General features: G+C 36.7%; 4 protein-coding genes and 1 non-coding gene across 5 annotated transcripts; 3 read left to right on the top strand and 2 right to left on the bottom strand.

The window, feature by feature from the left end:
- Positions 1-33,660: 33,660 nt before the first annotated feature.
- Positions 33,661-33,799, bottom strand: LOC118343925. The gene has a single exon (XR_004797711.1). It is a non-coding gene; the product is annotated as a small nucleolar RNA Z247 (small nucleolar RNA).
- Positions 33,800-60,409: 26,610 nt separating this feature from the next.
- Positions 60,410-61,629, top strand: LOC109017872. The gene is made up of 2 exons (XM_019000058.1): positions 60,410-61,256; positions 61,586-61,629. Exons 1-2 carry the CDS (start codon positions 60,410-60,412, stop codon positions 61,627-61,629), a joined length of 891 nt encoding a protein of 296 aa, XP_018855603.1.
- A 4,182-nt stretch (positions 61,630-65,811) lies between these two features.
- Positions 65,812-80,907, top strand: LOC109018314 (ribosome-recycling factor, chloroplastic). The gene is made up of 11 exons (XM_019000472.2): positions 65,812-66,090; positions 66,265-66,418; positions 66,817-66,886; positions 67,018-67,113; positions 67,902-67,999; positions 68,590-68,701; positions 70,925-70,966; positions 71,563-71,619; positions 71,742-71,792; positions 73,413-73,469; positions 80,710-80,907. The coding sequence occupies exons 1-11, from the start codon at positions 66,003-66,005 to the stop codon at positions 80,725-80,727; spliced, it is 843 nt and encodes a 280-aa protein (XP_018856017.1). The 5' UTR covers positions 65,812-66,002; the 3' UTR covers positions 80,728-80,907.
- A 2,981-nt stretch (positions 80,908-83,888) lies between these two features.
- Positions 83,889-86,838, bottom strand: LOC109018331 (fatty-acid-binding protein 1). Its single transcript, XM_019000488.2, has 4 exons — positions 86,425-86,838; positions 85,485-85,734; positions 84,935-85,026; positions 83,889-84,327 (listed from the first exon to the last, which is right to left on the bottom strand). The coding sequence occupies exons 1-4, from the start codon at positions 86,819-86,821 to the stop codon at positions 84,188-84,190; spliced, it is 879 nt and encodes a 292-aa protein (XP_018856033.1). The 5' UTR covers positions 86,822-86,838; the 3' UTR covers positions 83,889-84,187.
- Positions 86,839-108,124: 21,286 nt separating this feature from the next.
- On the top strand, positions 108,125-117,914 carry LOC109018342 ((-)-kolavenyl diphosphate synthase TPS14, chloroplastic). The gene is made up of 15 exons (XM_019000498.2): positions 108,125-108,336; positions 109,219-109,308; positions 109,488-109,567; positions 109,703-110,012; positions 110,120-110,303; positions 110,509-110,723; positions 110,865-110,985; positions 111,100-111,212; positions 111,381-111,607; positions 111,755-111,870; positions 113,653-113,751; positions 114,066-114,311; positions 115,492-115,624; positions 116,555-116,749; positions 117,594-117,914. The coding sequence occupies exons 1-15, from the start codon at positions 108,240-108,242 to the stop codon at positions 117,840-117,842; spliced, it is 2,475 nt and encodes an 824-aa protein (XP_018856043.1). The 5' UTR covers positions 108,125-108,239; the 3' UTR covers positions 117,843-117,914.
- Positions 117,915-144,179: the final 26,265 nt, after the last annotated feature.

The raw sequence follows: 144,179 nt of genomic DNA, 5'->3' as shown, positions 1-144,179 counted from the left end.
GAAGAATACCGTAGTTACAAAACTAGCATCTGGGAGTTTACAAATAGGAAAATAACAACCTCCCAAACACAAACCAACCCAAAACAGAACAAAAGACCACACCCATAAATCAAAGTAGAACTAAAACGGCCTAACAGAAAAAGTAAATTAAACATGCCTAATAAACAAAAGGTAAACTAAACATGCCTAGCAAAAACAGGAAGCAACAGACCAGAACCAGAGTGCAACAGAACTACACAAGCCTAATAGAAAAAGTAAACTAAACATGCCTACAAAAAAGCCTCTAAGCAACCCTAAAAACAAAACAAATGAAATGATCTTTAGGTACGTATTGAAGGCAGCCCAGCCTTATCTATCCAAACAACACCCTTTACTAACCCTTTACTAGCCATGAGCAACCATCACATGGCTAGTTACAAAAATAATGCAAAAATAGTCAAAGTGTATCTTCTTCAGCTCAGTGCAGTCAAGAGCAAAGTGACCTTTCTTTCTACAGTTGAAGCACTCTAACTTTGACTTGCAGTTCTCGCGCGTGCCTCTCTTGTTGCATTAAGAAGTTCTTGACCCTTTTTTCACTTGTCCAACAGCTACCCATATCTTGGACTACTTGTGCTTAGGCCTAGATGCCTTGCACGAACTAGACATGGCCATGTACGTCATCAAAGTCTTTGATGTTCTCATTGTGCATCGAATTCTCGCTTATTGTCTCCCAAGAATTTGGTAGCGAGCATATCACTGCCTGGACTTGTTACTCATCAGTCAGGTTGTTTCTTGTCGTCTTGAGTTCACAAATCATGGTCAACATTGCCCTAAGATGCTGCTTCGTCGTATGGTTAGAGCGCATCTTGTAGGAGTTAAACCTCAGTCAATCCGCGCAACCTCATGGCTGAAGTTCCCCCAAACTTCATCTTCAGTGCTGGCCACCTGTTTAGGGCAATGTCATAGGTTTCAAACTCACACATGAGATCATTGTGCATGCTGCTTAACACAATAATGCATGCATAACAGTTCTTCTTAGCTCATTCATTATAGGCTTCATGACCTCTCTTGTGTTGGCCTGAGTCCCCTTTCTCGGGCTCAGTTAGGGAGTGAGTTAAGGCATCCAAAACCTTCTGCAAATTTAAGACATATTGGATCTTACGATACCAAATATCATAGTTCTCCCCATCCAATTGTTCCCCTTGTTCAAATGTGCAAAATGGGATATTACACACACCTAAGAAATTTGCCACATTCATCCAAGCTAGAAGAAAAATAATATAAACATGCTGCAATATCGAAAATTCGTTAGACATCATAATCATTTTTTGCTCCACAATGTTTGATTATTAATTTCTAACCTAATTTTTGAGCAAATTTAAATATATATATATATATATATATATATATATATATATATGGGAGATCAAATCCTCCTTAATCTCAGCCATACTCCCACTATTGTAAGTAGTCATATAAGCCTAGTCAATTGTAAAGATAGATCCTACTAAAACGACAGTAACCTTTTGGGCAAGTCTACAAGGATAGCTACTAAGACTGCAATAACCTTTTGGGCCAGTCTACAAAGACAGCTACTCAGACTACGGCAACATGTTGAGCCAGTCTACAATGACGGTTCTTTTAAGACCATTACAGTCTGTTTTCTTGTCCCAGCAATGCATTTACAATTCTTACTGGGGTCACCGTAATCCTTTGGCTATATAGTGCATTAACAGTTCTTATTGGGGTCACTGTAATTTTTTTAGTCAATCATTCACACTAACAATACTAACTAAGACTACTTAGTGGGAACTTTCTATTTTATCACAAAAAAAAAAAAAAAAAAAAATGTAGGGTAATCTCTAAACATTCAAGCCTAATATACATAGTTGATAAAATAAGCATTTATCCACATGTTCATTTTGAAACATACATGTAATCACATTTAATCTAAAATATTAAATAAAAGATTATATGAAATATAACAATACGGAATAACATAAAAAATTAAAAAAAAAAAAAAAACAGCATGTAGGGGTGTAAATGAAATCGAAAAACTGGTTAAACTTGTGGATTCAGTTCCATTAGTAAGCGGTTCGGTGTTGTAATGGTTCTTAAGAACCAAAACCGGTGCGGTACCAATATGAAAACCGGTTTAAACCGAACTGGGCCGGTATATATATTTATAATTTTTTATATTATATTATATATTATATGTTAAATTGTTAATTCATATAACAGGAAATTCTAATCTTCTTATTAAGTCTATTAATCTTATAACATAAAATTAATATAACATATGATATAACATAAAAACTAATCTTATAATTTTTAGTATAACATCTAAATTTTAATCTTATAATATAAAATTAATATAACATAACATTTTAATCTTAAACATAAACTTTAACATTAAGTTATAAATATAAACTTACTATTAATATATATATATATCAATGATAAATACATTTTTGGCATAATAAATTATAATATATATATATATTCTATTTGTAAATATATTTTTACACATTTGATCATATATACTCATATAAAAAGTTTAGAATTTATATAGACTATAGTTAAATTCAATATTATACTAGTATGTGTTAATTATTATAAAATAATATACTTGTACTATAATATAAATAGATTAATAATTTAGTATTTGTAAACATAATATTATTATTAACATAGATAATCCGTAAAACCAAATCGAAAAATCGGAAGTTCTAGTTTCAGAAGTGAATCGGTCCAGTATCGATTTTTAAATTTTCAAAACAAGTATATACCAGCTCGATTCTAAAAAATTTACAAAACTGGACCGGTTACACCCCTAATAGCATGTATATAAACAAATAAATCATGGGGAAAAATTTAAAGAGTAAATAAATTTATAAACCCCACCTAAACCAAGAGAAATTCGTAGCCCAGTGGCATGCCTAACTTGGTTTTATGAGGTGGTCCTGGGTTCAAAACCCAAGGGTACCAGTTTTTTGTTTTATTTATGACAAAAACAACTTTGGGCTTATAAACATTGGGCCAGTAAAAAATATTAGCCCATCACCTTTTTTTTTTCAAAAAGAATTGGCCAAAAGGCCCAAGCCCATTTCAGATGACATAAGTCATCTTCAACCTCCATTAGGGCACTGTTCATATGAACAGTGCACACTGCAGCCGCCACAGACACAGAAGCAACTGTTGCTGCTGCTGCCACTGAGACATGGCTTTCCTCCAGCACCTAGCTGGCCCTACACCACCAGCAGTGCGCATAGCACCACCATGGTGCACAATGCAGTGCCTGTAGCACAGCAATGGTGCGCACAGCACCACCACGATGCACGCTGCACCTGGGTGAGCATAGCACAGCTGCGCTGCACGCATCGTCATTGTTGGTGCGGGGGGCACCACTGGTGCTAGCAACAGCTCAACCAACTGAGTTTTTAAAACATAAAAAAAAATATTTAACTGCACTATTTCTCCTTTGTGTAAAAATGTGCCAAAAAGTTTCTTCAAAATAGTAACAACTTACCAGATTTTGAATATTCCAAGTATATCCAAGACCCCGCACTATAATTTGGAAGAGTTTTTCTCTTGGATTTGAAAGCCTCTAAAGATAACTATGCAAGTGTGGTTGCCAAACCGAGCGCTTATCTATTAATTGTCTTCTCAATGTGCGAAAATATCCCCTCTGTCATAACCAGGCTCTCATACCACTGTAGAAAAATGGAGAATAAAAATGGACGAAAATTAAACAAAACTTAGACAATACGGTGACATTCCTGTGAGGCTATTGTCCCACAAGTTGGTGGTAGACAAAGAAAATTAAGTGCTTTCGTTGTCAACCAATGACCCCTATTTATAGGCTATGCGACACTGGTTGGCAATGACCACAACTATTGGTAATACAATGGTTGGCAAAGGGCACAATCATTCACAAGTGGTTTGTGAATGGTTGTGCCATTCACAACAATCATCCTCAATGGGAACCATCACTATAGAGAGGGTGTCATTGCAAGGGATATACCGTTTGGTGATCAGACCCCTTAGAATTACAAATGTCCATTTGTTGATGAAATCATTTTGCTTTGTGTGTTTGCAAGTCGCTTGAGCTTGAAACTCCATTGCAAAGTTGAGCTTTGAACTTGGCATTCATAGCTCGTGACCATGTAGGATATTGCTTATTTGTATTGGAGAAGCAACTAGATCCTTGCTCATTGAAAAAAAAAAAAAAAGAAACCAAGTTTTTAGCAAAGCACTAGACAGTTGATACCTCACGGTGCCATTTGTATGCAACTTTGTTTTGGTGTTTGATTTTGGGACCAAGTAGTCATTGGATGCAAGAGGGTCGACTAAGACCAAGTACGTAGGAGCTATATATGGACAAACATCACAAACTTCACTAAGAAACTTGCAGCTTGGAACTACTGTCCAAGGGGATGAATAGTGCATCAGGTAGTGCACCTTGTGGTGATGCACCTGCTGTGATCAGAACAGAAGAAACAAAGAGCAATGGTGGGCACATGACACAATAGCTATTTGATAAAGTTAGCTAGGAATGTAGTGGACAAAATTATTCATTTATGTACAGTGAACAGAACTAGTCTCCTTTGGTTATTTTCTATTTTGGCATTTGTGCTTTATGTACATGTTCTATATAAGAAAATTTTTATTCTGCTGATAAGGAATGAGAAAAGTGATTCTTCTCTTCACCATTGTTATCTTGTCTCGAGTATTCCTCTCAACTCATCAATCTATTTTTTTTTATCCCTTCAACATGTTTATCAAGCCTTTTTCATTTCTTCAACACTGTATCAGAGCGAGGTCACTTGTGATGATTTTTTATGTTTATGCTAATTCAACCTTCTTGTAGTTGCAACTCATTGTCCTGTCATCAAAATGGCTAATGAGGGATCTTCTGTTAACACCTCTCACAACTCCTCTCCATCTAAAAACCCCAATAGCCCTTTCTTCTTACACCATAGTGATAATGCCAACACTGTGCCGGTCACCCCACACTTGACAGGACCTAATTACCTTTCATGGAACCATTCATTCACACTAGCCATATCCATCAAGAACAAACTTGGGTTCCTAGATGGAACCATCGAAACACTTAGCCTCATAGACCCTCTCTGCATACCTTGGTTGAGGTGTAACAACCTCATCCTCTCATGGATTCTAAACTCCATTTCTAAGGAGATTGCCTCTAATGTTCTGTACATTAGCTCTGGCAAAACAGGGTTCTCAATCTGTAAGTGATTACTCAACTCAATGGTCCTTGGGAAGAACTGCACAACTACAAACCCCTTCCTCATTGTTCTTGTGAGTTGTGCACTTGGAAGATTGTAAAATCCCTTGCTGAAGCTCAACAAACAGATTGTGGTTTTAAATTTCTAATGGGATTGAATGACAGTTTTGATAGCATCAGAGTCCGTCAGTGCCTTCATTTCTGCAAGAGTTCGTGCTCTCATGCATTCATGCATTCATACATTCATGCATACATATATTCTTTCTTATCACTTTCATAGGCCAGTACACACTGTTATGCCCCGTGTATTAGGGTTAGCGGTCTTCCTTTGGACCTGGATTCCGCCCGTGGCCACGGGTTGGGAATCCCTTTTCAGTCAGGGGGCAGCACTGGGTGCACTACCAGTACTACTTACCCGACATTGCAATCTGCCCATTCATTGGTACCTTTTCATTCATGTGGCCGTTACATATTTTCATACATTTCATGCTTTCATGTCTTTCTTGCTTTTCATTCATTCATTCATGTCAGCTCAAAAGAGCTGGAGCTTTCATTCAGTTCTTTCTTTCATTTAACAGTCCTTTCATGAGAAAAAATTCATTTTCATGAGAAAACATCATTTCATGAGAAAAACATCGTTTGGGACGTAAGCCAGAAAATCGTCTTTCCTTTTTCAGTTCATTTCAGCTCTATCCTTCCTTTAACAGTTCGTTCATGGAAAACTTGATTTAAGAACATACAAGAGCTTAAACATCAGCTTTCATGCCATCCATAAGCATCACCTTAAATGTCATCTTTCATGGTATCCATAAGCATCACCTCACGGCGCACATGAAAGCATCGGTTCGTAGGATCCATAAAAGCATCCGTTTTCATGCCTTTTATGCATTTTCATCAGTTCATGGATTTTCTTAGAAAATACATACAATAGATACAGCGTATAGTCATCCATTCACATGCGTACAATTAATACTTTGGGTACATAAACAGGAGCTGCCAAGGAGGGGCTATACATACGTATACCTTTGAATACTTAGCATTTTCTTTTGTAAAACGTCTTTCATCTCTCTTCGTAAGCATCTTAAAGGAAAAGCGTTTGTAATAGCCCACTAGAAATTTATTGGTGGAATTTCTATTGACTTTAGGAATCTCGTAAAAACCCATAAGTTTTTATGAATCAACCAATCGCTTAGGTTTTAGTCTGTCATCATGATCAGTGTTATCACTCTCTATGGTGCTAGATTTATGGGTTTAATTATTTGAGATAGTTAGAAGTGTCAGAATGAGTTATGGTCTGCACCATTAGACTCAGTGCATTATTTAGGATTTTATAGCGCAATAGCCTATTTTCATAATTTCGGACGAAATGTCTGTTGGAAATTGTGAAATTATTTTTTTAGGAGCACTTCGGGGTTGAATTTCGGTGAACGATTTTCACTATAGGTTAATATGAATATTTAGAAATTTTTAGTCCTAAGTTTATTATGTTTCTTTTTAGATTGAATAGTAACCTCAATAAGCGCACCCATTGCAGTGTTTTCAAAATCACAGTGTGGAATGTCCAAATTAGGTTAAAGAAGTTTTATTTGGACACTTGGCAAGATCTTAGCCACACATAGTAAATGGTATTAGACACTTGGTACAAAGAAGATCCATTAGATAGATTTGTGAAGGAATCAAGGTGTGAGATTATGCCACCTAAGCAAAGCTGTGTTTCATCTGTTCAACCAAATTGTGCCAGACCAAAGAGGGTTTCAACTCTAGCAAAACCCTAAATGGTTGGAATCCAATTGAAACCCCAAAAACTTGGTTGAAACCAAAACCCTAAATGGTTTTCCCAAACCCTAAAGTTGGCCTCCAAATCCCTTTTAATCCGATTTCTAGCATTGTGTTTAATCACTTGATTAAATCACTTCCACATGCTATTAATTAATCAAATCCTTGTTATGACATCATTATTCAACCTTTTAAACCTTGGGAATTTGATTGGGCCAAGAAAAATTGATTTTGGGCTTGATAGGATCTCAAACCCTAACCAAACCCCATTTAAACCCCAAATTGAAGCTCACTTGGTGGGGCCCACCAAGGCCCACGAAATTGGCCACCTTGGCAAAGCTTCTTGGAGAAGTTTCCTCCCCCACATGGCAGACCATCCACTGACATTGGCTGCACCCAATAGTGCCTTGATGTGAAGGAGAAATCCACTCCATCAACTTCCATCTTTCACAGCTGCTGCAGGCAGTCTCTGCCCCTCTCTATTCCCCACTTTATGTCACATAGCCACCTCCAATCAAGGGTTATTCAAGCCCATAACTTCCCCCTACAGAAGTCTAAAGTCGTGCAAGACACACTTCTCTCCATTTTATCACTTCTTTCCCCCGTTCTTAGAGAGAAACCAAAAAGAGCTCTCTCGGGCAGATTTCTGGGTCTTTTTGCGTGACTATTTGTGATCCATTGTATGTATTATCTCACGATTACTCCTTCATATAAGTTGTTCATCTTTGAGTGTAGTTTCCGTGGATATCTTGTTAGTCTCATTCCATGCTCATTTGATCGGTCAAAAGTATTTTTAACCATAGAAAGGTCATTCTGGGCTAGAAACTGGAGAGTATGTTATGTTTTGGAAGTTTTGACCAAGCTAATGGACATATCTTGGTCCGAAAATTTTATGGAGTGTTGTTAACATGTGTTTATGAATGTTCATTGAGGTTTTGTTGCTTGAATAAAACTTTTGATGATAGATTTTCTTAGAGTTAGAAACTTGAAAACTGGAAGTGGAAAAACAGTTTCTGTTTTGTGAAAGTTTGAATATTTCGTGGTTTAATCTTATTCCAAAGGCTTTGATAATTTTATATGATGATCCTAAGCCTCTTATATACATGTTAGGATGTTATTTCGAATATATCTAGTATTATTTTTTAAAGATATGATTTTCTATGCAAGAGGATTTCGGTTAGGCCTAAACTTTGATGTTTTTGAGTTAGATCCATGTTTTATTAAATTTTAGCCATGTGATTTTAAGTTTGAGGGTTGGATCTTCTTTAGGACACATTTTTAAACCATGTGATGTGTTAGTTTGAAGATCACATGTCTTTAAGCCATGGATCAAGAGATTGATCATAGTTAGTTGGGAAAAACAGTTTCTGTTTTGGACTAAGTTTAAACCAAAAACTCCAAGTGTTGTTTTGTGATTTTGTGAGTTTTGTTTGATGATTTAAAGCATGTTTGATCTTAGGATGATGTTATGAATATGTTAGAAGTAAGATTTGATTTTTTTGGAATTCTTGGAGATGTTTTTATTAAGGTCAAAACTTATGATTTAAGGTTTACTTTTTGTTAAAAAGTTTGGGTCTTTTTACAAAAAGTTTGGTGTTGATAATTAGTTTTTCTTAATGGATATTTTTAAGGGTGTTTTTAAACTTAGGATAGGAAGATCTTTGTTACAATATTTTGGTTTATTCATGAGTTTTAGAACTTGATAGAATTGCAACCAAAATAAGACAAATGACCTATGTAGGTTTCGGCCATAGTAAGTTTTTCATAGTTGTGATTGGTCTTAAATTTTTTCTGAGTTGATATTTGAGTTTGGGACAAAATTTACATGAGGAATGTAAATTTTGGTAATTTTTGGAATTAGGATATTAAATCCTTAAATTAGGGGTAAAATGGTCATTTGTCCACATGTAGAGGGTAAAATGGTAATTTTACTCTAAGTTGTCTCTTTTCACATTTCTAATTGTTAGTAATTAATTTCTAACTTTTAGAATAACCTTTTACAGTTCCTCGTGTTTCGCGCTTTATTATAGTAGAACACGACGATCGAGGTAAGTTAGCTTTTAACTTACTATCAGTTTAATGTGTATGAGTGATGAGTAAGGGAACTAAATTGTATGTATGCATGTTATATCATATGTGCCATGCCAAGTCATTACATATTTAGCTGTTACACAAAATTTATTCTGTCATGAATTATTCATCTGTTACACAAGATATTCTGTCATGTATTCCTATACATTGCAAGTATGTCATGTTAAGTTAAGTATGTCATCTGTTACATGTATTTCATGTCACGTAATATTCACTGTCACATGTTACACCATGTTAAGAAATGTTGTCTGTTATATAATGTCATGTTATGAAATGTTGCATGTTACATGTATGCCATGTTATGAAATGTACTCTATTACATTTATGTCCCAACTATGTCATGTCTATCATCTTACGTTCACATCACGTTACGCTACGTCAGGACTTTTGTCTTTTCGTATCCATGTCATCCCGTCTCGAATACAGTTTGTGTATCTCGAGAACAATCTTGTTAAGTTATTCATGTCAATCACGACCCTAAGCGCTAGGATGGGGTAATATCCTAGTGAAACTCCTTTGTTCACGCTGGAGTGTCTAAATAGGTGTGAAATTCCCTGGGTTGACGAAGTACAATCAACAGGTTGCGAATGGGGCCTAATTAGCTGGTCACTGGAGCGCGGCAGGCACTAACGTCGATGGTGCCACACATTATGTTACGTGTGTCCACAGCAAGTGTGGCACAAACAATTCATGGGGCCACAACAACTATGGAGCATGAAGTATGGGGCCACAACAACTGTGGAGTATACACTACGTGAGACACAGCAATTGTGACACGTAGGATACGTGGGGCCACAACAACTGTGGAGTACGTATTAACGCACTCACAGCTGGTATAGACTCCTGTGTTGTGATGCGGTAATCGGCAGGGACACACGGCTCAAGGGGACCTGTGTAGCACCCATATGGGGTCACTTAATTAAGTCTACTGAGAAAGATTCCAAGTTCATGTATTTCACGTTCAAGTCATGTTTCACGTTATGTTATGTTCAAGTTTACGTTCATGTCAAGTTTCAGGTTTATGTCACGTCAAGCTAAGTTTCAGTTCCAGTTCAAGTTATGTCAGCTCATGCCATGTTATGTCAAGTCACGTTATGCTTATTATACCATGCCATGTTATGTCAAGTCATGTTATGCTTATTATTTCATGCCATGTTATGTCAAGTTATGTTATGTTTACTATTGACTTGATTGTGCATTCATGTATTTATTGTCATGCATGCATCATTAACCTGTGTGAAGTTTTTTGTTAACTTGCTGAGATTTGTAATCAAATCTCACTGTGGTAGTCCCAACTACCATTCCCCCCGAATGGTAGATTTTGTTACAGGATCGGAAGGAGAACCAGAAAACGACCAACTGGAAACAGTCGACTAAGCGACGGTGTGACTTAGATGTAGTTGCCATAGGTTACTAATTGTATTTTGTGGAGTTCAATCTCCAGCACTCTTTTGTTCACAACCATTTTGGACTAGTGTTGTGATCTCAGTTGTTTAGTATGTCTTTATGTATGAAGTATGTTGTAAGTATTTGGGATATCATAAGTTTGGTGCATAGTATTGCTTTTAAAAAAAAATTATCCGCTGCGAATATTGCATAATGCTAGATGCATGTTAGGAACATTGCATCTTATATGTCATGAACGGGGACAGGTAACCTTGTGTTGCATGTCCCGACACTTCAGATGTCCGTCCGATCCCAAGCGGAATCTGCTGGCGTCACAGCGTTTCTTGTATCTTGGAAAAGTCTAGAAGAGTATGAATGTAATACTTACTTGGACTCCATGCTACTTTCATATCATGCAGTCCATTCATGTGCTTGTCAGACGGCAACCTACATGCATACAGATAACCTTAACGTCATTCTCTATCTAATGCATAAGTCACTTAAACTAGAAATATAACTATGCTTCACTTGGAACACTCTCCTTCTATCACATGCTCTTACATGTCCCTTACTATGACAAGACCTTCGAGGACCCATTACGGTCACCACATCTTCCAACTCAAGGTCTTGCCTCGAGTGCCCATCCACTAAAGTGAACCCATGATTCACCTTAGAATTAAGACACTAGGACCTTCATCTTACTCTTCTCACTAACCACATTCTGATGCATGATTCCGACCGATGGAATCACGCATCCCAATTCTAGACAGTACACCCGTCACTCATGCACCTTAGCTTACACTAATCATCATTCTCATCCATACAAGCCACACGACTCAAAGCCAAATCTGCGGCTTAAGCATCGTGAAACTACGTTTAGGACAGATTACCCATTACATATAGTGAATCCATCCGGCACATGTGTCTAACCAGATTACACTTGTACCTTGCCCATTCATCACCTAAGATCAACATATAACACGTTGATCACATGCTTGTGTAAACAAGCACCATACTCCAATACCAACCTTCTCTTACTCGGCTAGTATGACTCTTCATGCTACCCGTCCCTTTTGACAGTTCATCCCAACACTTAACATGACAAGACTTCATTCACAACTATGCCTTACATCACGTCATATAGCTTGAGACTACTCCCAAGCAACACCGTGACCTTGTCATGTCACCTGGCCTCCTGCTATGTCAACTCCTAACTCAACGTGAGTACGGTTTCTCACGTATTCCCGTCACATCGTGACATCTCATCACGTTTCCGTTACGCCATTTCTAGACTTTAACACTTCACCCATAGCAAGCAAGACTGTCAGTAACCACGTCACTTCAAGACGTTGCCCAGTCATGCTTTCGCTGCACTACTCTGATACTTGTTCTGCTACTTCACCCATACTCTCAGCCATAAGTCAAGTACGGTGACACCCTTCACCTTAGACTACAGGCCGCACCATAACTACTTCGGGACACTATTCCACAATTCCCGACACTACTCACCATGCTTTACGCCGATCAATCACAAAACCGTCCTTATCTCTGTGACACGCCACACAGAGTGTCGCTGCCTCGTGGAGTACACTCCACGTATACTCCCTTTTTACATGCTACGACTCATCACCATTACGGCATACGTGCCACATAGTGCATCATTCCACCACAAGGAGCACACTACACATGTACTCCCTTTACCCACATTACGCCACATCACCACTATGGCATACCCACCATATGGTGCATCACTTCACCACATGGAGTACACTCCAGGTGTACTCCCTTCACATGCACTACGCCACATCATCATTATGCCATACCCACCATATGGTGCATCACTCCACCACCTAGAGTACACTCCACGTGTACTCCCTTCACACGCACTACGCCACATCACCATTATGACATACCCGCCATATGATGCATCACTCTCCCACATGGAGTACACTCCACCTGTACTCCCTTCACACACACTACGCCACATCACCATTATGGCATACCTGCCATATGGTGCATCACTCCACCACCTAGAGCACACTCCACGTGTACTCCCTTCACACGCACTACGCCACATCACCATTATGACATACCCGCCATATGGTGCATCACTCTCCCACATGGAGTACACTCCACGTGTACTCCCTTCACACACACTACGCCACATCACCATTATGACATACCCGCCATATGGTGCATCACTCTCCCACATGGAGTACACTCCACGTGTACTCCCTTCACACACACTACGCCACATCACCATTATGGCATACCTACCATATGGTGCATCACTCCACCACATGGAATACACTCCATGTGTACTCCCCTCATACACACTACGCCACATCACCATTATGGCATACCCGTCATATGGTGCATCACTCCACCACATGTAGTACACTCCGCGTGTACTCCCTTTAGACACCACGCCACATCACCATTATAGCATACCCGTCATATGGTGCATCACTTCACCACATGTAGTACACTCCGCGTGTACTCCCTTCACACACACCACGCAACACAGAGTACTCATCACGTGTACTCTTCCCATTCCACAATACCCCAGAAGGGTATATTTTACATATACTCTCCTTATCTCACTTTATGCCACACACAGAGTACACTCAGCATGTATTGTTCCCATTCCACATGCCACATCACCAATACAGCACATACTCCACAACCACACTACACAGCATAGTCCACAACACTTCACAGCACACTTCCCAACTACGCCCAACACTTCACAGCGCACTACACAGATATGCCCACTACTTCACTACACAGAAAATCCCAACATAGCGAACTACACAATACTAACAGCACAGTCCACAACCTAATCAACTAATCAACATCTAACATAAATAACGAGGGATGGAGGGTTATACCATCGACGGGATAACCCGTGCATTGCTCGCTGATCGTCATAGCCGATGATGTCGGAAGGGTCGTACGTGGCGGCTAACCCATGTACTGTGACTGTTTGGGCGTTTGGATTGCTAAGTGTGGTCTTAGAAGGGCTCGTGATGGCCATGTGATGGTGGCAAGGAGCGTAACATGGTGGATCTAGCCGTGTACAGTAGCTGTCAGCCACGCGTAGCGGCTATCCATCACGTGCAGTGGCTACCCACCACATAAAGTGGTGGTTCGAGCTTAGGGTTGGACTGAGGGGGATGTTGGTGGAGTCGTGGAGGCTTGGTGGTGGTGGCACGACGATCCACAGTGGTGGAGAGGGAAATGGCCATGTGAGAGAGGGAGAAGCCCGTGAGAGAGTGAGGGAGAGTGTGAGGGCATGGGAGGCAGATTGGTGCTATGGGCGATTGGGATGGCTCAGTGGTGGTCGGAGGAGGCTGGAGATGGCAGTCACACATCGTAGGTGGCAACGTACGGTGGTGGAGGGTGAGAAACCCGTGCGTTGGAGAGGGGAGAAGCTTGTGCGGTGGATGGAGGCTATGGGCCTCGGGTCAGGTGGAGGAGGAAGGGGGAAGCTAGAAGGTGCCCATGGTGGTGTCCAATGGCCGCGCACTACGGCGCTAGGAGCGTGCATAGTGAACCCATGCATGGAGGAGCCACAAACGTGCATGAGAGGAAGGTGGTTGTGAGGTGGAGGCCGAGCTCACTAGAGGGTGATGGCCGGTGGGAGGGGAAGCTGCCATGGAGGTGGTGGCGCCAAAGGATGGCGCACAGCGGTACAGTGAGCACCAAGCCCATTTGGGTTGTGCACTGCCGAGGGAGAGGAAGAGAGAGCGTGAGAGAGTGAGGCCGGTGTGGGGAGGCTCGCCGACGTGAGGTGGTGCTGGTGGAAGGGGTGGTGGGGCTCACCGACACACGGCAGCACCGGGTTGGGCAGTGGAGGAAACGGCTAGGGAGAGAAGCAACGTACTGCGTACGCTTGAGAGAGAGGGAGGAGAGAGAGAGAACAGGGGAAAAGTGAGGCAAAAGGAAGAGGGGCTTGGTATTTAATCCAGTCCCTTCATCTTTGGATCTACGCAACGATCTAACGACGGATCTCAAATACTGACTTAAAATGCATAAACATTAACTTAATTAAAAGTATTAAAAGTAATAAAGATAGAATATTATTTAAGCTATCTTTAGTTTATAAAATAATATTCTTTCATCATTAATAAAATGATGAAGTCTTACTTAACATATTTAAGAGAATAAAACCATTTAATTAATAACAGCTTTCGACATAATTTAAATCCCATAATATTTAAAATAATTGAAATCATTTTAATAATGATATTAAAATGATTTCTGAAAATTATAATATTTTTGGGCTTTCGATTGGATTCCCACCATTTAGAATTTCACTAGGATTGAAAACCTCTTTGATCTGGCACAATTTGGTTGAGCAGATGAAACAAAGTTTTGCTTAAGCGACATGATCTCACACCTTGATTCCTTCAAATCCAACAAACGTTCCTTATGGTGCCAAGTGTCTAAAATTATTCACTAAGTGTGGCTAAGATCTTGCCAAGTGTCCAAATAAAACTTCTCTAATCCAATTTGGACATTCCACACTGTGATTTCGAAACACTGCAATTGGTGCGCTTATCGAGGTTACTATTCACTTCGAAAAAGTGAATCATAAACTTAGTACTAAAAATTCCTAAATATTCATATTAACCTTTAGTGAAAATCTTTTACCGAAATTTAACCTCGAAGTGCCCCTAAAAATAATTTCACAATTTCCAACAGACGTTTCGTCCGGAATTATGAAAATAGGATATTGTGCCATAAAATCCTAAATAATCCACTGAGTGTAATGGCGTAGACCATAATGCATTTTGACACTTCTAACCACCTCAAATAAATAAAACTCATATTTCTAGCAGCATAGTGAGTGATAACACTGACTATGTTGACAGACTAAAACCTATGCAATAGGTCGATTCGTAAAAACTTATGGGATTTTCACGAGATTCCTAAAGTCAATAGAAATTCCGCCAATGAATTTCTAGCGGGCTGTTACATCCTCCCCTCCTAAAAAAAAGATTTCATCCTCGAAATCGACGTAAGTACAAACATAAAATACGCTCAAAAGAAAAAGTTGCTTACCAACTTATTGCCCATCACTGGATGCCTCATCACGCCCAAGGGGCAGGTCTCGTTCTTCTTGAAATAACGCCTCCTTCTCGTAGTCAACACTATTCTTATCTATAACCATCACATGGTTATACAAAAAGACTATCACTATAACATTAAGGCATAACAATCCCAAAGATTACTGCCTAAACTTAATGACTTCTAGACTTTTTAGGTTACTGACTCCTTGCTTAAAAGAAATCACTATTCTCTTCACTATTCAATGAATTATCCACAACGTGTATATATATCTACCATTCTTAACTCTTTCTCTCTCAAATCATATCAATTTGTACTGGAGTCCTTCCACAAGGTAGGTCAAATCGTACCAGCATACTCTCTAAATCTAAAACTTCAAGTATTCATGCAGTTCAATTTGGAAGAATTTAATCCATACACAACTGAATTCACATTCTCTATTTCCTCAAGGAATTATATCTGCCTAGGACTAGCTTACTCCTTCATAATCACCACGAATCGTTCCTCCTCCTAGGTGGTACCTTGATAAACGATCAGCTATTAACCTCAACTCAAGAGTTTCTCTCTTATGATTAACATAGCTCTTCTATCCATCATGAGTTGCCTCTTATTCTGACTCTAATCCAAGGAATTTGTTCTTACTGCTCACGTAAATCCTTAAGACAAGCTTTTACTCCCCATATAAAAGTCTCCAATATAAGGGCAATCTAGGTTTCCACAAACACGGTGCTTCGCCAGAAACCATTTATTCGCGATTGGATAAAACTATTATCATAAGTGAATCCTACTAAGGCCAAAGCTTCTCCCACACACTGTACTCTTCCGAACACAAATTTCATTGTAACATTCGAATCAAAACAAACTCCAAATACTTGGGATACTAATTCATCAACCTTGAATATCCTTCCTCGTACTACTAAAAGGTATTCCATATCTACACTGGTATGAATAGAAATACTCTTAATGAAAAATGTTACTCTTACCACCTGGTAACAATTCAGAGTACGAACTAAACGTACAATACCACAATCACTAAAAATAGGGCCTCGCTTGAATCAAACTGCGTACAAGTTATAAACCTCAATGATTTAACTTACCCAAAGTATCAATAATGCACTAGTACCATCAATTGTAATCTAATCAACCTTAGATAAGCTTAACAATATAGAGGTCTTAGAAAAAATACCAGTGACGGCGCCAACTCCTTTAGTTCCTGGGGCGTCAGCATCTGCGTCTCTAGAAGTACCTGCATACACTTAAGCTAGTACTGGAGGTCGTGGCTTTGGTTTGGAATCTCCAATGGGAATAGTTCCATTTCTCCGGCCTCTTTTGGGACAATTTGATCAAATGGTCAGGTTGGCCACATCTGAAATAGAGTCCTAAGGTAAGTTTGCAATTGCCTCCATGGTTCTTTCCTGACATCCCACATATTGGGTACGTGGTTAGTATTGAGCTTCCAGTCTCGATGCCTTTTCCCTTATCTAGTCCAGTAGATATCTTCTTCATTTCTAGATTTTCTTCAGTAGCAGACAATGAAGTTCTCTTTCATTTGGTATTGATCTGGATCGCTAGACCTCTCTGCTCAGCCTCTACTATCGCGGCCACATTTACTAACTCTTGGTAATTCTTTATTCTTAGGCAAGCTACTTGGCTATGGATCCATGGCTGAAGTCCAGCTTGAAACTTTCATGCCTGCATCCTTTGAGTAGAAATCAAGTGTGGTGCAAACCTTCCTAACACCATAAACTTAGCAGCGTACTGCTCTACGGTCAAACTACCTTGAGTTAAAGTCACGAACTCCTGCGCCTTTAGCTGTTTGATAGAATCTGGGAAGAATCCGTTGTCAACTCTTTCTTAAATCTCTCCCAAGACAATGCATCCAAACTTCCTAGTTCCCCAACTAGAAGTTTCCTTTGTGTATCCCACCATATTCCAGCTTCTCCTTAGAATAGGTATACAACATATAGAACCTTCTGGTCCTCAGTACATCCACAGATCTCGTCTGTCCTTTTGAGATCCATAATCCATTTCTCGACTTTTAGTGGCTCTTCATTACCAGAAAAGTTTGGATAATGATGGATCAAGAACTTCTCACACAGACAATCCCTGACTTCGAGTCTGGGTACATGTGCTTGCTGATGTTCCTGTTGTCTAAGCATGTCAGTCAGCAAACGTACGACTTCAACTAATCCTCCATCCATCGGGGGATTCTGATTATCCTAATTTGTAACTCCCTCAGGGTTTTGAGGTATCCTACCTCGAGTCATGTCACTTCCTAAATCACACGAGTACACGTGTTACAGCCACATACTATCTCTTATGCTTCAAGAAATTCAAGCCTAGTAAAGACTAAAATTTCAAGCCTAATATTTGGTGCATTTCCTAAGGACATGTGGATTTAAACCCAGAGACGTATTGCTCTGATACCACCCTGTGACGCCCGCAAATTCCGCTTGGGATCGGACGGACATTTGAAGCGTCGAGACATGCAACACAAGGTTACCTGCCCCCGTTCATGACATATAAGATGCAATATTCCTAACATGCATCTAGCATTATGCAATATTCGCAGCGGATAATTTTTCTTTTTAGCAATACTATGCACCAAACCGAAATATCCCAAATACTTAAAACATACTTCATACATAATGACATACTAAACAACTGAGATCACAATATTAATCCATATGGTTGTGATCAAAAGAGTGATGGAGATTGAACTCTACAAATACAAGTAGTAATCTGAGGTAACTACTGTATTAACACCTACATCGCATCGTCGCTTAGTCGACCATTTCCAGTTGGTCGATTCCCGATTCTCCTTCAGATCCTGTAACAAAATCTACCATTCGGGGGGAATGGTAGTTGGGACTACCACAGTGAGATTTGATTACAAATCTCAGCAAGTTAACAGAAAACTTCCACACAGGTTAATGATGCATGCATGGCAGTAAAAGCATGAATGCATAATCAAATCGTAAGTAATCATAGCATAACTTGACATACAACATAACATAACTGGCATAACTTAAACTGAAACTGAAGCTTAGCATGAACGTGACTTGAAACATAACATGGACTTGAAACATAACATGAACGTGAACATGCATAATTTGAACTTGAACTTGAGCATGACATAACATAAATGTGAACTTGGAACATAACGTAAACGTGAACATAACATAACATGAACTTGGAACATATTCTTGTCTCATGGGATTACCATGATTGCGTGAACGTAAACTTGAATATAACATAACGTGAAACATGACTTGAACTTGGAATCTTATTCAATAGACTTAATCATTAACATGACCATATGGGTGCTACACAGGTCCCCTTGAGCCGTGTGTCCCTGCCGATTACCGCATCACATCACAGGTTTCTATACCAGCTGTGAGTGCGTTAATACGTACTCCACAGTTGTTGTGGCCCCACGTATTCTACGTGTCACAATTGCTGTGTCTCACGTAGTGTATGCTCCACAGTTGTTGTGGCCCCATACTTCATGCTCCACAGTTGTTGTGGCCCCATGACTTATCTGTTTGTGCCACACTTGCTGTGGACACACATAACATAATGTGTGGCACCATCGGCGTTAGTGCCTGGCGCGCTCCGGTGACCAGCTAATTAGGCCCCATTCGCAACCTGTTGACTGTACTTCGTCAACCCAGGGAATTTCACACCTATTTAGACACTCCAGCGTGAACAAAGGAGTTCCACTAGGATATTACCCCATCCTAGCGCTTAGGGTCGTGATTGACATGAATGACTTAACTGGCAGACATGACATTTCGTAACGTGACGTAACATGAATGTGACATAAAAGACAGAAATCTTGACGTAGCGTAACGTGAAATGAACGTAAGAAGACAAACATGACATACTTTGAAACATAAATGTAACAAACAACATTTCATAACATGGCATACATATAACAGGCAACATTTCGTAACATAGCATACCATGTAACAAACAACATTTCTTAACATGGCGTAACATGTAACAGTGAATATTACGTGACATGAAATACATGTAACAGATGGCATACTTAACTTAACATGACATACTTGCAATGTATAGCAATACGTGACAGAATATCTTGTGTAACAGATGAATAAATCATGACAGAATAAATTCTGTGTAACAGATAAATATGTAATGACTTGGCATGGCACATATGATAACATGCATACATACAATTTAGTTCCCTTACTTATCACACATACACATTAAATTGATAGTAAGTTAAAAGCTAACTTACCTCGATCTTCGCGCTTCGAGACAAAACTCAAGTGCGATCACGGGAAACTGAAAGTAGTGATTTCTAAAAATTAGAACTTAATCACTAACAATTAGGAATATGGAAAAATATCAACTTAGAGTAAAATTACCATTTTACCCTCTACATGTGGGAAAATGACCATTTTACCCCTAACTTAAGGATTTTGCATCATAACTTCAAAAATCACCAAAATTTACATACCTTATGTAAATTTTGTCCTAAACTAAAATATCAATTCATAAAAATTTAAAACTAAACACAACCATCAAAACTCTATATGGCCGAAACTTACAAAGGCTATTTCTTTTGCTTTTTGTTGTAATTCTTTCAAATCTCAAAACTCATGATTAAACAAAAATTTTTCTTCTACTACACTCATAACATATTCTTAAGAATAATCATGTTTTGAATCGTGAACAAAAGTCATCCAAATCACTAAAACCATACTTGAACTTTTTGGTTTCTCTTCTAAGTTCAAAACAGAATTTTGTTTCTAACTTGTTTTGATCAACCTCTTGATCCATGACTTATAAAGAAGTGATCTTCAAACCAACACATCACATGGTTCAAAAAGGTGTCCTAAAACAGATCCAAGCTTCAAACTCAAGATCACATGGGTAAACATCAACCAAAACATAAATTTAGCCAAGAACATCATCACTTTGGCCTAACCGAATATCTCCTTCCATAAAATTTCATATGTTCGAAACTAACATCAAATATCTTCAAAATAACATTCTAACATGTATATAAGATGCTTAGGATCTTCCAATAAAAATATCAAAGCCATTGGAATAAGATTAAACCATAAAAGATTTAAACTTTCTCAAAACAGAAACTGTTTTTCCTCTTCCAGTTTCTAAGTTTCTAGACCTAAGAAAATATTTCACCAAAACTTTTAATCATGCAACAAATCCTCAACCAATAATCATATACACATGTTAACAGTACTCCATAAAAATTTCGGACCAAGATCTATTCATTAGCTTGGTCAAAAACTCCAAAATATAACACACTCTCCAGTTTATCGCCCAGAATGACCTTTCTGGGGTCTAAACAACTTTTTACCAAACAAATGATCTCCAAATGGAACAAATAAGATATCCACATAAACTAGACTCCAAAAGAAATAACTTTCATGAAGGAAATGTTGCGAGGAAACACTTACAAAAGCTTCGAAACTGGCATTCAAAAGAGGTACGAAAAACTGTCCGAGAGTGTCTTTTGTGTTCTATGAAGGAAAAGTGTAAAGGAGAGTTGCTTTTTCGTGGGAAGTGGACTGAAGAGCTTCTTACACAAGCTATGTAAAGTGATAGGACTGAAGGAATGGTTGAGTGTTGGCCTTTTCTTCTCATAAAAATCAGACCAAGATCTTTTCTTAAGGTGGAGTGTAAGAGTGAATGAGTGAGGTGGCCCTTTAGCTATGTCTTTCAAGAACCTTCTAGGCTCTTCTTGTACAGATCTGGCCAGCCAAGTGGGGGTACAAAACTTAGCCATGAAGCAATCCTATGGTGACCAAATTCGTGGGCCTTAAAGGGCCTAAACCGAATGGGCCTAAAATTTGGGGTTTAAAGAGGGTTTGGGTTGCTATCAAGCCCAAATCCAATATCACTTGGCCCAATCAATTTTTCAAGGTTAACAAGGTTGGATAATGATGTTCTAACACAAATTTGAAGGATTAATAGCATGTGGAAGTGATTTAATCAAGTGATTAAACACAATGCTAGAAATCGGATTAGAAAATGTTTAGAGGCCAACTTTAGGGTTTTGGGGAAACCGTTTAGGGTTTCGATTTCAACCATGCTTTTGGGCTTTCGATTGGATTCCCACCATTTAGAATTTCACTAGGATTGAAAACCTCTTTGATCTGGCACAATTTGGTTGAGCAGATGAAACAAAGTTTTGCTTAAGCGACATGATCTCACACCTTGATTCCTTCAAATCCAACAAACGTTCCTTATGGTGCCAAGTGTCTAAAATTATTCACTAAGTGTGGCTAAGATCTTGCCAAGTGTCCAAATAAAACTTCTCTAATCCAATTTGGACATTCCACACTGTGATTTCGAAACACTGCAATTGGTGCGCTTATCGAGGTTACTATTCACTTCGAAAAAGTGAATCATAAACTTAGTACTAAAAATTCCTAAATATTCATATTAACCTTTAGTGAAAATCTTTTACCGAAATTTAACCTCGAAGTGCCCCTAAAAATAATTTCACAATTTCCAACAGACGTTTCGTCCGGAATTATGAAAATAGGATATTGTGCCATAAAATCCTAAATAATCCACTGAGTGTAATGGCGTAGACCATAATGCATTTTGACACTTCTAACCACCTCAAATAAATAAAACTCATATTTCTAGCAGCATAGTGAGTGATAACACTGACTATGTTGACAGACTAAAACCAATGCAATAGGTCGATTCGTAAAAACTTATGGGATTTTCACGAGATTCCTAAAGTCAATAGAAATTCCGCCAATGAATTTCTAGCGGGCTGTTACAACTGGTCTGCTCTACAACATTGCTCACTTCCATCACGTGTGAGACCCAATCCTTTGTTCAATTACCTAACAAAACTCAAGTCAAGATGAGTCACATTGGGGAAGCTGTCTGATTCCTTAACTCTCAATAATGTACTATGTGTACCCTCATTCACCTTTAACTTAATCCCTGTTAGCAAACTCACTCACAACACCTCACTTTGCCCTTTTTTCTAAGCAAACTTTGCTTCATACAGGCCCTCTCTTCATGGATGGCGATTAGACTTGCTAGGGTACGCAATGGCCTTTACTTCCTCACTTCAAGTCCACCTAGCTATAATACAGTCAATGGTTCACTTTCTTCCAACCACAATGTCAACCAACCAGTTTCTAGTCATGTCTTCCAAGCAAATAACCAGCAGGAATTTGATATTTGGCACTCTAGATTAGGACACACTTCTCAATAGAGAATGAATGTAATTCAATATTGTGTTCCCAATGTAAAAGCTGACAAAGATATGCAATGCACTATTTGCCATTTGGCTAAATAGAAAAGAAAATATTTCAATCTGAGTACCTCTTCCACCTTAGCTCCTTTTGAACTAGTCCATTGTGACATTTGGGGCCCCATACTCACAAGCTTCAATCCAAGGTCATCATTATTTCTTGACTATAGTTGATGACCACTCTCGGGTCACTTGGGTTTATTTAATGAAATTAAAATCTAAAACAAGGACCTTTTTGCAAAACTTTGTTCACATGATTAACACTCAATTCAGTGCCAAAATAAAAACAATCAGATCTGACAATGGACTGGAATTCGAAATGCCCATTTTCTACAGTTTTAAAGGAATTTTGCACCAAAAGACGTGTTTATACCCCTCAACAGAATGGGACGGTTGAGAGAAAGCATCAACACCTCCTATATGTGGCTATAGGGCCCTCATCTTTCAAGCTTCCCTACCTCTTCAATTATGGGGAGATGCAGTCATGACAGCCACTCACCTTATTAACAGAATACCAACTCCCACTTTTCACAATAAATCCCCCTATGAAGTCCTTTTCTCAACAGTCTCATCATACACACATCTAAGGGTATTTAGATGCCTTTGTTTTCCATCTACCCTCAAGCATAACAGAACCAAACTGAGTCCTAGAGCCAAGAGGTGCATCTTTCTTGGCTACCCAGCTGGTGTTAAGGGATATAAACTCTATGACTTAGAGAATCATTCTTGTTTCATTTTCAGGGATGTCATTTTCTATGAATCCACCTTCCATTTCCAAGATTCTGACTCCAACACCATCCATACTACACCTCCACTTGGTTTGGTCCTTCCTTCACCACTATCAGACTCAACTTTTTCCTATCCTAAAACTGTTCTGCACTCACACACTCATACAGATCCCTTATCACCTTATTCACTTGACAAAAATTCCCCATCACTTGAATAGTCCCCAACTACTCAACCTCATACACCCTCATCTCAAACCCTTCACTCATCACCTTCTACTAGTGATTCAATGTGTGTCACTCCCCCTAGAAGGTCAAATTGAGTTAGACAAAAAACCACCTACCTACAAGACTATCACTGTCAACTTGCCTCAACTGCTCACCCCCTCCATCAACACTTAACCTACACAAAATTGTCACCTACTCACGGATCTTATGCCCTTTCTCTTTCTCTATTACATGAACCAAAATGTTACCAAGAAGTTGTGAGATCTTCACATTGGCAAGAGGCAATGAACTCAAAATTAAGAGCTTTGGAAAACAATGGAACTTGGACTGTCACTAGGACTGTTCATCCGGGCCGGGTTTTTTCCCGGCCCGGTCCGGAACCCGAAAAACCGGGTTCCGGTTCCGGGTTTCGGCCCTGATCAAACCCGGGCCGAAACCCGGGTTTGAAAACCATGACCAACCCGGTCCGGATATGGGTTTGAAACTCGGGTACCAGGTTTTAACCCGGTACCCGGATCTTTTTTTTTTTTAAAAAAATCGGTATCAAAACGACGCCATTTTGATACCAGTTATATTCATCTCCACCCCCACCATCTCTCTCGCTCTCTCGTTACACTGCGAAAACCAAACAGGCAAACACAGAAACCCTAAGGCCCTCTAGCCCGTGACCCCATAACCGTCCGCCGCTTGTCCTCGCCGCATCTCGGTCGTTGCATCTCGGTCACCGTCGGCCTTTCCCTCTAGGGCATTGTTCACTTGTTTGGGTACTCTCTCTCTCTCTCTCTCTCTCTCTCTCTCTCTCTGTGTGTAACTATGATTCTGTGCGTCTTGCTTGCTTGTACTGGATAGAGTACTGGGTTTGGTTTTTATTTTTAGGAGAATATCCAACTTGATTTTATTTGTTGGGTTTGGTTGTTCTAACTCGGTTGTAACTATGATTCTGTTGCATTGTTTTGTTGCCTCTGTTTCTTTATAAAATGAGGTACCAGAGATTCAAAAGGGCTTGGATTTAAAAAAAATAGATATAAATATCCTTTAATAGACATGAATGTTTCCTCGGCACAACATCTAAGTTTCACCACAATCACCCAATGCAGTTCTAATGGTCTGCATAAAGAGAGAAAAAAGAAGGAAAAAAAACTCTATTTGTCTATGCATAAACCTTTATGTGAAGGACTATACACAAACCTTTACGGAAATAGCCCGCTTTATGCATAGGTTACCCAAGCTCAAGAAGAAAAGCTCATAAATGATCCATTAGAAACAATATACCCCATGAAATAAAAGGGAACAGTGCACTAAAAGACCTCATTAAAAGAAAATGTTGGTCCTAAACCATACACCTCATTATTTATGAATTATCTGTTTGGTTTCATGATTCGTTTGACTTTGAATTGTTTGAAAAACATTCATGACTGAAAAAGCATTGGATGTTTTAATAAAATTTCCAGCTGCATATAAATACCTGTGAATGAATTAAGTTAGGTTAGTTATCAGCAAATTATTAAGTTGGTAAATTACCATGTTAATTTTTATCAATATAATTTTGGAAATGAAGGATTTCGTAGTTAAGTTCCTGATTTGGATCATTTCGTACCTAGTATTTACATTGCACAATAAAAAATAAAAATAAAAACACTATTATCTCTAAATTTTCTCTGATTGAATTTTAAAGCAATAAGTCAGTTGCTTTGGCAAAATATCCTTGCTATTGAATTTAAAAGCAGTGATTAGGATTTACAAATCTACCTAGCATATCAGATACATGTTAAGATCAGACTACTATTTTCAAAGACGAGCATATCATGAGATACATGAAATAATTTCCTAATGTTTGATGCTACATCATTGGATTATTAAATTCTGCAAATTGATTATTAGTATTTGATTATTTATTATATTGTGTTTGGTGGTTTTTATTACTCAATAACAGATGGAAGAAGATTTTGTGACTCCTCGTCTATTCCAGTGGATGTAGAGGAGCATGAGAGTATTCCAACCCTTTCATCCACATATACACAACCTACCCATTCCATCCCACCTTTACCCAAGCAATTAAAAAAAAACACCTAGTAACCAATCGGTGGTTTGGGAACACTTTACTAAAGTGCAACCTATTGACCATAATAACCCAAAAGCTCAGTGTAATTATTGCACTAAGCTATACAGTTGCCACTACAAGAATGGCACTTCATCTATGTTACACCACCTCCAGAATGCATGTAAAACTTCCCCTCTTAGATTTAAAGGAGTTGGAAAAAGTCAGTCATCTGGTGTTAAGAGGGATGGAGAGGGAAGAGTGTGTAGCCCACAAAGTCTAGTGAAGTATGATGCAGAAAAACTTAGGGTGTCAACTGCTAAGTTTTTTATTAGGTGTGAATTGCCTTTTAGGCTTGTGGAGAACGAAGGGTTTGTCGAGTATGTGGCTGATTTAGAGTCTTGATTTACTTTGCCATCCCGAATCACTTTAAAAAGGGATTGTATTAAGCTGTATAACGAAGAGAAGATACAATTAAAAAAATTGTTGGATGGTCAAAGAATCTCTCTAACCACCGATACCTGGACATCGGTGCAAAATATGAACTATATGTGCATTACTGCACATTTTATTGATTGCAAATGGAAATTGCACAAAAAAATAATAAAGTTTTGCCAAATTCCCAACCATAGGGGTGAAACTATTGGGAGGATGTTAGACTTGGGGTTGCATGATTGGGAGATTAATAAGATCTTGACTATCACAGTTGATAACGCCTCTTATACTGATGTTGTTGTTGATTATATGAGGAGGAGAATAAAGGATAGTGATTATACCATATTGGGTGGTGAGTTTCTTCACATGCGGTGTGCTGCCCATATATTGAATTTGATTGTTATGGATGACTTGAGAGATGTTTATGAGTTTGTAACAAGAATTAGAGATGCCGTTAGATATGTGAAGTCTTCACCGTCGAGGTTTTCCAAGTTCAAGGCTTGTGCAGTAAAGGAAAATATTAGTGGGAGGATGATTTGCTTAGATATTCCTACTAGATGGAACTCCACATATTTGATGTTGAGTACCGCTGAAAAACATAAACAAGCCTTTGAACACTATTATATGTGTGTGGATAGTGAATTCGTGAACCCCACTGTTGATGATTGGAAAAAAGCACATATTTTTGTAGAGTTGCTGAAAGTATTTTATGATGTTACATTGAACATTTCTGGTTCTTTGTATGTGACGGCTAATGTATACTTTCAAGAACTCTACACAATTGAAGATACATTAAATGATATGTGCAATAGTCATGATATTATCACTAGCACCATGGGCATAAATATGAAAAGTAAGTATAAAAAATATTGGGGTAGCACAGATAGATTCAACTTGATGATATATGTTGCTTTTGTGCTTGATCCACGATATAAATTGATAGCAATGAAGTTTTGGTTGAATCAGTACAAAGGGGATGAGTTGGCGGATAGGATATAGGCCAAGGTTAAACTCTTGTTAAGGCGCTTGATTGAGCAGTATAACAAATTTCATGTGGGTAGTGGGGGGAGTTCTAATGTGGCTCAAGGGAGGCCGAGCACTACTTCTACTTCCTACTATGTCGACTAAATTTGATATCAGGTTAGAGAAATTTCTTCTGGAGCAAGGGTTTATGGAGTTTAGATCAGAACTAGATCGGTATTTATCGGAGGGGTGTGCACAGAAATCACCCAGTTTTGATATTTTGGATTGGTGGAGAGTTAATGCCACCAATTATCCTGTCCTTGCTAAGGTAGCACGTGATGTGTTAGCTACTCCCATTTCCACTGTTGCCTCAGAGTCCGCATTTAGTACTGGAGGACGCATCTTGGATCCTTTTAGGAGTTCATTGTCTCCAGAAACCGTCAAAGCCCTCATTTGCACTCAAAATTGGTTAAGGACCAAACCTATCGACATCCAGGAGTTAGAAGAATACGTACAGTCGATGGATCTTGAAGGTAAGTTTGAAATTTGAAATATTTTTTTAATATCTATCTATCTCGATTTATTATCTATCTAACTCATTGTTAATATTTTTTTAGATGATTATGTAGCTTCATCTTCAACAGAGGCTGCAGTGAGTCTCTCTTCTCATTCATGTTAAAAAAATTCTAGAGTAAGTGTTTTCTTCTTGCATAATCTTACTTTCTTAAATGATTTAAGATGTATTTTGAAACCACTTCTTTAAACCCAAATAGCCTCTTGGTTAACCTGTTCACTGATCATCTCTATTCATGAATAGGATTCCCCTATGTATATACCAACAAGACAGTACTTGACAATAAGAGCACTTGGTTCTCCTGCGGTTCTTCTTTCCTTGGCCATGCAAGGGGTCTTCCGAGGCTTTAAGGACACCACAACTCCTTTATATGCCACGGGTAGCTACGAACCTATACAACTTCTTTCCTTTATATGCATACATATATATATTATTTATTTAGACTTTCCTAGTATTTGATATATTGTTAACCTTGCCTTCACCAAAAAGGTGGATGAATGGTCAGCATTTAAGAGCACTTCCTCAAGAGTCTGGAGTGATTTTGTGTTCCTTGGCATTGTTGTAAATTATCCTGTTCTTTAAATTAGGCATGGGATTATATGGTTATGCCAGAGTAGAGGGAGTGTGACCGTGTGATAGTTAGTGTAGAACATTAACTTCATTTTGGTTCTATGATATGATATAATCAAGCAAAGCAAGCATGTTACTCATCCTAATTTTCTATTACAGGAGGCAATTCATTATTCAGCTGCTCAAGGATGGGATTGATCTGATAACGGATTCAGATAAAGCACTCTCCAACTTGCTTTCTTATCCTTTACATGCTACTTTAAAGAGGTAATATTTGTACTTAAACCTGTTGGTTTATGGCATCATCTGGCATCATTTTTTAGTTCTAATCACAACTGCTATCTGGGTAGCACATGTAATTAATTTTAGTTCTAATTACAAGGACAAGATAATTGAAGTGTTTACAGAGGCATGCTTGATTTTTTTACAATTAAATACCACTTTTGTAATTATATGCAGATGGGTGTTGTTATGGGTTTGGGCCTCCTTGTTATCGTTGGTGGTGGCTTATACTTTGGAGCTGGAGTGTTTACCAAGGACAAAAATGTTTTGCACCTTATGTATTAGAGTTTAATTAAAGTAATGTATGTATTTTGTAATATTCTTAGCAAATTAGTTCAAACAATCTAATATGTAGTTGATTGCATCTTGTATGTCGCATGCATTTTACATGATGAATATTGATTTTTTTATTTTACATGTATTTAGTTAAAAAGTTTAATTAACTGTTTATACGCTCGTGAAATATTATAGGCTTATGTTGTATTGAGAATATGATTTGGAATTCTAAATGAAGACAAAATATCAAAATATTTGAAGTGTAATTAATAATAAAAAAGCTTTTGTGTTAAAAAAAAAAAAAAATCCGGGTTCAACCCGGAATCCGGAATCTGGGTTTTGAAAAACCCGGATTTATCCGGGTTCCGGCCTGGGTCTGACCCGGATCAACCCGGTCAGGGTTCCGGCCCGGGTTTGAAACCCGGGTCCCGAGCCGGGTATACCCAGGTTCCCGGGTTGGAACCCGGATGAACAGTCCTAACTGTCACCACTCTCTCCCTTAGTAAGTCCATTGTTGGCTGCAAATATGTGTATAAGGTTAAGTTAGGATCTTATGGGACCTTAGAAAGGAATAAAACTAGATTAGTGGCTAAGGGTTATACACAAAAAGAAGGATTTGACTATCAAGAAACTTTTAGCCCTGTAGCCAAGCTCACAACAGTTTGAATTTTCTTAGCATTGGCAGCTATCTACAATTGGCACTTATACCAATTGGATGTGCACAATGCCTTTCTCCATAGATTTGGATGAAGAAATCTACATCGACTTGCCTCCATGGTATCAAATTCAGGGGGAGTCATCACATTCTAAAGATAAAAGATTGGTTTGTAAGTTGCATAAGTCCCTTTATGGACTTAAGCAAGCCTCTTGCCAATAGTATTCAAAATTCTCATCTTCCTTGATCTCAATTGGTTTCCAACAATCCAAGTCAAATTATTCCTTGTTTACAAGGAATGATAAATCAGGTTTTGTGGCTTTGTTAGTTTATGTTGATGACATAATTATTGGAAGTTCTAACATGGTTGTTATTGATAGTATAAAGGCACAACTCCATTCTCAATTTAAGATTAAGGATCTTAGCAACCTAAAATACTTTTTAGGATTGGAAATTGCCAGATCAGCTTGAGGTATTCACTTATGCCAAAGGAAATATAGCTTGGAAATCCTTGAAGATGCTGGTTTGCTTGGATGCAAACCAGCTAACACTCTAGTAGAAATGAATCACAAGCTGTCACATTCATCTTCAGACTTCTTAATCGATGCAACAGGTTATAGGAGACTAATTGGGAGGTTAGTTTATTTAACCGTAACTCGACCAGATATTACATAAGTTGTTAGCATTCTTAGCCAATTCATGGACAAACCATCTCATATTCACATGGTTGCAACTCATAGGGTCCTAAGGTATGTGAAAGGCTCCATAGGACAAGGTGTTCTCCTCTCCTCACAGTCAACTATGCACATAAAGGCCTTTAGTGACTCTGATTAGGCAACTTGCCCAAAAACCAGAAGGTCCATAACAGGTCTTTGCACCTTCATTGGAGACTCCTTAAACAGTTGGAAGTCCAAGAAATAGGCCACCATCTCTCGATCTTCTACAGAGGTAGAGTATAGAGCCTTGGCCTATACCAGTTGTGAAATTGTGTGGATAATCTCTATGCTCAAGGACTTTAACATAGACCATCCCAAGCCAGCACTCTTGTATTGTGACAGCATATCAGCAATCCATTTAAACAAGAATCCAGTTTTCCATGAGAGGACTAAACACATAGAATTGGATTGCCACTTTGTTAGGGAAAAGGTATTGTCTAAGGTTCTTACACATGTACACATAGCCTCCAAATTTAAACTGGCAGACATCTTCACCAAGGCCCACCCTGCTACCACCTTCTATTTTATACTATCCAAGATGGGCACCTTAAACATCCATGTCCACCTTGAGCGAGACTCACAAACTTCACTAAGAAATTTGCAGCTTGCAACTGTTGTCCAAGGGATGAATAGTGCATCAGGTAGTGCACCTTGTGGTGGTGCACCTACTGTGATCAGAACAGAATAAACAAAGGGCAATGGTGGGTGCATGACACAACAGCTGTTTGATGAAGTTAGCTAGGAATGTAGTGGACAAAAGTATTCATTTATGTACAGTGAACAGAACTGGCCTCCTTTGGTTCTTTTCTATTTTTGGCATTTGTGCTTCATGTACATGTTCTATATAAGAAACTTTTTATTCTGCTGATAAGGAATGAGAAAAGTGATTCTTCTCTTCACCATTGTTGTCTTGTCTCGAGTATTCCTCTCAACTCATCAATCTGTTTTTTTATCCCTTCAACATATTTATCAAGCCTTTTACATTTTCTTCAACAGAACATGGAGGAGAGTGACTATCTAGATGACGATCAGGAAGAAGATGAAATATTAGTGGAGGAAGATTAAAACATGTGGGAGACAAGCTGGAAGAAAAGGTAAGCTCATCAAATATTACCCCTCTCTTGAAACGTAGAGTTGGCCCGTGTAGGAAGGTGAAGGCATTTGTACCTATTTCAAGAGGATTATACGAGTAAAGCTACTCATCATCCTTTTTATCATCATTCTCTCATCATCTCATAATGTGGTATTAAATAATGAGTTTTCTTACTTATTATCCCCACACAACACACACCACATATTTTTTATTTCTTAAAATTTGTTTTTGATTTTATTCTTCTTAAACTAATTAAATTTTTATACTCATCATCTGTACATCACACTTTGATAAGAGAAAAAAATAAAAAATAAAAAGTGTGGTGTGTGGTGTGTGGGATGATGAATACAATTTTTCTTAAATATTTAGAGACTATTTATTATGTTTTACTTGTGGATCTGTCATAATATCATTTAATGTCAACAGGGTCGACTCAAGGGCAAAGCCACTTAGGCCATTTCCTAAGGCCCACCCTATGCAAGCCCCCAAAATAAAAAATGAAGATATTTTTATTTTAGTTTTTATAGAAAAAATATAAAAACAAAATTCTTTAAATAAAGATTTAAATAATTTTTATATTTTTCAATGTGTACAAGGCTCCATGATACTAATTGTTGAGCTATCCCATACTATTCATTGTCATTTTCAGCATGTTTTTTATGAAGGTAATAGGGTAGCGGATTGGTTAGCCAAGGCTGGGGCTGCTGGCACAGAATTGGCTTATTCTAATAATTGTTATATGCCTTGGATTCTTAGAGGATTGCTCCATTTGGATTTTTTGGGCCTTCCCTCTTTACAATGTTAGGTCAGATTTTTTCTATGGTTTTATTTTCATTCGTGCTCCATAGGCTTGTCATAGAAAAGCTTTTTTGGCTACAGCTTCCTTGGGTTTCTCCATTGGGTTTGTTTTTTGTTATCACGGTATTTGTCCGCCAAAAGTGATGATTTTTTCTTAATAAACATGGGAGGGGGTCAATATTGGACATGTGACCTTCCGCTCTTTAAAAAAAAAAGGCTCCATGATACTAAATTTAATATTTAATACAATGAATCATTTATGTTTTTAAACAAGTTTTTCTAAGATATTGCTAAATTGAGGCACAAAATTTACAGTGAAGCCTCATTTTTAAATTTTTATATTAAATTTAAACTCAAAATTTTTTAATTAAATATTTTAAATAAAGCCTCATTTTATTGAAAATTTTGAAAATGTTTAATATATATAATTTATATTTTATGTGTGACTCACTTAAATTTTGTCTTTGGCCTCAATTTGTATTGAACTGTCTTTGAATGTCACATCAAGAGATGTTGAAAGGATGATAATAAAAGTGATGATAAATAGATTTTTTCGAACTCTATATGTATATATATATAACTGTGAAATACACAACATAAAGACTGTGGGTCCATTTTATGAGTATTAATTATAATGCCCCAACAAAGACAACCAAAGACTTGAACTTGTAGTCACGAGTGGAATAAAATAAGGCCTTATTTGTTTTCACAACTCATCTCATCTAATCATTACAACTTTTCTAAATCTTCACACAAAATAAAATAAAGAATTCAACTTTTTCAAATTTCAAAACAAAAATAATATTAAAAAAATATATTCTAACAATATTTTATTCAACTTTTAATTTTAATTTCAACTTATTTCATCTCATCTCATCTGCAAAAACAAACAAGTCCTTATTTTACTCCACTCCTGAGCAAGGCGTTAGACCAAAATCATTGATGCGTGGAGGAATGCACCACTAGAGCAAGGCTCACTTCAACTAAATGTCAATGTTTACGTTTCAAGGCCCCATTTTATTAATGGAAAAAAGCTGACAAAATTTATTAAAGAGAAATTATATTTGCAGTCATGGAATGTACAAGCTCTGCACAATTATTTTGAAAAAAATGAGTAAATACGGGATCTACATGATAAAAATTAATTTTTTAATAATAGATCCCCCTGTTTTTCAAATGGATTACGCGGTGCTTGTGCTTTACATGACTGTATCTAGTAATACTTTTTACTAAAATCATCCATAAGCAAAGCATAGTAGCGAACTTTGTTCAAAAGAACAAGGGTAGAATCACATACTTCAATAAAAATTAAGAGTATTTATAGTTGTGGAGTGCGCAAGCGCCGCACAATCATTTTGAAAAAGTGAGTAAATATGGGACCCTCATGAAAAAAAAATTAATTTTTTAATAGTAAACCCTACTCTTTTTTAAAAGAATTATGCGGTGCTTTTGCACTCCACCAATTTGCTCTAGTTGAAGTTCATGTGTGATCAAATGGCCATAAAGTTCATCAAACAATATAGGCTCGAAGCGAGTGTTGACGGAGGTAATAAGATGATCATATTCGGTAGGTAATCTAGCAAGAATATAAGAGATGAGTTCAGAGTCACCAAGTGATTGACCAATAGCAAATAACACATCAGCAAATCTCTTAGCTTTTTGAAAATAATCTTGTATTGAGAGATTACCTTTCTTCAACATGCTGATTTGGTATAAGGTGTTCATTTGTCGTGCACGAGATGTAGTGGAAAACATCTTCTCATGAGTCATCCAGACATCACGGGAGGTTTCAAGATTGACGACCTGTGTAAGAACAAATTCTAAAAGAGAGGAGATTACGGTGCTGAAGATCAATTGATCTTGTTCAAACCAAAACTCATACTCGGGATTTGGGAGAGGAGCTTCGGAGGGAGAGGAGGCAGGTAAGAACTATGGAGGGGCAGGATGACTGCCATTAACAAAGCAATAATGTTTATGGCCACGTAGGTAAGGAAGGAGTTGGGCGAGACATGGGTAGGATGAATGGGAGAGACTGAAGGGCGAGACATGGCAGAGGAGGTGGTGGAGGAGGACATAACAGAAAATAGGGATCAATTGGCTCTTGATACCATGTAGAGATTTTGAAGTGTGCTTCCCATGAACATTTTGGGAGCCGAGGTGTATTATTTATAGATGAGTATACGTGTGATTTGTTATAGCAATCAAATTCAAAAATAAAGATATATATTATCTAATCTTATTATCATCTATTGATAAAGAAGATGGAGGAGATAAACTTGTGCTGTTGGAGTTATCTTCAAAATCTTTATTTGGTTTTGAATTTAAGTTTGTTGTAGATGAGGATGACTTGGTCTTTGTCTCAAAAGAATGTTCATAATCCGAGCATGTGAAGTAGAAGAAAACATACGGTGAAGAGCTTCCCAAACAGCACGAGAGGTGGAGAGGCCAACAACTTCAGCGACAGTGGATTCAGATAAAGAGGAGAGAATCAAGGTAGAAAGAATAATCTAATCTTGTTATTCCCAAAGAGAGAAGTTAGAAGAGATGTGAGGGTGTGATCATCAGAAGTGGTGGCTGTAATGAATGGAGGAGGCGATAACCAAGAGTTATGAAGGAAACCAAAAAGTTGCAGCCCACAGAAGTATGGTTCCATTTGAGCTTTAATAAAGAGTGCAAAACGTTGGTTTTTGGTAATTTAAGCATACAATATTTCAATTTTGATAGGTTGGGATGTGAAATGCAAAACTCTTATAATTTGATATTGAAGAATGTATTTTTGTGTAATTAATTATTTTTTCCCAAAAAAAAGACCATATTATGAATAAAGCACCGCTAAAGAAGCATAAACACGACACCTCCATCCGTCTCAACTCTAAGCCAAGGACGATGTAGCAAATCTGAATTCAAATCCTTAACATTAGTTGTTTTTAATGGGACATTTGATTCAAGGAATCTAACATTCACTAGTTAGGCATCAAGGCTAAAAGCCCAACACCTTTGAATCCTGTCCCCATGAGAGTCCCGACCCAAATCAAAGGAGAACCCACTTTCCACTTTTCAGAAAAGGAGATGTTAATGGCTGAATGAGAATTTTGTAACAATTTGGTTTTGAAATTTACCCAAGGAAGACCCTCCCTACAATCGATTAACTTGCACATCCTCAACAGGTGGGGGCTTGCTAACATCCCTACAATCGACATCTTGGATGTGAGGCACATCATGCTGCTGCTAGGAGTTCTTCTAGCTCGAGATCCATGGAGGTAAAGTTTGGAACTTTATTGGCTGAGGAGAGAGGATGCTGGGTGTAGAAGAAGAAATGAGAAGATGAGATAAGGGTTTTCGTATTAAGGCTGGGTGATGTTAAACGGCATAGTTAATCATTTAAGTGGAAATGTATGTAAACCGCACCGTTTGATCTATAAAAACGGTGTGTTTTGGTTTCAGTCTATATCCTGCTTATAAGGGACCTTTATGTAATTTCTGTTAGAAAAGCAGTTAAGTATCATGCCAGATGGGTTTCGCGATTCATTCTGGAGCATTTTCATCTAAGTAGCTGTTTGTCTTTATGGAGGAATTGGGGACCTCAAATGCCCCAAACCGTATGAGCATTTGAGGTATTTTTTCATTAGTATCATTCATCTTCTCTACTGTTTGTGTTGTTGGCATTTTACATATAACCTGGAAACAAGAGAATCCTTACAAGTCATATCGTTAGTCACCGATCCTACCCATTTCATCCAAACAGAACCAACCCAGTAAATCATCATTCACTTACCCAGCCATTACAATCCCTCCCAATCCAGCTCAAAATGGATTGAATTAACCCACACACTACAATTTTATTACCCAGTTTCCAAGCCAAACACAATCCCAAACAGCACCACAAACTACCATCTACCTTGGCAGACAATACCAAATCCAAGCATCAACAGCATTAGAACCTTCAGCATCAAGTTTTTTTTTTTTTTGAGTAAACGGGTGTTAACCTTCATTAAGAGAGGACTTACAAAGTTGATTTGAAAAACAAATCAATTACAATCGTTAATATCTTCCCAGTACACTTTGGTGACTGACATGGTCTAGTCCAGACAGTAAATCTCTAAATACCTAGATCTTTAGAGAAAATACCACCTCTGTCCACGACAGAGATTACAAAGCCCCATACCCCGTCTAAGCAGGGTAGGGTATACCAAACCCCAACAACCCCGTCAACGCGGAGGGGGGACTAATACTCCATTCAGACCAAAGTCCGAAGGTACTAATTTTTTTAAGATTTTTATTAACCTAGAAACCACATTACACAAAGAAAACTACAAAGAAAAACACTGCAACAAAAGAAAACGGAACATAGAGGCTACTATGGCGCGTGCAGTACACGCGCCACTCTAGGAAGGGAACCGCCAGTCGACCTTGGAGATCCCGAACTCAGACTCCAAAAATGCCGCGCGTGGTGTTGGCAGAGGGCTCCCGGGTGGTGCGTGAAGGCCACGCGCCAAACGACGCCGAAACTTCGAGCCGCGCGTGCGGGCTACTCGCCGCTCCATTTCGTGCCGCATTCGGTGGTCTTTAAGATTGGCGGCAGGAAGACCCAGATCGGCGATTCACTCTTATTTCGCCTGAAAATACACAAAAACACAAAACAAAAACTACATAGAAGAGAAGGAATGGAGGAGGAGGAGGAGGAGGGAGGGAGGGGAAGGGAGCCGAAGCTCCCACCCCTCAAGCCGAATCTGCGAAGGAGGTTTTTAGAGAGGGGCTGGAGAGAGTTTATTAGAGAGGAAGAGAGCCGTGCACAATGGGGAAAAATATATGATCTGGGCGTCTTCAGCATCAAGTTGAACAACACCAACAAGAAATCCTAGAATTAAAATCAGATGTCAGTATTTTGAAAGCTGATGTTAGTACTGTGAAAATTGATGTACAGGAAATTAAAGACATGTTACGTACCCTTTTTGCACAACAACAAATTCAACCACCACCCCCTCCACCTTTTAACCATGAATTCCCTACAGAAAATGAAAATCCAGACCCAAGAAGGTTCAATCCTAGGGGGGTCAAACTTGATTTCCCTCATTTCCAGGGTGTTAATCCGGCGGCATGGCTTTTCAAGGTTAACAATTACTTTGAATTCCACCAAACACCACTGCCCAGCGCTTGTTGATGACCTCATATCACATGGAAGAGGATGCCTTTGTGTGGTTCCAAAATGCAGCCGATGGGGGCTTATGCAGGGATTGGGATGCCTTTTCCATATCATTACAACTTCATTTTGGTCCAACAGCATACGACGACCCCATGGAAGCGGTGACAAGGCTCAAGCAGACCATCTCTGTTGCTGGTTATATGGCGCAGTTCGAGACATTATCCAATCGCTTGAGGGGGCTCTAGGATGTCCATAAGCTGAGTTGTTTTCTCAGTGGCTTAACGGACGAGTTCCGCATACCAGTACGGATGTTGAACACGGTGAATTTAAATGTAGCATATGGTTTGGCAAAAATGTAGGAAAAGTATCACATCAGTACTAGAAAGTATAGCAAACCAATGGAAGCAAGGACCACGCCACTTACAGGGGGAAATTCTGGTCAGCGTTCTTATTCCAATGATAATTACAATCAATGGAAGAAACCAATGAGTTTTACTAAGCCGGTGACATCCATGCACATGGATGAGAAAAGAAAAAAAGCCTATGTATCCATTGCAATGAGAAAAAGAACCCAACACATACGCGCAAAAATCCTAGAATTTATTTCTTACAAGTGGATGAAGAATGAGGGGAAGAGGAAAAAGAGGAATCTTGTGAAAAAAAATGAAGAGAGCAAGCCTTTAGAGTTACTTACCAGTGACAAGGCCAAATCTGAGATCTCCTTGGCTACTATAGCGGGTACTCCTATTGTGAGAATGATGAGGCTAGTGGGAAGTATAATAGGGAGCAAGTGGTGATTTTGGTAGACTCGGGCAGCTCACACAACTTCATAGATTCAACATTGGTCTCCAAGTTGCAGCTGCTAGTGGATTACTTGGTAAACTTGAAGGTGAGAGTAGCTAATGGAGGCCTAAGCAGTGAAGGGTTGTGTAGAACAGTCCAGCTAAAGGTGCAAGGTAATTTGCTTTAGAGGCTCTTCATTTATTAGATCTCGCGGGTTGTGATATTGTATTAGGAGTCCAATGGTTAGAAACCTTGGGCCCTATTACTGGGGACCTTTCTAAGCTACTTATGAGCTTTTGGTTGGAAGGAAAGGCCATTGAATTAGGGGCTGAAACTAAATCTTTCGGTTGTAGAGGAGAGTGAAAAACTTTGCAAGGCCACTATGGCAAAATGGAAGGGAATTTTCTTATAGATTATGTTTGTTGGGGAAGAAAAACAGGAGTATGGGAATGTGGCTGAGCCATTTTCAGAACTATTAGAAGACTTTAAGAAGGTGTTTGAGGAACCTCAAGGGTTACCCTCATCCCATTCCCATGACCATCAAATAGTCCTCAAGGAGGGCACTCAATCCAACACAAAAAGGCCATATCGCTACCCTTATTACCGGAAAGCAAAAATTGAAAACATGGTGGCTGAGTTGTTGAGTTTTGGAGTGATTAGACCTAGTTCTAGTGCCTTTTCTGCCCCTGTTTTGCTAGTTCATAAAGACGATGGCAGTTGGCAGTTGGCAGCTTTGCGTGGATTATAGGGCACTTAATAAGGAAACGGTAAAGGCAAAGTTTCCTATTCTAGTGATAGATGAATTTTTGGTAACGCCTTTTGGCCTCACCAACGCTCCAGCCACGTTTCAAGGGTTAATAAATGATGTATTCAAACCCTTTTTGAGGAAATTTGTTCTTGTTTTTTTTATGACATCTTAGTCTATAGTCTTGGGAGGAGCATGAAATTCATTTGAGAGAGGTTTTGAAGGTGCTGAAACAGTACTGCTTGTATGCAAAAAAATCCAAGTGTCGATTCGCTGTGGAGGAAGTGGATTACTTGGGTCACATCATTTCTGGCCAAGGTGTTAAGGCAAACCTTCAAAAATTCAAGCCATGTTGGATTGGCCAATTCCCAAGACATCTAAGGCCTTGATAGGGTTCTTGGGGTTAACAGGGTATTATAGAAAATTTATTAGTCATTACAGGCTGTTAGCAGCCCCTCTTACTCAGTTGTTGACAAAAAATGGGTTTGTGTGGACCCAAGAGGCAGAGCTGGCCTTCAATAAATTAAAGGAAGCAGTAACTAGGCCACCCATACTTGCATTACCAGATTTTTCAAGGCCGTTCACAATGGAGTGTGATGCTAGTGGGAAGGGAATAGGTGTTGTCCTTATGCAGTCGGGGCAACCTATTGCTTTTTTGAGTAAAATGTTAAAGGGAAGGGCTCTACTACTCTCAACGTATGAGAAGGAATTTTTGGCCATTGAGACAGCGGTGCAAAAATGGTGGCCCTACCTTTTGGTGCAGTCATTTATCATTAAGATGGACCAACAGGCGCTGAAATTTCTACTTGAGCAGAAACTTGGAACGGAAACTCAACACAAATGGGTGAGTAAGCTTATGGGCTACGATTTTAAGATTGAGTATAAGAAGGGAAGAGAGAATGTTGTGCCTGATGCACTGTCGAGGAAAGGGGAGGTTGAAAATGAGGAGGTGGGATTGTTTGCCCATATTTCATTTCCCACTTTAGATTGGGTAGAAAAGCTGAAGCTCAGCTATAAAAATAGTACAGAAGCTTCAGGGCTAATGGAAAGGTTGTTAAATCAACTAGAGGTTCCTAAGGGGACAACAGTACAACAAGGAATAATCTTGAGGAAGGGCAGAATCTTCATAGTTCTAGACTCACCGTTTAAACTAAAGCTACTTCAGTTCATTCATACCGACCCTATGGCGGGACATTCAGGGTACTTAAAGACCTATCAATGGGCCAATTCTATTGGCTAGGTATGAAAAAATACATTGAAAAGTGGATGAGGGAGTGTGAAATATGTCAGGCTTCCAAGTATGAGACGCTACCCCCAACGGGTCTCCTACAACCTCTACCCATACCCCAACAAGCATGGGTAGATATTTTGATGCACTTTGTGGAAGGGCTGACAAAGTCTAAGGGGTGTTCTGTAATTTTTGTCGTAGTGGATCATTTCACTAAATACGGGCATTTCATGACCCTATCACATCCCTATACAGCTCAGGAAGTGGCCAAGGTGTTTTTCGGGTCAGTTTTCAAATTGCATGGTTTCCCAAAAACCATAGTGTCCAACAAGGACCTGATATTTCTGAGTTCTTTCTGGAAGGAGTTGTTTGCCCTCCAAGGCACTTCCTTAGACTATAGCTCAGCTTATCACCCGCAGAGCGACAGTCAGACGGAAGCAGTGAACAAGGTCATAGAAGGTTATCTGAGGTGCTACGTGGGATCTAAACCTAATGGGTGGAGCCAATGGCTGCCATTAGCCGAGTGGTGGTACAACAGTACCTACCACAGTTCAACTAAGTTGACCCCTTTTGAGGCTCTCTACGGTTACTGTGACGCCCCCAAATTCCGCTTGGGATCGGACAGACATTTGAAGCGTCGAGACATGCAACAAAAGGTTACCTGCCCCCGTTCATGACATATAAGAAGCAATATTTCTAACATGCATCTAGCATTATGCAATATTAGCAGCGGATAATTTTTTTTTGCAATACTATGCACCAAACTAAAATATCTCAATTACTTAAAACATATTTGATACATAAAGACATACTGAACAACTAAGATCACAACACTAGTCCAAAATGGTTGTGAACAAAAGAGTACTGGAGATTGAACTCCACAAAATACATGTAGTAATCTAAGATAACTACATCTACGTCGCCTTGTTGCTTAGTCGACCATTTCTAGTTGGTCAACTCCTGGTTCTCCTTCTGATCCTGTAGCAAGATCTACGATTCGGGGAGAATGGTAGTTGGGACTACCACAGTGAGATTTGATTACAAATCTCAGTAAGTTAACAAAAAAACTTCCACACAAGTTAATGATGCATGTATGGCAGTAAAAGTATAAATGCATAATTTAATCAATAGAAAAACATAACTTATCTTGACATATCATGGCATGAAATAATAAACATAACGTAACTTGACATAATATGGAGCTGACATAACTTGAACTGGACTTAAACTTAACTTGACGTGACATGACATGTACGTGAACTTAAAACATAACATGGACTTGAAGCATAGCATAACATGAACTTGAAACATATTCTTGTCTCATGGGATTACCATGATTACGTGAACGTAAACTTGAATATAACATAACGTGGAACATGACTTGAACTTGGATTCTTATTCAATAGACTTAATCATTAAAGTGACCATGTGGGTGCTACACAGGTCCCCTTGAGCCGTGTGTCCCTGCCGATTACCGCATCACATCACAGGTGTCTATACCAGCTGTGAGTGCGTTAATACGTACTCCACAGTTGTTGTGGCCCCACGTATTCTACGTGTCACAATTGCTGTGTCTCACGTAGTGTATGCTCCACAGTTGTTGTGGCCCCATACTTCATGCTCCACAGTTGTTGTGGCCCCATGACTTATCTGTTTGTGCCACACTTGCTGTGGACACACATAACATAATGTGTGGCACCATCGGCGTTAGTGCCTGGCGCGCTCCGGTGACCAGCTAATTAGGCCCCATTCGCAACCTGTTGACTGTACTTCGTCAACCCAGGGAATTTCACACCTATTTAGACACTCCAGCGTGAACAAAGGAGTTCCACTAGGATATTACCCCATCCTAGCGCTTAGGGTCGTGATTGACATGAATAACTTAACTGGCAGACATGACATTTCGTAACGTGACGTAACATGAACATGACATAAACATGACATAAAAGACATAAATCTTGACGTAGCGTAACGTGACATGAATGTAAGACGACATACTTTGAAACATAAATGTAACAGATAATATTTCTTAACATGGCATACATGTAACAGGCAACATTTCGTAACATAGCATATCATGTAACAGACAACATTTCTTAACATGGCGTAATATGTGACAGTGAATATTATGTGACAAGAAATACATGTAACAGATTTCATACTTAACTTAACATGACATACTTGGAATGTATAGCAATACGTGACAGAATATCTTGTGTAACAGATGAATAATTCATGACAGAATAAATTTTATGTAACAGATAAATATGTAATGACTTGGTATCGCACATATGATAACAAGCATACATACAATTTAGTTCCCTTACTTATCACACATACACATTAAATTGATAGTAAGTTAAAAGCTAACTTATCTCGATCTTCGCGTTTCGAGACAAAACTCAAGTGCGATCACGAGAAACTGAAAGTAGTGATTTCTAAAAATTAGAACTTAATCACTAACAATTAGGAATATGGAAAAATATCAACTTAGAGTAAAATTACCATTTTACCCTCTACATGTGGGAAAATGACCATTTTACCCCTAACTTAAGGATTTTGCATCCTAACTCCAAAAATCACCAAGATTTACATACCTTATGTAAATTTTGTCCTAAGCTCAAATATCAATTCAGAAAAATTTAAAACTATACACAACCATCAAAACTCTATATGGCCGAAACTTACAAAGGCTATTTCCTTTGCTTTTTGTTGTAATTCTTTCAAATCTCAAAACTCATGATTAAACCAAAATTTTTCTTCTACTACACTCATAACATATTCCTAAGAATAATCATGTTTTGAATCATGAACAAAAGTCATCAAAATCACTAAAACCATACTTGAACTTTTTGGTTTCTCTTCTAAGTTCAAAACAGAATTTTGTTTCTAACTTGTTTTGATCAACCTCTTGATCCATGACTTATAAAGAAGTGATCTTCAAACCAAAACATCACATGGTTCAAAAAGGTTTCCTAAAACAGATCCAAGCTTCAAACTCAAGAGCACATGGGTAAACATCAACCAAAACATAAATTTAGCCAAGAACATCATCACTTTGGCCTAACCGAATATCTCCTTGCATAAAATTTCATATCTTCGAAACTAACATCAAATATCTTCAAAATAACATTCTAACATGTATATAAGATGCTTAGGATCTTCCAATAAAAATATTAAAGCCATTGGAATAAGATTAAACCATAAAAGATTTAAACTTTCTCAAAACAGAAACTGTTTTTCCTCTTCCAGTTTCTAAGTTTCTAGACCTAAGAAAATATTTCACCAAAACTTTTAATCATGCAACAAATCCTCAACCAATAATCATATACACATGTCAAAAGTACTCCATAAAAATTTCGGACCAAGATCTATTCATTAGCTTGGTCAAAAGCTCCAAAATATAACACACTCTCCAGTTTATCGCCCAGAATGACCTTTCTGGATTCTAAACAACTTTTTACCAATCAAATGATCTCCAAATGGAACGAATAAGATATCCACGTAAACTAGACTCCAAAATAAATAACTTTCATGAAGAAAACATTGCGAGAAAACACTTACAAAAGCTTCGAAACAGGCGTTCAAAAGAGGTACGAAAAACTATCTGAGAGTGTCTTTTGTGTTCTATGAAGGAAAAGTGTAAAGGAGAGCTGCTTTTTGTGGGAAGTGGACTGGAGAGCTTCTTATACAAGCTACGTAAAGTGATAAGACTGAAGGAATGGTTGAGTGTTGGCCTTTTCTTCTCATAAAAATCAGACCAAGATCTTTTCTCAAGGTGGAGTGTGACAGTGAAAGAGTAAGGTGGCCCTTTAGCTTTGTCTTTCAAGAACCTTCTAGGCCCTTCTTGTAAAGATCTGGCCAGCCAAGTGGGGGTACAAAACTTAGCCTTGAAGCAATCCTATGGTGACCGATTTCGTGGGCTTTAAAGGAACTAAACCGAATGGGCCAAAAATTTTGGGGTTTAAAGAGGGTTTGGGTTGCTATCAAGCCCAAATCCAATATCACTTGGTCCAATCAATTTTTCAAGGTTAACAAGGTTGGATAATGATGTTCTAACACAAATTTGAAGGATTAATAGCATGTGGAAGTGATTTAATCAAGTGATTAAACACAATGCTAGAAATCGGATTAGAAAGGGTTTAGAGGCCAACTTTAGGGTTTTGGGGAAACCGTTTAGGGTTTTGATTTCAACCATGCTTTTGGGCTTGCAATTGGACTCCCACCACTTAGGGTTTCACTAGGATTGAAGCCCTCTTTGATCTGGCACAATTTGGTTGAGCAGATGAAACAAAGTTTTGCTTAAGTGAAATGATTTCACAGCTTGGTTCCTTCAAATCCATCAAACGCTCCTCATGGCGCCAAGTGTCTAATATTATTCACTAAGTGTGGCTAAGATCTTGCCAAGTGTCCAAATAAAACTTCTCTAATCTAAATTGGACATTTCACACTGTGATTTCGAAACACTGCAATTGGTGCGCTTACCGAGATTACTATTCACTCCGAAAAAGTGAATCATAAACTTAGCACTAAAAATTCCTAAATATTCATATTAACCTACAGTGAAAATATTATACCGAAATTCAACCTCGAAGTGTCCCTAAAAATAATTTTACAATTTCCAATAGACGTTTCGTCCGGAATTATGAAAATAGGATATTGCACTATAAAATTCTAAATAATCCACTGAGTTTAATGGCGTAGACCATAATACGTTCTGACACTTCTAACCATCTCAAATAAATAAAACTTATATTTCTAGCACCATAGTGAGTGATAACACTGACTATATTGACAGACTAAAACCTATGCAATTGGTCGATTCGTAAAAACTTATGGAGTTTTTACGAGATTCCTAAAGTCAATAGAAATTCCACCAATGAATTTCTACCGGGCTGTTACAGTTACCCTCCCCCAAGGTTACTCGACTACATTCTAGGTACATTAAGCAACCCAACAATTGACCAACTATTGCAAAACAGAGCACAAAACTTACATCTCTTAAAGAATAATCTTACAGCAGCTCAAGATAGGATGAAATATTATGCTGATAAAAAGAGAACCGAAAGACAGTTTAGTGTGGAGGATTGGGAATACCTTCGCCTGCAGCCGTACTGCCAGAAGACAATGGCACTGCGTAGGAACATGAAACTTGAGCCTCGCTTCTATGGACCCTTCAAGGTGCTCCAAAGGCTTGGATCCGTGGCCCATAGACTCAAGCTTCCTCCCTCCTCTCAAATCCACCCTGTTTTCCACGTGTCCTACTTGAAGAGGAAACTGGGGGATCGAATTCAACCACTTGTGACGCTACCACCCACCACCAGCGATGGCGAAGTGATTCTCGAACCTGAGGCAGTGCGTGATCAACGCATGAGACAACAAGGGGGACGGGCTGCAACAGAAGTACTGATAAAATGGGTGGGACTTTCGGAGGAGGAAAATTCTTGGGAAAATCTTTGAAGCTTAGGGCTTTGTATCCACACCTTGTGGACAAGGTCTTATAAGGGTGAGGAAATGTTAGGAGGTCTTCTAGCTCGAGATCCATGGAGGTAAAGTTTGGAACTTTATGGGCTGAGGAGAGAGGACACTGGGAGTAGAAGAAGAAATGAGAAGATGAAGACAAGGGTTTTCGTATTAAGGCTGGGTGATGTTAAACAGCACAATTTCAATAAAGGCTGGAAATGACACAGTTAATCATTTAAGTGGAAATTTATGTAAACCGCATCGTTTGATCTATAAAAACGGTGTGTTTTGGTTTCAGTCTATATCCTGCTTATAAGAGACCTTTCTGTAATTTCAGTTAGAAACAGTTAAGTATCACGCCAGATCGGTTTTGCGATTCATTCTAGAGCATTTTCATCTAAGTAGATGTTCATCTTTATGGAGGAATTGGGGACCTCGAATACCCCAAACCGTATGAGCATTTGAGGTATTTTTTCATCAGTATCATTCATCTTCTCTATTGTTCGTGTTGTTGGCATTTTACATAGAACCTGGAAACAAGATAATCCTTACAAGTGCACATGAAGAACAACGAAGATTTTGCTAAGGCTTGAGCAAAGGAGTCTAGGGAGATGAAGAGTTACCCATTTCGAGCATTCAAATGGACTCTAAACTTCAATGGGAAGGAGGAACCACTACTGGCTTAAGTTTGGGTATCGTTACCTGGCCTACCGATTCATCTATTCCATGAAGATTGTCTTTGAATCTTTGTTGGATCTATCGGTAGGTTTCTCAAAATGGACAATGCCATTATTGCATTAACAAGGCCGAGTTGTGCTCAATTTTGTGTGAAGTCGATGTTTCTAAAGCTGTGGTGGAGAGGTTTTGGATTGAAGTGTCGGAGACTTGGGGTTTTTGGTAGAGGGTGGTGTATGAAAAGGTCCCTTCCTTCTGCTCCATATGTAACCATCAAGGTGGTCAAATTGAGCGAGATAAAAGAATTGACTCCCTTCTAAGCTGAGATCAACAAACAAAGTCTATGCCAAGCTAGAGATTGTGAAAAAAATGGGTGGTCAAATTTATATAGTTCAGCTTATAGCTCTCCACAAAAGCTCATGAAATACTCAGGTACTTAAGCAAATGAAACATGTAACATAATTGCAGATTAATAAGTGTGTGGCTAGGTTACGATTAGCTATCAAATTTTATCATGCCCCTCCAATATCACATCTGATTCAAGAAGAATCAATACAGATATTGCTCTATATAAAACCACTGGAATTGGTGGCTTTCACGCTATCACAATTTAAAAGGTTTTTTTTTATGATCTGAAACCCTGGTGATAGGCAGCCTTTTTCAAAGCACCCTAGACTTTTCTTGATCTCTGGTTTGTCAATTTTCTCAAATGTTTTGTTCATTTCCAATCAAGAGGTGCATTGGTGGAGACTTTGGTCTCTCTTTTCTTTCGTCTTCTTCTTCTTCTTTTTTAAATAAACCATTAAGATGTGGTTCATTAGAGCTCTTGTCTGCTACAATATTAAGTCAGACTTAGTAAAATAAGACAGCAACCAGGGTATCCTAGATTGTATATGGTTGAGTTTAGTAGTAAGCAACTTAATCAAATATTTCCCTTGCCTGAGTGATAGATCATTTGATGAACTTCTATGTTGAGCTACACCTAAACCATTAGAATTTAATATAACTCATGGTCTAAACAACCCCTTCACAGGCTTAGACTTTGGAAAATAGTCTCAATTCATCCAAAATTCAAAGGGATCAAACATTGAGGAGATAATATAAAAAAATAGATTTTCCTTTCACCCCCAACTAAAATTAAGCATTGTCCTTAATGGGTAGAGAGAATAGCTAAAAGGGAGGAAATAGTGGAAGGATAGTACCTAAGTCTAAAAGAGTTTATGAAAGTAAGGAAAAACAGAGTAGAGGGAAAAACAAAGCCTGCAAAATAAATAAGTGAGAAAGGAGTCGATAAAGAGAGAAAAGAAAACAACACAACAGAGAAAAAAATTAAACAGAGTAAGGAGCTAGCAGTTGCAGTGTGAGTGGGATCATGCAAAGGGATGGTGGAGTCTTCTAGTGAAAGATTTTCCAAAAAAGGCTTGACCTTTGGCAATTTACCTCGAAAGTATTTCCATTTTGAGGGTTTACAATATCAATAGCACTATGAGGAAAAACTGTCTTTATCACATAGGGCCCACTCCATCGACATCTTAATTTATGAGGGAACAAATGGAGTCTAGAATTGTAAAGTAAGACTTGTTAATTAGGCTCAAAATATTTTCTGAGAATACTCCGATCATGCAAGATCTTCATATATTCCTTGGTCAACATAGAATTCTAATAGGCATCCCTCATTAATTCCTCTAGTTCAGAAAGCTGCAGCTCAAAGACCCAGCCTTCCATGTCAAAATTAAATCATTTTGCTGCCCAATATGCTTTGTGTTCCAGTTCAATACGAAGGTGACATGCCTTACCATAGACCAGCCTATAGGGAGACTTGCCAAGGATGGTTTTATCAGCAATTCTATAAGCCCACAAAGCATCAGACAACCTTAATGACCAGTCTTTTCTATTTGGGTTGACTGTTTTCTCGAGGATATGTTTAATTTCCTTGTTTGCTAATTCAGCTTGACCATTTGTTTGTGGATGGTAAGGGGTGGACACTTTATGATGGATCTCATACTTTTTCAAGAGGTATTCGATAGGGTTTTTACAAAAATAGGTCTCATTGTCACTTATGATAGCTTTTGGCATGCCAAACCTAGTTACAATGTTTTCTTTTAGGAACTTAAGCACCACTTGATGATCATTCTTTTTGCATGGAATAGCCTCTACCCACTTAGAGATATAATCCACTGCAACTAGAACGAACACATGTTCAAAGGATGAAGGAAATGACCTCATGAAGTCAAGATCCCAACAGTAAAAAATCTCAAGAACTAAAACTGGTTGTAAAGGCATCATATTTCTTCTAGTGATTCCACCTAATTTCTGACATGGTTCACGCATTCTACAGAATTTGTAAGCATCTCTAAACATGTGTGCCCAATATAGCCTAGATTGTAAGATTTTGACAATTGTTTTCTTAGGAACAAAATGTCCACCACAAGCTTCAGTATGACAGGTAGTAAGAACAGAGGGTATATCAATGTTTGGGACACACTTACGAATAATTTGATCAGAGTAATACTTAAACAAGTATGGATCATCGTAAAAGAAATACTTAACCTCTGTTCTGAATTGCTTTAGATCTTGAGCAGTACAATGTGAGGTGTTTTGCCTGTCACCAGAAAATTTACAATGTCAGCAAACCAAGAGATTGACTTAATTGAAAGAATGTGCTCATCAGGAAAAGAGTCAGATATGGGAAGAGAATGCTCAGTTTCTGTGACTGTAAGTCTGGACAGATGGTCAGCCACTACATTTTCTACCCTTTTTTTGTCTTTAATGGTGATGTTGAACTCTTGGAGGAGTAGTACCCATCTAATCAATCTTGGTTTGGCATCTTTCTTGGCCAATAGGTATTTTAAAACTACATGGTCAATGAAAATAATCACAAGAGACCCAAGAATATAAGCTCTAAACTTATCCAAAGCAAAAACAATTGCAAGCAGCTCTTTCTCTATGGTAGAGTAATTCTTTTGAGCACCATTTAAAGTTTTGCTAGCATAGTAAATGATATAAGGAAACTTATTCCCACACTAGCCAATCACAGCTCCTATAGCAAAATCACTATCATTACACATGATTTCAAAATGGAGGGACCAATCAGGGGTTACATAATAGGGACTGTAGTGAGCAGATTCTTTAATTGATCAAATGCATCTTGGTGTTTTGAGGTCCATTCAAAAACAGTGTCATACATGAGTAGTTTGCATAGGGGTTTGGAAATGGAACTAAAGCCCTTTATAAACCTCCTATAAAAATCAGCATGCCCTAAAAATAACCTAATGTCTTTCACTGTCTTGGGTATGGGGAGTTTAGAGATTAAGTCAATTTTTTATTTATCAACCTCAATGCCCTTAGAAGACACTATATGCCTAAGTACTATACCTTGTTGAGCCATAAAATTGCACTTTTCCCAGTTAAGCAGCAGGTTCTTCTCCTTAAACCTGGTCAAAATAGCTTGTAAATTAGTTAAAAAAATTTTAAAAATACTCCCAAAAATAGAGAAATCATCCATGAACACTTCTAAGCTATTCTCAATTAAATTGTTGAAAATACTAAGCATGCATCTTTGAAAAGTTGCTAGAGAAAGTAGTTTTTTCCTGATCCTCAGGTATAATCTCGATCTGATAATAGCTTGAAAACTCATCCAAAAAACAATAAAAGGCATGGCCAACAACTTTTTCGAAGACTTGGTCAAGAAATGGCAAGGGGAAGTGATCCTTTCTTGTGGCTGCATTAAGTTTTCTATAATCTATACACATTTTCCAGCCTATGGTCACTTTTCTGGGAACTAACTCATTTTCCTCATTTTTTATTACTGTCAGTCCATATTTTTTTGGCACTACTTGGATAGGACCGACATACCTACTATCTGAGATAGGATAAATGATACCCACATCTAGTAACTTCAGTACTTTACTTTTCACCACTTCCTTTATTGTGGGATTTAACCTCCTTTGCATCTCCCTATGGGGTTTGGCATCCTCTTCCAAGTAATCATATGGGTGTAAACTAAGGGGTTGATACCCTTTATGTTAGCCAATGTCCATCCAATGGCCTTTTTATGTTTTGTTAGGACCTCTAATAGTTTCTCTTCTTGCCTATCAGTTAAATGGGAAGAGATTACCACTAGGAAGGTGTCATGAGGTCCCAAAAAGGCATACTTCAATTTTGATGGTAGGGGCTTGAGATCCAAGATTGGTATTTACTCCTCTAAAGGTTTCATTGCTGCTATCACTGGAGGGAGTTGTTCAACTTTGGGCTTCAACTGCAACTCTGTCTGATTCCCTACAGATAAAACAGAGGGAAGTTCATTAGAATTGGTCTTTGGCTCAAAATCTTCTTCTAAATCAAATGCTGAATTGTCAGCCTGGTAAGATACTAGAAAAGATTCTGAGAGGATGCTCTCCAATAAGTTCAGTTCCTGGACTTCTTCTACCTCTTGGGGCTGCCTACACAAGTTAAAAATGTTTAGCTCCAATGTCATATTTCAAAACTTAATTTTAGGACTTCACTTCTACAATTTATCAAAGCATTTGAAGTGGCAATAAATGGTCTTCCTAAAATTACAAGAGCTTAAAATATAGAATTGGCTGAAAGTTGCATGTCAAGAACGACAAAATCCACTGAGTAGTAGAATTTATCAACCTAAACTAAAATATTTTCTACTACCCCTAAATATTTTTATAGATCTATCAGCTAGCTTCAGGGTAATCGAGGTGGGTTTCAACTCTCCTAGGCCAAGCTTTTCATACAAAATATAAGGCAACAGGTTCACACTAGACCCTTAGGGCTGGTTTGGATTCAAAGATGATTTTAGATGAAAGATTAAAGTTGAAAACAATATTGTTAGAATATTATTTTTTAATATTATTATTATTTTAGAATTTGAAAAAGTTAAATTATTTATTATATTTTGTATGAAAATTTAGAAAAATTGTAATGATGAGATGAGATTAGATGAAACAATTTCCTGAATCCAAATGGGGCCTAAATCTAACAATGCATGACCAATTTTTGAGTTTCCAATTATGCAGGCAATAGTGGGGGAACCTGGCTCCTTATACTTGGGTGGGGTATTACTTTATATGATTGCATTGACTTGCTCAGAAAGGAAGACTTTCATTTTCACACTTAATATTCTCTTAATAGTGCATAAGTCTTTCAAAAATTTAGCATAGGTGAGAATCTATTGAATAGCATCTAGCAGAGGTATGTTAATTCTTACCTGTTTAAAAAACTCTAGATTTCAACTTGATTCTTATCCTTTTGCAAGGAAGCTAACCTTGTGGGAAAGGGTGCAAGTGCTAAATAGTAACCTTTTTCAGCTTCAAAGTGAAGTGGGTTAGAATCCTTACCAGTGTTGTCTGACTTTGGGGTGGGAGTTTCCAATACTCTACCACTCCTCAATGTGGTAACAGCTTTTACTAGTTTGAGGCTTGAGCCGTCAGCTGCATTAGAAACTTGTTGAACTTCGCTTGGTGGATTGGGTTGTGGCTATGCAAGGAATTTTCTTTTTTCTTGCATGCTCGGGGTTGTGGTCAGCCTTGCAAAGGACCCCCTGATTTCATTGATGGGTTGTGAGTTTTGGATGTTGATTGTGGCTTGTCCTTGCATAAACTGTTGGAAGTTTGCTGTCAGCATTTAGATAGTATCCTCAAGATTTCTCCTCTGTGCCAAAGGTTCTTATGCAGGATATTGAGGAGGCCCTAGTGCTATTGGGTTTGTGTTGGCGGCATATTGAGAGGGTCCAAGTGCAAGGGGTTTCGAATGAGCTGCTTGATCATTTCTCCAACTGAAGTTTAGGTGGTTCCTCCAATTCGGGTTGTAAGTGCTGGAATATCGACCTGAAAAGGGTTTAGAAACCATATTAACAGTGTTGGATTGATCTAAGAGGACTTCTTTAAAAGTTGAAATTGTTGGGTAGTCATTAGTTGAATGCCCTTGATCTTCACATATATTGCATTTTACAAACATTTTTTGTACGACTTGTATTTCATTTACCTTTTTCATATCAATGGTTTCTAAATTCTTAGAAACCATTGATAATCAGGCTATATTTCCCTCCCCCGGTTATGGTTTTTAAAGGTTCAGCCCTATCATATACATATGAAGTGTCCCACGATTGAGCATTTTCAACTAAATAATCAAAGTACTCAAAGGCTTCTTCAAGTTCTTTGTTAAAGAACTCTCTATTGCACATTCTTTCCACAAACTGCCTCATCTTGGGTTGTAAACCCTCATAAAAAACTTATGATTCTCCAGTTTGCATACCCACGATAAGGGCAAGCATTAGGTAAGTCTTTAAATCTCTCCCAGCACTGATAAAAGGTTCCAGTGTCCTTTTGAGCAAAATTCATGATTTGCCTTTTCAGTGCATTTGTTATATGCTTGGGAAAAAAAATTTAGGAACTCAATTTGCATTTCCTGCCATGTTCGTATAGATCTAGGCTTCAAAGAGTTCAACCATGTTTTGGCTTTGTCTTTCAAGAAGAATGTGAACAATTTTAGCCTGATCATTCCTCAATGCAAGTTCGATCCATGAAAGTTGAACAAATCTCTTCAAATTCTTTGATATCCAAATAAGTGTTCTAGGATTCCATTCCATGAAAATGAGGTATCAAGGGAATCATGTCAGGTTTAAAGTTAAAGCTATTTGCATTCAAATGTTGGATTATGCACGAGGGTGAGATGGTCCTAACTGGTTGTAAGTAATCTCTGAGGGTTCTGTTATGGTTACCCACTCTTCTATCATCCTGTTCATCTTCAGCCATTATGCTAGATTTTTCAGATGGTGAAGAAAAATGCATGCATGTGGTGGACAAATGCTGGGTGAAGAAATACTATGTAATCAAGTGTTACTGCTGGGTGAAGAAATACTATGTAATCAAGTATTATTTTGAGGGAAAAACAGTGTCTATTTATTGTCTAGGTGAAAACAAATGTTTAAAGCATGTGGTGGAAAATAACTTGTCTGGTTTAGTTGCACTGTCCAAACTATCTCATATCATATAATCATTGCAATTTTTTCATATTTTCATACAAAATATAATAAACAATTTAACTTTTTCAAATCTTAAAAATAAATAATATTTTATTCAACTTTCAACTTATATTTTTTCTCATCTTATCCTGTCTTATTTGTGTAACCAAACGATGACTCTCTTGGAGAATAGTAGGTTATTTTCCACCTAATACACATAATTTTCTCATTGAATCTCCAGTCGTTTTATATTAGGAAAATGATAGACTCACCATGGGAGCACTACAAGAAATCAGGCCATTTCCAGCGCTCAAAATCGTCTCAAAAACATATAATATTCGCTGCATTTGATCATTTTCGGCGATTTATAAATCGCTGCAGGTTCAACAAATTCCTAAAGCCGTTTTTTATCAATTTCGGCGATTTTTAAAAATCGTCACAAAAAACTATTATTTCCAGCGATTTTAGTCTGTCTTAAATGTTCCAAAAATCATTGGAAAAGACCTGACCATTTACCATTAAAATCGCTGAAAAAAGTTATTTCTAGCCATAAGTACCATCACAAAAAGTCAATAAAGCGCTGCTAATAATCATTATTTTTTCTAGCATTTTAAATTATCACCATGATTAAGAATTTCCAGCGGGGTAATAACTTTGTGCTATCAAAAAATTATTTGCGGCTAATTTTACTCGCCGGAAAAGGCGTTTCAGAAAATTAAAAAAAGAAAATTCTCAAAACAGTATAGAGAAAAAATATTATACACATCCAAGTTTTGCAAGCTTCACAATTTTAAATTACACTATGGATTGCACTAATATTTTTTTTACATACTAAAAAATGATCCAAAGTCTATAGTAACTTAAATAAAAAACCCAAAATCTATAGTAACTACACTAAGAACTGTACCAAAACTAATCCCAGACTTATTGAAAGGGAAAAAACAGAGTTGAGCAAGATCATTGAACTTAACAACAAAGTACTCTAAAAAAACACACTTACTGGGAGCACCCTGCAAGGATTGAAGAGTATCACAAGAATGCCAAATAAAATTTGCCAATTAACAACAAAATTAATGTAACTTGGTTAACTTTTTGTAGATTTTATTTTCTTGTCCTTCCAATAATCACATTGCATAACCACAAATAGGCAGAACAGATAGCCGAATGATTAAGATCATATAAAATCTTTGTATTCACACTTCTACACAATCCTAGTAAGTAAAGAGACAAATCCATTTTATTCAAAATTTTGAGCATGAAACTTTATGAAATCAGAAGTTAACTTGTTACATTATGTGTCAAACTAAGACAAGTAATTTCAAATGATTCTGTAACTCCATAAAAGCACCAAGCCATTAATGAGACTGATTTGCAGCAACTAAATCAAACCAGAAACATAGTAATGATAGATGACAGTTTTTTTTTTCACCTCAAACTTGAACTAGTTTAAGTTATTTCTCTAACCCTCGAGCTTTCTATAGACTTCACTAGATAATTGAGCCCAAATAGAAGCAAAGCAGAAAATAAATTCATTCTATAGCCTCCTACCACACTTACTCATCATAAATATTGTATAGGACTTATGCAAAAGAAGGGTTTGCATCATCCTTTTCTAATTAAACTACTCAAAAAATGATAGCTACTTAGTTGTCATGTATATTGTGGAAGACTGTACAGTAAGCTATCAACAATTAACATTAGTGCAAAATACATGTTACCTTAGAAACTTGACAGTTGCTTACATATGACATCCAAGGTTAAGGTTCCAATACAATGCCACCACGCTTAAGACTGCAATGCAGGACAAAAGCATTTCACAAGGGAGACTACCAAAAAAAATCAACTCTCGCAATAAAATTGAATAAGTTCAAAAGATAGATTCTTATATCTTACTGATCCCTCAGCCACTTGAGCGCCTCTGCATATCTCTACAAGGGAGATAACCAAGTGTATTTACCAAATGCACTCAATTTTAACTGTGGTACTTCAACAGCTTGTGTAGACCAGAAATCGAAAATCATCATCAACTAAACTTGGTTTCAACAAAAGAATCTAAAAAGAACATGTTAGTCATGCGCGAAAGAAAAGAGCAAAGTGCCATTCATGGTTTTCCAAACATCAATGAATTGTCCTGGAATAACATTCAAAAGAAAATGAACTCCATAAGTTTTTAATGATAGATAAAACACAGGAAGAATGAGAAATACATCTGCAAACTTCATTATCACTTTTTAATTAAAAACCATTTAAAGAACGATATACAATATGCATGCACACCCAACTTCGCAAGAAGATTGCATGTCTTCAAATGTGTATACACACACACACACAAAATGACATAAGCTAGGGTCCTCATCATAAAAAAAAAGGTAGTTGTTGGCGTTTTTGTTTTATAGGCATAATTTGGTGACACTTGATTTGTCAAGCATTCATAAATGGACCATTTGAATAATTTGTTGCCTAGTTAAAATGGTGGAAGTTGGCTTGTCAAAACAGTTTTGAGGCACAAGACACTCAACTAGGTACAAGAATGTGAGAAACATTCTAGCTTTTTTTATTTTATTTTATTTATCACCAACCAAATGTAGCTAAAAGACAGAGATCATTGCGTGAAATCAAAACAAATAAGAATCTGATTTTGGGGTAAAATAAAGTGGCTTCATTGTAGCTTCTTGCTTGGACAAGATGATATACAGCTAATCTTTTTATTGCAAAAGAATGCAATGAAGCTACAAAATTATCGGTATAATTTTTAAGCTCAACCACACAATGAGAACACCAACACTACCCTTTCCCCATAGTAACAACAACAATTGTTACTACTAATATTGGATATGATATTCAAGAAGCAGCAGAAAATCTAAATTATCATAGCATAATGGATATGCAAAAGAAATTGCGAAACAAGGCCTAAAACTCATTTACCTCCCATTGAAATTCATTTTCTAGCTAATACAAGGCTTTGGATGCTATATATTTGATCCCACATGCCAAAGATGAATTTATCATCTTCTAAGAGTTTAGATTTTTAGGAGTTTAAATTTTTTAGATAAGTATGATTTAACTCAAAGAATGAAATTATATCATGAGATTTTTCGGAATTAATTCCAAATCATGCTTGCTCTCTACTGGTTTTTCCCCTTTGAAGTCCTTAAGCCAGTGCATTGCCTTCGTGCTTGCTCTCATTTATTTTCTAGCCGATCCTCACTGGTTATTTTAAATGTTTTCATATGATGTCATTTGTACTAACTGTAGATAGCAAAGCTCCTCTGTTGTTATAACAATATACTAAAGAAAATAATGATCTAGGTCATGATCGTTTATATCTCAAAGTTGCTGATGGAAATACTGTTTTCCAGGCAAACAAACAACATCAATAGCACCCACCAAAAATGAAGATCACAGCTTGGAGAGACTACAAGTCAGTCAATATAAAAATTGAAACAAAATCCTAACTTCATGTTTATAACCAAGATCCATTAAAGTAGCAATCCAGTTCTAATTACCTCCATCACAAAGCACCTCACAACTCTAAGCCACCAACACAGACAACAAAGATACACAATAATCTTCTTTATTACGCACTCTTGCAGCACAAAATAGAGAGATGAGAGAGAGAGAGAGAGAGAGACGGTGGAGGAGATATGACCTACCGACGAGGATGAAGAGCATGGTGGTTGTGGTGGCAGAGCAGGATCGAGGAGACGTAGAGATGAGAGAGAGACCAGGCGGTGCTCGGCACCATGGAGTGGTTCTTGAGAGATGTAGCAGAGAGAGAAACAGAAAGCGACTCCGACTGAGGACTGGCGATAGCATCGAGGTGTGAGTGGTGGAGAACAGCGCCCCTAGCGATGGCGATTTCCAGAGAAATCCGAGAGAGAGTGGCAATTTCATATTCGGGAAAACGGAAATTTCCGGCGTGGGGGCAGGGGGAGAAGGAGGGGGTGTACGTCGAGGTGAGGTGGCGGTGGCGTGGTGGGGTCATTGGCGAAGAGTTGTGCGCGGTGGAGGCTTGAGGGAGAAGAGGGATTGGGGACAGAGAGGGGGGAGGGGGGTGGGGAGACTGCTGGAGGGAACAAAATGAGTGAAAACCTAACGCGGGAATTTTAAATTTTTATTAGATTTTTCGGCGCTTTTAATTCGCTGCTAATAACCCTAAAATTGACGCATATGTTTTTATAACGACAATATTCGCCGTAAATAGTATCTATTGCCGCGATTGTTTTAATCGACGGAAATTTAATGTCACTACAGTTAAAAATACTTTCTTGCGACGACATAAATCGCTGTAGGAAATTAAGCGGAGACTTGGAAATCGCCGGAAATAATGTCTATTTGCAGTGAGTTTTTTTGCGACGATTTTAAAATCGCTGGAAAAGACCTGATTTCTTGTAATGGAGTCTCAATTTTCTTTAACAAAATGTATTTTATTTTTATTTTTTTTAGCGTTTGTGTTTGTGTTTGTGTTTTTTTAGTATTGTGTTTGTTTATTTATTTTAATTTAAAAAAATACACAAAAAATGCTATAAAAAAAATAGACAAAATACTTTAAACTGTTGATCAGTACAAAATCTTGGTGGCTTTTATCGGTTGACATAGCAACGTCCTTTACATTAATCAGTCTGTTTTGCCCATGCCAAACACGCCAATTGATAAAAATGCTTTCTCAAAATATATTTTCAACCGAAACAAACATAGCTTAAGTTTCTCATTCATCTCCAAAATATTGAATTCTCGTATTTGTTTATTATTTAGGGCAGGTTTAGGGAGTGAGATGGGATGAGAATTTTATGAATAGTAGTAAGAAAGTTTGTGAATAATAGTGAGATTGTTTGAATTGAGTATTTTTTGAATTTTGGAAAATGAGAGAGAAAAAATTAAAAAAATATATTATAAAGTAAAAATATTATAAGAATATAGTTTTATAATATTATTTTTGTTTAGAATTTGAAAAAGTTAGAATTATTTTTTATTAAAAAAATTTTAAAAAGTTGTAATAATTAGTTTGGAAAAGTTATAATAATTAGTTCGAAAATTTTGTACTTGAATTATATTTGAGAATAAGATAGGATGAGATAAAATAAGATTATATGAGAGTTTTATGTCTCATCCCATACCCCAAACTTATCCGGTACCAAGTAAAAATTTAAAACGTGTTTTGTACATTTTATATATATATATATATATACATAAAATAGATGGTCACAATGATATAAAAAATAACACTAAAAAGTAAAATTCAACATTAAAAAAAACTCTTCTTGTATGCCAATAACTACGCAAGAAAATAATTAAAAAAAATACGACATTTATTTGGAATATCTATCTATAATAAAAGAGTGAGTATAAACCCTACGAAGAAGTGATTCATGTGATCACTTTGGACCAAAATATCCCTTTCCAGATGCTGTTTGGACCTAAAATGCCATTTCTACACATGGTGATCCAACCAAACTACCCCGTCAAGAGACTCAGGTTAGGCTAAAATATCACTGCCACATATCTAAACTGACTAAAATACCTCTACAACAAATCGAATTAAATAGAAACACCCTAGTCCAAATCAAACCATCCAACCAGAAATCTTCAGAACCACTGACAACTAAAAATCTCCACAACCATAAAAGCAACTGACCATGGAAGAAACAAACTCATGGTGGTGTCGTCAGAATGAGAAAACTAAACCAATGGTAGTGCCATGGGTTCTTAGTTTACTTACTTGGCTCTTTAGACTTCTTCTATAGAAAGATTGTAGAGTCATGTTTACTTTTTGATGTCATGGTCGTGGTAATTGCCAATGCCTGGTCCACTGAATGTAAGGGCTCTCTACGTCTAAGCTCTAAATCAGTTTAGCCACAACAGAAATGAATCGTTGCACATAAGACCACATTAAGGATGGACCATGGCACGACCCACGACCACAATAGGGATGAACGATTATGTTGACATGATTGGATCAAATCACGGTGCAACAAACGACAAATATGGGCAACTACATCGGCGTGACCATTGTAAAGATCGAACCACATCAACATGATAAACGAAGGAGATCAACCATGACAACAACATTTTCTAAGTATCATCAAGACCAAACCTACGGTGATGTCTTGGGTATGTGAACTCTTGAGTAACGCACCCACGACATCACCGTGGGTGCAAATCAAACCAAGGATGGACCACTATGCACTCTTGCGTAATGCCAGCTTTTTGCCTCCATGGTGCATGCCACAAAGGTGGCAACCATTTTTGTTCAACATAGTGCTGGCCCAAAAGGAGCCTGCGGTTCGAGCACTCTTTGCTTGCCTTTCTAGTCGAGCACTTTTGCTTGAGTTCCAGGGTGGGGGCATGATTTGCTCTCCCCATGGTGGGGGCATGATTTGCTTGCCCTCATGGTCCGAGCACTCTTTGGTCGCCCCATGGGATGAGAGCTTTCCCCGCCTTCTGTGGGGCCGAGCGATTTTGGTCAACTGCTTGCCCATGAGGTTGACGAGTACTTTTAAATAACATAGTCCTCATCCCAACGAGCACTTACTGTGGCCCTAGGGACAAGCATGTTTTCTCGTCCCTTGCCCCATGGTGCTCACCCACGGGGTGCGAGCACTATTTGTTGAAGATGCAAGAAGCTCACTCTTCTACGGAAACTCACTCCTCCAAAATACTCACAGCTCCACGTGAAAGTCCATAAAGCAATTATGTTAGAGGTTGTTGTGAGAGTTTGTTATTCTGAGTTGGCACTAGCATTGTATTGATTTGAATATTTTTATTGGTTATTCACTTATGTAAGAATTCTATAAGTAGTACAGCTCTTATGTAAAATAGCTGATAGAGAAATAAAGAGAAAGGAAACTTTCAGCTATTCGAGTTTCTTCTTCAACCTTCGTGTGTTGCTCTGTTTTAGGCTTTCCACACACTACTGTTAATATGGTATCATCAGAGACATGACCGAAAGTTCCTCCAATACCGATTCCAACATGCCACCATCCAATCCTGAAAATAACCCACATCATCCCGCAAGCCCGTACTATATTCAACCTGGTGAGGGTGCGTCTTCTCCATTGGTTCCAGACCTCCTCACAACCGAGAACTATGTTACCTAGGCAAGGACCATGCGTCGCGCACTAAATATCAAAAATAAGCTCGGATTCATTGACGGCAAAATATCCAAACCAACTCAAGAATCTAATCCTCTTCTTATCCCTTGGGAGCGATGTAATGACATGATCATCGCCTGGATCCAACATTCTGTTGGTTCAGAACATAGGTCGAGCATTGCGCATGCAGACACAGCAGCAAACGTTTGGAAGGATCTTCGTGAGCGCTTCTCCATCCAAAATGCTCCACGCATATTTCAGCTTACAAAATCAATTTCCTCACTAATTCAAGACAACGATTCAGTGAGCCAATACTACAATCAACTCAAGAGTTTTTGGGATGAATTAGAGATTTATGAACCAATGCCGACATGCACATGTGGATCGCTCAGGACATTAACGGGATACAATCATCGACACAAGGTCATGCAATTTTTAATGGGACTTCAAGATTCATATGATGCGATCCGAGCTCAAATCCTCCTTCAGGAACCTCTCCCTCCTTTAAATCGCATCATCTCGTTGGTTCAGCAAGAGGAACGACGCAGACAACTTCATGCTCTACCTGCACCTCTTGCCATGGCTACTCGAGTTTCAGATCAACGTCCAAACACTTCATCCCGCATGAATCGACTTTTTTGCTCACACTGTAATATCTCAGGTCATTCTCTTGAACGTTGTTTTAAGGCTAACCCGCATCTTCCTGTTTGTGCTCATTGCCGCATCCCAAGACACACCAAGGAGAAGTGCTACAAGTTAAATGGATTCCCTCCCAGACACAAGAACCACTCCAAATCCAAGTCCTCAGCAAATCAATCTTCCCTCGAGCAAATCAACTATGGACCACCTCTCTCTCAGGAGCAATATAGTCAGCTCCTTACTTTGCTCAAATCATCCTCCAATGTTGTTGCCACTCCAGCCGTGAACCATGTCCAAGCTAGCATCTCTGATTCTAGCACCTCTCCCACGTCTGGTATTTTTTCTTGTAATTCAACAAATGCACACACTCAGTCCACACGTCCCACCACTTCATGGATATTGGATACGGGTGCTACAGATCACATGATCTGTAACCCCCACTTATTTACACACAACATGATCCCTATTACTCATTCTATTAAACTTCCCAATGGCCACTCCACAGCAGCTACACACATCGGTGATGTACACCTCTCTCATTCACTAATTCTCAAAAATGCACTATGTGTTCCTGAGTTTTCATTTAATCTTATATCTGCTAGAGCATTAGCAACTCGCTCAAATTGCTGTTTAATTTTTTCATCCACTTCTTGTTTTATCCAGGACCTTTCATCTTGGATGACGATTGGAGTGGGGACTGTCCTTAACGGCTTATATCACCTCCAGCTACCAAGATACAACACCACTACTTTGCAACCAACATTTCCTTCTTCCCAGTTTTTACATTCGGATAGCATAGCTCTTACTACAAACAATACCAAGTTTGATACAATTACTTTGTGGCACTACCGTCTTGGACATAGTTCAATGACTAAATACATTTTGAATGATATTAATATTTTTCCCAAGCATCAAACAGCTTCTACGAATCCTTGTACAGTGTGTCCACTTGCAAAACACCATAAACTATCTTTTCCTCAATCCGAAACAAATGCAACAAAACCTTTTGAAATCATTTCCGTGGATATATGGGGACCTAATCAAACTCAATCTCACGATGGCACCAAATACTTCCTTACCATCGTTGACCAATTTACTCGCTGCACCTGGGTTTATCTACTCAAGGCCAAATCTGAAGCTTGAATCTCCCTTCAAAATTTCTTCTCCATTGTCCAAACTCAATTTGAGACAAATATCAAAACCATAAGATCCGATAATGGTGTTGAGTTCCAAATGCCATTTTTCTATCAGTCTAAAGGTGTAATACATCAACTCACTTGTGTTGCTACACCTCAACAAAACGCTTTGGCCGAACGTAAACACCAACATATTTTAAATGTGGCCCGCGCATTAAAGTTCCAATCAAACTTACCCATGAAATACTGGTCTGAATTCATCACCACAATAGTATACCTCATCAACCGAACTCCTACACCTCTTCTCCAATACAAATCTCCATTTGAGATTTTATACCACCGCAAGCCATCATACTCTCACCTCAAAATATTCAGGTGCTTGTGCTATGCATCCACCCTTGTCCATACACGTACCAAATTTGACCCTCGAGCCCGTCCTTGCATTTTTCTTGGCTACCCCTATGGAGTCAAGGGATACAAACTCATTGATCTAAATACCAAACACATATTCATATCTCGCGATGTAATCTTCCATGAAAATTGTTTTCCCTTAAAACAAACCACCAACATCATTTTCTCTGACCCATTTTTTACCCCACCAACAAACACAATACATACCACTTTACCTCCACCAGTTCCGCACCCTTCCATTTCTCCAAATGATCAAAGCCATTTAGAACCCTCATATCCTTACCCAACTAACACCAATACACCCCCATCTTCCCCTCCCCACACTCCTACAAACCCACCTCCACGCCGCTCCACTAGAACAAGAAAAGCTCCAGCATACCTTCAAGATTTCCACTGCCAACAAGCTACTGCCTCACTCCAGTCCACATCTACGATGACAGATTCTGGTGCTAACTTCACTGCAGGTAAAATAATTTCTTTCCCTCTTTCTTCATTCTTGTCCTATCTTTCTCTTTCACCTACATTCAAAGCTTTTACAACATCCATTTCCCTTCACACCGAACCCTCTTCCTACACCCAAGTTGTCAAATCACCTATTTGGTGCAAAGCAATGGAACAAGAACTAAGTGCACTCGAGTTAAATGAGACCTGGTCTATAGTTGATCTTCCTCTCGGCAAGAAGCCAATTGATTGCAAATGGATTTATAAATACAAATTTCATGCCGATGGAACTATTGAAAGAGCCAAAGCTCGGTTGGTCGCCAAAGGCTTTACTCAACGTGAAGGAATAGACTTCCATGACACATTCTCTCCGGTTGCCAAGCTTACTTCCATCCGTTGCATCCTTGTTGTTGCAGCTATCAAAGGATGGGAACTTCAGCAATTAGACGTCAACAACGCCTTCTTGTATGGCGAACTTGATGAAGAGATTTACATGAAGATTCCCCTTGGTCACCATGCTGCCAAGTCCAACAAGGTATGTCGCCTTCAAAAAGCCTTTATGGTCTTCGCCAAGCTTCTAGGCAATGGAACACCAAGCTGTCCTCAACACTTGCTGAGTATGGATTCATTCAATCGAAAGCTGATTACAGCTTATTTATCAAGAACACAGGAAGCTCATTTGTTGCATTACTCATCTATGTCGATGATATTATCTTAATGAGCTCAGATACTATCTCATGTACTGCTGTCAAAAGTTTTCTGGAATCCAAATTCAAGATTAAGACTCTTGGACCACTTAAGTACTTTCTTGGTATGGAAATCGCACTCTCCAACAAAGGCATTCAGCTTTGTCAACGTAAATTCGCTTTGGATATATTATCTGAAGTCTGTTTACTAGCTTCAAAGCCATCCCCTCTGCCCATGGAACCCAACCTTAAAATCAGCAAAGATGAAGGAGCACCTTTTCATGACCCCACCTTGTATCGGAAGCTAGTGGGAAAATTGCTCTACCTCACAAACACAAGACCAGATTTAAGCTACAGTGTTCACTTGCTTAGCCAATTCATGGAGACCCCACGGCTTCCTCATTACAATGCTGTCATTAAAGTTCTTCGATATCTCAAAGGCACACCGGGTCAAGGTCTGTTTTTTCCAACAGCTTCTACCTTCAATCTTGTGGCTTACTCGGATGCTAATTGGGGAAATTGTCCAAACACCCGTCATTCTACAACTGGCTTCTGCGTCTTCATTGGAAGCTCACTCATCTCCTGAAAATCCAAAAAGCAAACGACTGTATCTCGCTCATCTGCAGAATCTGAGTATAGGGCCATGGCATCAGTTGCATGCAAGCTCACATGGCTGAGATACTTACTTCATGACTTGAATATACAAATCTTACAGCCTGCGACTTTATACTGTGATAACTCAGCTGCCCTTCACATCGCAGCCAACCCCGTATTTCACGAACGTACAAAACACATAGAACTCGACTGCCATCTCGTTCGCGATAAGATCAACTCTGGACAAATTATCACTGCCCATGTACCATCTTCGGCTCAAATAGCAGATTTGCTCACCAAACCATTACACTCTCCCACATTTAATCGATTGCTACTCAATATGGGAGTAATTAACTTATACTCTTCATCTTGCGGGGGGCTGTTGAAGATGCAAGAAGCTCACTCTTCTACGGAAGCTCACTCCTCCAAAATACTCACAGCTCCATGTGAAAGTCCATAAAGTAATTCTGTTAGAGGTTGTTGTGAGAGTTTGTTATTCTGAGTTGGCACTAGCATTGTATTGATTTGAATATTTTTATTGGTTATTCACTTATGTAAGAATTCTATAAGTAGTACAGCTCTTATGTAAAATAGCAGATAGAGAAATAAAGAGAAAGGAAACTTTCAGCTATTCGAGTTTCTTCTTCAACCTTCGTGTGTTGCTCTGTTTTAGGCTTTCCACACACTACTGTTAATACTATTTGCTAATCTTGGGTACGAGTCTCATTTCCTCGCCCCAGGGATAAGCACTTTTAGTTGTTGCTCAACTCAGCATGAGCCCTATTTCCTGGCCCCAGGGCTGAGCACTATTTGGTCACCCCTTCTCGAGCCCTCTTTGCTCGCCCGAGCACTCTTTATTCGCCCCGAGACAAGCTCCATTTCCTCTCCCTGAGGTGTGAGCACGCTTTGATTGTCATGGGTGTGAGCACTCTTTGGGCCCAAGCACTTTTGCTCTTCCTTCTGGGTTCAAGTGTTTTTGGTCGCATTTCACGGGTCGAGTAGTTTCAGGAAAACTTTGCTCGCCCTCCTAGGTGTGAGAACTTTTGCTCGTACACAATGGGTCGCATACTTATTCTCATCGCTGCACTTTTACTCTCCCTTCGCAGACTAAGCACTTTAGCTCTCCTTAGGAACGAGGCGAGCACTTTGCTAGCCCATGGGGGATGAGCGCCCTTTGTACGTCCCTGGGATGAGCACTCTACTCGAGACCCTCCATGGGCGGAGCACTTTTGCTCACCTTCGGGGTCCTGGCACTTTGATTGCCCCTGGGATGAACACTCGTGAAAAATAACTCATTAACTTTTTATCTAAATAACTTATACAGCTGAAAAAAGGTCAAGGATATTTTTGTCTATTTAAAATAAAAATATTTTATTTATTTATAAGGATATATTAATATAAGGTAAGTTGGGAGGAAATCAATCCAGATTCTCATGGATATATTGAGTACCTTAGCCTAAAGTCTTTTCTCTTTTTTTTTTTTTTTTTTTTTTTGAGAAAAAAATACATCCAAATGAAAGTAAATTTTTAGGCTTGAAAAAAAAAGGACAGATATGTTATTTGTTACGCCGGTGCAGGACATTGTCTAGCTCTGGTTCGGGGTCTTCTAATATAGGAAGCCAAACAAGCCTAAAGGAAGCGCCATGAAAATTCTTATCCACAAAATCCAGTGTACAGGCTCTCCCAGCATCCTCTTCGTCGTTCCAACTTCTTGACAGAGGCTGACCAGTTCTATTAACATTTTCGACTCTGTTCCCCACAAACACACTGACTGTGACTGTAACGGTAACGCTTTTCAAGGTCTGAGCCTTCATGGCGGCGCCGTTTTCTCCAACGACCCCGGTACGGTCCATCCTCCAACCCTCCCAAAACCCTCCCAAAACCGTCTTCTTTCTTCGAGGTACGTAACCCCTAAACCCTTAACACTGTCCCCCACATTATTTGTTGACTTTCTTTGTGGGTCTGTGACCCGATTGGAGTTTGAGTCTCAACCTTCGTTAGAGTTGTGGGTCCGACGCTTAATGGTTATTGATATCGTTGGTGAACAGTTATTTATGACTGAGTTTTTTTACAGATTCGTATCGTGGAGGACCGGACTGTGTGAAATGCCAGTCGATCAGGGGTAGTTTGTATTCGTGGAGCTCGGCTCTAAACAATGTGAGACTTCGGAATGGGGTAGTGGGATTTTCTGGGAATCGCAATGTTGTGAAGCAGTTGTTGCAAAGGAGGCAAGCTAATTGGAAAAACATAACTGAATTCCTTTTTTCCCTACAATTATGCTTCTGATTGATTTCATGAGTGCGCCATTTTTTCATTTTTATATTCGAGAAATACATACTCCGAGATGTAGCACGACTCAGTTATGTAATTTTTGGAATTTAGAGCATAGAATGGTAAATTGGTTTTACATTTGTGGACTGCGTTGGGATGGGGAGTTGGGATTGTAGCATTGCCATTCCGGTTAATTCAATTGGTATTAGTTAGCGGTTGGATGGTGTGTTATTTGGTGACCTTTTTTTCTTTTGATAAGTTATTATTTGGTGACCTATTTATGTTCCGGTTGATTCACTTGGTTGGTCTGTGTTAATGGTTGGGTGACCCTTTGTTGTTATTGTGAATTGTTCAGAAGGGGAGTTGTGAGGGCTGCAACTACTGAAGAAATTGAAGCAGAGAAATCTTTGATCGTGAAAGATGCTGTAAGTTTGTATCAGATGATTGGTTATCAGGATTATTTTGTTTTTGGATGGTATGATTCAAATCATTAGATTATTGTAATATTGAAAAGAAGTGTATCATTGGTGTTGTTGGGCCGTTGGCTGTGTTTCAGAAAGGAAGGATGGAAAAGACTCTTGAGACAGTTCGAATCAATTTCAATTCCATAAGGACAGGGAGAGCAAACCCAGCCATGCTAGATAAAATCGAGGTATGAATCTAAATGCAGGTTTTGGTCCTTTGTCATTCAGTGTTTTTGTACATCATCTTCTGAAGGATGTCTGCCCAAGTTTTGTTAAGGACACAGATACCATATTGTGAGTACTATTGATACAAAGCTTAGTTTTGTACATGGCATTCAATTTTATGCTGGTGTGGGGCAATATGAAGATTTACCCTCTTCATTCTAATTGATGGATAGGATTTTTTTTTCACCATTAAATGTTGTCATAGACAATCTATATGAAAGCATAACCCAATAATACAATCCCTGCTGATTTTTATTTAGCATAATTTTCTTGCAAGTGCTAACCAATGGGGGCATTCTAACAAAAAATGTATTCGGAACTGCCTCATCCATTGATTAGTAATAGTGACATTATATTTTGGCCAGTTTTCTTATAAAACATCTTAAGATTTGCACATTTTGTCCTAGGAAATAGGAGATGTTCATTGATAATTATTAATATTGATCTTAACCCCTAGGGTTTGGCTCAAGTGGTAAAGGCCTTGGGCTTGGGGGTATGCTCCCCCATAGTCTAAGGTTCAAATCCCCTTGGGTGCAAACAATCTCTAGGGGCCATCGGACTGAGGGATTTTCCCCTTGAATAACCCGAGGTGCAATTGCGGGAAACTCCTTACCGAGCCCGTGCACCCTTGAGATTAGTCGGGATGCTGTTCCTGGACACCCAGTGCCAATAAAAAAAATTATTAATATTAATCTTTGGTAAAAGTGTTATCCTTTCTCTTAGTTAGCTATATAACCCATTGCATTTATAGGTAGAATATTACGGAAGTCCAGTTAGCTTGAAGAGCATAGCTCAAATCAGTACTCCGGATGCAAGCTCTCTCCTAGTTCAGCCATTTGACAAATCCAGGTATTCTTTTTTTTTTTTTTTATAAGTAATAATCTTTATTGATGTGAGTGAAACTAGGCAAAGCCCAAGTACACAGGAAGTATACAAAGTGAGACCTAATTATGTTCTAGTAGGCTAGAAAGAATATAAAAACTCATGACTCCCTTCAATGCAATAGCAGAAAACCACTGGAAAAGAGAGAATACAAAAAAGTTCCAGATTTCCCCCGCTACACACTCCTTATTATTAAAGCACCTGTCATTCCTTTCCGACCATAAACACCACATTAAGCACAAAGGAGGGAATGTTCTATTTACCAAATGACATGAAATTAACTGTGGAGGACCAGTAAACTTACCTCCTTTACTCTTCTGCAATGAATATACATGTATTGAAATATGAACTAAAATTTTATCGTGTTCTTGTAAAAGGAAAAAAAAAAAACTATGTATGGCAGTGATTCTTCGCTGACTTTTTGGAACACCAATGAAGATTTAACCCTGCAATTCCTTTAGCTATAAAGTTTAGGCATTTGTACTTGCAGGAGTGGGCTCTGAATGTACTTATTCTTTTGAAATCATTTTAACTTTTTGACATCTCATGTTTCTCAGCTTAAAGGCTATAGAAAAAGCCATAGTGGGTTCTGATCTTGGTATGACCCCAAACAATGATGGAGAGGTGATTAGGTTGACCCTCCCTCAACTTACATCAGAAAGGAGGAAGGTGTAGTCCCTTTTCTTTATTCTATCTGCACGTAAATACTGAGATTCTTATGACTTTTGAGCTCCACTTTCAATTATTTTGTTTAACGATCTCCATGCAGTATGTAACAGTAACTTTACATGAAAAGTAATCCTATATTTTTCGATACCCTTTTCTATATTCAATTTATTAGAAATCTCAGTTGGAATATTACGTTACTTATGTCGTGGGTTTTCCTGGATGTTGGGTGCAAGGCTGCAGCTAATTCATTCTTTGCCTTATTTTCCTCCTCGGAGGCCAATATCCTTACAGTGTACCCTGTATTTTATGCTTTTGCATCTTACTTATAATAATTGCTCTCCCCCTCTCTCTAGTTTACACCTTTTGAAGTTCCATGGCTTGAAGAGCATCACATTAGATTACATATAGATATCATGTACCTTTTCATAATTAGCTTCAGTAACCAACAAATAAAGAAAAATGTGTTAAGCTTCATTTTAATAGTTTGGCTTTGATCATGCAAGCCCTGCTTTAAGGGTTCAATGCTTCTAAAATCTCGGTTTGGTTCTTTTGTGATTTGTTTTTGATATCCTTCGTGTCAAGTCTTTTATTTATAAGTAATGTTAGATACAAGCCTAGGGTGTGCAAGCCCCATGCAGTCCCTTTGGAAAAAAGTGGACCCCACCATAAAAAAGTTCTAAAAAAGTAACTTTTTATAGTGGGGCCCACTATTTTCCAAAGGGACTACACTGGGTTTGCATGCCCTAGGCCTGCCCAAATAATTTTCCTTTATTTAAAATGGATTTCTGTTTGGTTTCGTAGAGATTTTATAATTGCTCTCAAGTCCACTTACATGAATTACATTTTTTCAAGTTCCATTCTTTCAAAGAGAATCACATTAGATTACATAAAGATTTTAGAGAAATGATATTTGCAATCGTGGAATGCGCAAGTGCTGCGCAATCCTTTTGGAAAAAATGAGTAAATACGGAACCTACATGAAAAGAACTAATTTTTTAATAGTGAATCTTATTCTTTTTTAAAATAGTCGTGCGGCACTTGTGCACTCTATGACTATTTTTTTTTTTTTGGGGAATCAATAGCATATATAAATAAAGAAAATATTATAAATTTAATTGATATATAAAAGTATTATCAATATATCTAAATATATCTATCAATTTAGGGTTATATGTGGAGCAAATTTATGGTAATTAAAGATAGGTAAGAGTTTTTCCTTCTTAAAAAAAATAAATTTATATGTTTATCATTAACTAGAAAGAAAAATGATTGAAAAAACATAAAGAGATAAATAAAAGTCATGCGCAAAAAGATAGTGTAAGAAAACAACAAAAAAAAGAAAGCTTGAGGGGACTCAAAGAATGATAGGAAAAGATTAGACATTATGAGTTACTTTAATATATAGCTTTTAATTTATTGGGGCCATCGGACTAGGGGAACTTTGCCTTGAATTACCTGAGGTGCACTTGTGGGAAACTCCTTGCCGAGGGCCTGTACACCCCCGGTATTAGTCGGGACCTTTTTCTTGGACACCCGCTGCCAATAAAAAAAAAAAACTACTAAAAAAGAAGCTTGAGGGGACTCAAAGAATGATAGAAAAAGATTACACATTAAGTTACTTTAATATATAGCTTTTTTAATTTTTAAAGACTTTTAGAGTCAAAATTTAAGAAAAAATCAAGTTTTATAAGATTTGGGGTTATATTTTGAATTTTAAAATCTAATGAAGTTTTTATAAATTTTAAGCTTCACTTAATTGTTTGGATTTGATCATGCAAGCCCTGCTTTACTTTTCTGCATTAAGGTTTCAATACTTCTAAAATCTCATTTTGGTATTTTTGTGATTTTTTTTCGATATCCTTCCCATCAAGTCTTTTTTTTTTAAATGGCTGTCTGTTTGGTTTCATAGAGATTTTACAATTGCTCTAAGTCTATGTACATGAAAAACTATTGGTATTCTAGGTAATTGAGGTTTTGAGAGTAGTTCAAGGGCACAATAGAAACAATGCTTTATAATCTTGACAAGAGTAGTGGCATCCTAGAAATTCTTCTACCATGTATAATTGTATCGACATTCAAGTGTACTGATTTTTGAAGAAGTACCATAACCACTCATCAAAAGTAGATTCCCTAACCAGTGAAGCTCCATAAATCAAGCTTACATAAAATTCATTCAGCTTATTTTGTGTCTTTTTTTTTTCTTTTCTTTTTTTACTATTTCAGGACTTGTCAAAAGTGGTAGCAAAACTGGCTGAAGAAGGGAAGGTACGATAAATTTCCCTGGCTTTTCAACCCACCTGTGAGTAGCCCAAGTGGTAAGGGAGAATTTGTGTGCATGAACCCCATGTTACAAGTTCGATTTCCCCTGGGATCAAACTGTGATTTAAGTGGGAGGCCATGGCAGTGGGTTGCTATGCTAGTCTCCCCGAGGGTTTAGGTTCCACAGATGAGTTCTAAGGGCTCTGTTGTGGGGTCCCCCATCATCCAAAAAAAAAAAATACTCTCGGGCTTTTCAAGTGCTTGGGTAGATACGCACAGGGTAGGCAGACCAAACCAGATTTCCAGAAAGGGCTATAACTTACAATTATTTTTATTGTTCTCCTTCGTCCTCCTCATCTTCTCTTTAGTTGTCTGAAACTATGATTTAGATTTGAAAAGTCTGACATCAATGGGTTGAAACTTTTTTACACCACAGGAAATGTCATTCATGATGTGGCTAGTCAAGCACAGTACACTTACCTAGTGCTTACTTTCCAAAAAATATATGTTTAGTAATCTTTGGTTAGAGATGAACAAATGGGCTAGATTAAAGTCACTGAACCGGTTCTCTTCAATAACTCCTCTTCCTCAACTCTTTATAGGTGGCACTGAGAAATGTAAGAAGAGATACTTTAAAAGCCTATGAGAAACTTGAGAAGGTTTGAATGAACCTCTAACTCCCCTTGCTTCCCTTTTTCATTGTCCAGTAGTTGCTTCTTTGATAAGACCCAAACTCTCTCTATTGTTTAATATTCTTTATCGTTCTTTACTTTTCATGCAGGAGAAAAAGCTCTCCGAGGATATTGTGAAGGACTTCTCAAATGATTTGCAGGTATCTTGAAGATTTTGCATACTCCATTATTAGATGCTTCCGGACCTGTGACCAAAATTATGGATATTATAAGTTTTCTCCACATCTTGCCTGGTCATCATGGAACCGGCTTACTGATAATTGTTTGGTCATCACTAGTGGATTAATCTCTGGAGAGACCTGGTTCCTAGTTCTACTTATCAAAATAAACAAGAAAAAAAAATTCAGAAGTGTGTATTATTCAGGAGGAAGGGATAAATAGGTTAATGTGAAAAAGTATAGCATACTATAAATATCATTCCAAACACCATGAACTTCAATTTTCATAAAGAGAAGTTTCTGAAAGCTGTGGGCTTGTCCTATGTTAATGCTATCCTTAATTCTTGTGCTTATAAATGGAATTAGATTGTAGGACAAGATTCCCAATATACAATAAGAGGACAACCTAACCATTCAAGTAATATGGTGTCTGTGATTAATATGCAAGATAATAATCAAACAAGAACATGAAGGTGTTCTAGGGGTATGCTCCTCCTAGGTCTAAGGTTCAAATCCCCTTTGGTGCAAACAATCTCTAGGGGTCATCGGATTGGGGGATTTTTCCCTTGAATTATCCGAGGTGCACTTGCAGGAAACTCCTTGCCGAGGGCTTGTGCACCCTCAAGATTAGTCAGGACGCTGTTCCGGACACCCGGTGCCAATCAAAAACAAAACATGAAGGTGTTTTCCTTTAGCCTATATAAAACGTAGGTCAAATGGTCAATATGATTTTTGTCCCTAAACTATGCTTTGGTTCTAATTCTGTTCTCTGAACTATCAATGTTTAATTTTGTTTTTGATATTTTCAAAAAGTCTTGATTTTGCTTGTAGCACACTTTACCATCACCAAGCAAAAGGCAATCATTATGTGGCAGACGTTTTGTTTTGTTTTGTTTTCCTACATATGTTTTTGTAAGGTTGAGGTTATACATTAAGCTACATTTTTGTTTCACAAATAAGAATATACATGGACATAAAGATTTAAGATTTAAAAGTTCTAAAATAAATTAAGAGAAATACGCTTAAAAATTAAGAGAAATGATTGGTTCACAAAGAGATTTTACAAAAATAAAGTTTACAAACCGATGACTTATTGTGATGCATCATATTGTAATTTTTTATTTTTTTATTGTAAAGAAGATCTAACGTATTAGATCTACACATATCAATTTGTGAACTTTACTTTTGTGAGATTTCTTTGTGAACCACTTCTCATAAATTAAACTATTTATGGTTCCCAACATTCATCTTTCTTGCCTCCATATATTTTAATTTTGTGAGACTGGTATGTAAAATAATGTGACGTGCTAGTATTTTGAAGACGTGTATAAATAACAGCAACCACATCATCAATTATCATTCACATGAGGACATTATGATGGGGCAACGGCAATATGGAGGCTTTTAAATAGATTTGAAGCAATAATGTTTCCCCTTTTTAACAAGTAGATCTGAAACAATCAGTGATAAGGGATGAAATGGATCTACGACAAGAGGCCAAAATCATATCTTGACCATCTTATATTATTAGGCATTTGGGAATCTTCCTTAGAATTGCTTCAATACTGTATCTTTTTCTCACATTTCATTCTCCAAATGTAGAAACTGACAGATGAGTATATGAAGAAGCTCGATGCCATCTACAAACAGAAAGAGAAGGTATGTCCCTATAAAAAACAAATCGATGCCATAGGAGAGAATATATGGTAATTTGAAACTGGAATTTAGTTTATCCTTCTAGTATACTTTTACATTCGTGAATTTGAAATGGAAGATATTCGGTATATGTCACTATCTGGATCTGAAGCGTCAAGTCTTTGCTATATCAACCATTGTTAGGAATGCGCTGCATTTGGTAGCATTTAGTTCAGGGTTATTAAAATTGAGTGCAGGTGTCTGATCACTATATCAACTACTGTTAGTGATGGGCTGCATTTGGTAGTATTTAATTCATGTTATTTAAATTGAGCTGCATTATATTCATCCCACTTGTCGAGTTTGTGGATACAAACTTTTCAAAAAAAGAAAAAAAAAAGGTTGTGGATATTGATTGGATTAATCAGAGTCTGAAAAGCAAATTTTCTTTTGAAAAGTAGATTATTCTCGTAGTTCTTCTGTTTTGAGGGAAGGAGATAGAGGGTTGTAAGAAGTAGACTGCTACATTTGGTGTGATTCCACTTAAATTAGGGCATGCTTATGCTTATGAACCTTTTGTGGTGATTCAGATTCCCATTTTCTGACATGAGAAATGCTACTATGCTGCACCAGTTATACCGCTAACTTTGCCCCATTGATGTGGCATTACCACTTGGTGCCACATGGCTTATTAAAAAAATAAAAAATATATTCAAAGCAAAATGGCGTCCTAAAATACAAAAAGATGACTAAATCCCTAGATTCCCTATCCCTTTTATGTTTGTGTTTTTTATTTTTTTAATAAGCCACATGGCACGTCAATGGAGCAAAGTGAGCAACATAACTTGGGCGGCTTAGTAGCATTACTCTGACATACATGTGGATTGCGTGGCTTGTGGGTAATAAGTACTATTAGATTTGGGCAAGTAGAAAGGGTCAATATTTACCGCATCTATCGATGTTTTCAATTGTATATAGTGTTTTCAATTGTATAAAGTTTTCTGAGATTACAAAGACTGTATGTACACCATTCTAAAGTATTGACTGGTGAGTGTGTATTTCATGTATAGGTAGGTTCTCTCTCCATACAAAAATCTTTTTGCCTGCATGCATGCACGCAACCTCCTCTTCGGCGCTCCTCGCCGGAGTTGATTCTCATCATTCCCCTTTCCCTCTTTCTTTTCTTTCCTTTTTTACCTTTATTCCAGATTTTTTTTTTTCTCTTTTTTCGCAATCTCTGATGGAAGAAGTTTGTCGTTTCACGATGGAATCAAAAACTTCTATTTTCACGAAGACTGGTGCAAATAGCTTTCGCATTACTGAAAGAAATCGTCGCATGGCTCTATTTCTTCTCATTAACGGGGGGGCTGCCTCTTGGTTAGTTAGGATGTGGGGGAAGCCATTAACTCCCATTGGCGCGAAGGTTTTTTCAGGAAGTTGAGGGTGGGAAATGGGATACTCACTCTGCAGCATCAAAGATATGCTAGAGGCTATTACTTGCTTTTGGAGGAGCTCAATAGCGGCAGGAGAAGGGGTTCATTGATTGTTCCCAAAGGAGCTAAGGGGTGTGGCTGGGAGGGATTTGCTTTTACCATCTCAGAAAGGTGGCTGAACGTGTTGTGCAACCAGAGGGTGTTACACGTAGGGATGGGAGTTAGGGTTTCATCTCGGATTCAAGGTCCCTAGCCTCATATGCCTCTATCTTGGTTGCTTCCATGGAGCTGAAGGGAAACACGCATAGCAGAGGTGAGAGGTATGGTCCTTGCCCAGCGGTCCTAGAGGGGCATTCTGACGGATGTAAAAAGGTTGGTGAAGTTGAGGGCATTCTTTGGGCTATCAGAGCTAGACTTTAGGGAGTACAAGAGGAAGTTTCTTTTTTGCTAGGATTGAGCATGGTGATGGGACTGGGCAGAGAGGCATCTGGATTTTCTGCTCACTCAGATACTGTAAGAAGGGAGGATGAAAGGATAGGGATAGGTGGGTTTAAAGGACCCCCTGATATGGATGGGCTGGGCGTACCCCTTAGGAGGCCCGAGTGCCCCATTCTGTGTTTTAACACACAGAAGGATATCGAGCCTCAACTCGGGCCTCAACCCGAGTCTCATTCCCCATGGACACGGGCCTTGTGCCCCCCAGACACGGGCCTCAAGCCCAATTCCAAGGCAGATGCCAGTTAGGCCTTCTCGAGTGGACTGGCAGGCAAAGGTCCCCTGAGTCTTCGCCTTGCAGCTAGATCGAGTCCCTGCCGGTGGCTTCTCTGGCTAACCCATCGCCATCACAGACAGCCGCCAATGACTTCTCTGACTTGGGAAACGAACTCCAGGCGATCCCTTACGCTTCGCCTCCTCCTGCATTAGTCGTATTGGATGTCGACTGTTGTTCCCGAGCTTCCGACACCTCGCCTCAACCACAGAACGGGCCTATGGTCATCGTCGACCTCACGGGTTTTCCTTCCAAGCAACCCCTGGACGTCGCCTGTTGTTCATGGGCCACCAACACCTCGCCGCAGCCACAAAACGGGTCGATGGTCAATGTCGACCCCGCGGTTTCTCCTCCTGAGCAACCCCTACCCTCAAATGGCAGGGCTAGTGACATGGGGCTGTTGGTTTTATCTGGGCTAGTCTCGGGGGAGGCTTCAGAAGCTCCTTTGCACCTTCTAGGGTCTCATTTGTATTCGTAACACATCTCAACCCACCTCAATTCATCTTATCTTATCATTACAACTTTCTCATTACAACTTTCTCAAATTTTCACACAAAATATAATAAATAATTCAATTTTTATTCTACTATTCACAAATTATCTCAACCCATCTCAACTAATCTCTGAATCCAAACCACTCCTAGGTCTCTCAGAGACTCTTTCAAAGGTCTTGTGCACAAAGATGGAAGACACTGATGATTCTTCTTTTGATGGGAGGGTCTCGGACGTAGGCTCCTCTTTTGGGTCAGAACTTCAATTAGTGTGTAAGGTGCTAAGGGCTGATGTGAAGCTAACTGACTCATGTGAACTCAAGGATGTGCCTCGTCCTCTGTGTTCGTTGCCACCAACAACTCCTAGGGATGATTTGCAATCTGATTGGATCCTTCAGAAGGTTAACAATATGCGTCATTTCTAGGTTTGACCTGTGAGGGTTATGAGGACCAGTTACAAGCTCTCTTCATCGCAATAAAGGCTAACCAATCTCTGCTAGCCAGATCCGCAGCTAAGAAGGATAGGGAGCTCAGGAGACTTACCTGCTTTATAAACTATGATGCACGGGAGGGTAGTGCGAGCAAGGGGCGGCACAAGGATAGGGTGAATCTGGGCAATCCATGAAGCCCAAGATTCTTTCATGGAATGTTCGCGACTTGAATGATCCGAACAAGCGCCTTAAAGTGAAGAGTCTATTACGGGATTGGAAGGCGGACGTTATTTGTTTGCAGGAGACGAAACTAAAGTTTATTGATAGGTACATCATCAGAAATTTGTGGAATTGCTCTTATGCAGGATGGACCTCCCTTGCTTCTAAGGGTGCTTAAGGGGGTATTCTAGTGTTGTGGGATAAGAGAATGGTTAATCTTGTGGAGGATTACATCGGAGATTTTTCAATAGCTTGTGCTTTTTCAAATGTAGATGATGGTTTTAATTGGGATTTCGCAGGTGTTTACAGGCCAAATGACGACAGTAGCAGAAAACTTCTCTGGGACGAGATAGCTGGCCTTTGTAGTTGGTGGGGCTTCCGTGGTGTATCGGGGGTGATTTCAACATCACTCGGTTTCTAAGTGAGCGATTCTAGCACAGGTTCAGTTATGACAGATTTCTCAGCTCTTCTTTTTGAGTTTGACTTGGTGGGTCTCCCTCTAGTAGGGGGGATGTCACTTGGTCAAATGGAAGGGCTTGATCAAGATTGGATAGGTTCGTTGTTTCTCCGTCTTGGGAGGTCCACTTTCCCTCGTTATGCCAAAAATGGCCTCCCCAGTTATGTTCAGATCATTTCCCCATTCTACTTGATAGTGGGGGTATTCATGAGAGTTGGAGATACTTCAAGTTCGAGAACATGTGGTTGAAGGTGGATGGGTTTATATAAAAAGTTAGTTCGTGGTGGGCCTCATATCAGCTCACGGGCACTTCTAGTTTTATTTTAGCTGGGAAGCTTAAATCACTAAAGAATGATCTAAGAATTTGGAATTGGGAAGTTTTTGGGAACATCAATGATCAGCGGGACAAACTTTTTAAGGAATTACAACAACTGGATGAGAAAGAGGTGGATAGGGCTCTATCGGCTGATGACAGGGCAAGAAAATTGGCGGTAGTCGCTGAGTTAGAAAAAATCACCTTTATGGAAGAGATCTCGTGGAGGCAAAAATCACGGGCACTTTGGTTGAAGGAAGGGGATAGGTGTACAAAGTTCTTTCACAGAGTTGCAAACTCTCATCGAATGAATAACGTCATTGAGATTCTTCATGAGGAGGGCAGGGTTTTATTGGGTAGAGACGCTATCAAGGATCATATTGTCCATTTTTATTATAAGCTGCTGACAGAACAATACCTTTGGAGGCCCAAGGTAGACGGGCTTTTTTTTTATTCCATTGATCACACAAGTGCGGAGAGACCCTTTAAAGAAGATGAGGTGCTTGGTGTACTAAAAGGTATGAATAAAGATAAAGCCCAGGGACCAGATGGCTTTCCAATGGCTTTCTTCCACGCATGTTGGGACATTGTTAAGGAGGATCTAATGAGGGTTTTTAGTGAATTTCACTCCTTTATGAAATTCGAGAAGAGCCTTAATGTCTCTTTCATCGCTCTCATTCCCAAGAAGACGAGGTCGATGGAAGTGAATGATTTCTGTCTCATAAGCCTAATAAGTGAGGTTTATAAGATCATCTCTAATGTGTTAGCGAAGCGGCTGAGTGAAGTCATGAAGAAGATCATCTCGAAGTCCCAAAATGCTTTCATGAAAGGAAGGCAAATATTAGATTCGGTCCTCATTGCCAACGAATGCCTGGAGAGTAGAATTAGAACTGGCATTCCTAGTATATTGTGTAAATTGGATATGGAAAAGGCATTTGATCATGTGAACAGGGATTTCTTGTTGTATATTCTTGGTAGGTATGGCTTCGGGGAAAGATGGTGTAAGTGGATAAAGCATTGTATTACAACTGTCAGATTCTCTATCTTGGTTAATGGCACTCCTGAAGGCTTCTTAACAGCTCTCAGGGATTGCGACAAGGGGATCCACTATCCCCATTATTATTTATCCTAGTTATGAATGTGTTGAGCAGAATGTTGGAAGGGGCGGTGGATGGGGGCTTCATTTCGAGGTTCTCAATGGGTGGTTCTACGTATGGAAGATTTACAGTCTCTCATCTTCTCTTCGCCGATGATACTTTGATCTTTTGAGACCCGGATCTGGATCAGATTCGCTCTCTAAGGGCACTTCTACTTTGCTTTGAAGCTATATCTGGCCTTAAGGTGAATTTATCTAAGTCGGAAGTAGTTCCTATTGGCTTGGTTAACAACTTAAATGAGGTAGTTGCCTTATTGGGATGCAAAGTCTCATCGTTACCTATGAAATACCTCGGACTCCCCTTGGGGGCCCCTCACAAATCTAAGGTAATGTGGGAAGGGATTATTGAGAAAATCGAAGGCAAACTAGCAGGATGGAAGAGACTTTACTTGTCTATGGGCGGGAGAATCATTTTGATTAAGAGTACATTATCCAATCTTCATACTTTCTTTCATTATTCCCTATTCTGGCAAGGGTAGTGAATAGACTGGAGAAGATTTTCCGTGATTTTTTATGGGGAGGGCTAGAGGATGCAAAGAAATTTCATCTGATCAAATGAGATAAAGTTTACACCCCGTTGTCTTGTGGTGGGCTGGGTTTAAGAAATTTGAGAACTTTTAACAAGGTTCTTCTCGGGAAATGGCTATGGCGTTACCATCATGAGGGGGACACTCTTTAGAGGAATATTTTAGATGTTAAATATGGGAGCATCTGGGGAGGGTGGTGCTCTAAGGAAGTCAGAGGAGCATATGGAGTGGGAGTTTGGAAACTGATCCGGAATAGTTGGGATGATTTTCTCAGCAACTGCAGGTTCTTGGTGGGAAGGGGCATGCGAATCAGGTTTTGGCATGATATATGGTGTGGGGATGTTGCTTTGAAAACCGCTTTCCCCTCTCTGTATAGGATTGTGTCTGACCAGGGCTTCTTAGTGGCCGATAATATGTGTAGAACCGTCGATTCCATTCATTGGTCTGTGAGATTCACCAGAGCTGCCCAGGATTGGGAGGTGGGAGCCATCACTGATTTCAACATAATCTTATATGCTTTGAAGACTAGAGCAGGAGGGGAGGATAGCTTACTCTGGTCATGCACAGGGAACAAGAAATTTTCAGTTCATTCATACTACAAGGCCTTGGTGAACCATTCCCCCAATGCTTTCCCGTGGAAGAGCATTTGGATGAGTAATGCTTCTCTCAAGATTGCTTTCTTTGCTTGTTGGCCTCCCATGGTAAAATCTTAACAATCGACAAATTAAGAAAGCGTGGACTTTATATAATGGATTAGTGCTACATGTGCAAACGCAACGGCAAATTAGCGGATCACCTTCTTTTTCATTGCGAAATAGTTAAGGTATTGTGGGATGTAATCTTCTTGAGGCTCGGTATCGCATGGGTCATGCCTAAGAGGGTGATAGATCTTTTGTCTTGTTGGCGAGGGATTAGGGGCAATCGCCAAATCGCTAGTGTATGGAAAATGGTACCTTTATGTTTAATGTGGTGCACGTGGAACGAAAGAAATGGTCGCTGCTTTGAGGATAAGGAATGCTCTCCGGACAGTTTTAGGGATTTCTTCTTTCATACTTTGTTGCTCTAGGCCTCTTCTATTGTATGGGATGGAACGAGCCTTAATGTTTTGTACGCTACTATCAGTAGCACGTAGTTTGTAATTAGGCGTTTTCTTGTGTAGTTCATGTGTACTCTACTCCGGCTTTGTCTTTTTTCATGGATAAAAAAAAAACTTCCTTTTACCTATCAAAAAAAATATATTTACCCCATCTCCCCGGCCCCCAAAAATAAAGAAGAACAAAACAAAAGCAAATATTTGTTTCTCAATCGGGGATAGGTTAAGGGTGGTGCATGCATTCACATATAGGTACACAACAACCCTACTCTGAAAACTTGTATAGAGAATCTACACCTATTCCTAACAATGTTACATTTTTCCAGATTTCAAACATATGATCTGGATGTATGACATGTATTTCTCGTCTTCCAGGAGTTGCTGAAGGTTTAGGGATTGCTTTACACATGCAAATGGGAGTAAAAGAGAGCTTTCTCATCAGTGAACCTGAGAATTGGTCCCTTATTTTATATGCCGAAACGCAGTAGCATTTTGTTTAAACCTGCCTTGCAAAAATACTTGAATTAAAAAAGAGATGGTTGTTTTTCAATGAAAATTTCTCTCTTTTATCTACTTCTTTTCCCTCCAATTTTTGGATGCTAGTGACTTTCTCTACATTAGTTGGCAAATAGATTTTCGCTGTTTTATAATTCAAGCAATCAGTTTTCAACTTTAACAAAATTGATATCTGAATTTTAAGAAACTAGCAAATTAAGTCCTTCATCTTCCATTAAAAAATTAACGGAAGAATTTCATGTAGCATTAGTATGTAACGAGTCAGCTTTCGATTTATTGACATAGCATATTGATGTCATATGTTAGCCAATCAAAAATTGACGTGATTTTCTCTTAGGGAAATTAACGAAAATATTTAATTATGAATATTTTAAAATTCAGGTATTAATTTTGGTCACAAATTGTAATTAATCCCTACTTTTTATTTGAACACTTTTAACGTGGGTATTTTTAAGCCTTTGTCACAAATGTTTGATTAAAAAAAACATTCGATGGTATGTGCAATATTTATTTTTAGATTCATAAAAAGAAGCGATCGAGTCTCCAAATTTTCTCACCAATTGAAACACTCTCCATTTTCTCATCGCCTCTTTCTATCCACCCTTCTCCACTATGTCAATAATTTCTTTCCAATTTTATTTTTCTCCTCTAGCTCGGTGAAGGCCTGATCTGTTGCCTTCCAATACATCAAACAACCACATGCACCTAACCATGCCACTCCCCAACTTTTTATCTATAGGTGCAAGTTGAAACACTCCAAAACAATTAGTGCATTATGTTCACATATTGCATAGACCGTGTGTGGGCTTCAAATGCATTGCAGAGGCAAATTTGGCACCTTAGATCTACTAGATTTGACACATCCCACCCAACTCCCCTCCACGCTCGGCGTATTGGGTATGGATAAAAATTGTAGTTCAAGCCACTGCCAACTTAAGCCATCACTGACTCGTGCTTGGGGTGGGGTTCGAGTACCCGCCTGGGGCAAGAAGGGTAGTTCGCCTGCATCCCAACCCCTCTTAGAAAACAAAGGCCGAGTGGGGCACCGTCCCCGCGAGGGTTTTATCCACCCGCCCGAGTTTATATATATATATACATATATATATAATTTAATGAAAGGACATCATTTTGTTTTAGGTTAAAATATAACCTCCCTTGTGTTGCACCTCTCTCTCTCTCTCTCTCTCTGTCTCTCTCTCCGTGTGATAATAGTGTGTGACGGTGGGCGGACAGCACGTAGGCAAATCCGCCCACCCGGCATACGACCTTGCTCAACATGTGGGACAGGACTAAGGCCTGAGGATTAAACTCCGACCTCAACCCATATGGGTGTGAGGCACGTAGGGGGCAATGCGACCAGTTACCCACCTACTAAGGGTGGGTGGCATGCCGCATAAAGGTGGGTAGCAAGCCTACTTATGCGGCATGCCACCTCGAACTACCTATTCAGGTCTCTCTATTAGCCAAACCAACAAAAAATAATTGAACATTAGACATCTTGCCACAGTGTCACTTGTTGAATTGTCTAAAACCACTGTTTAAGGTAGTTTGATGTTTCTTATCATATGATCATATGCACTACTAAGGACTAACAGACATTCAACTTGTTGATGAAATTTTGGCCCTTTAGTTTTACTTGGAGTAGGCCTACTACCTACCCTTAGTATGCGGGCCACCCCGCATGGGCAGATAATCCAACCCAGTTGCCAGGCAGATGAATGGCCTTGCAACCCGTCCGAAATCTGCCAAACAGCCCAAATCCACAAAGACATTCACCAAATCCATAGATCCATCCATCCATCAAATCCATAGATCAAACCCCAAAAACATATTTCCAACAAAAAATAACATCTTAAACTAAAAAAAAAAAAGAATAAAGCAATGCAGACCACGACGTGGTTGTAGGTTTGAGCAAAGAACCATGACGATGATTGGCTGTGGATCTCTATAGGGACCCACGGCCCATCATGGCCATCATGGATATGGATCTTTGCTCATACCTATAGCCACGCCGTGACCCATGGGTATCTCATGGAGAACCGCGTTGAAGAAGAAGGAGAAAAAGAAGAAGACATGATGTGGGGTCGGGGGTGGGGTTGGCGACGGAAGAGATGAAAAAGATTAGGACTAAGAGAGGAAACAGAAGGGAATAAATGAAAAAGTTAGGATATTTTTTTTCTCTTATATACCGTATGCAGGCAAGTGTGGGGGTGAAACTTAGGCTGGTGAAGTTGCCCACCCACGCTCCGCACTTGCTTCTAACCTTTTAATAAAATCTCACCTACCCATCCGCTTGGGCCAAGAGGGTTGCTCGCCCGAGCCCATGCAGGGGCAGCCCATGGGCCCGATTGGCCAGATGCGAAGGCCCGCCCAACAAGCCTAACTTGAAGTTTTTTCTTTTTTTGGGCCGGGTGGGGTGGAGAGGTGTCTAAATCTTTAAATGTAAAATGCTCTAAATATTTCAATTCAAACTAAGAAGGTAGATTAAGATAAAATATTAATAGGAATTTCTAGACGCTAAGGGCTCTTGGTGAGTGTTCCGGGACCCAGAGGAAATTATTAAAATTAAGACTTCTTGTTCATGATGATCAATTCTATTTAAGTGGCAGCAAGGTTACTTGGAAAATGACCCCTCGTATTTCGTTTTCTTTCATATGGATTCGCACTACAAGTTGGGCATGCAAAATAGACATCATTTAGGCAGGATCCCTTCCTCTTACACATACATATCAAGTTCGAGGGTCATTTAGCAGGAACTTTGACATCTTCCGTTGGATGCAGATTGATTGAGATCAAGGTCCTACCTAGGGTTTGAGCTCGATAAGCCTTAACCCTAAACCATACTGTACTAGCAAACCTCGTTTAAGTCCGAGAAGCCGCTTACCATCCACTCATCCCAACAATCAAAATATAAATTTATGCACTACCACATATATTGTTTGTATCTTATATAGTCTCTTAGTCCATTATTATCTTATCCTTTTAGAGATTGAACACATCGTTGAATAAAGTAAAAAAGAAAATAAAAATGAAGTCTATAGTACAGAGAAATAGATATATTTAGGTTATATTTGTTTGTTATACCTTAATTATCCACCCCATAAAAGACTAAATATTGACGAGTAAATAGTCCCGAGAGAAGCGCCCCCGGCACCCAACCGCAGGGGGGGGGGGGGGGCGCATTATGATTATTATAACTTTCGGAAAATGAAAACCTTGGACCTTATGCCTAAATCAAAATTATTCTCAGAATTACATATTAATTCTTTCAAATACAATTTGCGTGGCAGGGAAAAAAGTTATAAATCCCCATTGCCATGTTATCATGATCATCTGTCTACTTCTGGAGGAGAGAGGCCAAACTGTGCTCAATATCTTCTTTGGCTTGCCTATCAAATGGATCCTCACCAATATATAAATCTAAAATAGACCGGCACAGAAGTTTGCTCTGGATACTTCCCACCTCCTTTCCATCAACTTAAAAAATTAACAGAAATAACAATAAGAACTAGCATTTAATGATTTATCTAACAATGTCATAAAAAAGGATTAAGCATTCCAAAAGCCTCTTTTATTGACTTCACCAGGGGTAACTTGCTAAGAATTAAATTTTCCTCAGGTTAAATTTCCTCTGGTTCTAATCTATTGTTCAAATGATAAATGCTTATTCATATCTTTATCACTTCTCCAGCATCAGCTAGTTACCTGAATGATTACCAATCAATTCCACTCTCATCCTATATGCCGTAGTCCAGCAGGAACCATAGACATTAGACATCAATATGCTATATTCTGGTCCTATAATATTATATTGATTATTCAGAGATTGAAGGATTCCGTTCAATATGTACTGAAAGGCTCCCAAGAAAATGCAGAAACATAATGATATGATAGGCACGTCATGTTCTTCGTTGCACACAAATGCATTATTCATCTAGTTCCATCACTATGACAAGTGTTTTCAAGTCAGTTTCTGCAAAGTCATAGCAGTTACAGAGGCCATAGCTAAAAGTAAAGCAAAGTCGGGTACGACGTAATTTGCAACCAAAGAGAAAGGAACATAAAAACAGAAAAGGCATCTTACTTGTTGTGCGAAGTACATGGCCCCGTTCCCTTGAGAGATCTATCACAGATCCCCGTGGTATCTTATATTCATCTTTGAACTGGGAAGTGAACCTGCAATAAAATTGGCTATTAATCTTTTTTTCAGTAAAAGAGATTTTATTAACATGAAAATAGGCATTGACCAAGTATACAGGTAGTATACAAGAGAATGCACCTATTTCCAATTTCGGGACATATTCAACTAAAGATAAAATAATAATAATAATAATAATAATAATAATAATAATAATAATAATAAAAACCAAAATAATTAAAGAGTGGCCATCTTTTCAGGAAATTTTGAAAACACTTCCTATGGTGGAATTAGAGCACCCGGCAACTATGAATACAGCACGGACAAAGAAAAATGCAGAAAATGAGAGAGAGAGAGATGTGATATCCCTGCATAAAATGGCCTCCAACTACTAAAGTTCTTAGCATTTTCCAGCCATTCATTCTTTGAAATATAACATCCAACCGATACTTACCATTGGTATGGAAAGAAACCATTAAGTCATAGGATGATTCACCTTTGAAGCAATTCTTTATTATCCGATCCACCAAACTTTTGGAGTCTGCTCCCTACTGACTGCTCAAAAGCACTACGTACAGAGCGGATGCTCAATTTGCTATAGACTATTTGAAGTCTAACAGTCATGTCTATATCGTTATCAATAAGATCTTCATTACACTCCTTGTTTTCCTTGAACTCAGAGGTGGATAATTTCTCATATTTCTCACCCAAAGATTCTTTTAGGCCATTTTCATCAGCATAAACCCCTGCACAAAGACATAATCGAGAATGGCACAAATTAAGTATAATGCAAGTGTTTAATATTGAAAGCATCTATTCATTGTACACACGAAAAAGTGCTAACGATTCCTAGTGGAAAGAGCAAAACTCAGGCTACGTATATGAATAAAAATATAAACCTGAAATTACCCTGCCCCATTCTCCCACCGAAAAAAGGAAAAAAGAGACAGATGAGTCGACTTATGTTGAACACTTTTTTCCTCCAGAGAAGCTTTTTATTTAAGTAAACAACTGAAGTGAATCTTTCCTAAATACTAACGGTGCAAGCAAAAAATCGTTGACTCTCATGAAAGAAGATTGTTTTTCTTTTCCTATTGTTTAGAGAATTTAACTAAGGATACAGTGATAACAAAAGAAAACTAATTCACGAGAATAACACAAACAACAAGAACCTAGTATTATCTTAATTTTTCCGAAAAGCCTAGCTGAAATGTTTCAGTCGATTTTACATCATTACCATCCATGTCTAGCTAGTGATGGCACTGCATTATCAGGACAAGATATTTTCACTTCAAACAAATTCAAAGCTGTTCCTGATTCTATCTAAAAAAATCAGACACGTTTGTATATTCGTATACATGTTATTATCCATATAGACAATGCCAACACTGAAAACGCAACGAGCATTTTAACTTGAAGAAGAAGAAATGAGGTACCAAATGCATAGACATCGATGTTCTTCAACCCAAAGATGCTCTTTTTCCTCAACCCAATTCCGAGGAGCCGCCGAGAGTCTCCGAGGATTGAAGGGAATGAGATTCCATTCTTGTACTCGACCACGGCCGAGGACGATTTTTCAGCCAGAGAGAGTGAGCCCCAGAGCGGGGCAGACTTGCAGTAGGAGAAGAGGAGGGAATTCAGCGCATTTTGGAGAAACGGGTTTTTTGGGTCTTTGGATGCCGCAACTATGGCAGCGGTGGATGCAGCAGCAGACGCAGCAACTAACGCGGCAGTGGTGGCGGAGGAGAACCTTCGGGAGGAGGTGGTGCCACTGATGCGGTGGGGGAGCTTCGGGGGCTGAGAAAACAAGAACGGGAAGCGCAGAGAGACCATGGTGGTATTTTGGGGAATTTGTGAAAATCAGAGGTTGAATTGTAAACTATATATTACGTACTGCAGGAGTGAAAAAAAAAAACGGTTCACCGGATCGACCGAACGGTCCGGTATCGATTTTATTTTTTTGGAAATCGATCGAAATTGATTTGATTTCAATTTTTTTTTTAACACCAAATCAAATCGGAACGGCTCATATTTATATATATATATATATATATATTAATTTTTATATTATATAAATTTTTTTTATATAATTATTTATATTATATATAATTATATATAATATAATTTTATATTATATGGTAAATTATTAATTAATATAATATTAAATTTTAAAATTTTATATAAATAATATATTATCATTATAGTCTATAATATTAGTAGTTATACTAATGTTATATCATTATATATTATAGTATACAATAATATATCACTATAGTTTATAATATAATTATAATATATATAATAATATAATTATCACTATATTATTATATATATAATATATCAAAAAATCAGACTAAACTATATCAAAATCGATAAAATCGAAACTCTCGATTTAGGAGTTTAATAAATATAATATCGATTTTTTAAATCTTAAAGTCGATATATATCAATTTAATTTTAAAATATTTTTAAGATCGAAACGAACCGGACATATTCCCTGATACGCATACACTTTGGGATTGTAGCACGTGGTGTGTGGTATGGTTCTGGGCTGAAATTGGGTTGCTGGTGTGAAATGGGTATGTTCTCGGCTTGAATGGGTTTCGGTAGATTGGGTTTCTTTTGGGTCGTCAGGCCTTTTCTGTATTTTTTTTTTTTTTAATGCCTTTTAGGATATTGGGCCACTTTCAGCCTATTTGGTTATACACAATATTGGTCATAATGTATGGTATTGTTAATGAGTAAATGCTACCAACTTAATATTTATTTTTTTTAATTCTATTTTTTTATGATTACTACGTCTGTTACATCGTTGGTAGTAGATAAATAGTAGACGTTATGTGGGTATTTTATTAAGATGAGCCCCACGTAAGATAGTTTTTAGAGAAATTTCCTATCCTAAATTTGTTATCTTCGTCCTACTAATTAATTTGTTGCATTTAAGTAATTTTTCATCCAAGTAGTTGACGTAGAAAGCTAATTAATCAGTTTGACCGGAGATAACAAATATAAAATGAAGAGTAACTTTTAATATATATATATATATATATATGAAATTACTCAAGTATCCCTGTAACGCAGCAGAAATATCTATCAATTCACTTAACAAACTAGTTAGTCTTCAAGCTTGCAATTAATTAAATAATTAAATAATAACGTAAAATAAATAAATTGCATAACACTAAGATTGGTATCAAAGGGAAACTCTTTAAAGAACTTGTTAAAAGTAAAACCCTATGGGGCAGCCAAATCCAAAAAAGTCAATTTTATTATTTGAAAATCAATTACAAGTAAAATTCAATTACAAAACCTTTGTCAATTGACACACTTACATGACTAGACAAATGACTCATTTGTCTTCTACCGCAATAGCAGACAGAACCTCTGATAATCTTCAAACATTGGCTTTTCTCCTGAAACTCCAGTGGCTGAAACTCGACAAATCAATTTTTCAACATGGAGCACGATCACACTCTTTGAGATAAACAATATGAAAATTCTCCAAGAAATTTTCTCACCAAAATATGCACTAAAAAATATTCTAAAAAATATTTAGATCTGCATCTCTATAGATCCTAACCAGTAGGATCCTTTAAATAAGCAATCTGAAGTCATCTCCTGACGAAATGCTAACATTTCGCAATAACTCTTTATTGCAGTAACAAATTTCAGATCAGCCTCTTCTCTAGATAAATGCAAATTCTTTGGGACTCAATTTTCCCACTTATGACTTATCTAAACAACCTCTAGTACCTCCTAGATAAACTTAATATTGTTATAGATAAAGTCAATCAATAATTTATATTCATCCAAAATTACCAACTTAATGATAGGATAAATTCTATCATTTTAGTCACATAATCCTATCAAAACTTATCAACTTAGTCACTTAGTCCAAACCAAACTTTTACATCTACAATCTCCCCCTTTTGCGGATTGATGACAAAGTCAACTTGAGGAATTTCTTGCATCTACAATCTCCTCCTTTGGCGAATTGGTGAGAAAATCAACTTGATGAATGTAGTGTTTAACTGAGACAAAAACAACCAGTAGACCAAGATCTCGTGAAGAAAATTTTAATATAGTAATGAGAAGAAATGACATAGAATATTCTTTGAAATTTGTCTCAACAAAATCAAAGGTTATGGTGATTTCTAAACTTAATAAAATAGTGTTCTAATCATCATCAATAACCATGTTCAGTACTTAGTTCTCCCTCTCAATATTTTGTTGCTCCCCCTCAATCTCTCCCTTTTTTTTTTCAACAATACACTTACTTCACTTACTCATTCAACTCTCCCTCAGCTCGTTCACCCCCTCAACTCATGCAACTCCCCATCAATAACACATTTAAATCTCTCCCTTTTTGTCACTAATCTGACAAGACTCATAAAATAATAAATATCACTTATGTGAGTCGAGATAAAGACACTAAGAAAGACATGATGAACAACTCCCATGTGTCTCAACTTTTCATAGATTAAATGCACCTGATGTATAAGCATGAATGTAAGTAAAATTATGACAAAATGAATGAAGTAGCTTGGTTAAGACATAAAAACAAACACTTGGTGGGCATTAATTTAAAACCGACATGAATAATCACATACCTGCCAAAAATCATCTTCAATACATGCATAATATAGATCCATGTAATCATATGTGTAAATGTATACTCAACCCAACCAAAATCCAAGACCCAACTTCACATAACTAAAATCAACAACCCAATCTCCATAAATATACGTCAAATCCTAAAACTTTGAGAAGGAGAGAGATTTGATTGAGATAGACACCTTATCGTGATGAAGAAATGTAGATTAGAAATATTTGTTCTGTGTCTTAATCACGAGAAGCACGAAACCGATAACTGTGAAGTTAGATATGGCTAGGCCTTGAGAATGGAGAGTGTTGTGTATCTAGGTGAGTTCCTGCAAATGAAGAGGAAATAATATCGGGGGTAAGTCTTGGGCATGTACTCGTGTGGGGCTAAAACACTTAAGTTGCTTAAGTGACTATTGCCCTGCATGGGTTACTCGATAGAATCCCCTTGGACTTAGAAGCAAAACAGAGACCTACCATTAGGACTTATACAGCAAATGTAAAAAGAGCTCTCAACACTGACCGATACCTCAATATATTTTATATTTTTATATTTATTTTATATAAACTAAAATAAATAAATAATAATAATAACATTTAACAAAAATTTTTATTTTTATATATAAGCAATGAGGCAAAAAACATACCTAGATGCATCTTAGTTCAAAACATAATGTCACTCACAAAAAAAAAAAAAAAAAAAATCAATAGAGTTCATCCTTTTATTTGCAACAATCACCATCGATGTTCACACTTTAAAAGATCATCAATGTTAAAATTCATGTAAGTGCGTGAGTAAGCAAGCTTATATAGAAAATTAACTCTTTATTTTTTTTCTTTTCAATATATTTTTTATAACATTATTCATGAGTATTTTCTTCTTATAGATTCTCACAAGAGATTGTCACTCACCTCAAAAGTCAAACTTTATGTTAGGGCCTAGACACATGAGTCTCCTTTAAACATGATTTTGCACAGCCCCTTTCATGTCCATTTTTGTTGCTCACATTTTTCCACAATGATTTGAGCCACGATTCTTTTTATAAGGACTTTAAGGGATAGATCTATGTATGGTGTTTGCTGTTTTTCCGTAATGATATAACACCAATTTTTTCTATATGGATCAACTATTTGTATTTGGTAAGGGAAGATTTATATATTATTGTACTATGTTCAACTAGCATTAGTTAATTCAAGGCATAGACTCCCTCTATGGTGTGCATCTCAATAATAAATATGAAACTTAATTATAAGGTGCATACACATAAGTTTCTCACAGTACTTTATAAATGAACTTTGTCAAGATGACCCAAAGGGTTAGTATGCACAAAGTGAACTGCACAAAATAGAGAGATGCATAAGTTCAAAAATTTATTTTGTGAGAACATATGTGCTCAAAATTTTGACATATCAAGTAAGCACTTCCCAAAAATTATAAACAAACCAGAAAATTTTTATATTATTTTTCTTATTAAAAACCGAAAACAGAAACATAAATTCAAAACATAAAAATGAAATGCATGTCCTAGACTAATAAAATGAAATGTAAGGAATGTAAGAACATGCAAGTGATCCTATCAATTACTGTAACACGACATTTTCTTTAACCACCCACTTTACTTTAAATTTTGGCTCATTCTTTTCATGAACACTACTTTGTATGATCTTTTCTTTATTGTGAAAGCAAAATTCTGCTAATTCACCAAACTTTAGAGTTATGAAGGTGATTTGTTGACTCATCTCATCAACTTGATTTTCTAGAGTATTTCCCTTCTTTTTTAACTTTCTTTCACCTCTATTTTTCTTCACTTTATTCAAGTTAAAGCAATATGACCTTATATAACCAAAAATACCACAATGATGACAAGTAGGAATAAACTTACCTTTGGACTTACCTTGATTGTGCTTCTTTGTCATTGATATATCGTGTGAGGCTCTTGGAACATAAGTTTTAGACACGACTTTCTTTGGAGCTTCCTCATCTCGACTTTCTTTAATAAAAATGATACATTTTGATGAAGTGGTAGTGGATGATGAGGCTTAAAGTTTCATACCTTAGGAAGTTATGTACCCCAAACCCGTGCGATCAAAACTAGATTTTTGACAACTCAACATCTCATCTAATTTCTAAGTAGCAGTTTTTTGTTAGCACTCTTGAGAACTCTTCAATTTTTTGTCTAGTGCATCTTTTTTAGCCTTCAATCTCGATGTCTAAACTTTAGAATTTTTCAATGCCTCGGAAATGTTATTCTTTTTATTCTCCACAGGTGTGAGTTTATTGTACAACTTCTTGTTGAGTTTTTTCAACTTGACCACTTCTTCACATAAATCATTATAAGCTTCATGTATACTCAACTTATGGTCAGTATCAACAATAGCTATATTCGAGTCACTATCATCAAATTCACTTTCAGATTTTATATGCACAATATCAGAAAAATCATTAATAACAGTAGAAAAAGCTACAAAATAATTTTCATCACCAAATGATGAACTTGAATTTTCAGATTCTGAATTGTCACTAAGTGTGATATTTAATGTTTTTCTTTTATTTTTCTTAAAGTTTGGACATTCAATTCTTATATGACCATAACCTGAGCATTCATAGCACTCCACTTTATCTTTTTGCTCAAATTTTTCTATATTCCAATTTTTAGAATATTTTTTCTTTGCAGAAAATTCCTTACCTTGTTTTTGCTTTCCACTAGCTTTCTTGGTAAACAAAAATTTTCTAATTTTCCTTACAATGATATCTATATTCTCATCGTTCAAACTTTCTTTATCAGAAAAATCATCTTGATCATCATTTACTGTTTTTAAAGCAATGGACTTACCTTTTCTTATTTGAGGAAGAGATGACTCATATGTTTGTATGGAGCCGACCAATTCTTCAACTTTAATAGCATCCAAATCCTTGTTTTCTTCTATGGTTGTAACCTTTGGGCGAAATTTTTCAGGCAAGGACCTTAAAATCTTACTCATGACCCTTGAATCCTCCATCTTCTCACCAAGATTAAACCTGTAATTAACAATATCATTAAGTCTAGATAAAAATCATTAAAGCTCTAATCTTCTAGCATTTTAATCTCCTCATATTTAGAGGTTAGTAACTGTAATTTTAGATTTTTTACAATTCTTGTGCCTTCATGTATAACCTCCAAAACATCTCATACTTCTTTAGTACTCTCACACATTGAGATTCTTTTAAATTCATCGGGAGATAAGGCCATCAAGATAGAATTAAGTCATTTGCTATTCCAATTAGAGTTGGTGATCTCATCTCTTGTTCAAGCATCAATAGTTGTCTCAGGTTTAGTCCACCCTCGCTCAACTTTACACCACACACGTTCATTCAAAGATTTGAGGAAAGCCTTCATACGAACTTTCCAATATGTATAGTTTTTTCCATCAAAATATAGTGGAACATATAACGATGATGACATGATCTATAGGGAGACACATATCACACTTGAATGAGTGAATCACACTCTGATGCCAATTGATATTACCTAAGTACCTATGTAACACAACGAAAATATCTATCAATTCATTCAACAAATTGGTTAGTCTTCAAGCATGCAATTAATTTAATAATTAAACAATAACGTAAAATAAATAAATTACATAACACTAAGATTCGTATCGAAGAGAAACCCTTTAAAAAACTCTTTAAAGATAAAATCCTACGGGAGAGCCAAATCTAAAAAATTCAATTTTATTATTTGAAAATCAATTATAAGTAAAACTCAATTACAAAACTTTTGTCAATTGACACTCTTATTTGACCAGACAAATGACTCATTTGTCTTCTACCATAGTAGCAACCAGAACCTCTGACGATCTTTAAACATTAACTTTTCTCCTGGAACTCCAGTGGCTGAAACTCAACTAATCAATTTTTCAACATGGAGCACAATCACACTCTTTGAGAGAAATAATATAAAAATTCTCTAAGGAGTTTTCTCACAAAAATATACACTGAAAAGTATTCTAGAAAATATCTAAATCTGCATATCTACAGATCCTAACCAATAGGATCCTTTAAATAAACAATCTGAAAAGCAGTTTTAGTTTCAGAATGATTCTACCGACAGTCGCGAGGTCGTCTCCTGATGGAATGCTGACATTTCGCGATAAATCTTCATTACAATAACAGATTTCAGATCAGCTTCTTCTTTAGATAAGTGCAGGTTCATTGTGACTCTATTTTTCTACTTATGACTTATCTAAATAACTTCTACTACCTCATAGATAAACTTAATATTATTATAGATAAATTTAATCAATAATTTACATTCATCCAAAATTACCAACTTAATAATAGGATAAACTTTATCATTTTAATCACCTAATCCTATTAAAACTTATCAACTTAGTCATATAGTCCTAGTTAAACTTTTACATCTATAATATATATATATATATATATATATATATTTATATATAGAGAGAGAATTATTCTATTATCAAACTAGTGTGTAAAGAGAGCACACCATCCACATCACGTAAACAATATATAGTATACCGGCATTAGAATAGTAGTACTCATATACTAATATTTTTAATTTTCAAGGGGGAGTTAGCAACTAGGGGAGGGTTTTCTCAACGTGGAACCATTTATGAAAGATGTACGTACCAATGCACATGGGAATGCTTTCATCACGAATGCAGTTGCGTCCCGTTTCGCCATTTTATTATGTGCATAAAGTTGGCACTACGTGGAATTTGCTGAGAGTTCTACAAGAATATTAATGGTGCCTACTATATAGCTTAAATTAATTAATATATATATATATATAACACGTCTTCCTAACTTCAATTATTTCATGGATATTTACCGGCAGTTCCAATTCCATCTAGCTAATTAGAAATAATTAATTCATACGCGTACGTACGTTTAACCTATTTTTTGGGGAAAGCTTGTATTAATTAGATTGGAAGTACGGGACAAAATGTCGGATTTCCAGCTCTCAAAAAGATATTATTGATGTGAAAGCCAGCTTTGTCACATTCTAATTTGACATAAAAAATTTCGGTATTTTGATTTCCCTCTAATAATTATAAAAAAAATTTTATGTAACTTCTTATTATTTATATAATTTTTTATATATTATATAATTTTTAATTTTTATTATTATTTTTATCAAATATTTAATATATGAATAATAAATAAAAAAATTAAATTAGTTTAAAAAGAATAAACTTAAAAAAAATTTAAAAAAAAATATTAAAAAATTTAAAAATTATAAAAAAATATAGTGTGTAGAAATTGTAAAGGCTGTACAACCATAAAGAGTTTTAATGTATTTACGTACATGCATGACACGCTGAGAACTTCCTATTTTAGCTAGCTAGGGTACTCGTGTACGTATAGATTATTCAATATTAATAATTAATTCATTTAGGGTTGTTAATCCTTACTTTACTCAAGTGCACACTACAATAATGGGTTAGAATATTTAATAATACATCATGTCATTAATTACCATGCAATAACTTAAGTTCTTTAGTTTTCACTCCAAATGAAAAGCGTATCATGAGTTCGAAAGAACATTAATGACATGACTATATATATATATATATATATATATATATATATGAGAAAATATGCTTACAACCGTGAATTGCGTAACCGTCGCGTAATCGTTTTGAAAAAAATGAATAAAACATGAAATCCACATGAAAAAAATTAATTTTTTAATACTGGACTCCACTCTTTTTTAAAGCGATTACGCGGCGGTTACGTACTTCACGGTTGTATGTAGAATTACTCTATATATATACACTAGTGCAGGAGCAACGTGCTAAGCACGTTTGCCTAATCTAGTAAAATGATTATTTTTAATAAATAATATGGTTTTTATATAAAAAAAATCAATTAATAATTTAATGCATAGACATAATTTAATAATTCTGTTCGAACACAGTACCGTCCGTATACACAATACCAACGAAGTCACAAATACAATATTAAACAGAAAAATAATAATTCAAAAAGAGAAAATTCCACACAACATTTGTTTTTTATATGATTTTTATAATACACTCACAATTTATGTTAGGTTGTATATATTGTATGATTTGCTTGGTTTGTGACAAAAACTTCTCCAACACACTTACAATTTCATAAAATAGGAAAAGAATTATATAACAAATGACAATACAAAAAAATAATAACATACACTTACAAAGATTATAAGTAGAAATGTCCAGACTCAACCAAAAGACTTGAAGACAAACGACAAAAAAAGAACTTAAGAAATTTAATAAAAGACCTGAAGCCATATAAGATTGTACAAAGCAATTGAGATTTTTTACTTTTGAAATATGTTATAACATGTGTTGGGTGAATATAATTGTTGGGATTACCAGACGGATTGAAATAAATAATAAAAAAAATCTAGAAAATAATTTATTTAGAAAAAATTTCAAAATCAATATTACCGTACACTTGTAAAGATGAAACAAAAATCTTCAGTTTTGAAAGTCTTTTAACTGACTAGAGCTGAAAGCTAATCATAAAAAATAACAATAATATATAAGCACTGTAGTAACAAAAAAAAAGGGTAGAAAATATTATACTTAAAATCATATACACGCAAATGATCAAACAAATAAATGGGAAAAGAAGAAATGACAAATAAAATTAAGAAGTAAAATTTTTTTCTTAGAAAAATCACCTGTAAAGAAGAACAATATGCAAAAGAAATGTGCATATTTTTTTAAAATTTTTTTTACTGTTTAATAATAAATATACTATTTACTTTAGTGTATAAATATCTATTTTTTTTTTCATTCTCGACGGTCAGTTGCAGCAATTGTTTTTTCTATTCATGCAATGGTGATGTGAAATGATGATTGCTGATAAATGAGAATTTCATGGTTCACGGGAATTAGACGAACGACGTTAAATTTTAACAAAAAAATAATAAAAATTGTTAAAATAAGAAAATTTATTTCATAGACTCTTTATATATATAAAAAGATATATCATGCTTGGAGAGAATGATGCCAAAGTATTAATTAGAATTTAAAAATGCATGAATATTGGCATAGCATTTCACACACACACATAAATTTAATTATAATTTCTATATGCTTGCCATGCACGGACTCAAAACTCATGAATACGGTACCTGGAAAAGGTCGAACTAGCTAGGGGGACATTCATGAATGGTTGTCTTTTGGTTCATTTTCCACGAAAGTGATCATGTGCTTCAAACCTTAAAAATTAACTGTTTCTACTGATCATGATCACAATATTTTGCTGCCTCATGTAGCAGACTAGTTTTGACACGAAAAAAATTAGTACTTCATCAGTTTAATTTAATTGATCTTTTGCTTCGAATAAAATAAATTCGCCTTGACCTGTGATTTTGAAGCACGCACTCGAAGAATTATTTTTTATTTTATTTTTTTGAATTTTTAATTATTTCCTTCTGTTCATTTTCTGCCTCAAACTCTGTTTTGGGAGGAGTGTACGTAGATCTAAAGTATTAGTAATGGCAGACCGTCCGTATATATATCCCGAAGAAGAAAAAGGCACAAATTATATTTATTAATTTGAACTAGGACTGTTCATCCGGGTTCCAACCCGGGAATCCGGGTATACCCGGCCCGGGACCCGGGTTTCAAATTCGGGCCGGAACCCGGATAAATCTGGATTTTTTGAAACCCAGATTCTGGATTCCGGGTTGAACCCGAATTTTTTTTTTATTTTTTATACAAATACATGTAAAATAAAAAAATCAATATTCATCATGTAAAATGCATGCGACATACAAGATGCAATCAACTACATATTACATTGTTTGAACTAATTTATTAAGAATATTACAAAACACATACATTACTTTAATTAAACTCTAATACATAAAAATCAGAAATAATAGAACTAAAAGTAAACACTCCAGCTCCAAAGTATAAGCCACCACCAACGATAACAAGGAGGCCCAAACCCACACAACAACACCCATCTGCAAGAAAAAAATATATATATGTCATTGGTATTACTCGAACAGATAAGAAAAGAGAGTTGTTGAGAATATTTATTACTATGATTTTAATTTATCTGTCTATGGTTAGCTATGCTGTTAAGTATCCCATCAATAACCAACCATCTAGGTAGAAGACAAACTTTCTATGGTTATCTGTCTATGGTTATCAAACTTTTTTTGCATTATGACATCTCATTACAAGAACCGGTAGAAGACAGAGAACTTACAGTATTTCCTCCATTTCTATTGTGTCAAAATTCTCATTCATCCTATAAAATAATTAAATAAGAATAAGACTTGTTTTTCAGTGTAGAGTGGATTTGGAATTAAGAATAGCATCAACTGAAAAAGAAAAGGCAATAATATAAGGAGCCATCTTTCAAAAATGCTCCTCTAGTTTCTGCTATCAAATATTGCACTGATGTGAAATCTAAGGAGCCAAGATAAAACATAAACACAGCATCACACTTCGTGTAGTCTTATCAAAATGAAGATATTACCATCTTCTGCATCCAATCCGTCCTGTTCCATCGTCAATGCTGAAACCAATATCCGTGTTCCTTCCAGCTTTATCAAACACCATCCCAACCACCGTGACCTAAAACCAACAAGATTTAAGAATTGGCCATAGCAAAGAGAACATGGACAACACAGGCACTGCTTCAACAGAAACTGGTCCCCAAAAAAAGTAAGAAAAAGTTTTCAAATCTCAATTCATATTTCGTTTATGAAGCCTACATAAATTAGATCTAAGAGATATATTAACAGAAGAAACTGAAACTTTTTCATGCAAAATTTGTAGTACATTAAGAAAGTAAGATTATGCAAGAAGAAAACACTTACTCTTGAATTTTTTTAACATGAATGAGAAGAGAGACTCACTGCAGCCACTGTTGAAGATGAAGCTACAGAATCATCTAAAAAAATATTAACAATGAGTTAGATAGATAATAAATCGAGATAAACAGATATTAAAAAAATATTTCAAGTTTCAAACTTACCTTCAAGATCCATCGACTGTACATATTCTTCCAACTCCTGGATGTCGACAGGTTTGGTCTTTAACCAATTTTGAGTGCAAATGAGGGCTTCGACGGTCTCTGGACACAATGAGCTCCTAAAAGGATCCAAGATGCGTCCTCCAGTACTAAATGCGGACTCCGAGGCAACAGTGGAAATGAAAGTGGATAACACATCACGTGCTACCTCAGCAAGGACAGGATAATTGGTGACATTAACTCTCCACCAATCCAAAATATCAAAACTGGGTGATTTCTGTGCACACCCCTCCGACAAATACCGATCTAGTTCTGATCTAAACTCCATAAACCCTTGCTCCAAAAGAAATTTCTCTAACCTGATATCAAATTTAGTCGACATAGTAGTAGAAGTAGTGCTTGGCCTCCCTTGAACCACATTAGAACTCCCCCCACTATCCACACGAAATTTGTTATACTGCTCAATCAAGCGCCTTAACAAGAGTTTAACCTTGGCCTCTATCCTATCCGCCAACTCATCCCCTTTGCACTGATTCAACCAAAACTTTAGTGCTATCATTTTATATCATGGATCATGCACAAAAGCAACATATATCATCAAGTTGAATCTATCTGTGCTACCTCAATATTTTTCATACTTACTTTTCATATTTATGCTCATGGTGCTAGTGATAATATCATGACTATTGCACATATCATTTAATGTATCTTCAATTGTGCAGAGTTCTTGGAAGTATACATTAGCCGTCACATACAAAGAACCAGAAATGTTCAATGTAACATCATAAAATACTTTCAGCAGCTCTACAAAAATATGTGCTTTTCTCCAATCATCAACAGTGGGGTTCACGAATTCACTATCCACACACATATAATAGTGTTCAAAGGCTTGTTTGTGTTTTTCAGCGGTACTCAACATCAAATATGTGGAGTTCCATCTAGTAGGAACATCCAAGCAAATCATCCTCCCACTAATATTTTCCTTTACCGCACAAGCCTTGAACTTGGCAAACCTCGACGGTGAAGACTTCACATATCTAACGGCATCTCTAATTCTTGTTACAAACTCATAAACTTCTCTCAAGCCGTCCATAACAATCAAATTCAATATATAGGCAGCACACTGCATGTGAAGAAACTCACCACCCAATATGGTACAATCACTATCTTTTATTCTCCTCCTCATATAATCAACAGCAACATCATTAGAAGAAGCATTATCAACTGTGATAGTCAAGATCTTATTAATCTCCCAATCATGCAACCCCAAGTCTAACATCCTCCCAATAGTTTCGCCCCTATGGTTGGGAATTTGACAAAACTTTAATATTTTTTTGTGCAATTTCCAGTTGCAATCAATAAAATGTGCAGTAATACACATGTAGTTCATATTTTGCACCGATGTCCAGGTATCGGTGGTTAGAGAGATTCTTTGACCATCCAACAATTTTTTTAGCTGTATCTTCTCTTCGTTATACAGCTTAATACAATCACTTTTTAAAGTGATTCGAGATGGCAAAGTAAATCGAGACTCTAAATTAGCCACATACTCGACAAACCCTTCGTTCTCCACAAGCCTAAAAGGCAATTCACACCTAATAAAAAACTTAACAGTTGACACCCTAAGTTTTTCTGCATCATACTTCACTAGACTTTGTGGGCTACACACTCTTCCCTCTCCATTCCTCTTAACACCAGATGACTGACTTTTTCTAACTCCTTTAAATCTAAGAGGGGAAGTTTTACATGCATTCTGGAGGTGGTGTAACATAGATGAAGTGCCATTCTTGTAGTGGCAACTGTATAGCTTAGTGCAATAACTACACTGAGCTTTTGGGTTATTATGGTCAAGAGGTTGCACTTTAGTAAAGTGTTCCCAAACCACCGATTGGTTACTAGGTATTTTTTTTTATTGCTTGGGTAAAGGTGGGATGGAATGGGTAGGTTGTTGTGTATATGTGGATGAAAAGGTTGGAATACTCTCATGCTCCTCTACATCCAATGGAATAGACGAGGAGTCACCACCAACCCCTTGGGTTGTACCGACATTACAACTCACAGAATCTTCTTCCATCTGTTATTGAGTAATAAAAACCACCAAACACAATATAATAAATAATCAAACACTAATAATCAATTTGCAGAATTTAAGCAATTTCGGTTGAAGAAACATAAAGCAATTAAAGCAATTTAAGCAATTTGCAGAATTTATTGGATTATTTCTTTATTTCGTTATTTAAGCAATTTGCAATAAAGAGAAGCATTGTTAAAAAACACACCTAGTTAATTTTGTTAACACCAAATTATTTTCTTTCATGGTTGCAGAAAGTTTTCTTATCTACAATGTGGTCTAGGAAAAAAAATAGGGTCGAATCGAAGTAAATCTACAAGTAACATCCGTGAATGTAGAGGTTGAAAGAGAATAAAATGAGAATAGATCAGGAAATGAATCTAGGTAATTATGAAGAGCTAATTGCGTGCAGCTACTATTGGGATCTTAAAAAGAAGATTGGGTCATGGTGGCTTGCATGGTATATTTCTATATTTATTGTTAAGATCATATATTAATTTATATAACTAAATTTACCAGTTTTTATTAGTTAAACTTTTGAGATAAGAGTATTATTAGAGTAAAGGTACTGATTTAACATATATAGAGAGATCAAGATCAAGGGAATGTCTAGTCAGGATTTAGGCTTGCTTTTGGTATCGCATGCAGAGTGTGTTAGCTAGCTAGGAGGGAGGGTTTCATTCACATCAGTTTATTTTGAGAGAAATTTCTTAAAAGAGTGCACAAAGATCAAAACAAACTTAGGCTTTTGGGATCACAGAATTGTGGGAGTTTGGAGATATATGGGCATTTTTAGTTGAGAAACTTTGTTTGTTTCATAACCAAATGCTTCAAAACCAATCCTCTACCATAACTCAAAGCTAGCTTAAGCATGCATTTATATATGCTTTGGGGAAATAAGTGGGGCTTACCATATATATTTCTTTTTTTATTTATTCATTGATTAATGGACCTTAATTAGTTAGACTGGTGAAAGCATGCTTAAAGTTATATGCTACTTTTATAACTAAATTTGGATTATAGGTCATCAAATAGGGTAAGTTATGATTTGCTACTTTTATGAAGTCATGATTACTTGTATAATTACCCAAGAGATGTATAAGAGCTATGATAATATGCAATCGTCCTTAAATTTAAGTTATTGTATAATCAATAATAGTGGGTTTCTCTGTGTTTCTGTGGATGTAGTTACACTCAGATCATCTCTGGTTTGTCTCTCTCTCTCTCACACACGCACGCACGCACGCACACAATTTTGAAAGCCAGTACACCTATTCCAACTTATATTCTTTTGCTCTCTTAGAAAGCGAAGCCCAAAACAAAATCAACTGCCCAATTCCCAATAGATGGTATGCAGACATGTAAACCCAAAGAGGATTCAGTTGCAATGTATTGAAATGATTAGCATTGTCATATTTGATCTCTGAAACTAAACAAAATCTAAGCATGCTTTGGCTTATGCGTGGAATCATATTTTTTTCTCAATAAAAGAAATCTTACAAACTCAGTACTCTACTCAACCAAGTGATTACCCCACCTATTCTTCACGCACATAATCATAGTTACACAGAGAGAGAGAGAGTATCCAAACAAGTGAACAATACCCTAGAGGGAAAGGTCGACGGTGACCGAGATGCAGCGACTGAGATGCGGGGACGAAGCACGGCCACGGGTCACGCCACGGCTTGCGCTTAGGGTTTCGAGTTTTTTCTCCACGGGCTCGGGAAAACATCAAACGGGCGCAACGAGGCGGCAGCCAACGGCAGAAGGGAGATGATAACGACAAACCGGTATCAAAACGCTGCTTTTGATACCGGTTTTTATTAAAAAAAAAAAAAGATCCAGGTACCGGGTTAAAACCTGGTACCCGGGTTTCAAACCCGTATCCGGACCGGGTTGGTCCGGGTTTTCAAACCCGGGTTTCGGCCCGAGTTTGATCCGGGCCGAAACCCGGAACCGGAACCCGATTTTTCGGGTTCCGGACCGGGCCGGGTTTTTTCCCGGCCCAGATGAACAGTCCTAATTTTAACAGCTTATTAATTGGTTTCAAATCAAGTTTGAGATTGTGAGATTATTTTGCATACTTTTTATTATTATATTATTATTATTTTCGCAGATACTGCATGCATGCATGAATAGTGCTTTGAATAGGATGGAGGAAACGAAAAGTGTAAATTACCAAGGAGATGAATCATGACATGCACTTAATCTCACATGCATATGTGTCATGATCTTGATCTAATTAGAGTGTTAAGTTGTGAATATTTTATTATTTATTTTATATCTTAACACAAAATTAAAAAAAAAAATTCTCATTTCTTAATCATTATCGTTAGGTAGTTTTAGATTATCCTGTACGTGGAAGTTACCTGCTGCATTTAGCTACCAAATAGATTATGAGTTGTTTATGATAATTAACAAGTTAGGGAGCTGGTCTATTTTTTAGCACATACAGGAAAAAAACAAAAGAAGATCATATAAAAAGATGGTTAATTTTGAGCACGTAAATTAAACGATTTTAAAAGAAATTAAATGACTTAATTAATAAGAATATTATGCATTTGTTACAACATGATGCATGAGCCAGTCGATGATGATAAGGCTGATAAGACGTTTATGACGTTGTCTTGGTACTGTTATTTTTTAAAATCTTTCTTATAAATCAAATCATGCATGTCGATCTGACAACTTATAAATGTAATTGTTTTTGGGCATTGCACCCGCTTATGAAAGCATCCGGATGGTTGGGAAGTCTTTAGATTCCGTGCGGGAAACAAACATTTAAATAAGAAATTGTTGCTTTACGTAATTGGACTCAACAACTACTACTTTTGTTGGTTTACAAAGTGTCTTTATGCGGAGCTTAAGCTAATTCCATTAATATTAATAATACAAGTCTGCCATAAGCAGATGCTGTTAGGATATTATAAGCAGATGCTGTTAGGATATTATAAGGTGAATGATCGTAAGTAGCCTTTCAATTTCTTAAGGTTTACTGTTGCTGATATATATATATATATATATATATTGTGAATTATAGCAATCATCGATTCCCGTACGTATAAGAACCCCACCTTTGACGCATTAATGAAGTTGACCCTAATTGGCACATTATGTTTAGCGCATATATACATCTCTGGATATAGCTGATGAGAAAACCCAAATTTGAGTAATGTATTCGTTGAAGCTAATATTTTGTGCTAGCTAGAAGCTGGGATATTGCGTATTCAATCATGACTTGCATTATCAAGTACATTAACTAACGCTACAAGAAAACTGTTTATTTGTGATCAGTTATTTCCTGCTAAAATGATTATTTCCTGCAAAAAATAATCTGTTTACGTCGCAAATAATCTGTCACAAATAGAGGTGGTAATATGTGACACGACCCGTTAATCCAACACGAACAAGACACGATAAAAGCGGGTTAGAGTTTAACCTTAACGAGTTCAAGTCAAAACGGGTTGATCCGTTAAGACACGATTGCTTAACAGAGTTGATAATGGGTCAACCCGTTTTGACCCGTTATGACTCGTTAAGAAAGTTAAAGTTACAATTATACCCCTATACTTAAAAATAAAATTGTTGGGATTTTAATTTCTATATTTTTATTGTTTGGATTGGAATTTTGGATTTGTAGTTAGTTTTATATTTTTATAGATATTGTGATTTTAATATTTATATAAAATTATGCTAAACTTAACTAGGTCAAACATGTTAAATTCGGGTCTGTTCAGCCCATTTACATTAACGGGTCAAAACAAGTTGACACAACACGACCAGTTATGTTAATGAGTCGTGTTAAGGTTTGAGATTTTGACACGATAAGCTTAATGCGTCAGATTAGGGTTGACCTATATAGTATAATATACATGTCTTGACACGACACAAACACAACCCATTAACACGATTTGACACTCCTAATCACAAATGCTTATTTTTCTTGCAGTATATGAAGTGAGTCATACAATATTTATTGTTGTCTACAAGAATTTTTGTAAGTAGTATTATATATTGCTTAATAAAGATCCATTTTATATATGATCTATATATCTATATGCTGCTTGAAATACTGATCAATTCCGCTAAGAATTAATTTAATTAGATCCGGATCTAAATCCACATTTCTGAGCATGCATCGAGGCAAAGTACGTGGCATGAGTTGCTGCTAATAGGGGGACTTTCCTTTATTAATTAAACCCTACAGGAGGGCTCAATTGGCTCAACTTCCTGACTGCCTTTTGAGTAACAGCCGTTTCTCTGTCTGGATTTAAAGGAAATATATTAAGAAGTGGGACGGTGGCAATAAGTAGTCTCGGCTGACAGTTTCGAAGGGAAGGCCCAGATTCTTTTGGGGGGAGGGGTTAATGGTGGTGAAGGGATTGTCTCCGGCCCCGGCCTGGTCCCGATCCCTTTCCCCCCCTTCCTCTACAGATCAAAAGTAAAGAGAAAATCCAACGTCATGATTGATGTATCTCTTCTTTTTCATCACTGGCTTTGTAAATAGGGACAAAGCGAAAGAAAGAATGGAAAAAAGTCAGAAAATCTTTTGTTAGAGATCAACAAATTTTTTATTTTTTATTTTTTTGCTCACAATATGCATATATGATGTCAGATTGGATATTATAAATAAATTGAACTCGCGCGATCCATAGAGGAAACTGATACACTAATAATCTCCATCTTTTGTTCTTTTGATCTTCATGTTCTCTCTAGCTAAAAGAGAACCGACCAAAATAACTTTTACTTTAGACAAAAACGAGCAGCATACGTACATATACATATACATATATATATATATATATATGAGATTTGGGCGGTTAGAAACTTTCTAAAGTTTATAAGGAAAAAGAAAAATGCCACGTAAACGTATGCATGGATAATGTATTCTTTATGAGAAGTTTTATAGACATAAAGAGATTATACAAAAGTAAACTCATAAATTGATGTGGTTTCATATAATTTATTAGATCTACTTTATAATAAAAATAATTTTACAATTTGACGTATTGCATGAAGTTATGTCAATTAATTATGAATTTATTTTTGTGACTAAAGTATTTCTCATTTTTCGTATATACTGATTTGTAAATAAAACAATTACTGCTGCTAAGGTTGCAAAATTAACCAACTTTCTAACCATGAAGTATATATATATTAGGATGAAGTAGTTGGCATAATTATTTAGCTTATTGAAATGGCATCAGCCATTCACAACTCCAAAGGCTATGGCATATATCGATGAAGTAAGTGCCATGTGTCTTCCCTACACAAATTTAACAATTATATATAGGAGTGAGAAAAATAAGTGGAAAGATCATATGGGACATCACTGATCGGTAATTGGGAGAGTGTATTGATTAATTGTTTATTATTATTATTATTATTAATTAGTAGTATCCTCTCCTATGATCATTACATTTTAAAATCTTATATTATTTTATTAATTGCATGCTTTCAAAACCTTTTGAAAGACCTTAGGCTGCATGGTTGTCTCTGATCAGTCCTCGATGTCTATGTCACGTGGGCATGCATGCATGCATTATATTATCAATTATACACATTAAGATATATATTCACATCTTTTAAAGTGCTAGCTGCTTATAATTAAGAATGAAGAACCGAGAGAAAAGCTTATAAATGGCTAATATATAATAATATTTGATGTGGTCGTCTTAGATTAATAAAAAAAAATTATTTATGTGATATAATATAATATAATATAATATAATATATATACAGTACTTACAGCTTGAACAACGTGATTCACATTTATCTTCTTAATATCACACATATATATGGTCAAGCATCGATCCCAAACTTTGAGGACCGGCCTTCTACCTAGATATATATATACTCCCTATATAGCTAGCTAGCAGTGGTATTTGGAGGACCTTTAGGGAGAATCTAAATATTAGAAATAAGGTTGATACCTTCAAGTTACATTATTAATCAAATATCAGAAGATTATTTCTTTTTTTAAGGAAAAAAAATGTTTTCGATCGAGATCATTATAAACAAAGCCGGCTGTGCGTAGATGTAAAAAGCATGCAGTATGTTCTTAGACTCGTTGTAAGAAAAATGATCATTTATGACAAGAATAAATTTATTTTAGTAAAAAATAATCATTTTAATAAGAAATAGTTACTGACTACAAATAAACAATTTTTTTGTAATGACTTTTCGTTTTGAAGAACTTTCTGGTGCTTAGGCTAGCTTGAATTCAACCAATATACAATTACTTAATTATTATGTTTTCATCTCTATTATGTTTTAGATAATAATGCCCTGAGCATCATGAGCTAGCTGTCTATTATGTTATTATTATTATTAACTTTGTAAGACCTCTTAATTATTTAGGAATCAAACATTTCTCTTTATTCAATATTACTGACCTAGAATTAATCTTTATTCAATTATCATAATAGATCCTTTCGTTAGTGAGCGAAATGTTGGCATGGAACTTATTTGCCAAGCCAATACCCACTGTGTGCAATTAAGAGTAATGCTAGACACAGTCATAGATTATACCAACACCCTGTATTTCTTTTGAAAAAGAGCGGAGTCCATTATTAAAAAATTAAATTTTTTCATATGAGTTGATCATATTTAATCACTTTTTCTATAGGAATGTGTGACGCTTGCGCACTTTATGACTACAAATATAATTCCAAATATACATATATATATATAGTTTGTTCAAAAGAATATTTAAATTGGCAACATGCCATGCACACATCAGATAATAAATAAAAATAAACGAAAGAAAATAAGAGGAAAATTAATAAAATTCATATAAAATAAAATAAAATAAAAATAATCAAATTCAGAAAATGCACGTACATTTATAAAAATGGATAAAGATTAATCTGAAGTACCAAGCTGCATGCATGCATCCTGCATCTTCATGCATGTCCAGAATTGGGGAGATCGAGCTCGCTCATGCTAAGGGGTGTTAATTAACCTGTAATAATGGAAACAACCACGGCTATCTCTCTCAATTAATCTCTAGATCTGGAAAATCCACTCTAAAATTCATGTCCTGCTAGCATTATTCAATGAATAGTTAGTACAAAAGGAAAGTAACCTACAAAAAAATCATATAATTATTAAATGCTAATAAAATTTAATTAAAAATTTTTACTAATTATGAGGCTTTCAGCTCTTTCATTAATATAATATATAGATTGGGGGGAATTAGGGACACTAAAATCCAACATATAAGGAAAGAAATCTAGTAAAAAAATCATATTAATTAAGTGCTAATTAATAAAATTACTAACACGGCTATATGTGAAGGGAATGTAAATAATTAAACTCATGTCCTGGATAAAATCAAAATTATATAAAAGGAAATAAATCCAGAAACAAAATCATATTAAATTTTCTGATAAAGAAAAAAAAAAAAACCAAAGACTGAAAAGGACAGGACTCTCCTCAATTCAATAGATTTGGATGATCCCATGCACCTATTAGCGGGAATATCTTGGGAACTCGCTTCTGTCCGCTTGCTTCCCTCTCCTTTTAAATGCTTCCACTTTCGATGCCTTCAATATCTCCACAGCAAAACAAAAGCATTCATCATGTCCTCGCAATCAAACCTTTATCTCCTCCTCTCTCCTGCAGTAATTCCGGCTTGCTACATCTTCCCACCTCCAAAATCTTCCTTATCCTTCGACGGTAAGTTCTTCACCTTTTCTTCTATCGATCTTCTGCTTATTTTTTATTTTCTCTGTTCGATGTAGACATTTCAACACCCGGAGCTCGCATGTTTAAAGATCACAGAAAGCTAGCGACCTTAATTATTGCTAAAGTTTATATTTGTACTTGTTTTCCTTTACCCATGTAAGAATTGATGAATACCCAGCTCAGGTTCGCTAAGATTCTGACCAGATCTTTCTCTTGGTATATATGCTTTCTTGATCAGCTTTATTGCTTGGTTGACCAAACAAAGAATATAGTACTGCTGTTGAGGAAAGATGGAAGAAAATATCTTTGAAGCCTGAGAGCTTGATTTTGTTCGAGTTTTTTGCAGTCCAACCGAGTCAAGACTCAAAAGCGTGTGAAAAGTAGTCTCCTTTCTGGTTCTGGTTTTAGAAAAGAAAAATGCAATTTAGAGTCAAAATTAGAAACGAGATGGCATCTATCTTAACTTTTAGTGCATAGAAACACTGTACTAATTAAGAAATTGCGTTTCTTGCAGTGCTACTGATTCAATATTTCTTTATCAGCTTTTCACTTTCGTAAAGAAACGCATGATCATGAGTACTAATTAAGTACTATTTGTCATTGGATTTTCTCTTCGTTCTTTTTGGTCTCGAATTTCTTTTACAAGAATAATGGTGTGGACGGGGATTTTCCAATCTCTTTCATAAGACTATATACCTGCATACTGGTTAATCTTAGTGGCATCAATATCATGTATTTCACCCATAGACAGGGCTACGTTTGTATGCTTTATGTTGTCTTTTCTTGAAATAATTTTCAGTATTAAATAATACACTAACTAATCAGATAAGGAAACCAAGTCATTGATTGATTGCATCGCATCATGTTTTGTAGGTGTCTGGTCATTCGGGGCAAAAGACAAACGAGTTAACTTTGATTCTCCCTTGAGATGCAGCGCAATATCCAAGCCTCGGATATTTCAAGGTATATACAAATTTATTATTATTATAAGTACAAATATACTTAAATTATATATTTATATACTTATATATATATATATATGTCTACATCTATATATGTATCCGAGATCATCATCATCATGTGTGTGTTCATATAAAAATTAATGATCGATTGTTATATATCATGTACTGTCCTATACACAGACGTGTTTCGAAATGGTCTGCCAGTCATAAAGTGGCCAGAGATTGTGGAGGATGACATAGAGAGGGAAAATGATCTTGAGGTTCTTTCAACAATTCTCAAAAACTATACTGTTTTCATACCTTTTTTTTTTTTATACATGTATAAATACATATATGTTTCAAATGGGTATTCAAAGTTCTGGTAATTTTAATTAATGTGTTTTTGCTGTATCCAGTTAAAGGTTTCTACATCAAATCCTAAACTGAAACGTGTGAATTCCATCAAGTCGATGTTGGGCTCCATGGAAGATGGAGAAATCAGCATTTCGGCTTATGACACAGCATGGGTTGCTCTAGTACAAGATGTTAATGGAAGTGGTCTTCCTCAGTTCCCATCTAGCCTTCAGTGGATTGCCAACAATCAGCTTCCAGATGGGTCATGGGGAGATAGTGAGATTTTCTTTGCTTATGATCGGATAATCAACACGTTAGCCTGCGTTGTTGCTTTAAAATCATGGAATATTCTTCCTGAAAAGTGCGAGAAAGGTGTCATTAACAGTGTACCCCCCCTTTTTCCACTCTGCCAATTCATGAATATTTAATTATCTTGTGTTTAATTTTGGCTAATAGTCAGGTTTTTGTCCTTGTAATAGGAATTTCATTTTTAAAAGAAAAAATATGTAAGCTTGAATGCGAGAATGATGAGCACATGCCCATTGGCTTTGAAGTTGCTTTCCCTTCACTTCTGGAGATAGCTCGAAGTTTAGACATTGAAGTACCTTATGATTCTCCGGCCTTGCAAGATATATATGCAAAGAGAAACATAAAGCTCACAAGGTAGTTTCAGATCGGCTCAAACACCATCCATGATTATGTTTGCTACTTTCCACACATGAACTAATATATAAAATTAGTTGTCTTGGGTTGGGAAAGTTGCCTTATCTTCTAAAATTATTCCAAAGAACACAGGTCCCTAGCTAGCCTGCGGGTTATGATCTTTTACATGGAGGTAATGATTATAGTCTCTGTGTGTGTGGGATAGGATACCAAGGGACATCATGCACAAAGTGCCCACAACTTTACTCCATAGCTTGGAAGGAATGCCAGGCCTGGACTGGGAAAAGCTTCTTAAACTGCAGTCCCAAGATGGGTCGTTCTTGTTCTCTCCATCCTCCACTGCCTTTGCACTCATGCAGACCAAGGACAAAAAATGTTTGAGATATTTAAAAAAAGCAGTCCAGAGGTTTAATGGGGGAGGTAATTATATATCAAGCTATATATATATATATATATACATTGAATTCATGCTACTTTTCACAGCTTTTTCAAATGTGCTTGCAGCTTTCTGACTTTTCTATTATATATATGCAATTCTAATATATATTCCTATACATCCAGTCCCCAATGTGTATCCAGTGGACTTGTTTGAGCACATCTGGGCTGTGGATCGGTTGCAGCGCCTTGGAATTTCGTCATATTTTAAGCCAGAGATTAAGGAATGTGTTAATTATGTTTACAGGTATAAATATATGTATATAAATACTAGCTATATATATATATATACACATTATATAGTAATCACGTAAAAAAAAAAATCTCTTAAATGATGTACATATGTTTTAATTATTTCCAGATATTGGACCCACAAAGGAATTTGCTGGGCCAGAAATTCAGGGGTTTATGACATTGACGACACTGCCATGGGATTCAGGTTACTCCGATTGCATGGCCACCAGGTTTCCGCTGGTAAGTACTTTACGAGACACATATACAACCACTCTCTCTCTCTCTCTCTCTCTCTCTCTCTCCCTCTCTATATATATATATATATAAATCATATTTTAATATTATTATTATATGTTATTTCATACTCTATCTAATATAGTTATATTATTATTTGTTTTTTAATAACAGATGTGTTTCAGCATTTTGAGAAAGGTGGCGAGTTCTTCTGCTTTGCCGGGCAGTCTACACAAGCCGTGACCGGGATGTTTAACCTGTACAGGGCTTCTCAAGTGCTATTTCCGGGAGAGAAGATCCTCGAGAATGCAAAGCAATTCTCATCCAACTTCTTGCGAGAAAAACAAGCTGCGAACGAGCTCTTTGACAAATGGATCATAATGAAGGACTTACCTAGCGAGGTAGTACTTCGTCATCATGATTTATATACACATCCAATTATTATTACCTCAAATTATTAACAAAGTGCAGATCATGATCTGAATTACAAAACCCAGTATATATCAGCTGATGATTCTAATTAATATATAATCGCCATTAATTAACAGGTAGGGTACGCACTACAAATCCCTTGGTATGCAAGCTTACCTCGCGTGGAGACCAGATTCTACATTGAACAGTATGGTGGCGACGATGATGTTTGGATCGGCAAGACCCTTTACAGGTATATATAATATATATCAAAAAATCTACTCAACTTCCTACTATTCACACAACTTCCACACTCCACATTATTTTTAATTTTTATTATTTTTTTCTTTTATTAAATATTTATTATATGAATAATGAATAAAAAATTTGAAATAATTTAAAAAGAATAAACTCAAAAAAAAATTTAAAAAAATATTAAAAATTTAAAAAATTTAAAAAAGTGTGGAGTGTAGAGTGTGGTGGAGGTTGTGTAGTAAAGCTCAATATATATATATATAGAATAGTACTTCAATGTTTAACGAAGAAATTAGCAATCATTTATAAGTCAATATATAATTACTTTACATGAGAAATACTAGAGAGAAGCCAATATAGCAGTTCACACTTTATACTCACTACGTGATTACTTCTAGTTAATTATTCCTAATATTCACTTAAAAAGATATGTAGTCTAAATGATACTACATCATATATACAAAATAAATACATCTAATAATGACTTCTATTTATATTTATTCTATATTTATATATCTTTGTAATTATTTAGATCTTCCTCATATTTTTTTCACATGTTTTCGTCTTTTCTGCTTTTGAGTGGCCGTAACGAATTAAGAGAATACTGGGCCTCCATTAATGACTAAGAACATTCACATCCTCTGCTCTATTTTACTGTTATCCATAAATTATGAAAAACAATTTAGGCTGGAGTTGATAAACCCGCTCCCATCTCATTTTCTATTTTAAAATTTTTATTGAGGAGATAAATAGTAATTCTTTAAATATAAAAAATTATTATTTATCTTTAAAATTATTTTTATCAATATTTTATTTTAATAAATAAAATAAATTTTTCTTCCAATCATCTATACTTTTTTTCATATTCATATTTATTATAATCTTAAATAATAATTTTAAAAATAATTTAAATAATTACTAAAATATAAAAAATTTAATTTTAAAAATATTATCATATCCTTAAAAAATAATTTAAATTTTTATTTAAAATATTCACTAGAGTAATAGTCCAAAACATAAAAAAAAATATTGAATAGTTAAGTTTGTAAATGAAAGTGAGATAAAAAAGTAATAAAGAAAAAATAGAAGAATATTATTTTAGTAGAATAGAAAAATGATAAGGAATGAGATGTAAAAGGTTTTTTGAAGATGAGTAAAATTTAAAATAAAATTATAAGAAGTGTCATTTTTAACTAAAATTTAAGAAAATATTTAGGGAAACGGATGTGAATACTCTAAAGTTGCATTAAGATAGTGAGGTGATATCAGATATTCTGTTAATAGTAGTGAAAAAGTAATGATATAATATTAAATAATAATAAATATTAATAAAAAATAGATAAAAAATAATAATAAAATAATAAATAATAATAAAATATTTTAAATACCCAAACTAACCTTAAATCACAATTAATGAATCTTACAGTGCTATTACTTTTCTTAATGGCAAAAATAATGACAAAATGTGACGTGGTCATGATCGTTGATCATAACCTCATGATCTCCTTTTTATTTAATTAATATATGCATCCACACTTGCTTTAGCACAAATTATCAGAGTTTTCTTAATTATAAAGCCAGCTAGCTACAGAGCTAGTAGCTAGCTAGCCACATGTACCGCTTCAGAGTTGGTTGGCCACAGCGTAGTTCCAACTGTCTTTTACGTATGTCTTCAGCTGGGGTGTGTGTGTATATATATATATCACAAAAGTTAGGGATTTAATTTAAATCTGAATCCTAATAATTAGTGTTAATTATTAATTGATAATTATAACCGCAGGATGCCGTATGTGAACAATAAAACCTATGTGGAGCTTGCAAAACTAGATTACAACGATTGCCAAGCCTTGCATCGACTGGAATGGGATATTATTCAGAAGTAAGTACTATTAATTATTAGCAAGAACTCATGTCCCCATGCATCATTAGTATAAGATATTTAATTAATTATAAATTGATTAGTTTTAATTAATTAATTAACGAGCAATGTTACATACAGTCCTCATTTAAAGACTGTAATATAAGTTTAAGTAATTTTATCTTTAATATTTTTTAAAATTACAAAAATATCTCTCTTAAAATGATATTTTTTTTCATTTAATAAAAAGTCTGCACATACAATCTCTAAGTGAAGACTTCAAATAAAATTTCTCTTAATTAACTTCCATGCATGATTAATTCGTACGTACGTAGGTGGTACTCAGAATGTAATCTTGGAGACTTTGGAGTAAGCAGAAGAACAGCTCTGTTTGCTTATTTTCTGGCAGCAGCCAGTATTTTCGAACCGGAAAGGTCGAAAGAACGGCTTGCATGGGCTAAAACTACAGCCTTGGTTGAGGCAATCACATGTCATTTTCGTGAGAAAGAAACGAGGACAGCCTTCCTGCATGAATTCAGAAACCACCCTCATCCACGAGACTACATGATAATGGGAATTAGGTAATTACTTAATCTTCTAAATTAATTTATTGGGACTACTTAATTAATAGTTTTCAACCAAGTAAACTAGTTAATTTTAAGAGTACTAGTGTTACATGTACTTACAGTTTTGCTTACACTTTTACTAATTACACGACTCATTTTATTAGTTTTCTTTTGAAATTCAAATTTCATGATTTTCAGCATATCAATAATTGATATGTAGAGAAGTAAATTTTTCTTAAATACATATAAGATTTTTCTAATTATACAGCCAGCCATCTGCAATTAATATATGTCAAATCTAATATTACATCCAGAAAACAGGACTAGTCCAATTGGTATTCATGACACCAAAAGAATTGCAGGAATAGCAAAAATGGGCACGAGGTGGCCATTAATCATGTTATATAATTCTGAGTAATTAATTAAGTGCCCATTTGACAATATAATGCATTCCAAAATTAGCATTCATGTCTTATTTGAAAGGTAATACATGATCAATTAAAGTTAGGGAGAATGGAATAGTTAGATATATATTAATTAATGCGTGTCTGGATTTTCCAATCCTTTGTGTACTTATGATAGGTGGATTTTCTTTAAGTACATCATTGCCTAATATATCAATATCCTGATCAAGTAGTAGCAGTAGTGGGGTCATTGTAGGCGACCCCTTCCAATATGGGGAGTTCTACAAATCCACTAATGGAAATTGCAAGAACAATCCCATGCATACACACCATCTGCCAGTACATGATGATCATGCAGCATGCATGCATGCATGCTGTTTTACTATATAACATGATGATCATCATATATAGTGCATCAAACAATGAGCTAGAGTATAGTACTGCAACAAAAGGATGATCGATTACTGTGCGTGTGACTGTACCGTTTATGTCAAGGGGAAAGCATCAACCTGCATATTATATATATATATATATATGCATAGTAAAATTAGATCACGCTGGTCCAAAATGCTTTTAATTGCATGTATATGCAAGTGTCTGCCATATATATATATATATATATACATATATACTCTTATCTTAATGTCATTTCATCATCAAAGTCGTATATATGGTACTACTTAATCTATGATCTCATGAGTACTATATATAATATATAAGACGTACGCCAATATATATATATATATATATATATATTTTAATTGTGGCTGTGACTTTATAATATGTTGCAGATCAAGGTCCAATATTACAAAGAAGATCACAGGGCAGGCACTCGTCGGGACATTGCTTGAAACCCTAAGGCATCTCTCGTTTGAGGCAGTAGTTGCGCACAGACAAGAAATTAGCCACCATTTACGACAAGCGGTGAGTTACTTATAATTAATTACAGGAATTAATTAGTAGTGACTTAAATTTCATATCGATATAATATTATATATATATATATATATATCTATTTAATTAGGCTCTATATAATCATGATCATGTTTAATTCCATGCATGCATATATATTTCAGTAGTAGGAAGATTAATTAAGCCATGACCCCCCATCATCAACCACTACCACACGTCAGCAAGTTTTGTCAATTACCAAACATATATTATACATATATATATATATATATATATATATATATATATACACTACTAGCTAGTGCATCGATCTACCTGCAAAGTAATTCCAAAAGTATGATTAATCTGATGCGCGCACTCGCTTACAAATTAAGCATGCATGCTCCATTACTTGAAAAGGCACGAGCAATGATCTCCACATCTCTTATAAAATATTTACAGATGAGCTTTTCAACGATACGTATATTCTTTTGGGCTTTATGTACATGTTATTTAAAGACTTTTATATCACCTACCATTTACATTACATGATTTGATTTATAATATTTAAATTTTAAAATTTATTTATTAAATTAAATCATATCATATCATGTGAATAATGACTCGTGTAAAAGTCTTCAAACAGAATTATTCATATATTAATCTCATGAGTAGGAAGAAGCCAAATAATGTTCACGGTGGCCATGCATGACTCAGCAACCACAATTACCACAAGTACATCATCAGCAAATTTTGTCATTTACCAAATATATATTAATATAGTATTCCATGCATGCATCTATATACCTGCATATATATATATATAATTCCAACATTCTCCGATTGATTAATTAAAGTAGTCCTCCCCATCACTGAAAAAGGGCCTGAATTAATAATCTTCCAGAAATTTTTTTTTTTTTTTTTTGGCAATGAGCTATTAAACATATATATAAATGTTTATAGTGGGAAAAGTGGCTGCTGGAGTGGCACAGAGAAGGCGATAGGCACAAAGGAGAGGCGGAGTTGCTTGCAGATACGATAAATCTCACCGCTGGCCGCTCGGTTTCGGAGGAGCTTTTGTCCCATCCTCAGTACACGAGACTGTCCGGCCTCATTAACAGAGTATACTACAAACTTTGTTCCTGCCAAAAACACAAGGTTGGTGCATGATACAGACAACTATATATATATATATATATCAATTCAATAATGCTAAACCCACCAATGAATTGTTCCGAGGATGGTCACGGTCACCAATTTTTTTTTTTTACTTAATGCAGATTAAGGAAGTGTATTTTTTTAATATATTGTGATTTTTTTAAAATATTTAAGAATAAAAAAAATTATATAAAAAAATAAAAAATTATCGGTGACAAGCCTCTTGAATTAAACACCTACGTCGTACGAACACATGTCCTTTCTTAAAAGTACTGCCTCTTTGGAATATGTGATTTATTTTGGATGCATGCATGCTAGCTCTTTCTTAGTGTCCATTTGCACGCTGTTAATTTATTTATATATAATATATTCTTCTGCTATGCCATGAACCACGATAATTGAAGAGGGATTGAGTTGCATGTTTCTAATTAATTCAGCGAGGCATAATATTTATCTTATTTAATTAATATATATATGTATGTATATCATATAATATATATATATATATATATATATATTACATGCATGGTTTCCATATTTCCGACCACTTGAATAAATGTGTAAAAGGTACAAGTACTACTCTTAAAAAATCTATTTAATTGATATATGCATGTGTGATGAAAAGGCATTTTTATGAAAGAGATTACATCTTTCAATAATTTGGTGCATGGCGCCCACGAGGGTAAAGGCTGCTCTACTAATATTTTAACAAGCTGCAGGTCGTCGCTCAACAATAATTAGCTAGCTTCACTAATTGCATGCATATGCAACATTAATTCATTTCCATTATTTCATATATAAATTAACTTATATATATATATATATATGTGGATCTTTGCTGCAGGTACAAGATCAAAATGGCAGCCACAGCACTTCATTATATGCGAACATGAGCATGATCACAACCCCCGAAATAGAATCTGACATGCAAGAACTCGTGCAATTGGTGCTACAGAACTCAGCGGATGATATTGATTCTGATATCAAGCAAACATTTCTCGCTTTAGCGAAGAGTTTTTATTATGCAGCCTACTGTGATCATGGAACTATCAACATCCACATTGCCAAAGTTCTATTTGAAAGAGTAGTTTGAGTTTTCTGTACATATATAATTGATCATCAATGTCGTCGCCATTTATAAAAAGCATCATCAAGCATGTTCTTCTCAATCACATGATAGATAATTGTATTAATCAAGTAGCCAGAAAAATGAAATTTTGTTGATTAAAAGTCAAGAGATATTTTTTGTGCAAGTCTTATACTTTAGGCGTACTGATCATCATCATGATCACCCCAAAATTAAAGCCAGATAGGTTACATTAAAACAGAAGAATTAGAATGAGCAGAGAAGGAAAAAGGCATGCAGAAAACACAAATTAAAAATGACCAGTTGATCACAAATCTGTCTATGACACATCTGTGGTAAAAAAGTAATGAAAATATTACTCTAATATTAGATCAATATTGCTTGTAGAAATGGTTCAACAACCAGAAGATAGAAGAAGATCTATGCAGAAATATCATTAATTGCAGCTTCTAAATATGAAAAGATCATCCAGTTAAATATTAAAAAAAATAAATCAACTAAAGTATATACTTAAAAACTCATGTACGTACTTTTTGTTTTCATCTTTCCCTTCATCGATCTATCTTTATCTGATGATGCTATCTGGTTAGTTCCAACAACCCACCAACGCTCTTAGAGTATTGGTATTTGTTTCATCAAAAGTCCAATTAAATGTAAATTTTGCATATATATCGTTGAAAGTGTCTGCATTGGAGTACTGGCTATAACTCCTCAGTTCAAGATTTGATCTACAGTAAATTCAATTTATTCTTTAAATTCGAAGTGATACTGTTCATAGGCTAAATGAATTTCTTATTCCAAAATGTAGAAGAACAACTCCCGGGCTACGGACTTTTTTATCTGGTCTTTGAAATCTTGATGTGTTGCTTTCAAGAAGAGGAAGCTGCAACTTGTAGCTTGCATACATTATTTGGCAGCAGAATTGTTGACTACATGATTGTAGTCTTAACTAGGGGATGAGCTTGAAGATAATTAAAAATTATTAATTAATATATTATAAGTGCAATTGTAAAATATAGTTAGTGTAATTGTAAAATATGAAAAAAATAAATTAAAAATAATATTATTAAAAAAATAATATTATATTATGATTTTGATGAATCTAATAACTAATGCAATGTGAGGGTTATGGCTTGAGAGGTTTTGGATTTTTTTTATTTTTTTTTATAGAAACAAAAATCTACATTCGAGATAAAAATAATTACAGACATTTATCAAGCTATAAAGTTTGAGAAAAAAAACCTGAAATACAATCCCACCATATTTAGCAACTCTCCATGCATTACGAGCAAGCTCATAAGCTGCCCTATTACTCTCTCTATACACATGTTTAAAAGAAACACTCTCAAAACAACTGCATACTGCAAGAGCTGTAATCTTACTGCAAGAGCTGAATAGTGTTACTCTAATTGAGGAAATTAATTAAGGGAGAGACGGGGGAGATGGCTTTGATAATTCGACAGTTAACATGAGCTGCTTTTCTGGTCCAGTTCTCATGCTTTAAAAATCGCAAAAGAATTCCGAGACACAAAAATACGTGGCCAGCAAGCTGTATATTATCAAAATTAGATATACTTGAGTAAAGAAGTAGCCAAGACAAAATCCAAATCCCAATCCAGTCACCAAAAGGTTGCAAAATACGCCATTCCATACGGTATATCCTTGGAACCAACACCTAACATGAGTAGATGAGGTAACAGGACTTAACATCACTTCCAAAAAGTCCCATCTGATCAATAAGGTATAGATAAAGAGTGGTTTGCGCACACACATATATATATATATTATTTGGGTGGGATATATACGGTAAAACCACATTAAGTTGTTTTTTTGCGAAGAATTTGTAGCTTTTGAGCTTGTTGCAGGTGTAGTGGTTTCCTCATTAATGTAGCAAAAGAACAAAAATGGCAGACAGTATCGCACACAAACACGTGACCAAGTAATTAGTGCTTTGTTCTTCAGCACGAAGTGGAAGTTGACCAAGTCCTCATTATAATTGATTTGATGTATCCCATTTGGTGCAATATAATTAAACAAAACCCTTATTTACACCATTTAACTAGTTCCATGCAACTAGATTTGCATAAAGGAATCAAGCACTGCTCGATCGGACGAAAAGACAATTAAAAAAACTGCCTGCTCTTATATATGATGTTTTAACTAGCATTTATGCCCTACAATGGTTGAGCCAGACAAGTAATGAGATTTAGGAGGTATGAAAACCAGGTTAAAAGTTGAGCATAAACAACAAAATTTAAGGAACAAGAACACGGTTTTGTAGCTAGCATAAGTACCATTCAAAGCTAACTTTGATCACATGCATTTTTCTGTGGCTGTGGCAGGCCGTCCTAAAACAAACAAAACAAGAAGTTCTAAGCGACATGGTTTGAAGTTTTGGTTAAGTGATATATGCAAGTAATAAAGGAGAAAAATAACTTGTGTTCACATGGCAAAACAAATGCCACACTACGAAAAAGTAGTTGACCAACCACTACATGGCCTGGGTCCATCCCTCCAAATCACATACTGGAGTACTCGTGCATCTCCAATATGATTTGGATGTTGTATATATGCTACAGAAAGGCAGGCTAATATCCATTAAACCGAAAGCAGCATCAAAGGTGTAGATCACTAGATCAGAGAGCATATGGTAACCACCACTGAGATGGGTTTGGCCTCTGCAATCATGAAAATTGTATGCAAAAAGGAACTTGAAACCTAATGTGCGGTTGGAGGTGGAAGCCCGGGCCATGACAGAATTAATGGGGGAAAACGACAACGATAATTTCAATGGGAAAAGCAGATGGTTGATGGACATGAGGAAGGTTGAATAGTGTCAGTCCAAAAGCAAGAATGGTGACTCTGTTTTGGAGGCTAACCCAGTTTAGCAGTGCCTCTCCAATCTCTCCGTCACTTCCTTGTGACTCGATGTTTAGTTCATTTCTGGAATGAGGAAGAGAACACGTGAGGATCTCCGTTGCCTTGTTTCTTTGTTAAGCAAGCGGCGGACATGCAGATATGGCGTGGAACCCACCTCTCCAAATGGCGGGGTCCCCTACCAACAGTCAGGACAGATTGTGGGCATGTGTCTTCACTCAGTTTCTAACTTTAATTGTACCATAGCTAGTTGTCAGGTTTGGACTGGTGTATAAAAGATCTGGTCGTTCTGTGCACGGTTGATGCATATGGAACGCAGCAGAATTTCTGTCTTTCTAAGGCTGTGACATGAGGTTCCTTTTTTAGTACCGATCGTTGGAGAAAGGGTCCAATCTTGTGAGGGAGGGGGGGATTGGATGATGCTCTTTAGATCTCATATCTGAAAAACAGAACACATTGATTATGAAAGATATGATGCAGTTTGAGTTTTAAAAAGATGAGAAATGAGACATCCAAGGAAATGAAATGAGAAAGGACCATTACGGATATTGGCACTCAGGAAAATATAAACCCTGGTTAATAATCCATTTGGGTCCAGAAAAACCACCTATAACATGACCCATCACTATCAACCCAGGTTAATCCAGCTGGCCCAGGTAAAAGAGCAATTAAAGGATTGGGCCTGGAGCAATAAATTTTTTTTTTGGGGAAAAGTTATGTCATTACTAGATATTTTATAAAAATAAATTTATAAATTAAAATAGTTTCATATGATATATTAAATCTAATTTTTAATAAAAATAATTTTATAATTTAACGTACCATATCAAGTGTAGCGCCCTCAACCCCCACGTGTGATTTAGTGGGAGTTGCGAAACTGAGGTGCTGACCGCACGAATTACACACCCCAAGCGCAATGTGAAAGCCAATGCGTGCAAGCATACAATATAAACGTTCACATTTTTAAATACAACAGAAAAATAAAAAGGGGCAGATTGACCTGCTAATAGTATTAGAAATTTGAAATTACAATCCCACGCAAAATATCCATAAGCCACCAATCTCCCAATTCCCGACATAAAATTTATATAGTCGTCTGACTAATTAAGAAAAACACCAAACAACGCTACATAAGGGGAAGTGTACTCAAGCCTTCACTCCTCAGGTGGAACCGATCCTCCAAGCTCATAACCGTCCTCTGCATTAAAGTCTACGGGTCCATGGAATGGAACTGCAGGTGAGGACACCATAGTGAGATTTCGCAATCTCAGCAATTTATAGAAAATGCCACGCACATAAAAAATCCATATTTCCATTTCTTAAAGCATCCATTTAATTACGCATGCACCACGGAGCACCACGGTCTCCCCTATAGATCATCCACGCACCTTGGCTCCCTTCGCCACACCACGAATAACGACCGTGCATGTAACTTCATAATGAGCAATGCCCAGCTCCGTACCCGGCATGTAACTGACCAGGTATCCTTTAGCCTCCACCAGTAGCGAGGCCACAGAGTCAGCACAAGAGCGCTACCATCTCGTCTGAGCCTATTGTCACCCGGCGACATCGCAGAGGATATTACTCAGTTTTACATGCTCCCGTGTAACCAGAGGAGCTCCACCGAGATAATGTCCAATCTCAGCTTGGGGTCGTAATACACACCCATGCACAAAACATGTTTCTAATAAATGACACTAAGAACACAATTTTTCAGTTTCACAGCACAACTAAATAACATAGCACAATTAACAAATTAATTACAACACATACATAGATTAGAGCACATATAATACAATCAACATAATTTAACAATAATAATAATGCAAATGCTTGGACAGGTAGATATTGGATGACATGGCAATAATACATCAACTAATGGCCAAACAACACATAGGTTCACATATTCACAAATCACAACTATACACGATTCCCAACGCTTCACCCGACCCTCATCCAACAATTCATCACCAACTACAGTTATTATCCCAATGCTCCGAAGGCCCTCGGCCACCTAACCAATCACAACCAGACTGCAATAAAAACACAATTTTCCAATGTAAGTATTCTAAGGGTTAGTCTAGGGTTTTACTTACAACGCGGAATGCAACATCGGATGATCGAGCGCGCTGTCTAAGATATCTCGTATGTGCGTGTGCGTCGTATGGTAGAGCTAGGAGTGGCACGGGGGCGAATTTGGACAAGGACAATGATGGGCACGACGGTGGCAATGTTGGGGGTAGATCTGATGAATTCCAAAGGAGGGGGAACGTGGGGTTTGCTGTGGCAAGCGATTGACAGTTGTGGGTGGCAGCCAAGAGGAGAGAAATAAGAAAAACTCTAGATTCAGTCGCCTCGTGTAAGCGTTGGGTAAGCACGGGCTGACTTGGAAAAAAAACCCAAACGCACCGTTTTGTCCCTCTCTCAGTTTCCATCTCAAGCCAGGCAGATAGAAGATCTAAGGCTTCAACTCAAGGAGATGGACGAGGAGGTTGCCACTGCCCAATCTTCCCTATCTTTAAAAGAAGAGGAAATGGAAAAATTGAGAGTTGAATTGATGAAAAAGATTGAAGAAGCTTCGAAGAATGATTATGAACTTAAATCTAAAATCCAGCTCTTAAATGAAGCTAATGAAGTCATACAGAAACAAGAATATGAGCTTTAGGGACTCCAGGAAGCTATCAAGGAGAAAGAAGAAGAACTAGAAGTTTCCTCGACCCTAAAGAAACTTGAAGAGGAGAAGCTAAAAGCTGCAGAGACCAATTTGGAGAAGAGGACAATGGAGTGGTTATTAGCCTAGGAAGAACTAAATAAAGTGGCAGAAAAAGTTTCCAAACATGCAAGGGAAACAGATGAAACTCGTGAGGATTTCAGAAGAGTAAAAAAACTTCTTGCCGACGTGAGTCCAAGTTGGTTTCTTCTCAGAAATCTCTGGCATCCTTTCGGCAGAAAATGGACGAACAAGAGGTCCAGTTGGAAAAGCAACTAACAAAACTTGAGGAACGGAAGAAAAATGTTATGTCTTATATGGTGAGTTTGAAAGATGCCCAAATTGAAGTAGAGAGTGAGAGAGTAAAGCTTAGAGTTGCACAAGCTAGTTGAAAATCAGTGAACTAACTGCGAATTGGTACAAAATCTCTAAACTGGAATGATTACATTTATGGATTCGAAGGAGAAGTTAAAGGAGGTGGAAAAGTGCTTAGATCCTCAATTATGGCATGCCTGCGCCGGTGGAATGGTGCAAATGCCCTCGGTCAATGCTAAGGTCTTCTACTTCCCATAGGTGCAAATGCCTGCGAAAATGTTGATTTTCGAAGCTGCCCGAGGGTTGTGCCGTTTATTCCATGCAGAGTTTGTGCTATGAAATACATGGCCAATCCCAAGATCGATGAGGTTTTCACCATGATGAGACTGGTTTCGGTGAATGCCAAAGAGTCGGACTTTGAAAATGATGGGATTGGAGGGATTAATGGGTTTGAAGCGCAAGAAAAACCGGCCTTCTTTGCAATGACGCTGACTCAATTGGGTGCAAACAATGGCAGGGGTTTATCTGTTCCACGGTACTGCACGGAGACGATCTTTCCACGACTGGAATACTTGGCAGATCCCCTTGCAGACTATCTTTCCGTGGTTGGAACTCTCTAGCTGAAGATGAGAAGCACTCAGAGGAAGAAGATGAGAAACGGAGAAGTGAAATAGTAATGGAATCTGAAATGCGCACTATGTTTTTCTTTTGCCTTTTTTTTTTTTTTTTAAATTAACAGCAGCTCCACATCAGCGGTCTACATCAGCTGACTGTGCGGCGATTGTATCTACCGACTATACCTAGCAGAATTGGAGAAATAAAGGGAGGGAAAAGGTGTTGGGGTGTCTCTACTGCGTCTCATAGCGGAAAAGAGGAATCTGTGGTTGAGCTAGGCTTCCCTAGCCGTGCACAGTGGAGAGAGAGAGAGAGAGAGAGAGAGAGAGGATCCGAGAGAAAAAGAGAGAGATGTAAGGGATGGAGGTTGAGATCGAGGAGCCCACCATAGCAAACGTTGGACAACGGGCAAGTGGCAGTGGAGGAGCTATGAGTGAGATAGAGGGAGAGTCGATGGAGAAAGAGAGACGAAATGAAGGAGAGACCAAGTAACAAAGATATTGGTGGATGATTTACAACTAGCGGTGAGCTCGTAGGGGTATGCTCACCATGGCTGGCGTCGAATGGGCGTGACAAGACATGGTGGCAGCATGTGGCTAGGGTTTTCATACCTAAGTGGGTTTTCATGTTTAGAGAGTATAAGATACGAATGAGAAGTGAAGGAGAGGGGGTCAGTAGATGTTTACCGAAAAGGGTGGGGTGGAGGCACGGTGGACGGCGGCGACAGTAGGCACAACACAAGGAAGAGAGGAGAAAAAGGATGTGTGAGACAGGGGAAAACAAAGGAAGGACTAAGGACTCACTTGCCTTGTCTCAGGCCCGACGACAATGGTGGATGGTGGCGGAAATGCAAGGTCATGAGAGGGGGAAGGCCATGGGTTGAAGAGGGAAAGAGAACCAGAGAAGGGCGGTTCGAGGGTTTGACAGCTCGATCTCGAAGTCCAATAGTGACATGCCGATGGTGGCTTCAGCAATGACTGATGATGGCGACAACGAGAGGTGGTGAAGAGTGGACGGCGAGTGGGACTTACAGGTTGTGGGAAGAAGAAAATGGGAGAGAGAGGGGGTTCAGGTGTGCGGAGCTGGAGGGAGAAGAAGGGGGAAGAGAAAAAAAATTTAGGGTTTTCTTCCCTTTGGCTAAAACGACGTACTTTAGGGGGAAGGGGTTGGCATGGGCTGGGCAGGCTCACACCCATGGGTTGGGCCCGTCTCTCACACCCACACACAATAAAATCCACTTAAACAACATGCTGGGCTTCATCTTACTAAAGAAAACACATATAGTCTTGGGATTTACATCAAGTTACGTTAGTTTATAGATTTATTTTTGTGGGATCTTTTTGTGTCTAAAGCATTTCCCTTTTCTTTTTTTTTTTTCCTTTTCTTTTTGGTCTACTTGATAGTTAGAAATTTCTAGTGACAGTAACCTATAAAAAGTCAAATCAAACATAAAGTCTCTTTAAGTGACCTCTAAAATATTTTTTACTCATTTAGGCCTGCTTCGGATAGCAAAAGCCTGTCATCCTATTTCATCTTATCTCATTAGTGTTGTACATAAATTGAACCAGTCGTCATCGACACGAACCGGCCACCGAAGTCTGGAACTAGTCGAAACCTGTAGAGAACCGATCGACCTGCAGTAGCAAATTGTAAAACCGACGTCGACTGGTTCGGTACTGATTTGAACTTGGTTCAAACGGACGAACCAACTAATATAATATTCTTTTTTATATTATTCGTATATAAAACAATACCATTTCACATAAGTGAGTGAAACGACGTCATTTCTGGTTCAAACCTTTGAACTGACCGATATAATATATATATTATTCGTATATAAAATAATGTTATTTCACTTAAGTGAGTGAAATGACGTCGTTTTACACCCAAAGTTTAGAAAAAAAAAAGGAAATGGCGCCATTTGGTTTAATACACCACACTAAGTCGTTTAGATCTAGGGTTTAATAACCCCTCCCCTCCCCTCCCTCTTCTTCTTCCCGATTCATTTTAGAATTCTCTCTCTTCAATCAAGCACAGCCTGCCGCTCCCCTCCTACTTCACGACATTCACACCGCTCGTTAAACCCTTGCACGTCTCTCAACTCTCCGAGCTCTCTTGTCCCTCATATCCCTAAGCTCTCTTATCTCTTCGCTCCCAAACTTCTCTCATCTCTCCAATTTCCAAATTCCCTCCACCCCTTCGAGTTTCCTCCTTTCCACTGGTGGCTATAATCTTTGAAAATCTTCAATTTTCAAATGTTGATTTGAATTTGTGAATTTGTGATCTAGCTTTTTCTTTTTCTTTTTGCGTTTTGATCTATAACAAGCTCGGTTTTGATTATTTCTTCATGTTTGAAAATTATTTTTCATATTATTTGATGTCTGAATTGTTTATCTGTGAATGTAAAAGAATTTCAAAAATTTTGGATCAAATTCTTGGGATCGTGAACAATGATCCGATACCTATTTACCAGTGTGAGTGTTAGATCAAATTCTTGGGTGTTCATTTAATATTTTTTATGCATAAAAGAAAGAAAAAATTTATTGTTGTTAATTTATTATGCAAGAAATTTCTAATTGACAATTGTATTGTAAAATTATTTTGAAATAAATTGTGGAAAGATGAATGAGTTAAAATCTAGATTAGAGTTTTAGACTTTTAATGTTTGTCATGTTGCAAACTAGGTACTATGTAATTGTGTTGCTATTCTAAGTGTTTTTTGTTCTTTGTTCTTTTTAGTTTCTGGTGTTTTGTAATTAATTATATATTTAATTTTCACATGTTAGATGGATTCTTTGTCCACTCCAATTGATGTTGATTCAAATAAACAACCATTAACTTGGAATATGATTTTAGAGAGACCAAAACATCAAGACTCCCTAGTGCCCTTAACAGTAGTAGTTGTCCATTTCCTAAGAAACGAAAGGAGAAGGATCCGTCAAATGTTTGGGACCATTTTACGAAGGTGGAGGGTTGTCATGTAGATGATCCTAAGGCTAAGTGTAATTATTGTGCCAAGATGTACGCTTTCCACTCGAAGAGGACGAAACTTCAACCATGCAAAACCATTTGCCTTCATGTCTCAAAAATCCTTATAAACGTGGACCTTTGGATAGGTACAAAAAAGAATTGGAGGGTGAGGTAACACTCGAGAAGGGGGTTGGAGAGAGTGATGGTAGTACAATAAGGAATCTTGTAACCCATAAGTATAGTGAAGAGGCTTTAAGATTGGCGATTGTAGATATGGTAATTATAGAAAAGTTGCCCTTTAGAATTGTTGAAGGGCAAGGATTTATGAAGATGTGTGGGTCTCTTGAATCTCAATTTAAAGTGCCATGTCGCATCACGGGCGCAAGAGATTGTAAGAAATTTTTTGCAATAGAAAATGGAAAGCTAAAAATGTTGTTTAAAGATGATGGCACGAGGATTTCATTAACTACCAATACATGCACATCGGTACAAAATTTTAATTATATATGTCTAACTACATATTTCATTGATAGGGATTGGAAATTGTAAAAAAAAAAAATTAATTTTTATTTAATTCCTAATCATCGAGGGGATACTATTAGGTGATATATTGGATCGTGCCTCCTTGATTGAGGAATTGACAATATATTTGTTATAATTGTTGATAATGCAAGCTCAAATGATACTACAATTTTATATTTGAGACAATTTTTTACAGGAAATGTAACACCTCATACTCGGAGGGTTAGGGCGTTAGTTCCTGTCTCTTAAGATTACAACTCGACCACCCAAAAATGTACTCTAAATGACAAGGGTATACTCTATAACATATAAAACTCATTTATTTCAAATTAGATGTTCCTTTGTAACCAAGCTCCAAGTGTGAACATAAATAAGAAAAGAAACTCCACAAGTCTAAACTATTGCACTATAATCTCAAAATACTAACATAGTAAAGAACTTAATTCTTTAATAAATATTCCAATGGTCCCTTGTACCCTTTGGCACTTATTCAAAACTGGTAACACACTTGTGCCTTTCAAGCAATTATTTCTCTACGCTCAATTAGTCTTGTCCATGCTTCTTATTCCTGATCTTCAACTGGCAACTCAAAGTCATTTGAAAAATATTAGAGATAAATGATGAGTTTATCAACAACTCAGTAAGCAGCAATCCCATACTAATGTGTATACATGAGTCATTTACATAATGCATAAGACAGGCAGTTATACAAATAGTTGAAATCTTTCCAAAAACATCTTATTTCAAAGATCATTATATATATAATATAATATGCAAAAAAAGACTTTCAGCGCAAGTATACGGAAACATCAGAGATAGCACAGAGGCCATGCTTACCGCCAAGGTAGGGTTATGCATTCTACAGATAGTTAAGCAGAACATAAATCATTAAGCTAGTAAAGTGAATAAATTTTACACTCGTGGCAAGGTCAGACACCAGAGGCCACCATTTTACATCCACAGCAAGGTCATACATCAGAGGCCACCCTATTACACCCGTGGCAAGGTCAGACATCGGAGGCTACCATTTTACACTCGTGGCAAGCCAAGACATTAGATAATATCATATGCAATGCAATAATAGGAGTATTATACTGATAAGATAATATCATATGATCGAATAACTATTTCAGATTTCATATTCACAATTAATGCAGTAGAGAAATAGAGTGCAAAAATATGCTTATGTCTACATCAATCATGATAAAATGTCATATGTCAAGATCTAGAATAGGCTAGTGCGGACAATAACTGAGGTTGTTTTCATAATAAATTATGCAGATTTTCACAAAATCAACATCAGTCAGCTTTTGACAAAATCTAGCATAGAAACATTGTTTACCTAACTTTTGCAGAGTACTATCTAAGACTGGGACCCAAACCGCAATAGAATCGCAACCTAATCCAGAAAGGTATCGCTAACATATCAATTACTTGTACATGTACAAAACCAACCAACTAAAAAAATTGTAAAATTCGAAACTAAAGATCGAAGTTCGCCCGTAAAGAACCCATAACAAAATAGTACATCCTAGTGCTTTACGATTATAATGGCCCAAGTACAATATCTATGCACTACACAAATAGATTAACCCAACCTCCTCGAATTCCCTTAACCATTCACCACACACACGTCAAACCAACATCCCAAACTTTCAAGTTAAACAAAATTACCTCTGACATGTCAAACATACAATCAGCCCACACTTCCTCCCAACATGTCAACCAAACAACCCACTAGTCAAAACAATCGCACATAGTGCCTCAGGTTTTTAATGTCCCGGGCCAAATGCCCAAGATACTACTTCGCCATGTAATGGAGTTAAAACCTTTGTTTAACTCCATTACAAATTCAGCATTATAAACACACTCACCAATCCCAGCATATTTAGAACACCAACCCAATGGTTACCCCTGTCCTCCGCTGGGGCACATCCAAATACCAACAAGCCAATAAATCTCTTAATCTAAAATTTATAGCGTACAAATAGAGACAACCAACTTCTTGTACACACCAATCGTGCATTTCACATAAATTAAAGTATGATTACAAGGCTAACGCTCAAGTTTACTATACACGAACTTGTTGCAGTGAGTCATCACAGCTCTCATATTGGAGAGAGACAGAGGCAGAGACAGAGAGAACGTCATGGTGTTGTCCGACTTCTTGATGCACATCGAGTAGGTCCTGGTTGGAGATGCCAGTAGAGAATGTTAGAGAGAGAGAGAGAGAGAGAGAGAGAGAGTTGGTATCAGTCTTACTGACGTGGAGGCATTACAATCGGCGATGAGGACTACAATGGTAGCGACACCATAGTCTGCTAGCAATTGCATTGGCCACACGGAGAGGGAGATGGAGCAACTGAGAGGAGGGTGTGTAAGAGGGAAGAAAAAAAGTAGGGCAACTGGGCTGGGGAAGAAAGAGGGGGAAAAAAGGAAAAAAAAAAAAAAAACCCACTTGACAGAAGGGTGCATTTTGCACCCTACCTTTTTTCTGGGTCTTATAAGTAATGTGTTGGGAGAAAAACCATGCACATGAGATGTTGTGTTCATATTTTAAATCTTATTGTGAATAAGGATTTGAAAGAGTGTAATGACGCCATCACAATGGTTAGGAATGCGGTTAGATATGTGTGTTCCTCTCTTGCAAGATTAGACAAGTTTAAGAGATGTGCAGAGAAAGAAAAAATTAATTGTAAGAAAATGTTTCTCTTAATGTACAGACTCAATGAAACTTAACTTACATGATGTTGAAGGTGGCTGAGAAGTTTAGGAAGGCTTTCAGGTAGATGAATAGTGAGGATTACAATTTCCTCTCTTACTTTAATGATGGACACATGGGGCCGCCTAAAGCCAAGGAGTGGGAGACAGTGCGAGTATTTGTAAAGTTTTCAAAAAATTTTTATGATGTCACTACGAGATTTTCTTGGTCTTTATATATCACGCCAATATCAGTTTTGTGGACATTTGTGAACACCAAAAGGGGTTGATTAGGCTGAGTGGGAGTGATAATAATTGTTTGATGAACATGACCATGACCATAAGCATGTGAATGAAATATGATAACTATTGATGGTCATTAGATAGGATGAACTTGTTGATGTTGATTGCAATTGTGCATGATAGGGGTCGCAAATCGTGTTTTCAAATCGTGTTCGTATTATGTCAAGTCATAAATATTCGACTATTTAGGTCAACTCGAACCGAACCCATTAAGCTAAATGTGTCAAACATTCAAACCCTAATCTGTTAAGCTAAACATGTCAACCTATTGTGGCTACTAATAAAATCTATATTTATTAGTAGCCACAATATCTTTTAAAAAAAAATAAGACTACCTACTAGTAAAAAATATCAATATTTTTTAAATTTTAACATATACTGAAACCAATATTATAAACTATACAATAACAAATTGAGCGTAGGTGTAAAATTACAATCTCAATAACAAAAATATAAGTATACTGATAAATACTAATATTACAACATAACAATAATAAAATTGTAATTTTGAAATAAAATATAACTGGATCAAAACGAGTTGATTTCGGGTTAATTGGGTTGATCCGTTATTGACCTGTTTATAAATTGTGTCTTAACAGGTCAACTCGTTGACCTGAATTCGTAAACATCAAACCCAAACTAGTTAATTTCGTGTTATGTTTATGTTGAGTTCACATGTCGTATCACATATTGCAACCCCCAGTACTTGATCCACGTCATAAGTTAGGGCTTTTTACTTTCTACCTGAAGAAAATTCATGATGAGACTTGTGCTGAAGAATTGGTGTCTAGTGTGAAACAGTTACTAGTAGACTTGTATGTGGAGTATAATGCTACGTTTGGTTCTATCTCGACTGGTATTTATCATGAGACAAAATGATGGTGAAGACAATCATGAGACAAAAGGGTTCTATGAGTTGTATAAAGTATCTTTTGCCATTGGATCTTCAGTTGCCAAAACAGAGATGGATTGGTATTTATCAGATGGTTGTGAGGCATCCAGCCCATCTTTTGACTTGTTGATTTGGTGAAAAATTAATGAGTCTAATTATCCTATGCTTGCGAGAATTGCACAAAACTTGTTGGTCATGTTTGTTTTCACGATTGCATCCAAGCCAGCATTTAGTACAGGAGGTCGTGTACTTAATCCTTTTCGAAATTTGTTGGCTCTGAGAACCATTGAGGCACTTATTTGTACTCAAAATTGATTGAAACATCCGTCAACACCAATTGATATCAAAGAGTCCATGGATAATGTGGAGAGCTTCGTGATAGAATGTGATAATGTTTTGATCATTCAATATTCATTTGTTTTTATAAATTAATTTTAGTATTTCTCATTATCCAAATTCACTAATATTTGATATTTTATTCTTATTAATATTTTCATATAGAGTTCGGAGCACAATCAAACGCCATAACTATTGAAGATTGAAGACTAAAGATCAAGAATTGTTGCATGTTATTTATCTTATGTATTTTAGTTGCATTGTTACTTGGGACAATTTATCTTTATTTGTACTATGTATTAAACATTTAGTGAAGTTGTTTTTATTTTTTTAAGTTATCTAGTAATTAGTATAGTAGTATATATTTAAAATTAAAATGAAACTTGAATATTTAAAATGGGCTCTAAAATTAAAATGAAACTTGATTACTTAAAATGAGCTTTAAAAACTCAGCAAATTAGGATTTGAAATCACCCCAATAAAAGGCCTAAAAAAATCTTGAATTGGGAAAAAAAAAGCCAAAAGAGGGAGCCCAAACAACCAAACCGGCTAAGAACCGGGTCAGTTGGTTACCTTCTCAATCAATCGGTTTTGGCCTATTTTTTCTATGTAAAATCACTGGTCGGTTAGTTTCAGTTATGGCTAAAAAACCAACCGATCGGCTAGGTTTTCAGCTATATATATCATCTTATCTCAATATTCAAACACCACAAGTATAAACCCTTTTTTATTTCAAATTTTTAACTTTTTCATCTAATCATTATTATTTTATCAAACTTCCAAACAAAACACAAAAACAATTTAACTTTTTCAAATTCCAAAATAAAGATAATGTTAAAAAATTATATTCTAACATTATTTTAACTTTATAATATTACTATTCAATTTTTTTCTCTCATTTTCTAAAACCCTATAAAACATCTTAACTCAAACAATTTCACTACTATTCACAAACCATTTCACTTTTATTCACAAATCATCTCATCTTATCTCACTATCAAAACAAGGCCTTAATGTCACGTCCTAAATTTTCTAACTATTAGAGGTAAACCAACCTATTGAGTCACAATAATAATTTTAGGAAAATAAAAACTGTAGACTAAACTAAAAACCTCCAAATATAATAAATTAAATTCATGTTTTTCTTATCTCACTAAAACCATCAAACCACCTCAGGGTGTTCTTTCATAAAACTTAAAATAAAATCTTAACTATTCTATAGAGGACACTTATTTTATAGCTCTCCTTCTAACCCTCTCATGTGTTCTCTAAGCTCCTTATTTGTATGCTCCTCTTTAAATATCTCTAAAATAAGAAATTTTACAAGTAGAATTCATGACTCGGTAAGTAAGATTGATTAAGTTGGGTGTCACATATAAAACTCGTTTATTAAATACAAAATAAGCTGAAAGAAAAATGGATAATTGAAATCATAAATTGAAAATGTTGTACCATGCAAAGAAGCACTTCCAAAAGTTTCTCCACATAAGGAAGTACCTGTTCATGGGTAGCTATCATTCCCATAAACTCCTCTATATTTGGGATTTACACTATCTAAATGTCATTTGATGTAGTTATCATTCTCATTTACATCTCATACATAAGGTCTACACGTTCTCAGTTTCCTTTAGTGTAGTTATCCTCCTCAAACATTTATTATTGAGGGTCTACATATTCTCAAAGTCATTCAGTGTGGTTATCCTCTCTAATATAATATATAAATAACAGTAGCGTACTAATAAAAACTCATATCCTGCAATTAATTCCATAAAAAAAACGTTGTTCATGTAAATGTAACCATACAATAAATCACATGAAATTTTCAAATAAAAATATTAATTCCTAAGAATTTAAACCGGTAGTGCACATATTCCTTATTCCAGAATTGGACCATAACACCGATCTTAAATTTCATCAAGGCTGATTTCTCAAAAACTAAATGATCATCAATTTCTTATTTCATAAACTTTCGGCCAACCAGAGATTTAAAACATCCACCATTCATTAATTAGAAACCCACTTCACATTTAAACATTCAAAACACCTAAAGCTTTAACCATTGATTTGTTCTTCCTACAGAAACATCTCTTCGTTTCATACAACCAATTAACATATATACGCTCTTCCAAAGATTCCTTGCCGAAATATTTCCTGTTGAAGAAACTTGAAGTGGAATAATATTTTGAACAAAGTGGGACGGTAAAATTCAAAACTGTGTTGGTACTACAAGGGGAAACACTTTTCCCAACGATTCATTATCGCTGGGACTACCCTCAAAATCACTGGCAAATACCTCACCTCGCAATTTAAAAATCGCTGCAAGTTTGCCGGTATTAAAACCCCACTTTAGATCTACTCCAATGGAACCCAAAACTCGCCGCTATATATTTTTATTCCCGGCGAATAATATTCGCTGCCCATATTGCATTTAATCGCCGCAAAGTCCAGATACGATTCAGTTCTTAAACGCTGGGAAAGATTAATTCTAGCGATTAATTTCTGTCGCTAAAAGAGAGAAAATCGCTAGCAATTATATTTCCCAGCGACGTTTTCAAATCGCTGTAATATAATTAACAGTATCATCGCTGGTTTTAGCTAATTTACGGCGATTTTCTAATCGCCGTTAATTAGCATTTTATTTGGAAAAGTATTTAGCAGCGATTACAAAATCGCCGCTATTGCATTATAGACAGTGATTTTTATATCGCTGCAACTGAGAATTTGCTTTGGGGAACTCAATACCAGCGATTTAAAAATCGCCGTAATTAGAGTTTTGTTTTGTAAATTAACTTGCAGCGAATTTTAAATCGCTGGTATATATGTTTTAGTAGCGATTTGCACATCGTTGGTATTGGACAATCACCTTTTTATTTTTTACCGGCGATAATATTTTCGCCGGTAAAGACCTTACATTCACCAGTAAAACTGAATTCGCTGGTAAAACTTGAGGACCCAATTTTCTTACTCGGCCTGGTTTTTGGTCGTTCCTAAATGCAACATTCATAATCAATGGCTGCTTCATTCATTCAAGTTGAACATCGACAACACATGCAAAATAAAATCCATCGACAACACATGCAAAATAAAATCCATCAACAAAACATCCAAACTCATATGTATTGCAATGGGGTGGTGTATTATATTCTCATATAAAGTACAAACTGAGCTACATCTGGAATAATAAATAACCATCACGGTCATAACAAATTGTAATCAACTCTACTATCCACTGAAATAACCACTACTAAGTTCCACAACTCCCTGATCGTCGTCTCTGTAAAGTAATAGGGAAGCCCCCCCACAAAAATGCGGTCAGGCCCCTCAAGCCCACCTGCAGATCCCGCAATTAACCCAACAGCGGCCAAGTTCAGATTAGGATTGGGCTAGCTTGGACCAAGTGTTGCAGCAAGGGATGGGTTGTAATCACTAGGTCTCCTCACCTTAATAGGGGCACCCTGGAAAAAATAGAAAGAATGAAAGAGGTCAGTCCCATGTCATGTACTAACCCATCCAACTAAAAGTGCCGGTAGCTTATGAAGACAAATTGAACTCAAGCACCAGAATACCTGGACCAGTAGTGTTTCCTCCAATTGCAGCCATAACATGACTGAAATATGTTGCAACAGACTGCAGTAGAACATTTGAGATAATTATGATCATTGGGTTTTCCCAAAGTGCATGGCTAACGAGAATAAATAGTCAAATTTGTACATATTCCTTATATAGTCAATGAAATGTCTGATATTTGCTTTAATTTCTTCCTTATATAGTAACTTATAATGAGGGAAAAAAGAAAGTCTTCCTTCTATTGTAATGAACAATAGGTGATTGCTAGATTTGAATGGTTAACTCTTCTGATATTATGATAAAATGGAAATATATTTAGTTATGACCTGCATTAAAACAATAATTATTTATCAGGATCTTGATTTGGTTTGTAGTTTTGAATGCCGAGCGTACATTATCAATTTTTATCAGTAGTGCCTTCCGTTATATCACACGCAGGTTGGATGATGCGATTGAAATTTTGGAGCATGTTGTTGGAACAAGGGAGGAAAAGCTCGGGACCGCAAATCCTGATGTAGATGATGAGAAGAGGAGGTTGGCTGAGTTACTAAAAGAAGCAGGCAGAGCTCGAAACAGAAAGGCCAGATCACTACTTCTTGATGCCAACCCTCCTCATAATATAAACAATGATTGCATTAAGGTATGATCAAGATGTTTATGGCTTCAGGTACGACTATGGTGTATTATATGGCTTACTTATGTTCTAAGAAAAGAAGAAAACGAGAAGGGGTGTCAATCAGATTCCTGTTGTGTTATTTACTTATGTTTTATGGAAGCAAATTTGTACAAATAAATTAGTTTAAATGGATCTGGCCTGAACTCATACATACCTGTGATATCATAAAATAGACAGTTCCCGGTCAAGGTGCCCACATATTCCTCCTTATAAAAGTTGTTTATCTGAGTCTTTCATGTTGAATATTGAAAGTGAAAAGCTAAAAAAAAAGAAAAGTACCAACACAGCAGTGACTGTTTATTGTTCAGCATTGAAAAGTAGTGTAAAAAGCTAGTAGCCACTGAGAAAGGTAGATAAATGTACATCTAAATTGCTTATTGCCAGCTACTTGACCACTAAATTCAACCTTGCTTGAGCATGGTTAAAAGCATTTAGTTCATATATATCATTGGGCTAACTCTCCATATAAACTAAACATATGAATTTTCGAGGTATCATACTTTCATAAGGGATAGGTTTGTCAAATTCAAGTCATTATAGTTTCTCTCTTGCATGCTGCTTGCATAGTTGGGTTGATCATTGTGTTTTATAAGGCATTTATTTCTTAGTATTTATTTAAAAGCCAAAACAACATAGTGCCACATTAGAAATCAACATTGTGTATGAGAGAGAGAGAGAGAGAGAGAGAGAGAGAGAGTCTATGTTTATTCATTCTGTATGATGCTAAAACATTATAGGGCAATGGAGAGCTTCGAGATTGAGGGTATTTATAGGGATAACACCATTAACTTAGGGGATAAAACCGATGGCCAGAAATTTATTAAAGAGATCCGTTACAAACAATGGAAAACGTACATAATCTGAAAGGTTGACAGCGATCGAATAGTCTCGAGTTATTCGTCATTATATATTTATTTTATGGAGATTTAAGTGAGAGAGAGATGAATGTTCGAACGAGTTTTGCAGGCAGCTGCAAGAAGAAGTGACAAAAATTAAAATGAAGAAGACGAGATTTCACGTTTTAGGGTTCAGTACCTTCACGTGTTGGTAGATTTTTTAGTGAAACGATGTACTTTAAATGCAACAACAACCAGCTCCCAACGTACGTGGACTTAATAGAGAGTTGAGCTTGGGTTTTTAAACTACGCACTGATGGTATTAAACTTCTCTTTCAAACCTTAATTAATGACTTGCCACTTGGGCTTTTGCTTTCTAACTTAAATTTAAAATTCAAAATACTTGGATTACAATCACTAACTTAAATTTATAATTCAAATACAAGATCACCATATCCTACTCCTACGTTGTAGGAACTACTTCAGCAGGTGTTGAGTCTGTTGAGAGTTGTTCGTCAATAGGCAATATGCAATTACCTCCTCGTCATGTTCTACCTCAGCCACTTCCAATCCAAAGTACTTTTTTTATTATTAACTCTTGTAGTCTTTCTCTTAACCTCAGAACTCATCTTCTAAAATTATTCACTTTGGCATTAAAATTTTTTCTAACCTACATATTACTTCTCATCTCATCTTATTATTACACTTTTTCAAATCTCCATACAAAATATAATAAACAATTCAACTTTTTCAAATCTCAACAATTCAATTCAACTTACACAGAAATAAGATATGCAAGATTAATGATTAATATGATACGTATGCATGATATGTAGAAAACTATTTACCTTTCATCTAGATTTTTCAACATCTTTTCCAAAAGACGCTTTGATGCAAATTTTCTTACGTACAGAGAACATTTTCTTAAAAACATACTTCTTTTTATTAGAACCATTATCACATAACATATGATATCATCACAGTTCCCCATTTGCACTGTGAGTACCTCCCAGTGACAGTTGTACAACTCATGTTGAAACTACATTCTCTATAGACCTATTTTTCAATGCATTGATATTAAACATTTCATCATTATAACATATTATCATCATCATACATATGCACTCACCAGCATTAGCTACCACATACGACTTCGCTTCGGTATTCTTTAAAAAAAATCCATTCGACACTCGTTGAACGTTGTCAACCTAGGGATTACCACTCCATTTTTATTTACTCCAGAGTGGACAGATGAGTTCTATTAGGATTTTCCTCCATCCTAGCTTTGGGTCGTGATAAAATATTTTCATGCTATGTTTCATGACAAAATATTTCATGAAATGTATTCATTATGTAACATGCAGTGTACTTCATGCCAAAAAGACGTACTTTCATGCACAATACTAAAAACAATATTCTTTCATGTTTTGTGTAAACTGTAAAAGTAGCATAACACATGCCATGTATACAAATAGCCAAATGCTCAATGATGTATCATATTACAATTATAACATGAATGTGGTGTTTATATAAGAATCATAGATAAATTATCAAAGAGTAAGTTAAAAGCTAACCTACAAACTTCATGAGTTCTAAAAATCATTGCTACTGAAATAAAATATGTACTAGAGTTAGGAAGTATGAAATTTTCAGAATATAGTAAACACAAATGAATATTTGCACAAATGTCCTCTAGTTTACCCGAAATTGCTATTTGGGTTCTAAACTTTCACTATTTACATTTTAACCCAAAATTTCATCCAATTGAACAAACTTTATGTAATCCATAATCTTATTCCATATTTGACCTTAGAATTTCCAGAATCAAACATCTACTAGGCAAATTTCATCCAACCCGCGGCATGCATATGGCGTGATTTACTATTTGTGATTTTAAACCAAAAATACCTGTGAACGCTTTATAACCAACATTGGATTTGAAATTATTAACATGTTAGCAACTCAGATCTATGACAAATGGAATCATATCAACATCCATGTGATGAACAAAGTCAATCTATCATGAATTCATCAAAAGTGCTTAGCGTGATGTGTCTAACTTCTCTTTAACATATAAACCTTATAGTTCTAAAGGATTATGCATTCTAACTCTTGATATGGTGACACTAGGTTTCTAGATGCTTATAACACATGCTTATAGATATTTATTCAAGATATCACAAGATAACCTCCAAACAAATCAAAATTGAAACTTGCTAGATGATCAACCCAAGATATAGATTTATAAACCTATCATGACATGCTATTTTCCTCGCATATAAACCTTTAAGCAATCAAACAAGACATTAGATAAACTTATAATATCATATCAAGACATGTCATGGCTAAAGTTCCACCCCAAAATAATTTATACCAGCAAGACTCCAAATCTGAACCGAAATGTACTTCTAAAGTTCAACCTCATATAGCTCAATTAAATCCTCATTCACATGCCATAAATTAAATCCTAATATGTTAATCTATCACTCAACAAGAAAATAAGGTAGATTTACTCACCAAGTCGTAGCCTTTGGGACACTCAAGAATCAATTCCTTTTAAGGTATTCACTCAAGCCTCTTGGTTTTACTCCTCTCTCACACTATGGGTGTGAAGATTGAGAAAATCCTTGTGAAAGGTATGGGAAGAAGTGAGGGGAGGAGAGTGGTATTTATAGGGTTCAATTGAACGAGGTGGAGGTGTAAATGGATGGAGGGCTACATGATTTTGTTGAAGTGAGGCGAGTGTGATTAGTGAAGCTTTCGATGGAGTGCATGCTTGGGTTTCCAGCTTGGAAAAGTTGAAAAAATCACTTGATTATCCCATGGAAAATACCTAGATGAAGACCATTGGTGCAGAAGTTAAATTATTTCAGAAGTTAGAACAAAAATCAAATAATTCCCCAAGAGAAACCAAGTGGATGGCTGGCAGTTTTGGCTTTCCAAAACTGTCCAACTTTGATCATCTCTTGTCCTATCTTTGTGGAATGTTTTGATCATTAGTAACCACTATTGACATGCCTTTGCTTCACATGGCATGGGCTGAATTTGATTTACCATTCTAGGGTTGCATAAGTGATAGTCCCTAGACTCTACCACAAGTGCATGGGTCGTGACAAATAGAACAAGGTAAAAAGAGTTTGGTTTCCACAAGGAGGAGATTCAAGTACCAATTTATAAAATTTCATATATTATTTAGACGAAATTGATGTGATGACTGCAGATTCTTAACCTAAAAAATCAAATATGAAAGGTTCCTAGGCCTTGGATTTCATCATTTGAATTTCTTCAATGAGTTTAGGCTTGGTTGCTTGCATTAATGTTTTGCTAATTACAATGACTGAATTCCTTTTTTTATGTGATATCCTCTTTCAAGATATAACCCATACCTATATTAATCATATGTCTACTGTCGTGATCACATAAATTAATATAAATTCATTATGCTCTGTGGAATTCTTGAATGTAGGTCACAAATGTGTGTATTTATTTCTAAACTATACCGTCAAGGTTTGATGAATTCACGAACTAATATTGAACTTCAACTTTCATTACTTCATTCAACATCTTAAGCATGCAATTCATGGCCAGTAAATTGCAAGAATGAAAGCCGAAATCATCCAATTGCAATTAAAAAAAGTTATTCAATACAACCATACTCAAATCATATCCAAAATTCAATGACTACATCCTAGCCCTGGAATAAGAAAACTAGCAAATCATAACTAATAAAATAATCCAGTTATTTCTCAAACTTAAATTTGAATTCAACATCCATAATAACAATTCAGCAACTAAAAAGTAGAGAAAGAGAAAAAGAACTCTGTAATTGCAAAAATCGTGAGTTTCGTTCTTCCTTTCGGAATTACAGCTCCTCCTTCCATCGTCTCTTTTTTTTTTTTTTTTTTTCTCTCTACTGATCTTTAGGCTCTCCTCAATACGCAGCTAGCTAGAAGTTGATCCCCCTATGGCCTCCTCTATAGTTAGGCTCAACTCATCTAGAACATCAACTCAAAAAACATGATCAGTAAAAGAAGAATGTTTAGCAGCTTCAAATAAATTAAACTTTACCTCTTCTTCACCAACCTTCAAAGTCATCCTACCATTCTTAACATCTATGACAGCTCTAACTGTGGCTAGAGAAGGCCTGCCTAAAATGATAAAGGTCTTAGTGTCTTTTTCCATCTCCAACACACTAAAATCAACTTGAATGATAAATTTATTTACCTTGATCAGCACATTGTCAAGAACACACAAAGGACATTTTACCGATCAGTCAGCTAGCTACAAAGAGATGGTAGTAGGCTTCAACTCCTTTAACCCAAGCTTCCTAGACACAGATACAAGCATTAGTAAAACACTAGCAACACAAAGTTTTAGAAAAATTAACATCACCTATAGTACAAGGGATAGAAAAACTCTCTGGATCTCTTAGCTTTGGTGGAAGCTTATTGTAGATAATGGCACTGCATTCTTTTGTCAATGCAATGGTCTCGAAATCCTCCAATTTCGTTTTCTTGGACATGATATTTGTTAAGGACTTTATATAGGCAGGAATTTGTGCTAAGGCATCTGTAAAAGAAATATTAATGTAAAGCTGTCTAAACATTTTCAAAAATTTCTCAAATTGGTGCAATTTTATTTTACTTAAGCCTTTAAGGAAAAGGAATGGGAGGGACATAAGGTTCGACTAGTGGAAATGGGGATGGTGTCTTGGCTAGGTCCTCAACTTCTTCACTAACCTTCTTGCTCACCTCTTCATGGTCTACTCCATCACCAACTACAGTCTCACCATTTACCTGACCAAGTTGCTTAGCACTTCTCAAGGTGATTGCCTTGCAATGCTCGTTTAGATCGACCTCTGTCTTACTAGGCAAATTGCCCTATTCACGAGAATTGATGGAATTGGCTAACTACCCCAATTGCATCTACACATTTATGTTGGAACTCGCCAACTAGTCAACCTTTGCTTCTAGTCTCTCAAATCTCTCTAAACTAGCATTGGCTAACTTCTCAATAACTATCTCTCGAGGCTACTTACTTTCTAGTTGGGATGGTCTTGGTTGGAAACCAGGCGGATGGAAAGGTCTAGAATTGCTACCTTGGTTGCCTTGATCTTTCGATGAAAAGTTGGGATGATTCCTCTAGTTTGAGTTGTATGTGTTGGAATAAGGGTTGTTCAGTTGTTGCTGCTTGTTAAAATTAGACACAAATTGGGCTTGCTCTACCTGCATACAATCAGCACTCATGTGAGCTCCTCCACAACAATCACATCAATATAGGACTAAAACTTCATCTTGGGTAAAATACAAGAGGTTTTCCTCATATGGATCGTAATGCATATTGACATGTTCCACTAACTCCCTCCATTATTGTGTTGTCTTATCCTCAATTTATGGGGATCATTCCTCTCAGCATCGACCTTAGTGAATAGTGGAATAAGATGATTATGAGGTTTCTGAGGAAGGGATTTTGGGAATCAGTGGTTCTTGGGTTGTTTGTCGTAGCTCGGCTACAAGACTAGATTTTGGCTTATCGTGTAAAGGGTGGTTGGTTTTGCCATAGTACCTTTACCAATTAGATCTTCTGGTTCCTAAGTTCTTTTTCCTTCCAATCTATGATTTGCACTAGAACTTCTTCATATGACAAATTGGGTTGCAACGAAATGTCTTCTGCACTGATGATTGTGGGTGACTATTTCCCAAAACTTTTCTTAAAGGAAGATATGTGGAATACATTGTGGATTCCTTGGAGTTCAATGGGAAGATCCAATCTATATGCAACTACACCCACTCTTTCTATTGTTTTCTAAGGTCCCAATCTAAATGGTGACCTGGAAGCTATTGTTATAAGCAAACTTTATTAGTGGCAGCTGCTTCTCCCAATTGCTCTTTCCTTGTAGAATACAACCTTTTAGCGTATCTTCTAGGGTTTGAATAGTTCGCTCACTTTATCCATCCATTTGAGGATGATAAGCACTACTAAACTTCAATTTCATGCCCATTACACTTTGAAGACCTTGCCAAAATTGAGATGTTAAATGTGCATCTCTGTCTGACACGATCGTCTTGGGGACCCCATGCAGGTGAACTATCTTAGATACAAATAATCGGGTCAACTTCTCCATAGAGTCTGTATTCTTAATAGGCATAAAGTAAGCTCTTTTTTTTAATCAGTCAATGATGACCTAGATGGAATCATTTCCTGCTAAGGTTCTTGGCAATCCCACTACAAAATCCATGGAAATATCTTTCCATTTATTTACAAACTCCACAACATCCCTTTTCATATCTTCCCACCAAAAATGCTGCTTTCAATCCTAGTACATCTTTGTACTTCCAGGATGAGCTGTGTACAGAGTCTGATGAGCTTCTTTCAAAATTTTTTTTCTTGACCTTAGGATTGGCTAGGATTACTTTCCTATCCTTGAAGTATAATAAACCATTCTCTTTGATCTTCCATCCTTTTGGCCCTTCATTCCTTTCCGCCTTTCGTCTGATATCTAACAATTTGTTATCTTCTATCTGACACTCCTTTACCTCTTCCTAGTCTAAGGGTATGATTTCTTGCACTACAACAAGAGTTGCGTCTTGTTGGAGGCTTCCAATTAGCAAGTTCCTCATGTTGTTCAAGAGAGACTCCATCTCTGGGGTTGATTCTGAAGAACATTTTGTTTGAATTTTATGATTTAACACCTCAACCACAACGTTAGCTTTACCAGGATCATATTTAATCTCACATTGGTAGTTACTGATCATTTCTAAGCATCTTCTTTCCCTCATATTGAGATTCTTTTGGCTAAATACTTAAGACTCTTATAGTGCATGAATATCTCGCAAGTCTCGCCATACACATAATGCCTCCATATTTTTAAGGCAAAAATCACGGTTGCTAGTTCTAAGTCATGGTGGAGTAATTTTGTTCATGGTTCTTTAATTGACAAGAAGCATAGGCAACAATTCGTTCTTCTTGCATAAGTACGCATCCAAGTCCTGACTTAGACGCATCACTATAAACCACATAAGAC

This window comes from Juglans regia, chromosome 11 (assembly GCF_001411555.2).
Source record: "Juglans regia cultivar Chandler chromosome 11, Walnut 2.0, whole genome shotgun sequence".
Taxonomy (NCBI): Eukaryota; Viridiplantae; Streptophyta; class Magnoliopsida; order Fagales; family Juglandaceae; genus Juglans; species Juglans regia.
This window is presented reverse-complemented; position numbering and strand designations above follow the sequence as displayed.

Bases quoted from the DNA above. Each gene is read 5' to 3' on its own strand.
- LOC109017872 (XM_019000058.1), top strand. From the start codon at position 60,410: ATGATCATCGCCTGGATCCAACATTCTGTTGGTTCAGAACATAGGTCG. The intron at 61,257-61,585 runs GTATTTTTTCTT...TGTTTTATCCAG, and splicing joins TAGCACCTCTCCCACGTCTG to GACCTTTCATCTTGGATGAC.
- LOC109018314 (XM_019000472.2), top strand. From the start codon at position 66,003: ATGGCGGCGCCGTTTTCTCCAACGACCCCGGTACGGTCCATCCTCCAA. The intron at 67,114-67,901 runs GTATGAATCTAA...TTGCATTTATAG, and splicing joins CCATGCTAGATAAAATCGAG to GTAGAATATTACGGAAGTCC. The intron at 68,702-70,924 runs GTGTAGTCCCTT...TTACTATTTCAG, and splicing joins TTACATCAGAAAGGAGGAAG to GACTTGTCAAAAGTGGTAGC.
- LOC109018331 (XM_019000488.2), bottom strand. From the start codon at position 86,821: ATGGTCTCTCTGCGCTTCCCGTTCTTGTTTTCTCAGCCCCCGAAGCTC. The intron at 85,735-86,424 runs GTACCTCATTTC...GTCTTTGTGCAG, and splicing joins CATCGATGTCTATGCATTTG to GGGTTTATGCTGATGAAAAT. The intron at 85,027-85,484 runs GTGAATCATCCT...ATTTTATTGCAG, and splicing joins AATAAAGAATTGCTTCAAAG to GTTCACTTCCCAGTTCAAAG.
- LOC109018342 (XM_019000498.2), top strand. From the start codon at position 108,240: ATGTCCTCGCAATCAAACCTTTATCTCCTCCTCTCTCCTGCAGTAATT. The intron at 108,337-109,218 runs GTAAGTTCTTCA...CATGTTTTGTAG, and splicing joins ATCTTCCTTATCCTTCGACG to GTGTCTGGTCATTCGGGGCA. The intron at 111,213-111,380 runs GTAAGTACTTTA...TTTTAATAACAG, and splicing joins TGGCCACCAGGTTTCCGCTG to ATGTGTTTCAGCATTTTGAG.